At 38.7% G+C, this 137,220-nt stretch overlaps 2 protein-coding genes across 2 annotated transcripts; one reads left to right on the top strand and one right to left on the bottom strand.

The window, feature by feature from the left end:
- Positions 1-74,513: 74,513 nt before the first annotated feature.
- On the top strand, positions 74,514-136,095 carry VIRMA (vir like m6A methyltransferase associated). The gene is made up of 24 exons (XM_079722193.1): positions 74,514-74,591; positions 82,399-82,514; positions 86,220-86,306; positions 87,406-87,454; positions 88,973-89,141; positions 95,529-95,651; positions 96,221-96,493; positions 98,604-99,744; positions 102,877-103,368; positions 104,370-104,524; positions 107,391-107,473; positions 109,814-109,907; positions 110,051-110,595; positions 111,123-111,358; positions 111,827-112,079; positions 113,976-114,193; positions 119,675-119,807; positions 129,007-129,159; positions 129,948-130,108; positions 130,781-130,877; positions 132,544-132,710; positions 133,401-133,732; positions 134,618-134,761; positions 135,754-136,095. Exons 1-24 carry the CDS (start codon positions 74,529-74,531, stop codon positions 135,906-135,908), a joined length of 5,439 nt encoding a protein of 1,812 aa, XP_079578319.1. The 5' UTR covers positions 74,514-74,528; the 3' UTR covers positions 135,909-136,095.
- LOC307065774 (nascent polypeptide-associated complex subunit alpha-like) lies at positions 121,211-121,858 on the bottom strand (the record flags this gene model as incomplete). The annotated part of the gene is made up of 1 exon (XM_079722723.1): positions 121,211-121,858. The coding sequence occupies one exon, from the start codon at positions 121,856-121,858 to the stop codon at positions 121,211-121,213; it is 648 nt and encodes a 215-aa protein (XP_079578849.1).
- Positions 136,096-137,220: the final 1,125 nt, after the last annotated feature.

Raw genomic sequence — 137,220 nt, 5'->3', positions numbered from 1 at the left:
TCTCACTGCTGTGGCCTCTCCCATTGTGGAGCACAGGCTCCAGACGTGCAGGCTCAGTGGCCCTGGCTCATGGGCCCAGCCGCTCCGCGGCATGTGGGATCTTCCCAGACCGGGGCACGAACCCGTGTCCCCTGCATTGGCGGGCGGACTCTCAACCACTGCGCCACCAGGGAAGCCCCACATTACAGTTTTAAAAAAGACGGGGGCTGGGAGTTCCCTGGTTGCCTAGTGGTTAGGCTTCTGTGAGTTCACTGCCGTGGCCTGGGTTCAATCCCTGGTGGGGACATGAGATCCTGCAAGCATGTCGGGCAGCCAAAAAAAAAAAAAAGATGGGGGCATGTTTTACAATTTTACTTATTTTATGAGATTAATGTGTTACTTTTTATTAAGGTATGATTGATAAATAAAAGTATATATTTAAGGGGTACCACATGATGTCTTGATATACGTATATACCAGGAAGACCTTGGAGATCTTGTGGATTCAGTTCCAGACCACCACAATAAAGTGAATATCACAATATTCAAGTAGACTTTTATTAGGGCAAACATTTCTGTAATCCTAAATATCTCATTAAAACAAACAGATGATCAAGTATCTTTGTTAAACAGTGACCCAAAATGAAGTAAAAATTAGTAAAGTTAACTGTAAATGAAGATACTGCAACATATAAACCACTGAATCATCAATGATTTTTTAATACCAGGACCTAATAACATTATTTTCCAAGTAAGTAATTTTTTTTTTTTAAGTATGGTACCTCTTTTTTTTTTTAATTATTTCTTTCTTTATTTTTGGCTGCGTTGGGTCTTCGTTGCTACACGTGGGCTATCTCTAGTTGCGGTGAGCGGGGGTACTCTTCGTTGCGGTGCCTTCTCTTGTTGCAGAGCATGGGCTCTAGGTGCGCGGGCTCTAGAGCACAGGCTAAGTAGTTGTGGCGCGCGGGCTTAGTTGCTCTGCGTCATGTGGGATCTTCCCGGACCAGGGATCGAACTCATGTCTCCCGCATTGGCAGGCGGACTCCTAACCACTGCGCCACCAGGGAAGTCCCCCAAGCAAGTAATTATTAATGTGAAAACCATAATTAATACAGACAACACAGATAAGAATATTTTTTGGTTTCCCAGTGCATGTAAAAGTTATCTTTGCACTCTCCTGTGGTCTATTATGTATGCAATAGCATTATGTCTAAAAAAATAATGTGCATACCTTAATTTAAAAAATACTTTATTACAGTGGTTAGTACTCTGTGCTTTTACTGCCAAGGGCCTAGGTTTCAATCCCTGGTCAGGGAACTAAGATCCCACAAGCCACCGGCCCAAAAAAAAAAAACTTTATTACTAAAAATGCTAGCCATTATCTGAGCCTTCAGCAGGTCATAGTAATAACATCAAAGATCACTGATCACAGATCACCATAACAAAAATAATAATAATGAAAAAGTTTGAAATAGTGGGAGAATTACCAGAATGTGACACAGAGGCAAATATTGGGAGAATTACCAGAAGTGAGCAAATGTTGTTGGAAAAATAATGCAGATAGACTTACTTGATGCAAGGTTTCCACAAACCTTCAATTTGTAAAATACACAATATCTGCCAGTTGTAATAGTTGAACAAGGTATGTCTGTCCATTGTGAAATGATACCACAGTCAAATTTTTTTTACTGGAGTATAATTGCTTTACAGTATTGTGTTAGTTTCTGCTGTACAGTGAATCAGCTATATGTATACCTATATTTCCTCCCTCTTGGACCTCCCCCCCACCATCCCACCCATCTAGGTCGTCACAGAGCACCGAGCTGAGCTTCCTGTGCTTTATAGCTTGTTCCCACTAGCTATCTATTTTACACATGGTAGTGTATATATGTCCATCCTAATCTCCCTATTAGTCCCACCCTCCCCTTCCCACCCTGTGACCACATGTCTGTTCTCTATGTCTGTGTCTCTATTCCTGCCCTGCAAATAGGTTCATCTGTACCATTTTTCTAGATTCCACATATATGCGTTAATATACGATATTTGTTTTTCTCTTTCTGGCTTACTTCATTCTGTATGACAGACTCTAGGTCCATCCACATCTCTACAAATGACCCAATTTTGTTCCTTTTTATGGTTGAGTAATATTCCATTGTATATATGTACCACATCTTTATCCATTCATCGGTCATTGGACATTTACGTTATTTCCATGTCCTGGCTATTGTAAATAGTGCTGCAATGAACATTGGGGCACATGTGTCCTTTTGAATTATGGTTTTCTCAGGGTATATGCCCAGTAGTGGAATTGCTGGGTCATATGGTAGTTCTATTTTTAGTTTTTTATGGAACCTCCATACTGTTCTCCACAGTGGCTGTATCAATTTACATTCCCACCAACAGTGCAGAAGGGTTCCCTTTTCTCCACACCCTCTCCAGCATGTATTGTTTGTAGATTTTTTGATGATGGTCATTCTAACTGGTGTGAGGTGATACCTCATTGTAGTTTTGATTTGCATTTCTCTACTGATTAGTGATGTTGAACATCCTTTCATGTGTTTGTTGGCAATCTGTATATCTTCTTTGGAGAAATGTCTATTTAGGTCTTCTGCCTATTTTTGGATTGGGTTGTTTGTTTTTTTGATATTGAGCTGCATGAGTTGTTTGTATATTTTGAAGATTAATCCTTAGTCTGTTGCTCCATTTGCAAATATTTTCTCCCATTCTGAGGGTTGTCTTTTTGTCTTGTTTATGGTTTCCTTTGCTGTGCAAAAGCTTTGAAGTTTCATTAGGTCCCATTTGTTTATTTTTGTTTTTATTTTCATTACTCTAGGAGATGGGTCAAAAGAGATCTTGCTGTGATTTACGTCAAAGAGTGTTTTTCCTGTATTTTCCTCTAAGAGTTTTATGGTGTCTGGCCTTACATTTAGGTCTTTAATCCATTTTTTTTTTTTTTTTTTGCGGTACGCGGGCCTCTCACTGCTGTGGCCTCTCCCGTTGCGGAGCACAGGCTCCGGACATGCAGGCTCAGCGGCCATGGCTCATGGGCCCAGCCGCTCCGCGGCACGTGGGATCTTCCCGGACCGGGGCACGAACCCGTGTCCCCTGCATCGGCAGGCAGACTCTCAACCACTGCGCCACCAGGGAAGCCCTTTAATCCATTTTGAGTTTATTTTTGTGTATGGTGTTAGGGAGTGTTCTAATTTCATTCTTTTACATGTAGCTGTCCAGTTTTCCCAGCATCACTTATTGAAGAGACTGTCTTTTCTCCATTGTATGTTCTTGCCTCCTTTGTCATAAATTAGGAGAGCATACGTGCGTGGGTTTGTCTCTGGGCTTTCTATCCTGTTCCATTGATCTATATTGCTGTTTTTGTGCCTGTACCATACTGTCTTGATTACTGTAGCTTTGTAGTATAGTTTGAAGTCAGGGGAGCCTGATTCCTCCAGCTCCGTTTTTCTTTCTCAAGATTGCTTTGGCTATTTGGGGTCTTTTGTGTTTCCATACAAATTGTGAAATTTTTTGTTCTAATTCTGTGAAAAATGCCATTGGTAATTTGATAGGGGTTGCATTGAAGCTGTAGATTGCTTTGGGTAGTATAGTCATTTTCACAATATTGATTCTTCCAGTCCAAGAACATGGTATGTTTCTCCATCTGTTTATGTCATCTTTGATTTCTTTCATCAGTGTTTTATAGTTTTCAGAGTGCAGGTTTTGTGCCCTTAGGTAGGTTTATTACTAGGTATTTTATTCTTTTTGTTATAATGGTAAATGGGACTGTTTCCTTAATTTCTCTTTCTGATTTTTCATTGTCAGTGCATAGGAATGCAAGAGATTTCTGTGCACTAATTTTGTATCCTGCAAACTTACCAAATTCAATTATTAGTTCTAGTAGTTTTCTGGTGGCATCTTTAGGTATTTCTGTGTACAGTATCATGTCATCTGAAAACATTGACAGTTTTACTTCTTCTCTGCCAATTGGGATTCCTTTTTCTTTTCTGATTGCCATGGCTAGGACTTCCAATACTGTGTTGAATATAAGGGTGGTGAGAGTGGTCATCTTTCTCTGTTCCTGATCTTAGAGGAAATGCTTTCAGTTTTTCACCATTGAGAATGATGTTTGCTGTGGCCTTTATTATGTTGAGATAGGTTCCCTCTGTGCCCATTTTCTGGAGAGTTTTTATCATAAATGGGTGTTGAATTTTGTCAAAAGCTTTTTCTGCATCTATTTTGATGATCATATAGTTTTTATCCTTCAATTTGTTAATATGGTGTATCACATTGATTGATTTGCGTATATTGAAGAATCCTTGCATTCCTGGGATAAATCCCACTTGATCATGGTGTATGATCCTTTTAATGTGTTGTTGGATTCTGTTTGCTAGTACTTTGTTGAGGATTTCTCCGTCTATGTTCATCAGTGATACTGGTCTGTAATTTTCTTTTTTTGTGATATCTTTGTTTGCTTTTGGTGTCAGGGTGATGGTGGCCTCCTAGAACGAATTTGGGAGTGTTCCTCCCTCTACAAGTTTTTGGAAGAGTTTGAGAAGGATAGGTGTTAGCTCTTCTCTGAATGTTTGATAGAATTCACCTGTAAAGCCATCTGGTCCTGGACTTCTGTTTGTTGGAAGATTTTTAATTACAGTTTCAATTTCATTACTTGTAATTGGTCTGTTTACATTTTTTCTGGTCTGTGTATATTTTCTAATTCTTCCTGATTCAGTCTTGGAAAATTGTACTTTTCCAAGAATTTTTCCATTTCTTCAAGGTTGTCCATTTTATTGGCATATAGTTGTTTGTCTCTTATAATCCTTTGTATTTCTGTGGTGTCAGTTGTGATTTCTCCTTTTTCATTTCTAATTTTATTGATTTGCCTCCTCTCCCTTTTTTGCTTGATGAGTCTGGCTAAAGGTTTATCAATTTTGTTTATCTTCTCAAAGAACCAACTTTTAGTTTTATTGATCTTTGCTATTGTTTTCTTCCTTTCTATTTCATTTATTTCTGTTCTGATCTTTATGATTTCTTTCCTTCTACTGACTTTGGGTTTTCTTTGTTCTTCTTTCTCTAGTTGCTTTAGGTATAAGGTTAGATTATTTATTTGAGATTTTTCGTGTTTCTTGAGGTGAGATTGAATTGCTGTAAACTTCCCTCTTGGAACTGCTTTTGTTGTTTCCCATAGGTTTTGGGTGGTCATGGTTTCGTTGTCATTTGTTTCTATGTATTTTTTTATTTCCTCTTTGAGTTCTTCATTGATCTCTTGGTTATTTGGCAGCACACTGTTTAGCCTCCATGTATTAGTGTTTTCTATAGTTTTTTTTCCCTGTAATTGATTTCTAATCTCATAGCATTGTGGTCAGAAAAGGTGCTTGATACGATTTCAATTTTCTTAAATTTTTTGAGGCTTGATTTGTGACCCAGGATGTGATCTACCCCGGAGAATGTTCTATGTGCACTTGAGAAGAAAGTGTATTTTGCCACTTTCAGGTGGAATGTCCTATAAATATCAATTAAATCTATCTGGTCTATTGTGTCATTTAAAGCTTGTGTTTCCTTATTTATTTTCTGTTTGGATGATCTGTCCATTGGTGTAAGTGGGGTGTTAAAGTCCCCTACTATTATTGTGTTATTGTGTTATTGATTTCCCCTTTTATGGTTGTTAGCATTTGCCTTATATATTGAGGTGTTCCTATGTTGGGTGCATAAACATTTATAATTGTTATATCTTCTTTTTGGATTGATCCCTTGATCATTATGTAGTGTCCTTCTTTATCTCTTGTAACAGTCTTTATTTTGTGTGTGTGTGTGGGTGGTTTTTTTTTTTTTTTTTTTTGTGGTACACGGGCCTCTCACTGCTGTGGCCTCTCCCGTTGCAGAGCACAGGCTCCACACACGCAGGCCCAGCGGCCATGGCTCACGGGCCTAGCTGCTACGCGGCATGTGGGATCTTCCCAGACTGGGGCACCAACCCGTGTCCCCTGCACCGGCAGGTGGACTCTCAACCACTGAGCCACCAGGGAAGCCCAACAGTCTTTATTTTAAAGTCTATTTTATCTGATATGATTATTGCTACTCCAGCTTTCTTTTGATTTCCATTTGCATGGAATATCATTTTCCATTCCTTCACTCTCCGTCTGTATGTGTCCCTAGGTCTGAAGTGGGTCTCTTGTAGATAGCATATATATGGGTCTTGTTTTTCCATCCATTCACCCAGTCTGTGTCTTTTGGTTGGAGCATTTAATCCATTTACATTCAAGGTTATTATCAATATGTATGTTCCTATTACCATTTTCTTAATTGTTTTGGATTTATTTTTGTGGGCCTTTTTCTTCTCTTGTGTTTCCTGCCTAGAGAAGTTCCTTTAGCATTTGTTGTAAAGCTGGTTTGGTGGTGCTGAATTCTCTTAGCTTTTGCTTGTCTGTAAAGCTTTTGATTTCTCTGTCAAATCTGAATGAGATCCTTGCCAGGTAGAGTAATCTAGGTTATAGGTTTTTCTCTTTCATTGCTTCAAGTATATCCTGCCACTCCCTTCTGGCCTGCAGAGTTTTGCTGAAAAATCAGCTGATAACCTTATGGGGATCCCCTTGTATGTTATTTTTTGCTTTTCCCTTGCTGCTTTTAATATTTTTTCTTTGAATTTAATTTTTGTTAGTTTGATTAGTATGTGTCTTGGTGTGTTTCTCCAGGGTTTATCCTGTATGGGACTCTCTGCGCTTCCTGGGCTCAGGTGGCTATTTTCTTTCCCATGTTAAAGAAGTTTTTGACTATAATCTCTTTGAATATTTTCTCTGACCCTTTCTTTTCCTCTTCTTCCTCTGGGACCCCTATAATTTGAATGTTGGTGCATTTAGTGTTGCCCCAGAGGTCTCTGAGATTGTCTTCTATTCTTTTCATTTTTTTCTTTTTTCTGCTCCTTGGCAGTTATTTCCACCATTCTGTCTTCCCGCTCACTTATTCATTCTTCTGCCTCAGTTATTCTGTTATTGATTCCTTCTCGTGTATTTTTCATTTCAGTTATTGTGTTGTTCATCTCTGTTTGTTTGTTCTTTAGTTCTTCTAGCTCTTTGTTAAACATTTCTTGTATTTTCTCAATCCATGACTCCATTCTATTTCCAGGATCCTGGATCATCAGTAATGATCACTGTCATTACTCTGAATTCTTTTCCAGGTGGGTTGCCTATTTCCACTTCATTTATTTAGTCCTGTAGGTTTTTGCCTTGCTCCTTCATCTGTGGCATATTTTTTTGTTGTCTCATTGGTTATTTTTTTTTTTTTTGGTTTTGGTTTTTTTGATGGGTGGAACTGTGTTCCTTTCTTACTGATTGTTTAGCCTGAGGCTTCCAGCACCAGAGTTTTTAGGCTGTTGGATGGAGCTGGGTCTTGGTGCCGAGATGAGGACCTCCAGGAGACCTCGCTCCAGTGAATGTTTCCTGGGGTCTGAGATTCTCTGTTAGTCCAGTGGTTTGGACTCGGAGCTCCCACCACAGGAGCTCAGACCCAACCCCTGGCTCATGAACCAAGATCGTGCAAGCTGCGTGGGGTGGCAAAAAGAACAAAAAAGAAGAAAAAAAGGAGCAGAATAATAATAAAAAGTAAAAAATAAAATGAGAAAAAAATAATAAAAAGTAAAAAATAAAATAAGGTATGTTAGAAAAAATAAAAATATAGATGAAACAACATCTGCAAGGTAAAACAGAACCACCACAGCAAGAAAAAAATTAAAAAAAAAAAAAGCTGGAAAAGGCCTTGGCTGTGGTGGGAGGGGCTTAGGCAGGGGCGAGGTTTGGGGGGGCTATCCTTAGGATCCACAGGGCCGGAAAAGGCCCTGGGGTGTTGGGGGCGGGGCTTAGACTCAGTGCCACAGAGGGGTCCAGGAGTGCCTCCGGCCCCAGAGGGTGGAGGACCAGGCCCAGGACCCCAGCAGGCTCCCTGGGCCTGAGTGGGCTGGGGAAGTGCTAGGCACATTGCCCCCGATCCTGGAGGATCCCTCTCCATTGGCTCCTCCTCTTCTTCCCCCCACTCCCTCCTACACCCCTAGGACCAACACAGCTGGGGAGGGCCCTGGAAGGCGGAAGACCTGGCCGGGGACCCCAGCAGGCTCCTGGGGCCTGAGTGGGCAGGGGAAACTAGTTGTGTCTCCCCTGATCCTGCAATCCCGGAGGGCCCCTCCCCATCCACCTCTCCTCTTCTTCCCCCTCTCCCTCCCTCCTATGCCCCTAGGACCCACGAGGCAGGAGGGGGCCTCAGAGCGGGGAGGACCCCATCCAGGAACCCAGCAGGCTTCCCAGGGCCGACTCAGTGGGGGAAATGCTAGCCGTACTCCCCCCAATCCACTGAGCCCCGGAGGGTCCCTCCAAGTGTGGGAACCCCTCCACCTGTCGCAGCCACCCCTCAGGGGAGCCAGTCCCATCCAGCCTCCACTTCTCCTCCCCCCACTCCCCCCCATGTCCTACCCGGTTGCTCAGGGGTTCCTCCTGTCTCCTTGTGCATCGAGGCCCCCCACCAGCATCCTGTAGGTGCCCTAGTTGTGGGGAGACTCAAACTCTGCGTCCTCCCGCTCCGCCATCCTGACACCACAATCAAATTAACATATCCATCACCTCACATGTTACCACCATGCTTGGATATTCATGGGAGCGGGACTGGGGGTGGTAAGAACAGTTTGAGATCTAGTCTCTTAGCAAATTTCAAGTATAAATTATTAACTATTGTTACCATGCTGTAAATTAGGTTTTAAGAACTTACATATCTTGTAAACGAAAGTTTGTACCCTTTGAGTAACATGAGGTTAATGTGATTTTGATTCTAAAAACTTGACAATAATAATAACCAGAAAGAAAAAACTTACATGTTAATCCTGTTTTTAACGTGGGTAAAACGCAACTCTGTTACACAGAGTCAAGTCTCCCCACCCTGTCTAAGCAGGCTTGTACCACAGGCATCACACAAGGCAAAGAGCCCTGGCACTTAATGAGCGAAAATAAATCAGATCATTATCTCAACAGCCTCTCAGAAGACAGGCAATAACAGTCACCATCTGAAAACTTAAGCATGATGTGGCTAATTTCTTAAAATGAAATGTGTACATGTATATAAAATGTGGCAAAACATTAAGATATGACAAATGTGGGTGAGGATATTCATTATGTAATATCATTATTTTTCCTGTATGCTTGAAATATTTCATAATACAAAAGTTTAGGGACTTCCCTGGTGGTCCAGTGCTTAGGACTCCGCGTGCCCAATGCAGGGGGCCTGGGTTCGATCCCTGGTGAGGGAACTAGATCCTGCATGCCACAACTAAGACCCAGCACAGCCAAATAAATAAATATTAAAAACAAAAACAAAAGCTTTCACCTACTTAAAAAAAAGATGTTTAGGTGATTATAAATACATACACATATTTTTAAACTATATTTTCAAATCTTCCCTCTCATTAAGAAAACCTTTTCTTGGATGCTCCTCTAGATAAAGTCTTTATTCTTTCCTGCTCTTCAGCCACTGCCTCAGAAAACTTAGTATCTTTCTCCTCTTCCTTTCCTCTGTGCCTCTTTCAACCCAGCAATAATCTTCTAGCTTTAGGTCCCCACAATTTGCTGAAACTTACTCTGGCAAAGGTCACCAATGGGAAGCTGCTAAATCCCACGGCTTCTGCTCTGTCCTTTCCTATATGGCACTTTGTCCCTTCATTTGATGCATCGCTTCCTTTTGCTTGGCTTTTTTTTTTTTTTAATTTATTTATTTTTGGCTGTGTTGGGTCTTCGTTGCTGCTTGCGGGTTTTGTCTAGTTGTGGAGAGCAGGGGCTACTCTTCGTTGCGGTGCGCGGGCTTCTCATCATGGTGGCTTCTCTTTTTGCGGAGCACCGGCTCTAGGCATGCGGGTTTCAGTAGTTGCAGCACGCAGGCTCGGTAATTGTGGCTTGCGGGCTCTAGAGCACAAGCTCAGTAGTTGTGGTGCATGGACTTAGTTGCTCCGCGGCATGTGGGATCTTCCCAGACCAGGGCTCGAACCTGTGTCCCCTGCATTGGCAGGCAGATTCTTAACCACTGTGCCACCAGGGAAGCCCTGTTTGGCTTTTAAGGGAACAGTCTATCCTGGTCTTCCTCCCACCTCTCCAGCAGGGCCCTCTCGGTGGCCTTTGCAGGTTTCTCATCCTCTGAACACCTGTTTCCCTCCACCTTCTTTCTCTCCCTCATTGCCATGGCTCCAGCTCCACTCCCAAGTCTCAGGGCCTCAGGGCAAACATCTCTTCCCAGTTCAGGGACTGGGCTTCAACCCCAATCCTATTACCCACCTTAGACAATTTATTTAGCTTATTGATTAATTCTTTGTCTCATCTGAAAATGAAGTACCTCTCCAAAAGACTTGAGAAGTAAGGTTTGTGAAGCACTGATCACAGTATCTATTTTGATCAGTAAATATTACCTACTTGATACCTCCATTCAGCTGTTCCAAACACATGAATACAATTGCGTGTGTCCCCAGCTAAACTAAACCCACTTCTCTTTCTAAACTCTCTTCTGGGAGTTAGAATCCTGCATCATGCTAGACTCTTCTTCTTCCATGTCACCCCTCATACTCAGTGTATCACAAGGCCTACAGATTCTTGTTCCTTAAAATTTCATGCCCAGCACTTCCGCTCCCTGGCTGCCTCTTCTTGCCTTGTTCAGAACCTCTGAACAGAACACTGGCTCCAGGGTTGCCCTCTTAAATCCATCCTCCACCCCCTCCAGTGACCTCACTACAACACTACTCAGACAAGGTCAGCCCGAGTCTAGACCCTACAGTCCTGATGAGTTAACAAGGAAACTGAACAGAGAAAAGGACCCTGCCTGGTGGTAGTTCGATAGCTTCGAACTCAGCATTCTTTCTCCCCAATGAAAGGCATTTTTATTAGCTCTAGATAGTTCCATCTAATAGTAATTCAATTTGTGATTAACTTCACAGTCCCTATCAAAGTCTTTTCAATTGCAGATATTCCAGGGAGGGATCATAGAGTAAACCCAGAATGCTTTGCTGTGCAGAGTTAGTGCCAGAAAGCCACTGTATGTGACTCCCTGAGTGGGGCCATTGAAGAACAGCTGTGCAGAGGGCAGGAGGTTTTGTCTAGCAAGGTGTAAAGAATTTGTAAGAACGTTTCCTTTCCTGATGGGACCACCTGTTGTAAGTATATTAGGACTTAGAGCAAAGGTGCCCCTTCTGCCAGTTACCAGGTTAGATGTTGGACGCCCACTCGATGCCACCCACAGATCCCAGGCAGTTATAACCACATCTTGCAACAACTCTGAACAACCTCATTCAACAGGTGAGGAAACCCAGGCTTAGAACCTTGTTCTGCTTCTGGAAGCAAATGGTTTGTGAATCTCTGGAGACCTAACCATGATTCCTGGGTGTAGGATTTTAAAACAAGTGCTTTTCCACCTTTCAACCCCCTCCCCACTTCCTTTAGGCTAGCTGTTCTCGACGTGTGGTCCTCGGACCAGCAGCATCACCGTCACCTTAGGAATTTGTTAGAAATGCAAGTTCTCAGGCTCCACCCTTGGCGTGGCTGGAGGATAGAGAGGGAAGGAAGGAAGAGGATAGCTGAGAGACTGGGAGAAGCAAGAGGCCAAGGCCTGCAGTTCTCAGTACGATCAAAGAACAGTTGCATTAGGGGGAAAAGAGGGCCTACAGGGTCTTGATTAAGAGGATGCGCTTGGGAGTCCAAACTGGCTCTGTCCATTGAGCATCTGTGGGGCCTTGAACAAGTCACCTAACCTCTCAGAGATGCAGGGACTCAGATTCCTGTCTTTCTTTTCTTTTCTTTTTTTTTTTTTTTTGGCCGTGCCGAGCAGCGGCATGCAGGATCTTAGCTCCCCGCCCAAGGATTGAACCCACACCGCCCCCAACAGTGGAAGCATGGAGTCTTAACCACTGGACCGCTAGAGAAGTCCCTCAGATTCCTCAGTTGTAAAATGAAAAATAATCATAGGGTTTTTGTAAGGATTAAATGAGATACACTACCTGTAAAGGAGTTAGTATAATGTCCGCACAAGATAGCTAGTCAATACAACCTCACAAAATAGCTAGTCAATAAAAATGTTATTTTCATTAAGGAAGCTAGAAAGCTTGGAGGTTGTCTGAAAGATTTAAGATTTCAGATGTAGAATCTGGGGATGGGGCCCAGTAAATTGTGTTACAACACACCCTCCAGGTGCTCCTGAAGCATGTTCTGAAGTCTTGAGAACCATGGGAGAATCACTTGGAGAGTCTGTAAAACTCCCAAACCCAGACTGCTCCACAGGCCTATTAAGCCAGAATCTCTGGGTGTGGAGTCAGCCCAGGCCTCGGTGTTTCCAGAGTTTCCCAGGTGATTCTGATGTGCAGCCAAGCCTGAGAACCCCTGCTTAGGCTCATGCTAATATAATTTAATAGCCATCATTTATAATGTGCCAAGCATTTAGCTTCACATTACATTTATATATAATTCTCACAACAACTCTAGGACTTTAATTATTAGTATTCCCACTTTAAAGAAATGAATGATGAGGCTTAATAAAGTTTTGCATCTTGCCCACAGGCACCAGGTTAGCAGAGTCAGGATTCAAATTCAGGATTTTCTGATTCAAAATCTGGGCCACAGCTCCCTGCCCACTGCCAGATAATGTGGCACTCCTAGAGCTATCATTAGTGTATGAGCAAGTATGGTCAGTGGCAAGGTGAGAAGTGACTTCAGAGTAGGTGGTGCCTCGGCAGCTGCTAAAAGGACCTAAAAAGAAGTATCCAGCTCTCCCTAAGGAAGAGCTCAGGCTTAGGACTCAGACAAACCCAGTTTCAGTGCTGGCTCTGCCCAAGGTCCTACTTTGTGACTTGACCTCCCTGTCAGTCTCTTCTCCAATAAAATGGAGATATTTTTATTTTGTAGAACTGCTGTGAAGAATAAATGAGGTAACACCCATGAGAGTGCCTGGCACAGACTAAGAGCACAATAAACATTTGTGTACCCCGCCCCCAATGAGCAATTTCTCCTCCACTTTGCTCCTGACCTGTGAGGGCCTAGGGGTTGGGGTTCGCTGTTGCTATGGGAATCAGCCTGGAGAACAGCCATTTCTCTTTCTTCAGTATTTTCCACTAGTTGACTCTATTTCTGTTTTCTATGCTTCACTCAGTCCCTAAGGAGAGCCAATTCTTCCTTCTCTCTGCCACTGTTTGAATCACCCCACCCAAACTTCTGCCTAGATGCATGAAATGAATCACCTCCCTTTTTTAGTCCGACCGTCATTCTGCACAGGTCAGATCCTTCCTCCTCTCCTGATGACCCACCCCCTTTCTGTGGTCCAATGCCTACAGGTTCTGCCGGCCATTAAGGCCTAAGTGTTAATTACAGAGTTTGCCGGCACAGCCCCGAGTTGATGGCACATGGTTTGATCATAACTTACTATCCCTAGGAACACCCAGCCTCCGGGAAAGGCTCCAAATGAAGTGACCTTCTAGTTTCACCTACATTTGCCAGGCTTTTATCAGCATTTCACCACTCCTGGCCAGAAAGACTTGTTTCTTGAGACTCAGACAAAACTTAGAGACTTTGGAGAGGGAGTTCTGAGTGCATCCCTTTTGTCCTGTAGGTGAGGAAGCAAACTGCTCTTGTCTAAGTCCAGTGGCCAGTTAGTGGTGTGGGCCAGATGGTAACTCAGGTTTTCTTCCCCACAATGAAGCACACCTGTGTCAGGGAGCTGTTGCACAGTGGAGACCGCTCTGGACTGGAGCTGCAGTCCTGAGCTCATGGCAAGAACTGTACCAGCCTTCAGCCACTCTCTTGTGATTTTTTTGGTTAATATTTTTAAATTGTGTATTAGTTAAAATGTGATCTTAGTAGAAAAATGTAACAAAGAAAAATCAAGAGAAAGAGACAGACAAGAAGTTGCAGTGGGGAGAGGGATGAGAAAAGCAACTAAATTTATGTGACAAGAAGAGAAGAGAAATAAAAGGGCAGATAAAATCCAAGGCGTGGAACAGGTGAGCATTCTGCTCCAGCCTGTTGGTCAGACCGACCCTCAGCTTCTGGTTCAGTCACACAAATAATCGCTTAGAAAGCAGCACTTTTCCCACCACCTACCCCGATTGCTGCACCCCACAGATCTAAGGCTGTATTACTATCCTCTCCTTTCTACCCTTACCACTGTCCCCTATCCATAGCTGAGCCCCCAAAGTCAGGGAAAACTCAGGGTGTATGTGTTGGAATAGCTAGCTCAGAAAAATTAGAATGTTGCAATGCTCGGTGTAAAATCTAACTTCTCCTGGCTCCCGGGAACTCCCTGGCGGTCCAGTGGTTAGGACTCGGCGCTTTCACAGCTGTGACCCAGGTTCAATCCCTGGTCAGGGAACTAAGATCCCGCGAGGCAGGGCCAAAACCATACTTCCAAAAAAAAAAAAAAAATCTAAGTTCTTCTGGATCTCAATGTAGGAAACACTCTGGGAGTTTATTTTTTTTCTATTAAATTATTTTTTTAATTGAAGCATAGTTGATTTACAATTCTGTTTGTTTCAAGTGTACAGCAAAGTGATTCCATTATACATATGTATGTTTATATCTATATTCTTTTTAAAAATTCTTTTCCGTTATAGTTTATTACAAGATATTGAATATAGTTCCCTGCGCTACACAGTAAATCCTTGTTGTTGAGTTTAATTATTTAGGGAAACTGTTTCTTGCCTGATTTAACAATACCTTCCATGGTCAAATTTGGATATACCCCATCTCTAACTCACTCACTCCAAAGGCACTGAGTCAAACTAGGGATTCCAAGAGCAAGGCCATATCTCATTTTGTCACACTTGGGGAAGGTAAATAATTCACTGACAAGAGCTAGGAGCCAGGGACACACCCTGACTCATTTTTTTTTAATTGAAGTTTTTATTGGGATAATTACAGATTCATATGCGGTTGTAAGAAGTTAAACAGAAATACAGTGTACACTTTACCTACTTTCCTCCAATGGTAATATTTTTCAAAACCGAAGTGCAATATCATAACCAGGAGGTTGACATTGAAATAATCTATTATTCAGATTTCTCCAGTTTTACTAGTCCTCATTTGTGTGTGTGTGTGTATTTAGATCTATGCACTTTTATCACACGTGCAGGTTCAGGTATCCACCATCTCAGTTTAGATACTGACCAGTTCCATCATCACAAAGATCCCTTGTGTTGCTTTATTTCAGCCACACCCACCCCCTCCTGCCCTACCTCCTTCCACCATACCTAACCCCTGGCAACCACTAGTGTTTCTAAATGTTCATCATTTCAGACATTTTATATAAATGGAATCATAGAGTATGTAATCTTTTGGGTCTGGCTTTTTTCACTCAGCATAATTACCTGGAGAGTCATCCAAACTGTTGGATGTATCAATAGTTTGTTCCTTGTTCATTGCTGAGTTCATTCACTTTTTCACTCTGTGATTGTGAAAAAGTCACTTGAAAGTTTGTACTTTTCTACCTGAAGGCCCCCAGAAACTGTCTTAACCCTTCTAAGCCTCCATTTATTCATCTGTTTTTCTTTTTAAATGGTGGGAAGTTGTTAAGAGCGTAGTTTCTCCCAGGATTGGTATGAAGATCAGACGAAGTAATAGACATAGTGATGCACTGAGAACTGTGAAGTGATGCACATAGACGTTATAAAGGCCTCTTTGAGGGAAGCTCCTAGTTTGAATTTTGTTTTTACTGCTTCTTCCAGACATATCAAATTACTCCCGTTTTTGGATTTTCTTCCAGCCGGCTGAGCTCAAGGGGGACAGGAATTTAACTTCAGGCCTTCCTCCCTTGAGGAAATTGCTTACTTGAGCAGAGAGATCGAGAGAAAAGTGGTGATGGTGGGGCAGGGGAGGGGGCGGACAATGGGAGAGGAGGGAGAGAGAGAGGGAGAGAGATTTAGAGAAGGGAGAGAGCATGAATAGATTTCAGGGCTTTTTTTTTTTTTTTTTTTTTTTTTTGTGGTACGCGGGCCTCTCACTGTTGTGGCCTCTCCCGTTGCGGAGCACAGGCTCCGGATGCGCAGGCTCAGCAGCCATGGCTCACGGGCCCAGCCGCTCCACGGCATATGGGATCCTCCCAGACCGGGGCACGAACCCGTATCCCCTGCATCGGCAGGCGGACTCTCAACCACTGCGCCACCAGGGAGGCCCAGGGCTTTTTTTAAGAACAATTCTCAAACCCGTTCTGATGGCAATTTGTATAACACTGTCAAAACTGCTAAAAACTGGGGCTTCCCTGGTGGCGCAGTGGTTGAGAGTCTGCCTGCCGATGCAGGGGATACGGGTTCGTGCCCCGGTCCCGGAAGATCCCACATTCCGCGGAGCGGCTGGGCCCGTGAGCCATGGCCGCTGAGCCTGCGCGTCCGGAGCCTGTGCTTCGCAATGGGAGAGGCCACAGCAGTGAGAGGCCCGCGTACCGCAAAAAAAAAAAAAAAAAAAACTACTAAAAACAACGCCCCTATTAAGTACAAAAAAGTTTCAATGGCAGGAAAAAATACCTCTAATTCTATGTATGCAGTATAAAATCACAGTCGTGAGCAGACATATCCATGAAAAAGAGCAGGATGCCTAAGCATGGTTACCTGTTTCTGAGTTTTTCTGTGAATATTCATTTTGTGTTTTGCTAAAGTTCATCAAAAGAAAAGTGACAGCAAGCTCTAAAGGTAGGAGAAATATTTAGGGGAGATAAACAAAATTTGAAAGTTCTACCAAAATGTTTATAGGTTAATAAACGTTTTTTTTTCAAACCAGGAGAAAGTGTTTATCCTGTTTTGGTGGGAATATTCCTGCCTCGCTCACCTTCTACTCTAATCAGCTAAATCAGAATTAGCCGAGGAGCTTTTAAAACAATATAGGTTCAATTAGTAAAAACTAAGTTCAAAACTAACGATGATAAAAATAATAATTTACAAATATATATTCCAATTCCCACTCCTACTAAGTCAGTAGATCTGGGAGGGGACCAGGAAACTTGTGTATATATTCTTAAGCTCCTCGGATGATTCTGACATTCAGCCAGATTGGGAACCTCTTCTGTTTGGGATTTGCCTTCGGTGCCCCCAGTAGACTTTTTTCTGACAGTTCTGGGTGTTCCTCTCTCCAGGAAGCTCTATCCTCAGAAAGTTTTCCTTTTATCACAAACTTGTTTCCAGTGGGTTTTCAAGCTCCTCACTCCCTGGAACTACCCTTGTCAAGGTCATCATCACTTCTTTCTCATCTTGCGCAACAGCTCGGCAGCGTTAGACACGGCGGCACACCCTTTGGGCTTGAAACACGTCCAACTCTTGGTTTCCACATGTTGGGCTGTCCTACCTCTCAGATTCTTCCTTCTCAGCTCATTTGCTGTCCACCTCCCGGGCCTCACTCCTCCAGGTCGCGTGCTGGGAACTCTGGCTGGGCTCCCTTTTCTGCCCTATCTGCGCTCTTTTGCTAGGTGATCCCATTTAAGCAGGTGGCTTTAAATGCCACCCAGACGCTGGCACCTCTACTCTCCATATGCTAATGGCATGTACAGTTCCACCCCAACCTTCCTCCAGAGCTGCCTACTTGACATCTCCATTGGATATCTGTTAGGCATCTCAAACTCAACATGTCCAAAATAGAGCCCTGATCCCCCCAACCGACACCACCGCTGACTGGTTCTGCAGCCTTCCTCCTTTCGTTTAACAGCACTGTCACCCATGCAGTTGTTCAAGCTAAACATCTAGCCATCGTCTGTGCTTCTGCTGACCTCCCTCATTCACTTAGAAAATAGTCAATGCCCCTCCACCCCTCTCCAGCCCCCGGCTTCTTCTCTAGTTCAGCCGCCATCATATCTCATTGAAACTATTGCACTTGGTCCCTAATTGGTCTCTCTGCTTCCATTCTGCCCTCCTTAGAGCTGATGTCTCACTGAGCACTATTAAAAATGTAAATGAGGCTAGACCACTCTTCTGTTTATGACTCTCCAATGACTTTTCATTGCAAGTAGACTAAAATCCAACCCCTTATTTTGGAGCTTACAAAGTCTGAACCCTTGAACTGCTGTCCCCTCTTGCCTAGAAGGTTCTTCCCACAGATCTTTGCATCGTAGATTCCTTGGCACTCCTCAGACATCACCCTTGAGACTTTTCTGAGCATCTTAACTGAAGATTCTCCCAACCTGCCTAGTCTTTCTCTTTCTCAGTATCTGATTCATTTTCTTCTTTGCCATTTCATGGTGTGAAATTTTTATTTATGTATCTGTTTACTTGTTTATTGCTGGTACAGCCCCACTAGATTGCAAGCTCTAGCCCCACAAAGCAGATGCTCAATTAACATTTGTCTAATAAATCACTCATTTGCACAATAGTACAGATGACTGACAAATACTCCAAGTATTCCATTTTTGGGGGGCATTGCATGTTACCTGGGATCGAAGCTTTAAGGTCAAGAAGAAGCAAGCTAGGGACTTCCCTGGGGGTGCAGTGGTTAAGAATACGCCTGCAAATGCAGGGGACACGGGTTTGAGCCTTGGTCCAGGAAGATCCCACATGCTTCAGAGCAACTAAGCCTGTGCAGCACAACTACTGAGCCTGCTCTCTAGAGCCCATGAGCCACAACTACTTAGCCCGTGTGCCACAAGTACTGAAGCCCACATGCCTAGAGCCCACACTCCGCAACAAGAGAAGCCACAGCAATGAGAAGCCCATGCACTGAAAGGAAGAGTAGCCCCTGCTCTCTGCAGCAACAAAGAGAAAGCCCTTGCACAGCAACAAAGACCCAATGCAGCCAAAAATAAATAAATAAATTTATTTTTTTAAAAAAAAGAAGAAGCAAGCTAGTGAGATTTCAATCATCAATTTACTGACGGAGGAGAATTTCTTGACCACTGTCCTGAAAAATCCTACCTCGATTTTCATAGAGGCTACCCCCATTTTCTCTCTGTATTTGCTTCTGATTCCTTCTAACTTTCCTGGGAGGTTCCCTCTGAAAACTGTTCCTCTAGTTTCCCCCCATCCCCAATATATATTTAAGTGTCCAGGCTTACGGATTCTTGCTTGCAGTAGCTACACCTTTGTACCCTTGTCAGAGGCAATGCCAGGTTCTGGAGGTTGGTTGGGCCCTTCTCACCCTGCATCTCAGTAGTTTTCAGTAGCCTACTGCCACCTCAGCATTATGCTCCTGGTCCGTCCACACCCTCATTCCAACCTACCAGCTCTGCTGAGCCTATGTTTCCTGTGCCTTTTCTGGCCTGTAACTTTTCTTGCTTTTTCACTGGCTAGATGCCTAATTCGGCCTCCAGCCTCTCCATATCTGGAAACATTCCACCATTACTGCTGCTGCAACTCTGCCCCCTAGCAGCTGAAACCGAAAACACTCATTTCTGACGGCAATGACAGCACTCCCTCTTTCTAAACTCCCTCCATCTTCAGCTTCCATTCCCAGAAGGACCCAGGCAGTGGAGAATCTCTCAACTCAGGGGGTTCAGGAGAACTGGCTTTCTCTGTGGGGTGGTGACGGCCAAGGTATTTCTGTATTCAGTTACACTCTCCCCCTCAACACCTCGATGGTATGTTTCCTTTTTTTCTCCACATCCCTTATTCATGATACAGATGGCAGTTACTCCCAGGGCTGGAATGAGAATTTGGTATCCCTTCAAATAACAGATATTTTGCAAATGTTCAACATTTATTTAGTGAGGGTGGAGAGAAACTAGTTTTCTATTAATAAAAATGACTCGGACTAAAGGATTTATAACATGTACTTTTCCAAACTTCCTGGGAAGAATAGTTCTTGCCCTCCTGAGATAACTACTATTCTGCCTTCTGTTACCGTAGATTAGATTTGCCTGTTGTTGAACTTCATATAAATGGAATCAGACAATATGTGATTTTTTTTTTTTTTTTTTTTGGTCTGGCTTCTTTCACTCGTCACATTTTTGAGATTTACCCATGCTGTTGCATGGAATAGTTTTTTTTATTGCTGAATGCTATTCCATTGTATGGATATAACAGATTTGTTTATCCACTCCCCTACTTTTCTTTTTTTCGCCGTGCCACATGGCACGCGGGATCTTAGCTCCCCAACCAGGGATCAAACCCGTGGCCCCTGCAGTGGAAGCATGGAGTCCTAACCACTGGACTGCCAGAGAATTCTTCCATTCCCCTACTGATGGACATTTAGACTGTTTCCAGATCTCTTCAGGCTGTTATGAATAAAGCTGCTCTGAACATTTGTATACAACTCGTTTCATGGATGTATGTTTTAATTTCTTTGGGGAAGTTACTAAGAAGCAGAATTGCTGGGTCATAGGGCATATATATAAGTTTATTAGAAACTGCCAGTTTTCCAAAGTAGATGTGTCATGTTACATTTTGGGAGACATATAAAACCACTTAAATTTTTTTTTTTAATAGCAGTGCCACACTTAAAAAATAATTAATTTATTTTTGGCTGCGTTGGGTCTTCGTTGCTGCGCGTGGGCTTTCTCTAGTTGCGGCGAGTGGGGTCTACTCTTTTTTTTTTTTTTTGGCGGTACGCAGGCCTCTCACTGCTGTGGCCTCTCCCGTTGCGGAGCACAGGCTCCGGACGCGCAGGCTCAGCGGCCATGGCTCACGGGCCCAGCCGCTCCGCGGCATGTGGGATCTTCCCAGACTGGGGCACAAACCCGTATCCCCTGCATCGGCAGGCAGACTCTCAACCACTGCGCCACCAGGGAAGCCCTGGGGTCTACTCTTCGTTGCGGTGCACGGGCTTCTCATAGAGGTGACTTCTCTTGTTGCGGAGCACAAGCTCTAGGCACGAGGGCTTCAGTAGTTGTGGCCCGTGGGCTCAGTAGTTGTGGCTCACAGTCTCAGTAGTTGTGGCTCACGGGCTCTAGAGCTCAGGCTTAGTAGTTGTGGCGCACAGGCTTTGTTGCTTTGAAGCATGTGGGATCTTCCTGGACTAGGGCTCCAACCTGTGTCCCCTGCATTGGCTGGTGGATTCTTAACCACTGCGCCACCAGGGAAGCCCCTAAAGCCATTTAAAAGTTAAATAATATAATAACTTGCCCTCAGTAACTAGCCCTACACTATGCTTTATTCAGTATAAGAACTTCATTTTTGTGACCACTAGACTCCAGGAAACTGTCAGCTGGAAAATCTTGGGGCTGGAGCCTCCTTCTTTAGTTGTATCATACAAATCATACATTCAGGTCACAAAATTAAGATCAGTCAAGTAAACCTCAATAATAATAAAAAAAAAGATTCACCAATTCTAACAAGGTATGGCTTTTCATTTCTCTAAAAAAATACTGTTTATTTGTTACCAGCTCTGTGAGGATTTAGGCGGAAAACCAAGTTAACTGGTACAATACTTCAAATTTATTCTCGTGATGTGTTTAGTTCCCCTTACAAATCATTGCTTGGAAAATTCAGGGCATATAGATGTCTTTCTGTTATTATCATTATTGTTTTAGGAGAAGGGAATGGAAACATCTTTACTGCACCATCTAAAACCTAAAATCTTTTATAAAATCTAGTTATAGCAAATATTTTAAAAAGCAAAAAAAATGTATTTTAATAAATTGTTACAAGACAAACACCCTGTAACCACCCTCCATGAAAGAAGACACCTGGCCAGTCACTCCAGAGCAATTCCTGTGCTAATCCCAGACACAAATCCTCCCCCTCTCCACAAAGAATAACCACCATCCTGACTTCTATGTTCATTGTTACCTTCTTTTATTTGCAGTTTTATTATCCAACTATGAATCCCTAAACACTGTAGTTATGTGTTTGTTTTTGTTTTTTGTAAAATATGTCTTTTAGGTCTCTATAGACTCGCCTTTTTACTCTTTTTTCCCCTTGCAATTTATTTGTTGAAGAAACTGGATCATTTGTCCTAGAGGTTTCCCAGAGTCATGCTTTTGTTGACTGCAACCCTATAACACAGTTTATTTATCATTATACCCCGTCTGTCCTCTGTACTTCCCCCAAATTGATGGTTGAATCTAGAGGCTTTATCAGATTCAGGCTTGACTGGGGGGGAGCGGGGAGACTCCTTTGTAGGTAGTGTTGTCTTGTTTCTCAAGAAGCACATGGTGTCCAGGTGGCTCTTTTTGTGTTGCTAGCAGCCACTGAGGCTCAGTTCATCAGGGGATGCAAAATGATGATATCCCAATTTCAGCATCCCTGCCACGTGTATTTTTTTAAAATATTTATTTATTTGGTTGTGCCAGTCTTAAGTTGCAGCAAGCAGGCTCCTTAATTGAGGCATGCATGTGGGATCTAGTTCCCTGACCAGCGGTGGAACCTGGGTCCCCTGCATTGGGAGCGCAGAGCCTTAACCACTGTGCCACCAGAGAAGTCCCTCTACGTGTAGTTTTGAAATGCTTCTATAAGGAGAAACTTCTCTTCATCAGTAATTTGGCTATCTGGTGGTATATTCATGGGAAAGGAAGATGATTCTTGAGTCTTTCGCTTTATTTAACTGTTTTCAAAATGAAGAGTTGGTTCCCAATCATCTTCCTAAGATGACTGAACTTTTCCTTTTTTTTTTTAAGTGTTTTTTTGATGTGGACCATTTTTAAAGTCTTTATTGAATTTGTTACAATATTGCTTCTTTTTTTTTTTTTTTTTTTGCGGTATGCGGGCCTCTCACTGTTGTGGCCTCTCCCGTTGCGGAGCACAGGCTCCAGACGCACAGGCCCAGCGGCCATGGCTCACGGGCCCAGCCGCTCTGCGGCACGTGGGATCCTCCCGGACCGGGGCACGAACCCGTGTCCCCCGCATCGGCAGGCGGACTCTCAACCACTGCGCCACCAGGGAAGCCCTGCTTCTTTTTTTTTAAACATCGTTATTGGAGTGTAATTGCTTTACAATGGTGTGTTAGTTTCTGCTGTATAACAAAGTGAATCAGCTGTACATATACATATATCCCCATATCTCTTCCCTCTTATTGCTTCTGTTTTATGTTTGGGTTTTTTGGCCACGAGGCATGTGGGATCTTAGCTCTCTGACCAGGTATCGAACCCACAACCCCTGCATTGGAAGGCAAAGTCTTAACCACTGGACCGCTAGGGAAGTCCCCTGAACTTTTATTATTTTATAAATTTATTATTTTAAAATTATTTTATTATTATTTATAATATTATAATAAAATATAACATATTTTATATGTTTACATTTATTATATTGTTATTATTAACTTATTATTATTTTTTTATTATTATGAAACACATGGATTTAAACATATTTTTATCTTTATTGATACTCAGACTGCCCCAGCTTCCAAGTCCTTGTAACATACTATTAGTTTTTTTTTTTTTTTTTGCGGTACGCGGGCCTCTCACTGTTGCGGCCTCTCCCGTTGCGGAGCACAGGCTCCAGACGCGCAGGCTCAGCGGCCATGGCTCACGGGCCCAGCCGCTCCGCGGCACGTGGTATCCTCCCGGACCGGGGCACGAACCCGTGTCCCCTACATCGGCAGGTGGACTCTCAACCACTGCGCCACCAGGGAAGCCCCGATACTATCAGTTTTTGATAGATTTTTTTTTCTCTCTGGTATGACATGATTTTCTAGGCTCATCTTACACAGTTACTACCGTCCTGGAATCAGCTTTTTCTCTCGAGAAGCATTTTTAAGACCACATTTGAGTATTAGAGTTACTAATTGCTTTTGAGTTTGTCATTATTTCTTTTCTGTTTTTTCTTTATCTCCTTTCTTCCTTTCATTCATTTTGATAAATACTTCATGAGTCATACGATATTTTCAATTCTAATTCAGGACTACGACATTTTTATATAACCTTCTATATTACATCTGTGCCTTATTTTCTCCTCACCAAAAATCCTGGTTCTCAAGGACACTGGAGATAATAGCACTAGAATATTATTCTCTTGGCTTTATTTCTCTTCTTAATTAAAAAAATTGAAGGATAATTGACATTTAGTAAAACTCACTCATTTTAGGTGTACAATTTGATGAGTTTGGACAGATGCATGTAGATGTGTAGCCATGACTACAACCAAGATATAGAACATTGACACCTCAGACTTGATGTAAGCAGGGACTATAAAAGGGCATAAATAGTGGGAGGTGTGGTTCGCCGGGGCCATATTTGGAGACTTGCTACATATCAAGCTTCCATCTGGCACCCTCTTCTTTCCTTCTCATTCCACATACTCTCCCAGGTAATTTCATCTACTTCCATGTCTTTAATTACTGGTTCATGATGACTCACATCCGTGTATCATGAACTCTAGACCTGACATGCAGTCATAGCCTCCTGAACGTGCCACATCATCTTCTCCTAAATCTGCTCCTCCCCTGTGTGCCTTATCTTAGTTGTTACCAATTACCCAGTGATTTATCCTTTATCTTAGACCATACTATTCTCCCTCAGCTCTCCTTCAGTTCCCACAGCAAATAGGTTTCAAGTCTGTCAAATACCTTTTGAAATATCTCTAGACTCAGTCCTTCCCACTATAATTTTTAGACTCAAACCCTTGCCATCTCTCACCTAAATAACCTTTTTGTTTGTGGAAACTCTTTCTCCTTCCAGGCTAATACTTCCCTCCTCTCCATCCCACCCCTCCTACCTTCACACTTCTTCCTTCTTCCCATCTCTTACCTTCTTTTAGTTTATTCTCAATACTCTGCAGAGCTCTATTTCTAAATATAAATCCTGTCATATAATTCTACTGCCTACAATTTCTTGATTGACTAGTCACTGTTTATAGGATAAAATGCAAACATTTCTGCATCCTATACAAGGTCTTTTTCATATTCTAAAATATACTTGTAGTTTCCCCAAATAAGCCATGATTTTTCCTTCTTGCATAAAGTTCTCTTTTCTTGGTATGTCCTTCCACAATTCCCTATCCATAAATTCCTTCCTCTCCTTCAGGAGATAGAGTAAGAGCTTCCTTTTCTGTGAAGTCTGTCTTGATTTTCCCAGACAGACGTAGGGTTGCTCTCCTTATGCTCTCATTATATCTTTTATATAACTCAAGTATGTCTCTTTTTTTTTTTTTCTGGCTGTGTTGGGTCTTCGTTGCTGTGCGCGGGCTTTCTCTAGTTGTGGCAAGTGGGGGCTACTCTTCGTCGCAGTGCACGGGCTTCTCATTGCAGTGGCTTCTCTTTGCTGCGGATCACAGGCTCTAGGTGCGTGGGCTTCAGTAGTTGCAGCACGCGGCTCAGTAGTTGTGGCTCGCGAGCTCTAGAGCGCAGGTTCAGTAGTTGTGGTGCACGGGCTTTGTTGTTCCGCGGCATGTGGGATCTTTCCAGACCAGGGATTGAACCCGTGTCCCCTGCATTAGCAGGCGGATTCTTAACCACTGCGCCACCAGGGAAGTCCCAGTTATGTTTCTTTATATAATCCTCACCACGACCCCAACCCCATTCTGGAAACTATGCTTCTTCAGAATAAGAAACACCACTTTTTTAGTTGTACATTCTCATTGTTAACATAGGGACTGGCTGTATCTGTTAAGAGTCTTCTGCTATTAACAATGGAAGCCCGACTCTAATTAACCTAAACCAAAGGGAATTTACAGGAGGGATTTTGATTCTTTACATGTCAAGCTCCCATAGAGTTGATTCATGTTGCTTTGTAGAAAAGTATTCTTACTGATACACAAAGACAGAAACATTTCCTGCTCTCCTACACCTTACATATTAGAATATAGTATCAAAATTCAACTTCTAGTGCTGTGGGTTTGGCCACTGAACTGCCATTTTTACCAGTTTGGTCATTGAACCACCAATTTTAAAATTTTCTATGGGAAGTCTTGTGCTGAGCTCCTGAAACTTAACTAATAAACTATAGAAACATGATATTGTAAACTGTGACCCACCTGTTTATATTTTTCAATAAATACTTATTGGATTGTGATGGATCCATGGAAGAATAAAGCCTGGTTCCTGGATAGCTTTTATTGCTATCTTCAGGAATTCACATGTAGAGTCTATTGGGAGAGACAGATGTTTAAATAACTAATTATATCAGAAGGCAAAACATACATTCACAAACAGGCCACACAGCTCTTGTGAAGTCTTAAAAAAAAAAGTCACTTCTTTTAAGGACCAAGAATTATGTTTTACCTCATTTCTGTCTCTCATGATGTCTGCTAGTGTGGTGTCCACAAAAGAGGCTTAATAAATAGTGTTTGATTGTTTCTCTGAATAGAGGAATTGAATGACAGTATAAAAAAGGAACCTCAGCAGAAATTAAGAAAAAGAAGATAAGTTGTAAATAAATATGTTCTTGAAATGACATATAGTAAAATAGATGAGATAATGCCTACTTGGCACACTTAAAAGGTCAGCCTGAGATTCCTGTTTATGCCTTATGTGTCATTTTATGTATAAACAAGATTTTCCCACTGCTGACTCATGAGGAAATTTTGTTTTACTAAATCACCTATATTATGTCCCAAAGCACAGTAGGTTTTCCCTGAAGGTCTCCAAAGATGTCCAGTTACTTGTGCCTAGAAATGAAATTAGTTTGGGAGAGTAGCATAATAGATAAGGTTCACTTAGAATTTTTCTATTTTTCATTTAGTTTTTTCTTTTTCTATGACAAACGTTTCAAGAGAATAATTAAAATATTTTTCAGGAAGAATATTTTCACAAGTGTTGTTTTTAATTTTAAGATTAAAAAAAAAAAACTCTTTTCAGATCACCAAGTTCCAGTGTGAAATGGAGGGAAAAAGTCTTTAAGAATAGGAGTCGATTATTGCAACCAAAATTATTATATACACTTTAAAATGTTTTACTAAAGGCTTCGAGATTAATCCTTTACATTGAAATGGAAGGCTTTTATTAAAACCTAACAGTTCTAGAAAAAAATAGGAAATAAAAAATTTAAAAACTCTTTTAAAATATAAACTATGTTGTCAATCTTCAAAATGCTTTTGTGGGACAGGGTGGTGTATGAGACATGCAAGTTTCGTAATTACCTGATTGCACACAACCAGACATCTATTTCTGAAAACTGGTGAAAGGAGTTTCATTGCAGATGCCTGAATAATTCTGTGATTATGTAATGCCCAGGTTAATTTCAGAAATCACTTAATTTCTGAAATTAAGAAATTTAATTGGGGTGGGGATGAAAGAAGTAACCAAAAAGGATCAAAATATAAAAGGGTCATGTCCAGATATGTTTTTTAATGCTCAAATCAGAAGCTTTGATTTTTACCCTTTTACTTTTCCAACCTGCCAAACTGGCTTTTCTGGAGGCAGGCTTGATCCAGATGAGTGGCAGTTGGTAATATTTCTGTTTGGGTAAAATCTCCTTTGAATTTTTGGTCTCTTACTCCTTCCCCTTAACTCTTTAATCTTTCTCCTTTTTTCTGCTTTTATCTCTTTGTCGTGTGTGTGTGTGTGTGTGTGTGTGTTTAACATCTTTAGTGGAAGATAATTGCTTTACAATGTTGTGTTAGTTTCTGCTTTATAACAAAGTGAATCAGCTATACATATACATACATCCCCATGTCTCCTCCCTCTTGAGTCTCCCTCCCACCCTTCCTATCCCACCCCGCTAGGTGGACACAAAGCACCAAGCTGATCTCCCTGTACTGAGCTGATCTCCCTGTGCTATGCGGCTGCTTCCCACTAGCTACCTATTTTACATTTGGTAGTGTATATATGTCCATGCCACTCTCTCACTTCGTCCCTGCTTACCCTTCCCCCTCCCCGTGTCCTCAAGTCCATTCTCTATGTCTGCATCTTTATTCCTGTCCTGCACCTAGGTTCTTCACAAGCATTTTCTTCTTTTTTTAAGGTTCCATACATATATGTGTTAGCATACGGTATTTGTTTTTCTCTTTCTGACTTACTTCACTCTGTATGACAGTCTCTAGGTCCATCCACCTCGTTACAAATAACTCAATTTCGTTTCTTTTTATGGCTGAATAATATTCCATTGTATATATGTGCCACAGCTTCTTTATCCATTCATCTGTCGATGGACACTTAGGTTGCTTCCATGTCCTGGCTATTGTAAATAGAGCTGCAATGAACATTTTGGTACATGACTCTTTTTGAATTATGGTTTTCTCAGGGTATATGCCCAGTAGTGGGATTGCTGGGTCATATGTTAGTTCTATTTTTAGTTTTTTGAGGAATCTCCATACTGTTCTCCATAGTGGCTGTATCATTTACATTCCCACCAACAGTGTAAGAGGGTTCCCTTTTCTCCACACCCTCTCCAGCATTTATTGTTTGTAGATTTTTTTGATGATGGCCATTCTGACTGCTGTGAGGTGATACCTCACTGTAGTTTTGATTTGCATTTCTCTACTGATTAGTGATGTTGAGCATCCTTTCATGTGTTGGTTGGCAATCTGTATATCTTCTTTGGAGAAATGTCTATTTAGGTCTTCTGCCTATTTTTCGATTGGGTTGTTTGTTTTTTTGATATTGAGCTGCATGACCTGCTTGTATATTATGGAGATTAATCCTTTGTCTCTTGCTTTGTTTGCAAATATTTTCACCCATTCTAAGGGTTGTCTTTTCATCTTGTTTATGGTTTCCTTTGCTGTGCAAAAGCTTTTAAGTTTCATTAGGTCCCATTTGTTTATTTTTGTTTTTATTTCCATTTCTCTAGGAGCTGGGTCATAAAGGATCTTGCTGTGATTTATGTCATGGAGTGTTCTGCCTATGTTTTCCTCTAAGAGTTTTATAGTGTCTGGCCTTACATTTAGGTCTCTAATCCATTTTGAGCTTATTTTTGTGTATGGTGTTAGGGAGTGTTCTAATTTCATTCTTTTACATGTAACTGTCCAGTTTTCCTGGCACAACTTATTGAAGAGGCTGTCTTTTCTCCATTGTATATTCTTGCCTCCTTTGTCAAAGATAAGGTGACCATATGTGCGTGGGTTTATCTCTGTTCCACTGATCTGTATTTCTGTTTTTGTGCCAGTACCATATTGTCTCGATTACTGTAGCTTTGTAGTATAGTCTGAAGTCAGGGAGCCTGACTCCTCCAGCTCCGTTTTTCTTTCTCAAGATTGCTTTGGCTATTCGGGGTCTTTTGTGTCTCCATACAAATTTTAAGATTTTTTATTCTAGTTCTGTAAAGAATGCCATTGGTAATTTGATAGGGATTGCATTGAATCTGTAGATTGCTTTGGGTAGTATAGTCATTTTCACAATATTGATTCTTCCAATCCAAGAACATGGTACATCTCTCCATCTGTTGGTATCATCTTTAATTTCTTTCATCAGTGTCTTATAGTTTTCTGCATACAGGTCTTTTGTCTCCCTAGGTAGGTTTATTCCTAGGTATTTTATTCTTTTTGTTGCAATGGTAAATGGGAGTGTTTCCTTCTCTCTCAGATTTCTCATCATTAGTGTATAGGAATGCAAGAGATTTCTGTGCATTAATTTTGTGTCCTGCTACTTTACCATATTCCTTGATTAGTCCTAGTAGTTTTCTGGTGGCATTTTTAGGATTCTCTATGTATAATATCATGTCATCTGCAAACAGTGACATGTTTGTCACTGTTTCTTTTCTGATTTGGATTTCTTTTTTTCTGTGAGTGCTGTGGCTAAAACTTCCTAAATTATGTTGAATAATAGTGGTGAGAGTGGGCAACCTTGTCTTGTTCCTGATCTTAGTGGAAATGGTTTCAGTTTTTCACCATTGAGAACGATGTTGGCTGTGGGTTTGTCATATATGGCCTTTATTATGTTGAGGTAAGTTCCCTCTATGCCTACTTTCTGGAGAGTTTTTATCATAAATGGGTATTGAATTTTTTTAAAGCTTTTTCTGCATCTATTGAGATGATCATATGGTTTTTCTCCTTCAATTTGTAAATATGGTTTATCACATTGATTGATTTGCATATACTGAAGAATTCTTGCATTCCTGGGATTAACTCCACTTGATCATGGTGTATGACCCTTTTAACGTGCTGTTGGATTCTGTATGCTAGTATTTTGTTGAGGAATTTTGTATCTATGTTCATCAGTGATATTGGCCTGTAGTTTTCTTTTTTTGGTGTGGCATCTTTGTCTGCTTTCGGTATCAGGGTGATGGTGGCCTCGTAGAATGAGTTTGGGGGTATTCCTCTCTCTTCTATATTTTGGAAGAGTTTGAGAAGGATAGGTGTTAGCTCTTCTCTCAATGTTTGATACAATTCATCTGTGAAGCCATCTGGACCTGGGCTTTTGTTTGTTGGAAGATTTTTAATCACGGTTTCAATTTCACTGCTTGTGATTGGTCTGTTTATATTTTCTATTTCTTCTTGGTGCAGTCTCAGAAGGTTGTGCTTTTCTAAGAATTTGTCCATTTCTTCCAGGTTGTCTATTTTATTGGCGTATAGTTGCTTGTAGTAATCTCTCATGATCCTTTATGTTTCTGCAGTGTCAGTTGTTACTTCTCCTTTTTCATTTTTAATTCTATTGATTTGAGTCTTCTCCCGTTTTTTCTTGATGAGTCTGGCTAATGGTTTATCAATTTTGTTTATCTTCTCAAAGAACCAGCTTTTAGTTTTATTGACCTTTGCTATCTTTTCCTTCATTTCTTTTTCATTTCTTTCTGATCTGATCTTTATGATTTCTTTCCTTCTGCTAACTTTGGGGTTTTTTTTGTTCTTCTTTCTCTAATTGCTTTAAGTGTAAGGTTAGGTTGTTTATTTGAGATGTTTCTTGTTTCTTGAGGTAGGATTGTGTTGCTATAAGCTCCCCTCTTAGAACTGCTTTTGCTGCATCCCATAGGTTTTAGATCGTCATGTTTTCATTTTCATTTGTTTCTAGGTATTTTTTGATTTCCTCTTTGATTTCTTCAGTGATCTCTTGGTTATTTAGTAGTATATTGCTTAGCCTCCATGTGTTTGTATTTTTTACATATTTTTTCCTGTAATTGATATCTGGTCTCATAGCATTGTTGTCAGAAAAGATACTTGATATGATTTCAATTTTCTTAATTTTACCAAGGCTTGATTTGTGACCCAAGATATGATCTGTCCTGGAGAATGTTCCTTGAGGACTTGAGAAGTGTAATCTGCTGTTTTTTGATAGAATGTCTTATAAATATCAATGAAGTCCATCTTGTTTAATATATCATTTAAAGCTTGTGTTTCCATATTTATTTTCATTTTGGATGATCTGTCCATTTGTGAAAGTGGGGTGCTAAAGTCCCCTACTAGGACTGTGTTACTGTCGATTTCCCCTTTTATGGCTGTTAGCATTTGCCTTATGTATTGAGGTGATCCTATGTTGGGTGCATAAATACTTAAAATTGCTATATCTTCTTCTTGGATTGATCCCTTGATCATTATGTAGTGTCCTTCTTTGTCTCTTTTAATAGTCTGTATTTTAAAGTTTATTTTGTCTGATATGAGAGTTGCTACTCCAGCTTTCTTTTGATTTCCATTTGCATGGAATATCTTTTTCCATCCCCTCACTTTCAGTCTGTATGTGTCCCTAGGTGTGAAGTGGGTCTCTGGTAGACAGCATATATACAGGTCTTGTTTTTGTATCCATTCAGCCAGTCTGTGTCTTTTGCTTGGAGCATTTAATCCATTTACATTTATGGTAGTTATCAATATGTACGTTCCTATTACCATTTTCTTAATTGTTTTGGGTTTGTTATTGTAGGTCTTTTCCTTCTCCTGTGTTTCCTGCCTAGAGAAGTTCCTTTAGCATTTGTTGTAGAGCTGGTTTGGTGGCGCTGAATTCTCTTAGCTTTTGCTTGTCTGTAAGGGTTTTAATTTCTCCATCGAATCTGAAGGAGATCCTTGCTGGGTACAATAATCTTGGTTGTAGGTTTTTTCCTTTCATCACTTTAAATATGTCCTGCCACTCCCTTCTGTGTTGCAGAGTTTCTGCTGAAAGATCAGCTGTTAACCTTATGGGGATTCCTTTGTATGTTAATTGCTGCTTTTCCCTTGCTGCTTGGATTCCTTTGTATGTTAATTGCTGCTTTTCCCTTGCTGCTTTTAATATTTTTTCTTTGTATTTAATTTTTGATAGTTTGATTAATATGTGCCTTGGCATGTTTCTCCTTGGATTTATCCTGTATGGGACTCTCTACGCTTCCTGGACTTGATTGACTATTTCCTTACGCATATTAGGGAAGTTTTCAACTATAATCTCTTCAAATATTTTATCAGTCCCTTTTTTGTTTGTCTTCTTCTTCTGGGACCACTATAATTCAAATGTTGGTGCGTTTTATGTTGTCACAGATGTCTCTGAGATTGTCCTCAATTCTTTTCATTCTTTTTTCTTTATTCTGCTCTGCGGTAGTTATTTCCAATATTTTATCTTCCAGGTTACTTATCCGTTCTTCTGCCTCAGTTATTCTGCTATTGATTCCTTCTAGAGAATTTTAAATTTCATTTATTGTGTTGTTCATCATTGTTTGTTTGCTCTTTAGTTCTTCTAGGTCCTTTTAAAACGTTTCTTGTATGTTCTCCATTCTATTTCCAATATTTTGTATATCTTTACTGTCATTACTCTGAATTCTTTTTCGGGTAGACTGCCTATTTCCTCTTCATTTGTTTGGTCTGGTGGGTTTTTACCTTGCTCCTTCATCTGCTGTATATTTCTCTGTTTTCTCATTTTGCTTAACTTATTGTGTTTGGCATCTCTGTTTCGCAGGTTGCAGGTTCATAGTTCCCGTTGTTTTTTGGTGTCTGCTTCCAGTGGGTAAATTTGGTTCAGTGGGTTGTGTAGGCTTCCTGGTGGAGGAGACTAGTGCCTGTGTTCTGGTGGATGAGGATGGATCTTGTCTTTCTGGTGGGCAGGTCCGCATCCAGTGATGTGTTTTGGGGTGTCTGTGACCTTAGTATGATTTTAGGCAGCTTCTCTTCTAATGGGTGGGTTTGTGTTCCTGTCTTGCTAGTTATTTGGCATAGGATGTCCAGCATTGTAGATTGCTGGTCGTTGAGTGGAGGTGGGTCTTAGCGTTGAGATGGAGATCTCTGGGAGAGCTTTTTCCATTTGATATTACGTGGGGCTGGGAGGTCTCTGGTGGATGAGTGGCCTGAACTCGGCTCTCCCACCTCAGAGGCTCAGGCCTGACACCCGGCCAGAGCACCAAGACCCTGTCATCCACACGGCTCAGAAAAAAAGGGAGAAAAAGAAAGAAAGAAAAAATAAATAAAATAAAATAATTAAAGTAGAAAGAAATTATTTTAAAAAATTAAGTAAAAAAAAAAAGAGAGAGAAAGAAAGAAGAGAGCAAGCAAACCAAAAAACAAATCCACCAATGATAAAAGTGCTAAAAATTATACTAAAAAACAAACAAACAGGGCTTCCCTGGTGGCACAGTGGTTGAGAGTCTGCCTGCCGATGCAGGGGACACGGGTTCATGCCCCGGTCTTGTAAGATCCCACATGCCGCATAGTGGCTAGGCCTGTGAGCCATGGCCACTGAGCTTGTGCGTCTGGAGCCTGTGCTCCGCAACGGGAGAGGCCACAACAGTGAGAGGCCCGCGTACTGCAAAAAAAAAAAAAAACAAAAAACAACAACAAACAAACAAACAAAACCAAAATGGACAGTCAGAACCCTTGGAGAAATGGCAAAAGCAAAGCTATACAGACATAGTCACACAAAGAAGCATACACATACACGCTCACAAAAAGAGAAAAATGAAAAAAAAAATATATGAAAGTAAAAAAGAAAGAGAGCAACCAAATCAGTAAACAAATCTACCAATGATAATAAGCTCTAAATAGTAAACTAAGATAAACATAAAACCAGAAACAATTTAGATGCAGAAAGCAAACTCCAAGTCTACAGTTGCTCCCAAAGTCCACCGCCTCAAATTTGGGTTGATTCGTTGTCTAATCAGGTATTCCATAGATGCAGGGTACATCAAGTTGATTGAGGAGATTTAATCTGCTGTTCCTGAGGCTTCTGGGAGCGATTTCCCTTTCTCTTCATTGTTTGCACAGCTCCTGGGGTTGAGCTTTGGATTTGGGCCTGTCTCTGCATGTAGGTCACCTGAGGGCATCTGTTCCCCACCCAGAGAGGACGGGGTTAAAGGAGCGGCTGATTCAGGGGCTCTGGCTCACTCAGGCCGGGGGGAGGGAGGGGTATGGGATGCGGGATGAGCCTGTGGCAGCAGAGGCCGGTGTGATGTTGCACCAGCCTGAGACATGCTGTGCATTCTCCCGGGGAAGTTGTTCCTGGATCCCGGGACCCTGGCAGTGGTGGGCTGTACAGGCTCCCGGGAGGCGAGGTGTGGATAGTGACCTGTGCTTGCACACAGGCTTCTTGGTGGCTGTAGCAGCAGCCTTAGCATTTCATGCCTGTCTCAGGGGTCCATGCTGATAGCCACGGTTTATGCCCATCTCTGGAGCTCATTTAGGTGGTGTTCTGAATCCCCTCTCCTCACGCATCCCACAGCAATGGTCTCTTGCCTCTTAGGCAGGTCCAGACTTTTTCCCGGATGCCATCCCAGCTAGCTGTGCCACACTAGTCCCCTTCAGGATGTGCTTACGCAGCCAACCCCAGTCCTCTCCCTGGGATCCGACCGAAGCCCGAGCCTCAGCTCCCAGCCCCCGCCCACCCCGGCGGGTGAGCAGACAAGCCTCTCAGGCTGGTGAGTGCTGGTCGGCACCGATCCTCTGTGCGGGAATCTCTCCGCTTTGCCCTCTGCACCCCTGTTGCTGTGCTCTCCTCTATGGCTCTGAAGCTTCCCCTCCATGCACCCCCCCATCTCCACCAGTGAAGGGGTTTCCTAGTGTGTGGAAACTTTTCCTCCTTCACAGCTCCCTCCCAGAGGTGCAGGTCCCACCCCTATTCTTTTGTCTCTGTTTTTCCTTTTTTCTTTTGCCCTACCCAGGTATGTGGGGAGTTTCTTGCCTTTTGGGAAGTCTGAGGTCTTCTGCCAGTGTTCAGTAGGTGTTCTGTAGGAGTTGTTCCACATGTAGATGTATTTCTGATGTATTTGTGGGGAGGAAGGTGATCTCCACGTCTTACTTCTCCGCCATCTTGAAGGTGCCCCCTGTCGTGTGCAAAATTTGGCTTTGCTTGGTTTCCTCTGGGCTCTGATTGCCTCTCCAGTATTTCCCTCCGAAGCCCTCCTGCCCCCTCTAGTCCTGCTTTCCGGTGGCAATCTAGTCCCGTGCCTGTTTTCTGACACACTGTCCTGGAGATGGAACAGTAAACAGCAAACTTTGCTTTTCAACTGTCCTGGGTCAATTATTAATTATTGTGACAAATCTTAACGAACAAGTATAATTGTTTGTTGGTAGTGTGCTTGCTAAGAATACACAGGACATATAAAATGTGGGTGGTTCTCACACTCAGTGGGATAACTATGATAAAACAAAACAAAACAAAACAAAAACAGAAAATAACAAGTGTTGACAAAGGTATGGAGAAATTGGAACCCTTCCTTGTGCCCTGCTTGTGGGAATGTGAAATGGTGCAGCCTCTGAGGAAAACAGCTTAACTCTTTTCCTGAAAAAGTTAAACACAGAATTACCTTATGACCCAGTAATTCTACTCCTAGAATTATTGTTATTGTATACTCCAAAGAATTAAATGCAGGGACTTGAACAGATACTTGTACATAGTACAAGTACGTACTTATACATATGTTCATAGTAACATTATTCACAATGGCTAAAAGGTGGAAACAACTCAAATGTCCCTCAACTGAAGAACAGATAAACAAAATGTGGTATATACATACAATGAAATATTATTCAGTCGTAAAAAGGAATGAAATTCTGACACATGCTACAACATAGATAAACCTTGAAAACATTTGCTAAAGTGAAACAAGCTAGACACAAAAGGACAAATATTGTATGATTCTACTTACTTGAGGTACCTAAAGTAGTTAAATTCATGGAGACAGAAAGTAATAAAGAGGCTGCCAGGGGCTGGGGGTAAGGAGATATGAAGAGTTAGTGTTTAATCGGTAGAGAGTTTCAGTTTGGGATGATGACAAGTTCTGGAAATGGATAGTGGTTTTGACTACACAACACTGCTAATGTACTTACCTGATGCCACTGAATTGTATAGTTAAAAATGATTACAATGGTAAATTTTATGTTATGTAAAAGACTAGTACTTTTTCCCAATGAGAGCCATCTTTGGGCTTTCTGACCCAGCTCTGGATCTGCTCTGACTTGAAGGACCTAGAGGAGATTGAATCTGTCTTCTCCAACCTCTGCCTGGAGTCAAATTACCATCATTAAGTGGAGCACTTCCTAGAAAGCACTATTTAATAAGAATCAGAACTTTGGAAAAAGCCCAGAGCTGTGCATGATAACTGGCCTTGATATGGGACCTCTCTAGAGTTATATTGGAGAACATTAAATTGAAGAAAACCCAAAAAACAAAACCTCTTTCATTACGAAAATAACACCTACTTATTATAGAAAATTTTAAAAATAATGGTAACCAGGAAAAAAAAATCATCTATAATCCCATCTTCCAAAGAGAGATAACTGTAACATGTAGTATACATATATCTTTTCAATTACTTGTATTTCATCTATATTATACATATAAAACTGTTTTACAATCTTTTTTAAAAAATTTGACAATTAAAAAATATCTTTTGATGGGAAACATTTAGATAAAATATTTAATGGTTATTTAACTAAATTTGTTCTATCTATTACTTTTTTTAAACTTTGAAATAAACTTTTATTTTGGAATAATTTTAGATTTACAGAAAAGTTGAAAAGTACAGAGAGTTCCTGTATACCCTTCATCCAGCTTCCATCTTCCATAACCTTGACACATTTTTCAACATAAATTTATTTATTTATTTATTTATGGCTGCGTTGGGTCTTCGTTACCATGTGCGGGCTTTCTCTAGTTGCGGTGAGCAGGGACTACTTTTCCTTGCCGTGTGAGGGCTTCTCACTGTGGTGTCTTCTCTTGTTGCTGAGCACAGGCTCTAGGTGCATGGGCTTCAGTAGTCGTGGCACGCGGGCTCAGTAGTTGTGGCTGGAGGACTCTAGAGCACAGGTTCAGTAGTTGCGGCACACGGGCTTAATTGCTCGGAAGCATGTGGGATCTTCCCAGACCAGGGCTCAAACATGTGTCCCCTGCACTGGCAGGCGGATTCTTAACCAAACCACTGTGCCACGGGAGGTCCCGACACATTTTAAGAAATATTTATTTATTTATTTATTTATTTATTTATTTATTTGCCTGTGCCGGGTCTTAGTTGCTGCATGCAGGATCTTTGTTGCCCAGTGCGGGATCTTTAGTGGCAGCATGTGGGATCTTTTAGTTTCGGCATGCAGGATCTAGTTCCCGGACCAGGGACTGAACCCAGGCCCCCTGCACTGGGAGCATGGAGTCTTAATCCCTGGACCACCAGGGAAGTCCCACCTTGACATATTTGTCAGAAATAATGAATTCATCACCATTCATTCACATGGTGAAACCATGTCACCTTTTCTCAGGTCTGACCATGAATCAAACTCATTTCTACAACTTTTTAAAAACTTAGATATCTGAGCCCAATTGCCTCATCTATTGAACCTAAATTTAAGAAGGCAGTGCCAAACATTTTTTGTTTGTTTGAGTCCATGAGCTCAAACATTGGAGCATTAGGAGAGAATCCAGAAGACATGGTTAAAATAATTCAATAATTCACTAAATTGAAATGACTATCAGTTTTTTGATCAATTTGAGCACATTCCTTTTAGTAAATTCATCAATAGAGATATAAATAGAGGCATTTTTTCATGAAATCTATTAGATGATCATTATGAAATGACCTGTCACCTCTGCATCTTTACTTCTACCTGCTTGAATAATTCCTGCTGCCTGTCAGTGACCAAATGACTGCACTATTGTCTAGAACTTCTTTACATGAGATTATGCTCCCAGTTCCTCTTCTGTGAAGTGGCAGGGAGCACTCAGAATACATTGCACTTGTCATTTTATAGCTTAGTGTTGCTTTTAGCATGGCTAAAGCACTGTTACCCTTTCAGTATCCAGGGCCCCTTCCTTTTTTTTTTCAGCCACTTTTGAGAGCTCTGTCTGAAGTGTAAAAGATGCACACATCTGTGTGAAAAGCTAAGTTCACTTTGATTCTCTGCTACATGATCTACTGGGGCATGTCTGCATGCAGTAGTGGTTAGAATTTGGATCCTCACTTTTGCTTACAAAGCTCACTTTGTCACATGGGTCCCTTAACCATTTTGGTGGAGCAGGAAATAAATAGGAAAGGCTCCCAGGAATTATATTATATGAGGAAAACAGGACAGAGCTGCTTTATGCAAGTTGCTTCCCTAATTTAGGTACAAGTTTGGGTTGGAACAAGTCAAAGGCAAAGATTACAACTAAAGAAAAATACTGCAGAAGCTCTGGAGATAAAAGAGCTTCAGCGGTTTTTTCTCCCCCTGGTGGCCATATAGAGTCAGTACAGCAACTTGCAGAATTAAACTCTGCCTTCCCTCCCTGGCCTTTGTTAAAGTTCCTTAAAATAGACATTCCTACCAAAGAGTTCTTCATGACAAGAGACAATAGAGATTTTTAAAGCTTCTGTTTTTGAGTTCAAGAATTCTGTCCTAAAATGGGAATAATGTCAGCTACAAGGATATATTGTACAACACAGGGAATATAGCCAATATTTTATAATAACTATAAACAGAGTATAACTTTTAAAAATTGTGAATCACTATATTGCACCCCTGTAACTTATGTAATACTGTACATCAACTATACTTCAATTTAAAAAAGTTTAAAAAGTGGGAATAATATCAATACCTTAATTTGAAAACAGAAAGGACAATAATAAAAGACAAATTAGAGGTTCCAGTGAATAAAACGTAGTTAACAGTAGGGGCATTTAGGAAGAATGACAGTATTAATCAAACATGAAATATGAAGCAAGATGGAAACAGCAGTTCTGGAAGAAAAAAAGCTACTACGACATTTTCAAATATTCAACAGTTAGGTAAAACTGTACCTTTGTTATTCAGTTAAAGGGTATCTGTTTAACAGTGTCAATGTGTGTAACAGATTCGTGGGCAGAGAACATACTAGTTGCTCTTTTAAAATAAAAGCAATATCTACTTGTCTAGAATGTTATATCCCTCTGAACTAATGCACAGTCCAATTTCTCCCTCTTACACAGAAAAACAGACTGTTGAAAGACTCTGGCCAAACTCAAGTGCTGCAGCATGGCAATCTGGACAGGTGAAGAATGAGAGCAAAGGTTATTTTTTAACAGCTTTCTTTGCTAGATGGCTCTAGTCAAAGGGTGTGGCTTGGGCTGTGGCCAGGTGGGGACAGAAGTTGGCCATAGGTGAATACAGTCTCACCATGGTAAGTCCTCTGTGGGGAAATAAGTCAGCTTTATTCAGAGAATCTGTATCTCAAGGAAGCAATCCGGGGCTGCCACAGCATTCTCTCTCAGCACTGTCAGTGTTGGTTCCATGAAAGCATTTAGTCCGGCCTCAGAGCTTTCCCACACAGAGGTCCCTCACTGGTAACATCTTTCCCCACTCTTCACAGCACTGGTTCCCAATCCTTCAAGCCTCAGCTTGTTACCCTCTTACACATGGCTTCCCTGACCATCACACCTGCTCTCTATCAGGACCCTGTTTGTTCCCTTGCTAGCACTCTTCTTACTTTTTTATTGTATTCCTTGGTTTGCTTACTTGGTTAGCGCTTCTCTTCCCCCATAGACTTTGACCTCCACTAGGGCAGGGTCTGCATCCATTTCCATCAACATTTGTCTAGCACAACACATAACTCATAGTAAAAACTTTATAAATATACGTTGAAAGATTGGACAAATTTAACATTGGCTAAAGATAGGAATATAGGTTTTTATCTCCTGTGCTGACTCAGACCTATTGCTATGAAGTGCTTGTGTTAGGAATCTGAGCCCAAGTCTGTACTCAGTAAGAATTGAAAGATTGATCATTAATGACGGGCTGAATAATGGCTCCTCAAAAATGTCTACAGCTGAATCCCCAGAACCTGTGAATATGTTACCTGACATGGCAAAATGAGGTTTGCAGATGTGATTAAGTTAAGGATTTAGAGATGGAAAGATTATTCTGGATTATCTAGGTGGGCTCCATGTCATCACAGGGAGGAGAAGGAGATATGCCAATAGAAGCAGAGGTCAGAAAAAGAGAGAGTAGAAGATGCTATGCTGCTGGCTTTGAAGATGGATGAAGGTAATTCCTACAGCCAAGGAAAGGAAAAGGCAATCAAACAGATTTTCCCTTAGAGTTTCCAGAAGGAATGCAGCCCTGATGACCAATGTTAGACTTGTTACTTCTAGAGCTATAAGGTAATAAATTTGTGATGCTTTAAAGCACTGAGTTTGTGGCAGTTTTTTTATACCAAATACAGGAAATTAATACACTCAGCATTGTCACAATATTTTCACAATATTCTTGAATAATTTACAATAAGCTTTCATGAGCAGGTACAAGCTGACTCCAACATACCACTGCAGCTAAGAATGACCAGTAACTTGGGACTTGCCTGGTGGTCCAGTGGTTAAGAATCCACCTGCCAATACAGGGGACAATGGCAGGGCCCCCTTTAGGTTTCCATATTGGGCAGTGAAGCCCTGCCTCTTGTTGGTCTTCAGATTGCTTCCAAATAGGAAGGATATTTAGAAGCTGGACAACCAAAACAAACAAATGTCCACTACAGAATTTGTCCATTTCTTCTTTGAAATAGTGGTCATATTATATTTATTAAATATATTTGTATTTATTATATGTGTGTCTATTTCTTCACTAAACCATCAATTCCTTGTGGATAGTGACCTTATCTTTTCACCTCTATAATCATAGCTCCTAGCATATTGGTTGGCACAAGATCTATATAAAAGAATATTTATTCAATTTCATAACTGTGGAAAATGTCCATATTTTGTTCTTTGTATGTCCCTCATATTTTCCCTAGTTATTAGTTAAAATTAATTAAATAGTATCAGACCTAAACCTCTGCCATTTGCCCTTTAACATTTTATAGGTGTCTATCCCTTGAATAAAACTTTAATATTACTAAAAAAAAAGAATATTTATTCAACAGATCACTTAACCGATATAAACTATACTCTTATTTGACAGTATGTTATATTACCTGCTCAGTGGAATTTTAGATGTAGCTTTTCTTCTAAGCTAAAATATATTTATATATTTAAAATATGCATATACTTTCAGTTTTTAAATACTTTGACTCACAAGAAGTTGCAAAAACAGTACTACTGAGAGTTCCTATATGCATTCACCCAACTCCTCCCAATGATAATCAATGTAAGTTTTTACATCCGTGGTTGAATATTTCTTGACCCTGCTGTCTTTTTAGTCACTTCTCATGTTGTCAACTGATGTGAATGCAGGGAATTCATGCTAGTAATCCGTGTTTCCTCCACCATTTATTCCCATCTTCTAATTTCCTCCTTTTTCTTTCTTTCTGCCTCTTTCTGTTTTCTTTCTATGGTTATTCTCTTTAATGACTCCCCTTTTATTCTTCTTGTACTCCTTTAAACTATATTTAAAATGTCTTAATTCCAAAGATACTTGGAGGCATAATAAAATATGCATTAGTGTGTGTGCACATGCACACACACACACACACACACAGATAAACTGGTCATAAATTGGGGGTGAAAGGAAAGTTGGTGCTCAAGCACAGGAGTTTGTCTCATGTGTCCCTCTTCTCCCTGGAGTCCATCTACCAAGTCCACAGCCATCTCCAGTCTGGGCACTCTAAGGCCCCAAAAGTTCTTCCTCTACTTGCCGTGGATTAAATATCCTCCTTGATTACAGCCACATCTTCGGCAACTCCTGTCAGAGCAAGGTGGAGTTCACTACATGCAGCAGTGTATTAGTCTGCTAGGGCGTCATAACAAAATACCATAGTTGAGGGGCTTCCCTCGTGGTGCAGTGGTTACGAATCCGCCTGCCAATGCAGGGGACACGGGTTCGAGCCCTGGTCTGGGAAGATCCCACATGCCGCGGAGCAACTAAGCCCATGCGCCACAACTACTGAGCCCGCGCTCTAGAGCCCGCGAGCCACAACTACTGAAGCCCGTGTGCCACAACTACTGAAGCCCGCATGCCTAGAGCCTGTGCTCCGCAACAAGAGAAGCCACCACAATGAGAAGCCTGTGCCCCACAACAAAGAGTAGCCCCCGCTCACTGCAACTAGAGAAAGCCCACGTGCAGCAGCGAAGACCCAATGCAGGCAAAAATTAAATAAATGAATAAATAAATAAAATTTAAAAAATACCATAATTGAGTGTCTTAAACAACAGAAATTCATTACTCATAGAGAACTTACTCTTGAAATGAGTGCATAGAGCTGATTCCATGTGTGACAGGAGACAACTATTTAACTGGAAATTCTCCCAATTCACTCCTGTCTGGGAAGCCCAAGATTAAGGTGCCTGCCAATTCGGTCTTGGTGAGAGCTCTCTTCCTGGCTTGCAGATGGCTGTCTTGATATGTCCTCACATGTTCCTTCCTCGGTTTGTGCATGCAGAGGAGGGGGGTGGAGGGAGAGAGAGAGAGAGAGAGAGAGAATGTATCTTCCTCTTTTTTTCTTTTTTTTTTGGCCATGTCACATTGCTTTGCGGGATCTCAGTTTCCCAACCTGGGATTGAACCCAGGCTCAGGCAGTGAAATTGCCAAGTCTTAATCACTGGACCATCAGGGAATTCCCTGTGTCTTCCTCTTCTAATAAGGCCACCAATCCTATTAAATTAGGACGCCCACCCTTATGACCTCATTTAATCTTAAATAGCTCCTAAAAGCCCTAGCTCCAAATACAATTACATTGGGAGTTAGGGCTTCAACATACAAATTTGTCAGAGGGACACATAGTTCAGCCCATAGCAGGCAGAGTATGAGCTGGGTAGTTGTGTGCTGTGCACTCCGGAGATTTTGTAGATCACATTCTCTAGCTGTATTTACTCTTTATTTCCCAACTGTTGTTCTTAAATCTTTGGTAAAGACTTTGTAGTGAACAGCAAGCAAGATAAGGATGTCCACTCTCACAGCTATTATTCAACATAGTTTTGGAACTCCTAGCCTTGGCAATCAGAGAAGAAAAAGAAATAAAAGGAATACAAATTGGAAAAGAAGTAAAACTGTCACTGTTTGCAGATGACATGATACTATACATAGAGAATCCTAAAAATGCCACCAGAAAACTACTAGGACTAATCAAGGAATATGGTAAAGTAGCAGGACACAAAATTAATGCACAGAAATCTCTTGCATTCCTATACACTAATGATGAGAAATCTGAGAGAGAAATTAAGGAAACACTCCCATTTACCATTGCAACAAAAAGAATAAAATACCTAGGAATAAACCTACCTAGGGAGACAAAAGACCTGTATGCAGAAAACTATAAGACACTGATGAAAGAAATTAAAGATGATACCAACAGATGGAGAGATGTACCATGTTCTTGGATTGGAAGAATCAATATTGTGAAAATGACGGTACTACCCAAAGCAATCTACAGATTCAATGCAATCCCTATCAAATTACCAATGGCATTCTTTACAGAACTAGAATAAAAAATCTTAAAATTTGTATGGAGACACAAAAGACCCCGAATAGCCAAAGAAGTCTTGAGGGAAAAATACGGAGCTGGAGGAGTCAGGCTCCCTGACTTCAGACTATACTACAAAGCTACAGTAATCGAGACAATATGGTACTGGCACAAAAACAGAAAAATAGATCAATGGAACAAGATAGAAAGCCCAGAGGTAAACCCACGCACCTATGGTCAACTAATCTATGACAAAGGAGGCAAGGATATACAATGGAAAAAAGACAGTCTCTTCAATAAGTGGTGCTGGGAAAACTGGACAGCTACATGTAAAAGAACAAAATTAGAACACTCCCTAACACCATACACAAAAATAAACCCAAAATGGATTAGAGACCTAAATTTAAGACAGGACACTATAAAACTCTTAGAGGAAAACATAGGAAGAACACTCTTTGACATAAATCACAGCGAGATCTTTTTTGATCCACCTCCTAGAGTAATGGAAATAAAAACAAAAATAAACAAATGGGACTTCAAAGCTTTTGCACAGCAAAGGAAACCATAAACAAGATGAAAAGACAACCTTCAGAATGGGAGAAAATATTTGCAAACAGATCAACGGACAAAGGATTAATGTCCAAAATATATAAACAGCTCATGCAGCTCAATATCAAAAAAACAAACAACCCAATCCAAAAATGGGGGGAAGACCTAAACAGACATTTTTCCAAAGAAGACATACAGATGGCCAAGAAGCACATGAAAAGCTGCTGAACATCACTAATTATTAGAGAAATGCAAATCAAAACTACAATGAGGTACCACCTCACACCAGTTAGAATGGGCTGCATCAGAAAAGCTACAAACAACAAATGCTGGAGAGGGTGTGGAGAAAAGGGAACCCTCTTGCACTGTTGGTGGGAATGTAAACTGATACAGCCACTGTGGAGAACAGTATGGAGGTTCCTTAAAAAACTAAAAAGAGATTTACCATATGATCCAGCAATCCCACTACTGGGAATATACCCAGAGAAAACCACAATTCAAAAAGACACATGCACCCCAATGTTCATTGCAGCACTATTTGCAATAGCCAGGTCATGGAAGCAACCTAAATGCTCATTGACAGATGAATGGATAAAGAAGATGTGGTACGTATATACAGTGGAATATTACTCAGCCATAAAAAGGAACGAAATTGGGTCATTTGTTGAGACGTGGATGGATCTAGAGACTGTCATACAGAGTGAAGTAAGTCAGAAAGAGAAAAACAAATATTGTATATTAATACATATATGTGGAACATAGAAAAATGGTACAGATGAACCTGTTTGCAGGGCAGAAATAGAGACACAGATGTAGAGAACAAACGTATGGACACCAAGCAGGGAAAGCCGCGAGGTGGTGGTGGTGGTGGTGTAATGAATTGGGTGATTGGGATTGACATGTATACACTGATGTGTATAAAACTGATGACTAATAAGAACCTGCTGTATAAAAAAAATAGAAAAAAACCTGTTTATTAGGTTTATAGACGTGTGCAATTAAACAAACAAACAAACACTACTCTTACCTTGGGGGGGAAAAACTGGTAGGTACTTTATTACTATTATTACATTATTATTTAATTAATTTTTTTTTTTTAACTGACAGACACACACATATAAAGTTCAGTAGAAGAAATTTTTCATTGTCTCTCTTTCTCTTCTGGTCATTGCTATCATTCATTTAATATCTTTGTTTTTTTTCCTTTTTTACTTACAGTAAATGCAGCAGTAAATCAGCAGTTGAATTCCATTACAATTGTTATGTTGGAAGAGGAAGAAGGCGGGAAAAAGTCAAACATTTTCTTAGTAGAAAAACACACACATACACACACACACACGCCCAAAAAAAAAAAAAAAAAAACTGAGCAGAAGAAAAAAAATGAAGAGCTGGGAAGTAAACACGAAGATTCCTCAAGCCCAACAGAGCTCACAGGAAAGCAGAAGAGCTGGTAGGGAGCAGAAGAAAGGCAGCAGATAGGTCCAGAAGCTAAGACCAATCCTGTTCCTAAGGGGGGTGGGGGAGGGGAGAAGAAGCCTGGAGAAATGGTTTCCCGCTCCCAAGGCAATGAAACATCTTCTTTCCTGCTCCACGAAGAAAGCAGCACAGAGAAAAACTTCATTTTTAAGAAATTTGAGGGTTTCCCTGGTGGCGCAGTGGTTAAGAATCTGCCTGCCAATGCAAGGGACACGGGTTTGAACCCTGGTCTGGGAAGATCCCACATGCCGCGGAGCAACTAAGCCTGTGCGCCACAACTACTGAGCCTGAGCTCTAGAGCCCGCGAGCCACAACTATTGAGCTCACGTGCCACGACTACTGAAGCCTGTGCGCCTAGAGCCCATGCTCCGCAACAAGAGAAGCCCACTCACTGCAATGAAGAGTAGCTCCCGCTCACCGCAACTAGAGAAAGCCCGTGCACGGCAACGAAGACCCAACACAGCCAAAAATAAATAAATAAATAAATAAATTTATTAAAAAAAAAAAAAAGAAATTTGAGAGCTATCCTAATTCTTCCACTTGTAAGGATGCACTGTGGGTGCCAGCAAAGGAAGGGGGAAATGTGTGTGTGTTTCAGGGCCACGGGCACCAAGGCTGCCCCTGGAAAGGAAAGGAATTGAAGGCCTAAGTGGGGGAACCTAAGCTGGGTCCTTCAGAAGTTCAGCTTTATGGCTTTCTCTGTTGCTCTGGGACAGAAAGCAGTCTGTAGGCCAAGAAGGCAGAAAAGTTCCATCCTAAGTCACTGTGGTCTCTCCTACCTACTTCTCACAATTTTCTCAAAACTCTGGGCTAGAACAAAAGGAGTTCAGAGTTCTCTTTGGCCTTGATGGCTTCCCAAAGACATCCTAAAATACCTGATGAGGGATGTGAACAGAGGCTAGAGATTTAGAAAGTCCTCTGCTGCTGTGAGACAGCTGTGGGGGACCTTCAGTGCCAGTTGTTCCCTGTCCACAGGAACACGTGTTATGATATAAGGGGCCACAGGTAGGCTTCTGTGGTGCTACCCCCAGTGGTACAAGGATTAAACCACTGGTTGGATGGTGGGTGGGTTTGGGCATAAGCCTGGAGGGACCAAACTAAAATTATTAACAAAGGAGAAAAGAAATAGGACTCATGGGAGGTGGGGGACCGAACAGACTGTACAGTGGAACTGAAGATCATACCTATTTAGAGGGAAGTAGAAAAAGCTTGGTAATCAGTGCATCTAACTGAATGTGAACCCTGGGAAAGGATAGAAAACCCCTCCCTCTTGCCTGACTCTTCTTCATTCCCCTACTGTGGTCTACACTATCCTGAGATCCTTCTCCAGTTTCTCAGTTAATTCCCCAGGAAAGGCAAACCTCTACCCAAGAGCTGGGTTGGCAAGAATATAGGTGAAGTAAGAATCAGAATTGGAGGAAGCTGACAGTGGAGACTGGGTTGGAGTAGCTGCCGCCCATACTGTTTTCTATAGCCCCTCCCCGAACCTCAAATACACCTTGGGTTCCATTTAATTAAAAAGAAGGCAGGTACATCAGTCAGAACCCTCATAAAACAACTATCACAGCTGAACTACCATTAAAGGACAAAGTGCAGGGGGATTTAGTGGCTGAGGCTAAGGCCATCTGCAGGCCAGAGGGGAAAAACTGCTTATGTATAAGTCAGAGCATGGGTATCAGGAACTTGTTCCTCCTCCAACGAGATCACAGCAGCACCCAAGATTCAGGCAACCAGTGAAGATTCTTTGGAGGACTCTGGGGTCCAGAGTCTCCCCCATTATGGGGGAAAAGCTATCTAAGAGGTTGGGTGAGGGGAAACTAGGTCTTGGAAGAGATCCAGAGGCACAGATGACACTGCATCTCCACCTCTTTCACCTCTGCCCAGTTACTAAAACATGACTCCCACCTGGTGCCCATGATTTTTCTTCCCATTCTCACCTCTACTTAGAAACACCCTCCACAAGGCCAACTCATGAATACTGCAGTGTTTTCAAATATGAGAAACTCAACCAAATAAAAACAAAAACTCCCTCTTGCTCTGAGCTTTACCTTCCCCCAGGGCCTTTAATGTCATTGAACAGAAAACCTCCTTCCTCAGTTCCTGGGTTCACCACCTTCTCCATCCTGGGGAGAGGAGGAAAAGGGGATGCAGATTGACCAAAAGCAGAATGGGAAGGGGCAAGAGATGAAAAATATTTTCTGAAAAAATGGGGAGGAGGAGGAAAGATAAGTAGGTCACTGTCTTGTACCTATAATGCAAAGTAAAGAAAGTTTGTTTTAGAAGGTGAGTCCTGGGGGATCTGACCCCCAAGCCCCAGGGTAGGGGCTGGAGGCCAGTGGCAACAGCTGCCTGGTGTTGGTTGCTTGAGTGGTAAAAAGTGCCATGATGGAGCTGTTAGGAGGCAGGCCTTGGGAGCCAGGGCTTAGTGTGCTTCTACCGTAGGGGCTGTGTGCTGAGCGGTGGGGATGGAGGTTATTTCTTTTTTTTTTTTTTTTTGTGGAGGTTATTTCTTAGTTCTCATGCTAGCTCAACACTTGTTTGCTGCTAGCCACCTGCTCAGTTGCTACAACACTGGCTCTTATTCTGCTGGGACTGTTCTTGGAGACCCATACCCAGGCTTTGGCCTAAGGCACCCCCAGATTCTAGGGTCCATTCTGGCAGTTTCTTAGCTGTTGCCAGGAAGGAATAATTCATGTTCATAGCTGTCTTGGCTTAAGTCTCCACAAACAATAAGCTGTTTTCATCTTCATACACCTGGGCCTCTCCATATTCTACCCTGTGCTTGCTGCCTGGGTCAGCTTTGGTCCCTGACAGGGCACTAACCATGCTAGGACTGGCCTGTCACTGTAGTTCCTTTATTCATAGTCTAGTGAAATATAAAGACAAACGTATGGAGTGGCACTCAATAATTCAGGGACAAATTTGTCATTTGTGGGTTTTATATGCTGGTAAGATAAAAATTTCAGTCTTAGGGAATTCCCTGGCAGTACACTGGTTAGGACACAACACTTTCACTGCTGGGGCCCAGGTTCAATCCCTGGTTGGGGAATTAAGATCCTGCAAGCTGTGTGATGTGACCAAAAACAAAACAAAACAAACAAAAAATATACATATATATATTTCAGTCTTAATAACCTTCTCAATTTTAAGACCGTTTGTATAGAGATAAAAATTCTGCGAACTTTTCTGGCCAAAATAGCCTGTTATTCTGGTGAAGACACAGCCATATCAGAAAAAAAAAAAAAAAGGTATAATTTAATTTTTAAAAAGTCATGTTCTGGTTTTACTTGTAAATCAAAAAGAAAAAAGATTAGGACATGTTAGTACATGTTTTGGAAGATATAGCTACTCTCATTCAGTTTGATAATTTGATCAGTCACTAAAAAATTCTTTAAAATTTGTAGTTTTAATCTTTCTTTGGATTTTCTGGGTTTCTTTTTAAAAACAATTGGTGAATTTTTTAATTAACCAGAATTAATTATAGTTATTATATAAATTTATGCTTATGACACAAATGATAGTGATTGAGATGTATGCTAAGAGATAGTGTGCTTAAAAAAACTAAATGAAATAATCAAAATTTTAGTATGTGAAACTTCACTAACTGATAAATAAGCCAGTGTTTTTCAAGCCTTTATATCTGTTCAAAATGTCAAATAGGTGGCAGGACTTTCCAAGACTGTTAAACTTGTGATTAAAGTTATAAAATATTGTTAAAGGTGTTTTGTTTACAGTTATAAAATGTTGCAGTTTGTTCACAGTGATAAAGTATAGAAGATTGGTTGTGTTCATACTTGTAAAATATTACATACAGTTGTTTTGCTTACAGTTATAAAATGCTTTAGAATGTTGTTATGGTTATTGAGTGTAGAAGGTTGGTTGTGTGTACAGTTATAAAATGTTGTAGAAGGTTGTTTTGCTGACTATATCGTTATTAGAAATAGTCTACTTTAAAAATACTCTAGGTTATTACATTAGACAAAACTCTTTTTGTTGCAAGTCATAGCAACTCAGTTTGATAGACATTGACCTTCTTAGTTTCATGTGCTTGCAGCTTCTCTGTATCATAGGAGTGGGTAGTCATGGGAAGGGCTGTGGCTCTCCCAGGTTGAGTTGTGGACTCAGCTCTGAAGCATTCACTTTGCCATGTGGACAGGTTAATCCAAAGGTATCCTTTAGGGCATGGGGTTCTATGATTGCACTCCCACCTGGACCATAAGTAGTGAGGAATAGGTGGTTCCCAAAGGAAGGCATATTGGGCAGAGAAGTCACACTTGTCCACTCAAGTTTCCTTTCAAAATGATTGTTATCTGTGAACAGCCTCATGGGGCCTAAGTTTGGATTGTCCTCATTTGGAAAATGACAATGCTGCTGGATTTACTCATTATTTTTATGAAATCATAAAAAGAATAAAGTTGTAATTTGCATCATTATAGATCTCAGGGTTTGTGGTGAAACTGAAGAGACTTTCTTAGAGGATAACATTTATGTTTGGTAGGAAAGGTACCTCCGAAATTAATTATGTTCATTATCTTATTATTTAGAAATAGCTTATCTGACTTTTTATTTTATTTTTGGCTGTGTCGGGTCTTAGTTGCGGCATGCAGGATCTTCACTGTGGCGTGTGGGATCTTTCGTTGTGGCACTCGGGCTCAGTAGTTGTGGTGCATGGGCTCCAGAGCACGTGCACTCTGTAGTTGCGGCATGTGGGCTAAGTTGCCCCATGCCATGTGGGATCTTAGTTGCCTGACCAGGGATTGAACCTGTGTCCCCTGCATTGGAAGGTGGATTCTTAACCATTGGACCACCAGGGAAGTCCCTTAACAGAAGAAAGCCATAGTGAATTTACATAATGCTCCACTATTTAAAAATTCTTCTCTAGAGTTTGGTAGGTTGTGTTATTTTCTATAAAAATTTACTTGCAAAATTTAATTTCATTTAGCAAATGTAAAATTTAAAATTTAAGATGATCAATTCAGTTCTATTTTATTCAATAAACAATAGTTGAGGGTAAACTACAGGCCAGGTACTGTGCTGAAAGTTGGGAGTACAAAGATGAACCAGGGCACAGGGCACAGCCAGGGCACAGTCTCTGCCATCAAGGAGCCAATTGTGAGAGGGAAGAAACATACACATAATTTTTTTTTTTGCAGTACGCGGGCCTCTCACCGCTGCGGCCTCTCCCATTGCGGAGCACAGGCTCCGGACGCACAGGCCCAGCGGCCATGGCCCACGGGCCCAGCCGCTCCGCGGCATGTGGGATCTTCCCTGACTGGGGCACGAACCCGTGTCCCCTGCATCGGCAGGCGGACTCCCAACCACTGCGCCACCAGGGAAGCCCACATAATTTTAATATAATATGCAGGGTACCATGTTAGAGGATTGCCCAGACATAGGGGAGAACTTAGAGTACCCAGCACATTCAGGAAAGGCTTCATGGAGGAAATGAGCTGAACCTTGAAGAAAGAACAAAATTGAGCTGGAAGAAGACGCTAAGAAAGGCAAGCCTGGCAGAGGCTCAGGCCTTGAGCAACGGCTCAGAGGTGTAAATTAATATGGCACATGCGCAGAAAGCTCAAGGAGCTGGATACAGTTAGAACATAAATGTCAAGGTGAAGAGTGACAGGAGACAGAGAGAGGAGTGTCTTGACATTCTTGGCTATGATGCTAAAGACTTTGCGCTTAATGCAGGTTAGAGTTACATTTCAGATGGGCTGCTGTGCTGCAGTGTAGCCAATGGCTTAAAGAGGGGTAAGACTGGAGAGAGGGAGTCTAGTCAAAATACTAACGTGACAGTCCGGTGAAAAGATGAGGGATTGAACTGGGTGAGACAAAAATTATTTTTTATTCATCTTTGAATCTCTAGTGCCTGGTATAATTCCTGGTACATGGAATGAACTCAAATAATATTTACAAATTTAGCTACATTTATTTTTTCTCTTCTGCATTCCAATGAAATCTCCACCTTTTGGCTTTAGAACCACATTTCTAGTGACTATCATAATACAAACTGGAGTTCTAGAAGCTAACTCTACAAATACATCATGCAAGATTCAGCAAGAATATATATGCTGCTGAAGAAAACATGACCATAATTCATTCCACAAACATCACACTTCCCTTTGCTTTTCCTGGACCACAGCATTGTGGATAAGAATATAGATTTAGAAGGATTGTTTAAATGATCATTTCAATTAAAAAAACTAAAGCCAAATGGCCTATCAACTAAGCAATGATTTGTGCAGAAATAAGCAAATCTGCAGCTGTGTTGCCCATAAAAGACCATATACCTTGCTGGGCACTTGATTGATTTGTTGGAACATGTTTTAAAAAGTCTCTGAAACCAGAGTTTAGTCTGAAATTGGGCATTTCATATAAATACATTACCGAAGGCTGAGGTATCACGATGAGGAGAACTAAACAAAGCTAGTGGGTGAGGGCAGGAAAGGAGTAAAGAATCACCTGAGGCCCCAAGCAGGTTAGATTATCAACCACTGGGAATCTGACACCATTCAAGCCCTTCACTGGATAGCAAAGGGAATTTCATCTGTGCCCACATTTCTTTTACTTTTTGATAAAGAATCATAGTTTTCACATTTCTTTTACATTACTCACTTTTGGACTTTTTTTCTCCAATGCCCTCTAAATCCATGAGATATTTTGGAGAAAATTTACTAATGGTAATGGCATATTTAGCACCTACCTCTTTTTTTTTTTTTTTTTTTTTTTATAAAGGGAACATTCTCACAAGATGTTTTACCAAGACATGTGTGAGATCTCTTCACTTTGTGAAATAGGGATGGGAGTGGAGCAAGGACAGTTTATTTTTTTTTAACATCTTTGTGTGTTAGTTTCTGCTTTATAACAAAGTGAATCAGTTACACATATACATATGTTCCCATATCTCTTCCCTCTTGCGTCTCCCTCCCTCCCACCCTCCCTATCCCACCCCTCTAGGTGGTCACAAAGCACCGAGCTGATCTCCCTGTGCTATGCGGCTGCTTCCCACTAGCTATCTATTTTACATTTGGTAGTGTATATATGTCCATGCCACTCTCTCACTTTGTCACAGCTTACCATTCCCCCTCCCCATATCCTCAAGTCCATTCTCTAGTAGGTCTGTGTCTTTATTCCCATCTTGCCCCTAGGTTCTTCATGACCATTAAGGACAATTTTTAACAGGGAACGTTTTCTGGGAATATTGGAAAGTCTGGGTGTCATTTTCCTGTAAAGCTCTTGTGATTTTAGAGTCTACAATTTACCCCGTGACAGTGTCCTTAACAGTTTGCCATTCCCAGAGATAACTATTTAATACTGTTTCATTTCTTTCTAACCACGGTGTCACAAACGAGATAGAAAAGATTAAGCATGGCAATTATTGGCAGACAAAAGGCTCATGAAATTGACACAATAATCTCATATTGCTAAAAAAATTGTAAAGCAGCATTAAATCTTCTGGTTGCAAAACCACTCCTGGTTCTGTAATTTCTGAAATTGTTTGTTTTTATAAATTTATTTATTTATTTATTTTTGGCTGCGTTGGGTCTTCGTTGCTGCGTGCGGGCTTTCTCTAGTTGTGGTGAGCGGGGGCTGCTCTTCATTGTGGTGAGTGGGCTTCGCATTGCAGTGCTTGTTGCAGAGCACGGGCTCTAGAGCACAGGCTTCAGTAGTTGTGGCACACGGGCTTAGTTGCTCCGCGGCCTGTGGGATCTTCCCGGACCAGGGCTCGAACCCATGTCCCCTGCATTGGCAGGAGGATTCTTAACCACTGCGCCACCAGGGAAGCCCTCTGTAATTGTTGAATTGGTGACTAAGTAGAAAGAAGTTGCTGCCACCAAAGACAGAGCCTAGTCTGAAGACGTCAGACTTTTGCAACGACACAGTCTTTTTCAAAACATGTTCCATTGTTCCATGGCTGTTAATAGGTGTTGCTCAAAAAGAGGTTTCTTCAGTCAAAGAAGCTTGTGAAACAGTTGACTAAACAAAGTTCATCGGCCTCTCTGCCAAAGCATTTCTCAAAGCCTTCGCTAAACTAGTGAGCAAAGGGAACCTCTAAGAGGGGGTTACAGTATAAATTATTTGCCAGCTTTGTTTGATCAGAGGACTTTTTCTTTGAGGAGCATCCCACTGGACTAATATTAAGTATAACTGAGTTTGGGCTTTAGACCATAAACGTGAGGTGGATTTTTTTTTTTTTTTTTTTTTTTTTTTTTTTTTTTTTTTTTTTTTTTTTGTGGTATGCGGGCCTCCCACTGCTGTGGCCTCCCCCGTTGCGGAGCACAGGCTCCGGACGCGCAGGCCCAGCAGCCATGGCTCACGGGCCCAGCCGCTCCGCGGCACATGGGATCCTCCCAGACCGGGGCACGAACCCGCACCCCCCGCATCGGCAGGCGGACTCCCAACCACTGCGCCACCAGGGAGGCCCCGTGAGGTGGATTTTAAAATGTGGCTTTAAGACAGTTTATGTAGTGGACTTTTGTCAGTTGTCTTCCTAGCAATATTCTCATCCTCTCCTTTCCTCCAATTCTCAGTTTCCTTTTTGGAATCCCAAGGTTCTGGGGAGACTGATTCTATCTTGAATCCAGGGATGAAACATACGACCTAGGCTAAGCCAGGGAGTGTTCCATCCAATAGGCTACAGTGCTTGGTTGGGGGTTGACAGAACCAGTCCAATCAGAATTTTTCCTGAAAATGCTGATGGGAGAACTGTGTTGGCTTCCTCCTGCTGGATGTGAGAAAGCAAGCTATCCCAGGAACTTTACAAAAAAGGCAGTGTACAAACAGCAAGAAACTGGTCCTCAGGGTTAGGCTTGGAGTTAGCCCTACCTTTGGGCAATTTGTATGTGAATTCCCTTTACTGTTAAACCAATTGAGCTTGGTTTTCTATTATTTGTGACAAAATTCCTGCTTCCTGGTAGAGTTTGCTTACATTGTAAAACATATACTATAAGGGGTTACCACCTCTTTTAAGAAACCAAATATTGATTTAACCATAAAAAAATTTACTCCTTTGTCCCTCCAGTTGAATTTCAGTCTCACTTTCCTTTGTGATCTGTAATTGTTTACTGTTGCTATGACAAGGATGTTCCAAAAAAAGTGTATTGTTCCCATTTTTACACTCCTACACAAGTGTAATCAAAACCTCCTGCTCTAATTTCATCAAATCAGCATTTCTAGAACCCACTATGTACCAGGCAAAAAGGGTTCAAAGATATGACAGTCCTTGACTTGCAAGAAACTCACAGCATAAGAGAGTTTTCCAAACTTTACAAATAATTTTACTTGAAATTGTGGGAAATAAATATAGAAACTGGAAGCATTATAAACAGTCTGCTTTACAAAGAAGTTTCCACATTTAGCACAGCTAATCTCTTCCCATTCTCCTTGCCCTTTCAAGATACTTTCAATCTAGCTCCAAAGAGTTGGCCCAAAGTAGACTGCCTGGGTCCCTCACCTCCTGGGTGCTCCCTTTTCTCTCCATGGAAGAAACCATCTTCATTTAATACCCAGAAGTAGCTTCCTAGGCATCTTGGTTTTATTTATTTTATTACTTTACTTTTTGAGGTAAAATTCAAAGAACATAAAATTAATCACTTTAAAGTGAACAATTCAGTGACTTTTAGTTCATTTACAATGTTGTACAACCACTACATTTTCATCACCCCAAAACATTTTCATCACACCTCAAAAAACTCTGTACCCGGGAATTCCCTGGTGGTCCAGTGGTTAGGACCCATCTCTTCCACTGCAGGGGGCACAGGTTCGATCCCTGTTCGGGGAACTAAAATCCCAAAAGCCACGTGGTGTGGCCAAAAAAAGCAAAAAATCCAGAAAACACTCTGCACCCATTAAGCGGTCATTCCTCTTTCCCCCCTCCCCTCAGTCCTTGGCAACTACCAGTCTGCTTTCTAATTCTGTGGATTTACCTACTCTGGATAGTTAATATAAATGCAATCATGTGGGGTCTTATGTATGTGGCTTCTTTCACTTAGCAAAACGTTGTCAAGATTCATTCATGTTGTGGCATATAGTAGTACTTCATCCCTTTTTATGGCTGAGTCATATTCCCTTGTATATATATACCATAATTTTTTTTTTTGGCCATGCTGCGCAGCTTGCAGGATCTCAGTTCTCTGACCAGGGATTGAACCCAGGCCATGGCAGTGAAAGCACTGAATCCTAACCACTAGACCACAAGGGAACTCCCCATAATTTGTTTATCAATACATCAATTGATAGATATTTGGATTGTTTCCACTTTTGAGCAATTGTAAACAGGGCTGCTATGATCATGTGTACGCAAGCATCTGAGTCTCTGTTTTCATTTCTTTGGATATATACCTAGGAGTGGAATTTCTGGGTCATATGGTAATTCAGTGTTTAACTTTTCGAGGAATTGCCAAACTGTTTTCCACAGCAGATGCACCATTCATATTCTTACCAGCAACATATAAAGGTTCTAATTTCTCCACATCCTCACTTCATCTTACACTTATTTTTGTTTTTTTGATTATAGACATATTATTGAGTACGAAGTGGTATTTCGTTGTCGTTTTATTTGCATTTCTTAAGGATCAGTGACGTTGAGTATGTTTTCATGTGCCTGTTGACCATTTGCAGATCTCCAAATAAATGTCTTTGAAGCCTTTTGCTCACATTTTAATTGAACTGTTTGTTGTTTTGTTGTTGTTGAGCTTTAAAAGTTCTTTATATATTCTGGATAGTATACCCATATCAGATATATGATTTGCAAATTACTTTCTCCCATTCTGTAGGCTGCCCTTTCACTTTCTTGATGGTGTCCTTTGGTTTATAGGCATTTGACCCTTCATTCAGCAAAACCACATTAACTATTTATCTTGGACTCCCCTCTTTGCTTCAAGCTTCTGACTGAAAAACAGACTTCTTCCTTCAGTATCTGACATCAGAAATGACCTCACCCTTCCTGGGAGACATGCAAGAATGTAGCTTCATCCCTATAGTGTAATACTATCTTAATATAAGAAAGCACAATAATCACAACATTCACATAACAGGGAATTGCACATATATGGTAACAGAGAGGTACTCTTTTTTCTTGTAGACATCCTCAGGGAATAGCCATAAGGGGTTGTGGGAAAATATTGACCTGGAATTCTGTCACCTTAAAGCTAGAAATCTTGAAAACTGTAGTGGGTCATGAGGTGATATTGTAGTAATATAACTTTCTAATACTTCATGAAGGTTTTAGATAAGGAAAGTTAGTGAAAAACTGGTCATTGTGGACCTAGCCCTGCCTGGGGAATATGGTGTGCTAACTGACTGACAACAATGTTATTACATGTTAAGATGTTTCAGTTTCAAATAACAGAAAACCTAACTCAGAAGGACTTAACAAAAAGGATACCGTAGTGTCTTATAAAACAGGAAGTCTGGACGAATAGCTGTACCAAGGATCATTAATTCAGGGACTTAATCCTATCATCAAGAGCCCAGTTTCTGTCTTTATGCTCTGCCCGCCTCGGGGTATTGTGTAGTCCCCTCGTGGTTGCAAGATGGTTACTGAAACTCCAGCAGCTCCAGGCATCACTCCACGTTAAACTGGAGTTAGAAAAGGAACTGTTTCATTCTTGGGTCTCTCTCTTTTTAAAAATTGTGGCAAAATATATATAACATAAAATTCACCATCTTAACCACTTTTCTGAAGTACACTCACATTTTGTGAAACCATCATTACCAGTCATCTCCAGAACGTTTTCATCTTGCAAAACTGAAACTCTGTACCCATTAAACAGTAACTCCTTGCTCCCCACTCCCCCGAGTCCCTGGCAACCACCATTCTACTTTCTGTCTCTGTGAATTTTACTATTCTAGGTACCACATATAAGTGTAATCATACATTACTTGTACTTTTGTAATGGGCTTAGTATAATGTCCTAAAGATTCATCCACATTGTAGCATGCGTCAGATTTTCCTTCTTTTTTTAAGGCTGAATAATATTCTACTGCATGGATATTTGTTTATGCAGTCATCTATCTGTTAACAAACATTTATGTTGCTTCTACGTTTTGGCTATTGTAATAATGCTGCTGTGAACATGAGTGTATACATTTATATTCGAGTCCCTGTTTTCAGTCTTTTTGGAAGTGGATTTGCTGGATCACATAGTAGTTCTATATTTAATGTTCTGATGACCCACTATACTGTTTTCCATAGCCTCTGCACCATTTTCATTCCTACAGTGTACAATGGTTCCAGTTTTTCTACATCCTTACCAACTCTGTTCTTTCTTCTTTTTTACACTATGCACCCTAATGAATGTGAGGTGATATCTCATTGTGATTTCAATTTGCATTTCTGTGATGATTAGTAGTATTGAGCATCTTTTTCATGTGCTCATTGGCCATATTGTCTTCGGAGAAATGTCTAAAGCTCTTTCCCCATTTTTTGTTTTTGTTTTTTTTAAATATTTTTAAAATTGAGATATAGCTGCTGTACAACATTATATAAGTTTCAGGAGGCTTTTCTGGTGGCGCAGTGGTTAAGAACCCGCCTGCCAATGCAGGGGACACGGGTTCAAGCCCTGGTCCAGGAGGATCCCACAGGTGGCGGAGCAACTAAGCCTGTGCACCACAACTACTGAGCCTGAGCTCTAGAGCCCTCAGGCCACAGCTACTGAAGCCCACGCGCCTAGAACCCGTGCTCCGCAACAAGAGAAGCCACAGCAGTAAGTCTGCACTCCCCAACAAAGAGTAGCCCCCGCTTGCCGCAACTGGAGAAAGCCCGCGTGCAGCAACAAAGACCCAACACAGCATAAACAAACAAACAAACAAACACATTTAACAACAACAACAAAGTTTCAGGTATACAACATAGTTATAATTTTTACAGGCTATACTCCATTTAGTTATAAAATATTGGCTATATTCCCTGTACTGTACAATATATCCTTGTAGCTTATTTATTTTATACATAGTAGTTTGGACTTCTTGATCCCCTACCCCTATATTGCCCTTCCTCTCTTCCCACTGGTAACCAGTAGATTATTCTCCTATATGTGTGTCCTTTTTGTTGTTGTTTTACTCACTAGTTTGCTTTATTTTTATTTTTTATATATAAATTTATTTATTTGTTTGTTTATTTAATTTTGGCTGCGTTGGGTCTTCGTTGCTGCGCGTGGGCTTTCTCTAGTTGTGGCGAGCGGGGGCTACTCTTCGTTAGGGTGCGTGGGCTTCTCATTGTCGTGGCTTCTCTTGTTGCGGAGCATGGACTCTAGGCGCACAGGCTTCGGTAGCTGTGGCACGTGGGCTCAGTAGCTGTGGCTTGCGGGCTCTAGAGCTCAGACTCAGTAGTTGTGGCGCAGACTTAGTTGCTCTGCGGCATGTGGGATCTTCCTGGACTAGGGCTCGAACCTATGTCCCTTGCATTGGCAGGCAGATTCTTAATTACTGCGCCACCATGGAAGCCCTGTTTTATTTTTTAGATTCCACATATAAGTGATATCATATCTCTATCTGACTTATTTCACTAAGCATAATACCATTCAAGTCCATCCAGGTTGTTGCAAATGGAAAAATTTCATTCTTTTTTATGGCTGAGTAGTAGTCCATTGTGTATATATATATATATGTCACATTCTTCTTTATCCATTAATCTGTTGATGTACACTTAAGTTGCTTCCACATCTTGGCTATTTTAGGTAATGCTGCTACGAATATTGGGGTGCATATATCTTTTTGAATTAGTGTTTTCATATTCTTCGGATGTATATCCAAGAGTGGAATTGCTGGTTCATATGGTAGTTCTATTTTTAGTTTTTTGAGGCACCTCCAGGCTGTTTTCCACAGCGGCTGCACCAATTTACATTCCCACCAACAGTGTATGAGGGTTCCCCTTTCTCCACATCCCCACCAACATTTGTTACCTGTGGTCTTTTTTTTCTAATTTATTTTAAATTATTTTTTATTATGTAATTCTTTTTCTTTTTTGGCCATGCCATGTGGCATGTGGGATCTTAGTTCCCTGACCAGGGATGGAACCCATGCCCCCTGCAGTGGAAGCACAGAGTCTTAACCACTAGATCACCATTGTGGTCTTTTTGATGATAGCCATTCTGATAGGTATGAGGTGTTATCTCATTGTGGTTTTGATTTGCATTTCTCTGATAATTAACAATGTTGAGCATCTTTTTTTTAATTTTTATTTTATTATTTATTTATTTATGGCTGTGTTGGGTCTTCGTTGCTGTGCGTGGGCTTTCTTTAGTTGCGGTGAGCAGGGGCTACTCTTCGTTGCGGTGTGAGGCTTCTCATTGTCGTGGCTTCTCTTGTTGTGGAGCATGGGCTCTAGGTGCACGGGCTTCAGTAGTTGTGGCATGCAGGCTCAGGAGTTGTGGCTCGTGGGCTCTAGAGCGCAGGCGCAGTAGTTGTGGCGCACGGGCTTAGTTGCTCCGCGGCACGTGGGATCTTCCTGGACCAGGGCCCGAACCCATGTCCCCTGCATTTGCAGGTGGATTCTTAACCACTTCGCCACCAGGGAAGCCCATGTTGAGCATCTTTTCATGTGCCTTTTGCCAAGTTTTATTTTTTATAAAATTTATTTATTTTAGTTACTTATTTTTCGCTGCACTGGGTCTTTGTTGCTGCTCGTGGGCTTTCTCTACTTGCAGCGAGTGTGGGCTACTCTTTGTTGTGGTGCGCGGGCTTCTCATTGCGGTGGCTTCTCTTGTTGTGGAGCATGGGCTCTAGGCATGAGGGCTTCAGTAGTTGTGGCTCGCGGGCTCTAGAGCACAGACTCAGTAGTTGTGGTGCATGGGCTTAGTTGCTCCACAGCATGTGGGATCTTCCCAGACCAGGGCTCAAACTCCTGTCCCCTGCATTGGCAGGTGGATTCTTAACCACTGTGCCACCAGGGAAGCCCTGCCTATTTTTAAATTGTGGTTTTGGTGTTGTTGTGGTTGTTCTTGAATTATATGTAGTTCCTTGTATATTCTGGATATTAACTCCCTATCGGATATATTGATACACAGAAATTTAAAATTTTGATAGTCCAATTTATCTGTTTTTTTTCTTTGTTGCTTCTGCTTTGGTGTTTTATCCTAGAAATTATTGCCAAATTCAACATCATGAAGCTTTCCCCCCATGTTTTCTTCTAAGAGTTTTATAATTTAAGAGCTAAGAAGTCTCTTCTGGAAGCCCACTTAGTCAACTTCCCCGGATGTCTCATTGGCCTAAGTGGAACCACATGCTTCTCCCTAAATCAATCACTAGCATGAAGAATGTAGTAGCCAAAAAAAAAAAAAAAAAAAAAAGAATGTAGTAGCCATGAAAGGAAATTAGGCCAAACAAGATTCATTCTCTCAGGCTAGAACTGATGCCAACTTTCCTAAAATTCATGGTTTTAGGGGAATGAGGAATGTGTATCCTAAACAAATTAGGATTCTCAGCATAAGAAGAAGCAATCATGGGAAGTCCCTGGCAGTCCAGTGGTTAGGACTCTGTGATTCCACTGCACGGGGCATGGGTTCGATCCCTGATTGGGGAACTAAGATCCCGAAAGCCACACAGCATGATCAAAAAAAAAAAAAAAAAAGAAGAAGAAGCAATCATCTATTTCTACTACAGTTGTCATCTCCCTTATTAGATATATCCCAACAGAGGGAAAGGGCATTTGGAGCTAGCTCATTCATACTGGGCTTTGGAGTTTCCCGAGTCCATTAATCACCCCTACAACTGTGATTCCATAAGGTCTATCACAGTGAGTTAACATATGTTCTGGTTTTTCAATGAAAATTTAAAAATCAAAATTAGTTTATAAGTTTATTTGTGTGGTTTTTTTAACTTAAATTAAAAAAAGGTTTTTAAATTTAGTTTTTTGGCTGCATTGGGTCTTCGTTGCTGTGTGAGGGCTTTCTGTAGTTGCGGCAAGCGGGGGCTACTCTTTGTTGTGGTGTGTGGGCTTCTCATTGCTGTGGCTTCTCTTGTTGCGGAGCGCAGGCTCTAGGCGTGCGGGCTTCAGTAGTTGCAACACGCGGGCTCAGTAGTTGTGGCTCTCGGGCTCTAGAGCACAGGCTCAGTAGTTGTGGTACATGGGCTTAGTTGCTCCATGGCAATGTGGGGCTGAACCCGTGTCCCCTGCATTGGCAAGCGGATTCTTAACCATTGGGCCACCAGGCAAGTCCCCTGTGAGTGTGATTAAAATGGCTCTATTCTGATCCCTCCTGAGGAAACCAGTTAAAAAGAGTTTCTAATCCTATGGGGTCAAAGACAAGCTCCTAATTGCAGATCAAGTACCTAGACAATGATCATGCTAAGATGCTGCACCTCACCATGACTCTTGCCTCAGTCAGTCAGCCACACCTATTTACATTCTTATGGATTCATGGCTAATATTCTGACACAGATTCAGAATACATGGTCTCATTTGGGAATATCAAATAATGAAAAGATGAAAATATTCCATAAATTAGTAAGAATAAAAATATAAAGCAATACACATAATCTCTTGCCACTCCCAGGAGTGGTTAGGTAGAAGAAAGAAATGAATACTTATTGAATACATAATATTTGTTAAGCACCCATATGGGATTTTAGTAATTCACCATGGAGAATGGTGGATTAGAATATAATGATAATTTTTTAAAATGTTATGTGTATTTTGAGACTTCCCTGGTGGTCCAGTGGTAAAAAATCTGCATTACAATGCAGGGGACCAGGGTTCCATCCCTGGTAGGGGAACTAAGATCCCACATGCCTCGGGCAACTAAGCCTGCATGCCACAACTACTGAGCTCATGTGCCTCAAAGAGAGAGCCCAGCAACAACAGAGCCCCCGTGCCCTGGAGCCCTCGCACCACAACTAGAGAGAGAAAACCCGCATGCCACAACTAGAGAGAAAGCTGAGCACTGCAGCGAAAGATCCCACATGCCTCAACAACCTGACGCAGCCAAAAAAAAAAAAATGTTATGTGTATTTTAACACAATAAAAAAAGAAAAGAAAATGATATTCATAGTCAAATAACTCTGACCCTTGGTATATTGCTTTCTAGTTTTTTACATGTATGAATTCTTAAAATTTTATTTTGTTTTATATACAATATTTGCAATCACACTTACGCATTTTTCCAAATAAAATAATTTTCCCATGCAATTCTAAGTTATTTATGAATATCATTTTGATGGCTGTAAAATATTTTGTTTTATGATTATAGCACTGTTTATGGTTACTATTTTATTGAACATTTACATTATTTCCAATTTCTTTTTATTACAAATGATGCAATACAAATTTTGTAAATAAAGCTATTTCACCGTTTTGTGATTACTTTCTTAAGTTTCCAAAATGAAAAGTATTGGATCAAAGGGCATGACTATTTTAAGGATACGTGTATGGATCCAGTATTATCAAAACTAACATATCAATATTCATTTAAATGTAGTATCCCTCTACTAGATTTTAAAACATATTACTACAACATGGCTAAAATAAAAATGTTATGGTATTGAACAAAAATTTAAAAAAAATCAATTTGTAGAACAAAACTGATGCCTGGTACAAACAAGAGTATCTTTACCTTTCAACATGTTTTTTCTCCATTCTTTCTTTCAATAACCTTGTAAAAGCAACCAGAAAAGTTTCACCATTTCAAATCTTAGAAGTGAGGAAACTGTAAACCTAAGTAAATCCTAAACACAACATTGTAAATCAACTATAGTCCAATAAAAATTAATTAAAAAAAAACAACTAAGGAAATCCTACAACCACTCAGTAATAGGGGTAAAATTAAAATGGGATAAGACATCAAGCTTGATCAGCCACTAGCAGGTTCCCAGGGTCCCTTGATCTGGTAGTGATACAACAATTAGAGTATACAATAAAGAATAGAAACCCCTATTACCATCTAGCTGCTTGACATTTTGATGACTGTATAACCTTAACCGTGACTTAAGTTTGTAGGTTTGCAATTAGGAGATTATAGTCACTTCTCCTCTGCCAGCAGGTGGCAGTAGACCTTGTAACAGGGCCTTGGAGTCCAAAATGTAAAACCTTTGCCTGAGATTTAAATTTTCGACATGGCTTTTTAAGTTTAAGTAATAACAATAATAAACTTTATTAAAACAGCTGAATTTATTAACTCATTGTTTGTACCCTCTTTATTTCTGTCGTTAGTACTGACCAGAATTTTAGTGTCGAATAATCAGTAAACATTGAGTTCCATGCATTTATGTTACTCATTAAGGACCATTATTTTAAAAAATTTTTATAATTTCTTTTTTTATATTTATTTATTTATTTTTTGGCTGCATCGGGTCCTAGTTGAGGCACGTGGGATTTTTGTTGCAGCGTGAGGCTCTTCCTTGCGGTGCGCAGGCTCCAGAGCTCATGGGCTCTGTAGCTATGGCATGCGGGCTTAGTTATCCCGCGACATATGGCATCTTAGTTCCCTGACCAGGGATCAAACGCCCGTCCCCTGCATTGCAGGATCAATTCTTAACCACTGGACCACCATGGAAGTCCCTATAACTTCTTTCTTTTTAATGTCTCTTCTCATTCGTTTCCTTTCCATATCCACTGCAAACAATCCAAATCCAGACTTTTAACCCCCTCACATGAATTATTTTAAGAATTTTCTTAATGACCATTTTGCTTCTAGCCTTTTATTTCAATTCATTGTAAACATCCCAGGAAGAGTAATCGTCCTGACACATTATTATATAATTTCATTCTTCTTTCAAAAAGGTCAAGGCTCGGGGCTTCCCTGGTGGCGCAGTGGTTGAGAGTCCGCCTGCCAATGCAGGGGACGCGGGTTCGTGCCCCGGTCCGGGAAGATCCCACATGCCGCGGAGCGGCTGAGCCCGTGAGCCATGGCCGCTGAGCCTGCGCTTCTGGAGCCTGTGCTCCGCAACGGGAGAGGCCACAACAGTGAGAGGCTCGCGTACCACACACACACACAAAAAAAGTCAAGGCTCAACCTCAACTCCTCAGTTCACTCCCAGTTTACAAAACAAATTCCAATGTGGAATTCACGGCAATCCTCCATTGGACCTCAACTGACCTCTCCCACCTTTAGCTCCTACATTCAAACTCATCTACTCACTAATCACACTGGTCTTTCTGCCTCTGCTCAATTTGTTAAACCAACCAGAAACTCTCTCCCCTCCTCTTTGGCCATCTCAATTTTATCTATTCTTCAGAAACCATTTAGCTCAAATTCCATTTCCATAAAGACTTAGCTGACCATCCCAATTCTCATTTATTCAACAACTCATTCAACTATATATAGAGGGTATATATATATATATATATATATATATGTGTGTGTGTGTGTGTGTGTGTATGTATATATATGGTACTAATTGTGTTCAGGTACTATTAGGCAAGGAAATACGACCATAAAAATTGTGCAGTTCCTTCCTTCACGGGGTTTGCAGTTTCTAAAAGGAAGTTTAATTACAGTGCAGGAATAAGTGATGTAATAAAGTGTACAGTAAGAGCATTTAGGAGCCCCCTGCTTGTAGTGGGTGTGGTGGTCAGACAAATTTCCCCAAGTTCTAAAAAATGAATAGGGAGTTAGCTGGCAAAGAAGGGGCACGGGCATTTCAGAGGAAAAGAGCATGATTAGAAGCATAAGAAAACATTTATAACCTGAGGACCAAAACCAAAACAAAACGAAACCACTCGAGCATTCTAAACACTTAAGTAGTTTTAAATGCTCACTCTCAAATTCTGTACTTAAGCTAGGAAATTAGTTGGCCAAATCTGTATATTAAAAGATCGCTCAGGGGACTTCCCTGGCGGTCCAGTGCTTAAGACTTCATCTTCCAATACAGGGGGTGCGGGTTCGTTCCCTGTTCGTGTAGCTAAGATCCCACATGCCTAGGGGGCCAAAAAACCAATACATAAAAAAAAAGAAGCAATATTGTAACAAATTCAATAAAGACTTTAAAAATGGTCCCCATCCAAAAAAATCTTAAAAGAAAAAAAAAGATCCTTCAGGTGTCATTCCGGAGGATGCATTGGAGGAGAGCAAGACCAGTCAGAAGGCTGCTGCAGTACAATGGACAAAGGCAGAGGAGCTCAGCTCAGGGAGGGCAGTAAGGATGGAGAGGAGGGGCCCCGTGTGAATGTCATTATGGAGGTGAGATGCTCAGGACTGACTGGATGAGACCTGAATGACTGCCAGGTCTCTGGCTTAAGCAAGTTAATGAAGAGTGGTGGAATAAGTGGATGGTGGTCTAAGGATCCCCATTTTATGGGATGGGGGTAACTGAAGATCACTGAGACTAAGTAACTCTCCCAAGGTCACACAGTGAGTGAGTGTCACAGCCCAGAGCACAGCTAATTCTCTGTTTGCTCCACCAGATCCATTTCCTGTCCTTCTCTGCCCTGCTCCATGACCTGGTTGGCTGTACAACGTATCACCTGGGCCTTTCTGCCATCTGGCTTCTAACTGGGTTTGGCCCAAGGGAGAAACAGAGGTCAGAGTGTGGGAGGAAAGAGAGACTGAGGAATGCATTTTCCCTAGCTCTCTCCTGAAGCGAGGTAAAGCTGAAGTTTTTTGTTTTTTGTTTTTTTTTTTCTGTACGCGGGCCTCTCACTATTGTGGCCTCTCCCGTTGCGGAGCCCAGGCTCTGGACGCGCAGGCTCAGCGGCCATGGTTCACTGGCCCAGCCGCTCCGCGGCATGTGGCATCTTCCCGGACTGGGGCACGAACCCGTGTCCCCTGCATCGGCAGGCAGACTCTCAACCACTGCGCCACCAGGGAAGCCCTGAAGTTTTATCAGAGGTTGAATTCCTCCAGACCAGTGTTTCTCAAACTATCAGTGGTGGATGATCTTTTTTTAAAAATTACCACCTACTCAGTGGTTAAGAATCCGCCTGCCAATGCAGGGAACACAGGTTTGAGCCCTGGTCTGAGAAGATCCCATATGCCATAGAGCAACTAAGCCCGTGCGCCACAACTACGGAGCCTGTGCTCTAGAGCCCGTGAGCCACAACTACTGAGCCCACGCACCACAACTAATGAAGCCTGCGTGCTTAGAGCCTGTGCTCCGCAACAAGAGAAGCCACTACATTGAGAAGCCCATGCACCGCAACAAAGAGTAGTCCCCGCTCGTTGCAACTAGAGAAAGCCTGCGCACAGCAACGAAGACCCAACAGCCAAATAAATAAATAAAATAAAATAAAATAAAATAGACAGGATCCCAGAGTGTTATGCCTTTATGAGGTTGGAAAAGAGTTGGAAAATAGCTAGGGTCATTGAAACTTTCTGAACAACTGGCACTAATGGGTGTGCTTATTTTGAGATATTTTGTGTAGATAATAGTTTACAATCTATGCTTCTCAAATCTTTAGGTAATCTCCAGACTACATTCTGAAGAATGATGTGGAAGTTTCACAGCAAGCCCTTGGCTTGTAGGGAATTATCATAATAAAGTCTCATGGATAAAGGGGACAGCTGTTACTTTTAATCAGTGTGCTCAGAGAAAGGAAAATGAAGGCCCTTTGTGTTCCCACTGGTGGATGGGTGTCGTGCAGTTGGCAGTTTGCCAGACTCCCAACTCAGTTGTTCTTGATGTACTTGCTCTCTGGAGAGGCTGAAATGCTTGGCAGTTCACTCCAACCCTCCTCCTGCTCTGTGTACTGATGTGCATGTCAGTCACCTTGGAAAAGAGCTCATCTGTTATCAAACAAATGCAGCATGGACTTACTGTGGGCTGCTTAGCTCTCTCCCACCATCTCTGCCTTTTTGTCACATTGCCCCTGGCAAGTGTTCAGATTTGCATACGTTGCTTCTCACATTAGAGGCAATTCTTGTTTTTCTTCAAATGGCTCTTTTCACTGAAGGGTGGTGAAAATCAAAGAAGGAAAGACACTGTAGCTGGTAAAACAGCAATAGCTACTGTGGGCTGTTTACAGAGCACTGTTCTGGGGGAGTTTCTAATCTGATGAGCAAAAGAGACAGAAATGAAAGAAAAAGAATAGTACAATCCAAACATTTGGTATATAAACCATGCATAATACATAATTCTATATCTGATTTGAAATAGTGAAAAAGGAATCAATTCATTCAATAAACATTTTTGAGTATTTAGGGTGTGCCAGGAACAGGGTATTATCACTACTTTGGAAGAAGCTCATAGGCTAGAAGGTGGACACTAACCTATGAAGAAATGGCAAAAGCTAGTTGGGCACTAGACCTTAATCTGTTGAATATACTCCAAAGTACAGATAAAAAAATATCAAATCTGAGGAGTCAGGGAGCCATGTGGTGCAGGAAGTATATACACACCACATTTTGTTTATCCATTTATTCATGGATGGATATCTGGCTTCTTTCCACCTTTTGGCCATTGTGAATAGTGTTGCTATGAGCATTCATATACAAGTATTTGAGTACTTTTTTCAGTTCTTTTGGTATATGCCTAGCAGTGGTAATATGGTAATTCTCTGTCATATGGTAATTCCATATTTTTTTTTCAGAAACTGCCAAACTGCTTTCCACAGTGACTGTACCAGTATACATTCTTAATATGCAAGGGTTCCAATTTCTCTACATCCTCACCAACTCTGATTTAAAAACAGAAAACAAAAAAACTGTAGCCATTCTAATGGGTGTGAAGTAACTTACTGTGGTTTTGAGTTGTCTTCCCCTAATGACTTAAGATGTTGAGCAACTTTTCATGTATGTATTGGTCATTTGAACTTCTTTGGAGAAATGTCTATTCAAGTTCTCTGCCCATTTTTTCATTGGGTGGTTTGTCTTTTTTTTGTTGAGTTGTAGAGTTTGTTATATATTCTGGAGAATAGACCATTATTATACATATAATTTGCAAATATTTTCTCATATTTTATAGATTGTCTTTTCAGTCTCTTGATAGTGTCATTTGATGCACAAAAGTTTTTAATTTTGATTAAGTCCAATTTATTTTTTCTTCTGCTCAAGTTTTTTGTGTCCTAAGAACCCATTGTCAAATCCCAGGTAATACAGATTTACCGATACGTTTTCTTCTAAGATTTTTATGGTTTTAGTTTTTATATTCAGGTTCTTGATCCATTCTGAGTTCATTTTTGTATATGGTATGAGTTAAGGGTCCAATTTCATTTTTTTTCATATAGACATCCAGTTATCCCAGCACCATTTATTGCAGAGATTATTCTTTCCTCCATTGAATGGTCTTGGTACCCTTGTTGAAAATCAATTTACCATATATGTAAAGGTTTATTTCTGACTCATTTTAAAAACTTTATTGAAGTATAGCTGATTTACAATGTTGTGCTAATTTCTGCTGCACAGCAAAGCGACTCAGTTATACATACTTATATTCTTTTTCATATTCTTTTCCATTATGGTTCGTCACAGGATATTGAATATAGTTCCTCGTGCTATACAGTAGGACCTTGTTGTTTATCCATACTATATATAAAAGTTTGGGAATTCCCTCGTGGTCCAGTGGTTAGGACTCCGCAATCTCACTGCCGATGGCCTGGGTTCAATCCCTGGTTGGGGAACTAAGATCCCACAAGCTGCGTGGTGTGGCCAAAAAAAAGTGCATTATTTAAACAAATTAAAAAATACAAGTTTGCCTCTGCTAATCCCAAACTCCCAATCCTTTCCTTCCCTCCCTCCCCCTTGGCAACCACAAGTCTTTTCTCTATATCAGTGAGTCTGTTTTTGTTTTGTAGATATGTTGATTAGTGTCGTATTTTAGATTCCACATATAAGTGATATCATATGATATTTTTCTCTTTCTGACTTACCTCACTTAGTATGATAATCTCTAAGTCCATCCATGTTGCTGCAAATGGCATAATTTCATTCTTTTTTATGGCTGAGTAATATACCATTGTATATATGTACCACATCTTCTTTACCCATTCATTGGTCGATGGACATTCAGGTTGTTTCCACGTCTTGGCTATTGTAAATAGTGTTGCTATGAACATAGGGGTGCATGCATCTTTTTGCATTATAGTTTTGTCTGGTTATATGCCCAGGAGTGGGATTGCTGGATCATATGGCAACTCTATTTTTAGTTTTTTGAGGAACCTCCATACTGTTTTCTATAGCGGCTGCACCAATTTACATTCCTACAAACAGTGTAAGAGCGTTCCCTTATCTCTACACCCTCTCCAACATTTGTTATTTGTAGACATTTTAATCATGGCCATTTTGACCAGTGTGAGGTGGTACCTCATTGTAGTTTTGATTTGCATTTCTTTAATAATTAGTGATGTTGAGAATCTTTTATTTCTGACTCACTTCTATTCCATTGGTCTATATGTTTATCCTTATGCCATTACCACAGTTTTAATTACTGTAGTTTTGTCGTAAGTTTTGAAATAAGGAAGTGTGTATCCTCCAAATTTGTTCTTTTTTTCAAGATTGTTTTGGCTATTCGTGGCCCCTCGCCCATATGTGGCCCATATGAATTTGAGGAGCAGATTTTCCATTTCAGGAAAAAAATAAAGGCTGTTAGACTTTTGATAGGGCTTGCATTGAATTTGTAGATTGCTTTGGATAATACTGTCATCTTAACAATATTAAGTCTTCCAATTCATGAACATGGAATGTCTTTCCATTTATTTAAGACTTCTTTAATTTTTTTAGCAATATTTTGTAGTTTTCAGTGTATAAGCTATTCACCTCATTGGTTAAACTCATTCTTTAGGTATTTCATTCTTTTGGACACTATTGTAACTGTACGTAGGTTTTTGAAAGCCATATTGAGGGAGTCATATTCAAAGTAGAGGAAAACATGTAAGCAAGGGCACAGAGATGTGAAATACCTCTGGATTAAGGGAGCCATATCTAGATGGGAATCGCTGAATCATCAGAGTGGGACGAGGTGAAAGGGTCAGCAAGGAGAAGTGAATCTGGGGCCCTACACACTGTGAGAGGTGATGGATAGCCAATCGGGGATTCTGAGCTCTCCCAGAAGTCTGGCTAATACATCTCTCTTTCTTGACCTCCTCTACATCTTTCTGCCCTCTCAGTCATAGCTGATGATTGCACAGAGACAACAGAAACCATCAAAAACGAACTCCCTTACTTCCACACACTAAATCATTACTCCCCTCTGCTGTGTACCCATGGACTCTTTCTTGCCCCTGGTTATCAGGCAGCAGGTGTTCTTTCTAGCAAAGGTCACTTTCTACTTGTCTACCAGATACTATCCCTCCCTCCACTCAATACATTGCTTCTTGAAATATCCCCCCTCTTTCTTCATCATCAGTGTTTCTCCATTGCTTTATTCCCAGCAGTCTACATGCTCTATTATCCTCCATCTTAAAAATACTCTTTGATTCCATTTCCCCTCCAACAATTACCTCACTTCTTTCTTTTTTTTAAAAACATCTTTATTGCAGTATAATTGTTTTACAATGGTGTGTTAGTTTCTGCTTTATAATAAAGTGAATCAGTTATACATATACATATGTCCCCATATCTCTTCCCTCTTGCGTCTCCCTCCCTCCCACCCTCCCTCTCCCACCCCTCTAGGTGGTCACAAAGCACCGAGCTGATCTCCCTGTGCTGTGCGGCTGCTTCCCACTAGCTATCTATTTTACGTTTGGTAGTGTATATATGTCAATGCCACTCTCTCACTGTGTCCCAGCTTACCCTTCCCCCTCCCTGTATCCTCAAGTCCATTCTCTAGTAGGTCTGTGTCTTTATTCCCATCTTGCCCCTAGGTTTTTTTTTTTTTTTTTTTTTAGATTCCACATATATTTGTTAGCATATGGTATTTGTTTTTCTCTTTCTGACTTACTTCACTCTGTATGACAGACTCTAGGTCCATCCACCTCACTACAAATAACTCAGTTTCATTTCTTTTTATGGCTGAGTAATATTCCACTGTATATATTGCCACATCTTCTTTATCCATTCATCTGTCAATGGACACTTAGGTTGCTTCCATGTCTTGGCTATTGTAAATGGAGCTGCAATGAACATTGTGGTACATGTCTCTTTTGAATTATGGTTTTCTCAGGGTATATGCCCAGTAGTGAGATTGCTGGGTCATATGGTAGTTCTATTTTTAGTTTTTTAAGGGCCCTCTGTACTATTTTCCATAGTGGCTGTATCAATTTACATTCCCACCAACAGTGCAAGAGGGTTCCCTTTTCTCCACACCCTCTCTAGCATTTATTGTTCGTAGATTTTTTGATTATGGCCATTCTGACTGGTGTGATATGATATCTCATTGTAGTTTTGATTTGCATTTCTCTAACGATTAATGATGTTAAGCATTCTTTCAACACTCCCTAACACCATACACAAAAATAAACTCAAAATGATAAAAGACCTAAATGTAAGGCCAGACACTATCAAACTCTTAGAGGAAAACATAGGCAGAACACTCTATGACATAACTCACAGCAAGATCCTTTTTGACCCACCTCCTAGAGAAATGGAAATAAAAACAAAAACAAACAAATGGGACCTAATGAAATGTCAAAGCTTTTGCACAGCAAAGGAAACCATAAACAAGATGAGAAGACAACCCTCAGAATGGGAGAAAATATTTGCAAATGAAGCAACTGATAAAGGATTAATCTCCAAAATTTACAAGCAGCTCATGCAGCTCAATATCAAAAAAACAAACAACCCAATCCAAAAATGGGCAGAAGACCTAAATAGACATTTCTCCAAAGAAGATATGCAGATTGCCAACAAACACATGAAAGAATACCTCATTTCTTTGTTCTATGCAACAAAAGTTCTCAAAAGAGTTGTTTATACACGTTTTTTATACTCAATTCTTATTCATCTTAAAAAGTTTTATTTTTTATTAGGTAATACATGTATATGGAAATAAATTATATTTCTGTACCTTAGCCATCAAGCTCCCATCCCTTGAGGCAAAAATAACGATCAGTTTCTTGCATAATTATTTCAGAGATAGTCTATAAATTCAAGTACACACATAGTATGTATGTGCAACACAAAGAGTGAAGCCTAATGTAATATATGGACTTTAATTAATAATAATGTATCAATACTGGCTCATCAATTGTAATAAATGTACCATCCTGGGAATTCCCTGGCAGTCCAGTGGTTAGGAATTGGCACTTTCACTGCTGTGGCAGCCCAGGTTCAACCCCTGGTCGGAAAACTTAGAGCGGCGCAGTGTGGCCAAAAAATAAATAAATAAATATAAAATAAATGTACCCCCCTAAATAACGCAAAATAATAATAGGGGAATCCTTGATAGAAAAAATGGGATATATAGATAGGAACTCTGTACTATCTGCTCAATTTCCCATAAAACTAAAGCTGCTCTAAATAATAGTTTACTATTACTATTATTAGGCCATGCCTCTTGTGGGATCTTAGTTTCTCCACCAGGGGTTGAACCCACGCCCTTGTCAGTGAAAGCCTGGAGTCCTAACCGCTGGACTGCCAGGGAATTCCCCCAATATTATTATTTTTTTAAATCTACCTCACACTACACTTAGGTTAAAAAGAAAATCAAAGATAAGAAAATCAGACTATGTAAAAAAATACCAATAATAAACGCACTACATGGTATACTAGTTACAGTTAAAGCAGAGCTTACGGAAGAGTTGGTAGACATAAATATACAGTAATAAATAAGAATATAAGTAACTTAAGTATCACCATAGAAATTAAAGAACAGCATATAAGCCTAGAGAGCAGAAGGAATTAGCAAATTCAAAAGCAGAAACAAAAGAATCAGAAAACAAAAATGATAAAAGTAATAAATATAAATGCAAGAAGTGGTTCTCTGAAAAAAACAAATAGTAAAAGAGATCAACTGTTAGCTAATAGAGAGGAAAGTGGATGGCTGAGGAAGGAGGTGGATGGGAGATTTACTTAAAAAACTAAAAATTAATTTATTATTAAATATTTCAGACATACCGAAAGGTACAAACAATGTTAGGCACACCTGTGAAACACCCACTAACCTAAAAAATAAAACATTAACAAAGCATTTGAAGCCCATGTGCACTTCTCAATTACATCTCCCTCTGGTTAACCACTATCTTGAAATTTCAGTGTTTATCATTCCAGTGCATTTCTTTTTAATTTTATAACATATATGCTCCTAAAAATTTGTTATTTTATATCTTTTGAACTATTTACATTCTATATATTCTTCAATGTGTGAAGAATAAGTGTTTGCTTAACCATTTGTTAGATTATCCATGTTAGTAGATATAGCACTGGTTCATTCTTTCTACATGTTTTATACTAGTGCATTGCATAAATATACCAGAGTTTACTGATTATTTCTTATTAATGACAATTAAGTTTACAGCTTTTTAAAACTATAAAGTTTTGCCATGAATATTCTTGTATCTGTAGGTATTTCTTTGGGCACATGTGCAAGAATTTTCCTAGAAGTGGGGTAGGCACATGTAATTTTACTAGATAATTCCTAATTGCTCTCCCAAGCACTTGTGCCAATGTAGACTACTAAATAATTCCAATTGCTGCAATGTTCATTAACAGGGCAGGGAGGCTTACATTTCACTCGACATTTTAACTGTTCATGGCATTTCACGTTTTACAATTTTTTGAATTTTATCTAAATAACTTTTCACAATAAGCCTGTGGATTAGGTATTATTATTGACAATGCACGGTTCCCAGATGAGGGGAAAAAAATCTCTTCGTTTTGAGACAGTTTCCTTTCTTTTTTTTAAAATAAGTCTTACTTTCCAACCTCGCTGACTGCACCTTTTTCCTGCCAGCCCTGTAAAGGTTTCTTGCTGGCCGGTTCACTGGGCCGGGAGTCCTGAATTGGCTGCGTTCCCCACTCCTCCGCCTCTCCTAAACCTGCTCCACACTCCACCCCTACCGAAGCTCTCGCGGCTCTAAAACGCGGGAGGACGACGCGGTTTGGACCACTGGAGACGCCGTAGTCCCTCCCCTTCTTCCTCTTCCCCTCACGGCGCTCTGAGGGCGCCCTCCGCCGCGCTGGAGAAGGCTGGGCCGGCGACTTCCGGAAGCGCGACGCGTCGCGATAGGTTCAGGCTTGCGGCGCCAGCGCTTTGGTCACAGGAAGTACCGCCGTCTCTCCCTCTCCTGAGCCGCCGTCGCCGAGCTTGGAGGGCTGCCCCGGAAGTCCTCCCCTTTCCCCCGCCCGCGGCAAACATGGCGGTGGACTCGGCGATGGAGCTGCTATTTTTAGACACTTTTAAACACCCGAGCGCTGAGGTAAGCCTTCGCGACTTGATTCCGACCCTGTTTCTCGAATTGGGGACTCTTACAAAAAATCGTTAGGCGTGTCTCGACTGTTCCTCGTGCCGAGGCCGCTTTAATTCCTCACGCACACCCTCCCTCCTCCTAGCTTGGGTGTGGGCGCCGCGTCTGGAGGGGTGGGTGGCGGTAGCCACCCCCACCCGCTACATTTCCCTGCGGTAGTTTCGGCCCCGCGTCGTCTTTGGTTGAGTTGGCTGCTCTACTTTCTTTGGTCCCCCACCCACCTCCCCAACCCCCTGGGTCCGCTTTGGGCCTTGAAAAGAATCATGGTTCTCACGTTTACCTCAGGTGATGTTTTGGAAGGGGTCTCGGACACCTTGTGTTTGACAGTAGTGTTAGTGACCGAGCGGGTCACGTTGGCTTCCTGGTTCCCAAATCCCTTTTGCTAGGTCTCTTTTCTAACGGGAGTTATGCCACCCAGATGTGACACTCATTCGGTTTAGGATTGCGGTGTTCTCCAGTTTGTCCTGAAACTTTAATACAACTTATCTCTTGGAAAGATTTCACACGTTAGGACAAGAAGAACTTACACAGAACGTCCTTTGTGTGCAGCATACTTGTGAAGAGGAGAGAACTGTAGTCAAACTGTAAAGGACAATCGTGTTGTCGTTTTGAGGGGCGAGAGTGGGCTGTTGTAGAGTAATCGTTCTGTATGAACTTCAGCGCCCCTGAATGCATGACTGTTTGTGCCACGTGTAAATTGAATAGTCAACCGGCCAAGAACGTACAGAAATGAAGTTCATAGAGAAATTCAAAGAAACCCTAGAGCTCACATTTCTCTTTCAGTGTAAACTTAATTTAGAGAACTTTTTTTTTTTTTTTTTTTTTAATTTGGCTGCGCCGAGTCCGGGATCTTCGTTGCCGCGAGTGGGGTCCTTTTTCAGTTGCGACATACGGGATCTAGTTCCCTGACCAGGGATCGAACCCGGGCCCCCCCGCATTGGGAGCGTGGAGCCTCAACCACTGTACCACCAGGGAAGTCCTCTAGAGAACTTTAAAAAAAAAAATTGAGGTATAGTTGATTTACAATATTAGTTTCAAGTGTACAACATGGTGATTCACAATTTTTATAGATTATACTCCATTTTAAGGTATTATAAAATATTGGCTGCATTCCCTGTGCTGTGCAATATATCCTTGTAGCTTATTTGTTCTATACATACGGTAGTTTGTACCTTAAGAGAGAACTTTTCTGTCTTCGGAGGTAGGGATGGTAGTGGGTAGCAGTTGTACTTTGGTACTTGTTAAATAAAAAGTTTGACAACCTTGGTCTTCTGATTATTTTAACGAATGGTTTATAGGTCAGTAAAAATCAAATATTTGGAAACTTTAGCATATCTTACTAACAATGAATTACCTTGTGGTCTCTCATTTCATGTGGGTCACTTAGCTCTGTTTGTTCAATGACCATACTTTTCTGACTGCAGTTCCAGCTAGGCTTTAGAAAACTCACAGTGGAGGCAGTAGTTGGATAAGAACAAACCTATCATGCGTACAGAAATAGGGAACAGTTAAAAATGAAAGAAAAGCATATGATGAATTAGTGTAGTAGTTTACTACTTTAGGAAAGTTAGCATTCATTCACTTACTCTGTATTTAGAAATCTAGTATTCATTCATTCTTAAGAAGCATTGAGGACCATGGAGAGGATAGGACCAGTAGTAAATACCTTCTGGCATTGATTGAGGAAGGCTTAGTAGAGATCATATTTGAACTGAGTCTTGAAGTAGGAGTAGGGGTTTTTTGGGGATATGGAATATTGGGATGTTTGTTCTCAAGGAGTTTATAACTAGTATTGGACATGAGGTCCACAAAATTATGATTCAAGTTAGATTATGATGAGTGCATAGAGACAGAGTAGAAATTTCTTGAGGTTTGTCTCCTTTATTTCCAAAATGCTTATCAGCGTCTGATATATTAGGACCCCAGTCAATATTTATTTAGCTCCCTTTGGTGGTACCAAAAAAGGCCACGTGATTTCAGAGGAGGGACAGATCACTTGTCATTTGAGAGTATCAGGGAAGACTTCATCAAGGCAGGTGGCATATGAACTTGGTCTTTGGTGGAAGAGAATATGTTCCACAGTTATACATAGGAAAGGAGGGCATTCTCCTGGAGTAGTCAGTCCTTTGGAAGGGTATGCTGAAGCAGTAGTGTGAAGTGGCCCCTGATAGGCAGTTTGAAGCCAAATCACAGAGTTCCATAAATGGTCAGCAAAGGAGTATGGGCTTTATTTTGTAAGAAATAAGTAGTTTTTGAGCAGGCAAATGATATGATTAGTAAAATTAAGGTAGGTTAGTACACCAGTACATTGGTACATCAGTAATGCTTAAAATGGTTCATTAGAGGTGGCAAATTGGGAAGAAAAGGTGAGACATAATGAAAACTTGAGTTAGCAGATGGGCAGTAATCATTGATATCATTTATTGAATGCTTATTTTGTGCAAGACGCAGTGCTTTGGTAATTTAAATACATTAATTCATGAAACAATTTTGGAAGATAGTTATCCCCATTTGATAGATCAGGAACTGAGCATGAGAAGTTAGGTGACTTTCCTAAAGTGGCATAGCTGAATTAAGACATACCAATGCACATTTCCTGGCTCTAAAGCTGTGCAGTGCTGTGTCCCAGTGGGATTAAGGAGGAGGGAATAGGTACAATATAAATTTTGGTTGTAGAATTGACAGGATGGCAACTGATGGTGTGAGAGTAGTTAAAAATGATAGAATTCTAGTTATAGAGAACTGGTGGAACTAGAGAACTGGTGGAACTAGAGAACTGGTGGGGCCGTTGTTAGTCATAGAAGAGTCTGGAAGTGGGTTTGAATTGGCTTTGATGGGAACAAGATATTTTAGTTTTTGATTTGTTTAGTCAGACACCAGATAGATTCGCACAGTAGGAAGTTGGGAATCCGTTTAACAATTATTTATGAAAAACACTTTTGAAGGTGAGGCATAGCTCTAGGAGGGGCAATACAGGTAGCAAAACAAAAAACCAAAATTTACTGCACTTGCTTTCAAAGGAATTTGTAACCTGGTAGGGAAGACAGGCATTTATTCAAGTTTCACAAGGGGAATATTTGAAGGGGTTTGAATAGTGCTAAATGAATTACAAATTGTGTTGTGGTTTGTATGCCACTTTTTAAAAAATAAAAAAATATGTTATTTTAGTAAATTTTAATTTTATTGTAGAATAATTAGAAGTTACAGAAAAGCAAAGGCTTTCATAGTTCTACCTTTGTAGTCTCATCTATCGTTAACAACTTTCTTAAATATTTCACAAGTCCTCTAGTAATTTAAAAAATATATATATACATACACACATACACTTAAATGTATACACCCACCACACACATTAAGGTACTGATAACTATAATACTGTTTTCTAGTTTCTTTTCTCACCTAACAATGTGTTGTGCATCTTTATAAATGAAGAAGTACACCTATACAACATTTTAAAAGTAAACTTCATTTTCAAACATTCTCTCTTTTTTGACTAGGTAACACATGCATGAAGTACCAGTTCAAAAGTGTGTACAGTAAAAAGTAAATCTTTTATCCGTGTCCCAAGCCATCCTGTTTCCTTCCCAAGATATTCTGTATAATATCATTTTTATTGGTTGTGTAATAGTTCTTTAAGTGGTAATGCTATTATTTATATATTAAATTCTCATACATTTAGGCTTCTGACTTTTTACAGTGATACGATATTCTTGAGGCTAAAGTGTTTTATATGTCTTTAATTAGTTCTTTATTACTTTCCAGAGTGGAATTGCTGGCTTAAAATTCAGTCTTATGAGGGTTATTGATGTTAGAAAGTCCTACTTCATTTTAGAGTAGGAAGCCAATTTGGAACTCATGCAAACAGCAGTGATAATGGAAGTGGCAGGAATAGGTGACATAGCCTTAGTTTACCCTTAGGAGAGGATAGGGAAGAGAAGATAGTTGCAGGAATAAGAAAGTAAGGAGAGACAGCTATACTGTGACCTTTAAACACACAATGTCTTCTTCCTTAGATAGATGTGGCTGAGTCATGGAACCTGATCAGTCTGTTCTTCACTTTCTGGGTACCTCTCTAATTGTAAACCTTCCATTCCTTGATTTCCCACTGTTTCCCTAGGTTTAGGTACTCCTCTAGATATTTTAAGCCCCTACTTCATTGTAATATTTTTAACTTAGAAAACACAATTCAGTCAACTCTTATTAAGCACCTGTTAAAAGTCTTTCATTCATTAAATGAATATGCTCAGCACTATGAATATAACAGTAAACTGAGACTTGGTTCAAGTCTTCTTGAAATACCACTCCAACAGGAGAGTTAAAAGAAGCAATTAGAATTTAGTTTGATAAGCACTCATCTAGACTTGATCTGGCTTAGCTTTTAAGAGAAAGTTGACATCTGAAAGGAGTTGGGAGAGGAGCGTGGAAGGGTTCTAAGCAGAGACAGTAGCATGAGTGACAGCATAAAGATGAGGAAAACCAGGGTATGTTGGGGCTATAAATTTGGAGTGGTGAGAAGGGACCATACTTGTATATAAGACCGAGGAATTTGGCCTAGTGTCTAGAACTAGAGGAGTGACAGCAGAAATGGAGGGAAGTGCACAGATTTGAGAGCTGTTTAGAGGTTTAATCAATAGGACTTGATATTTGGATGAAGGAATTATTTAGGTGAGAGAGAATGAGAAAGAATCCAAGGATGACAATGTTTTCTGTCTTGGCCATTGTCTGGATGGTGGTGCCATCACTGATGTAGGACACTTTAGTTTTGGACTTGTTGAGTTTTTGGTGCCAGAGGGACATTCAAATGCAGATGTCCAGTTGACAGTTTGATATAGTGGTCTGGGGCTCAGGAGAGAGGTCCTAAATGGCAATACAGATTTTTGGGGTTGACTTCTGGCAGTGAATGAAAAACTTATTTCTTGTAATTCTTGATTGTGTTTAGCTACTCTGCCCTATTTTCCTCCCACATTTTGCCCTCTAGCCTTGGTGAACTATGCTTGTAATTTCTTGAATCTTCCAAGTTCTTGTTTGCATTCCTTTTGCACATGCCTCTCCCTTTGCCTAGAAAGCTCTTTCTCCCTCTGTTCCACTGATTCTTGTTTTCCTTAAATACTTACTTAGATCAGGTGCTACTTCTTTTGGGAAGCCTTCCCTGACACTCTTCTTTTCCCCCCACAAATGTTTGCCCACAGTCTGATTTAGGTAAGTACGCTTTTGAATTTTCATAGTTTCCTGTGTGAGTCTGTATCATAGCAATTTATCTATTCATCTACTACAGTAGATTGTACCTTAATGGCAGGGATTATGTCTTGTCTTTATATTCTCAGGACGTAGCATACCTTGGAACATTATAGACATTTAGTAAGTGTTTCAAAATAAATATTGAATAAAAGTGGTAGCAGCTAATATAGAAGCTCTTCTACTTACAAACAAAATAGATTTTGAAAGGCTATTTGTAAAACCTCAAGTTCATTTTTTTAGGTCCACAGTGACGACACCCTAACTACTACTAATACCATTCATTAATTAGCAGGGGGCAGGGTGGAAGGAGGTTAGAATAAATAAAGTTTTGTTCTAAGTTTCCTTTGTAAATATTAATGAGAATTTTTAACCATATAAGCAAAGGAGCTTCTGTATAGTAGACTTTTTAAGTAGAGGAGTTCTCTACAGGATGGAAACATAGAACCGAAGTTTGAGGCAGAATGCTTTTTCTTTTATATAAATCTACTGTAGTATTTATTGAATACTACAGTATATTTGTAATAATTAGGATACAATTTCAGCTGCTCTCATAAAATCAGGATAACAGTGGGTTAGATAAAATAGGGTTTTCTCTTTCAATCTGTTTTAAGTATTCTAGGGCTAATGTGACAGCTCTGCATTGTCAGAGACAGGTTCCTTTCCCATTCTTAGGGAATTGCCTGCATTGTCCAAGACAGCTTACCATAACGTGTTCTAGAAAGGCAGCAGAGTATAGAAGAAGAGGTGGCAGGAGTTTCTGAAGTCTGAATTTTCTCTTTAAGGACATGACCCAGAGTTGCCTACATCATTTCCATTTACATCCCGTTGATCAGAATCTAGCAATCACATGTTCACACTGGCTTCCCAGGATATGGGAAATGCAGTTTTTAGTTCACTTTTGTCCAACTCAAACTTCTAGAAGAAGAGTTGTATTGGAAAACAACCAGCAATCAGCCACACTTTGCATTCATCCTGTTTCTTTTATATCTTTGAGAGTATAAAGTACAATTGAATAGTTAACATTATGTTAAGATTTCTATACCTATATATTTAATTATATTTAATCTCTGAGCTTAAAATGCAAAATTGGAAAGTCATCCTCTGTCACATTTTAGGAAAGACTCATTTGACTAGCCTTTTGGTCTGTTGATAGGCACAGTATTCTTTACAGCTTCAAGAGGCACTTAGGACTCAGTCTTTCTATCTTTTTTTTTTTTTTTTTTTTTTTTTTTTTTGCGGTACGCGGGCCTCTCACTGTTGTGGCCTCTCCCGTTGCGAAGCACAGGCTCCGGACGCGCAGGCTCAGCGGCCATGGCTCACGGGCCCAGCCGCTCCGCGGCACGTGGGATCCTCCCGGACCGGGGCACGAACCCGTGTCCCCTGCAGTGGCAGACGGACTCTAAACCACTGCGCCACCAGGGAAGCCCCAGGACTCAATCTTTCTAGATGCAAATAATATGAACCATTCTTATTATAAACTTTGACCACTAGGTAATGATGTTTGGCTGAACTGCTAGGAAAAGCTGATATAAAACAATCGTCGAAAAACAATGTGAAAAATTTCTTTTAAGATTATTGATCGCAAGAACTACATTTGTCTGATCTTGTGTCAAATGATACATAGAAATAAATGTACACTAAATTTATGCTATCCATTTATGTTATTATAATAAATTCTTAGTTTGTGGATTTTTTTCCTTTTTTAAATTTGAGAGGGTTTACCTTAACTGTTCGGTGCCTAAATGGCTTCCCTTTATCTCTTGATATTAGTATGTAAGTTTGGTAAATTAAGCTAATTTAAGTAGAGATTCATAATCTCTCATCTATAATTCAGAAATTCAAAAAAAGGCAGAAAAATCTGCCCTAAATACATCTGGCCACGTGCTCTGATTTGAACTGATATGATGCTAGTTATAATCTTTATTTAGTGTGACTGTTTATACATGTTGCTGCAGAATTATTAATGTTTTGGTTACAAGGTACTGCCCCAGAAGCCACTGGGGGTGTTAAGTAATATGTAGTGTTTGTATCATTTGCTTTCTAAAAATCTAAAAAGTCAGGATTCTGTTTTGTCTTTGGCCGGCACTGCCTTGTGTGCGGGATCTTAGTGCCCTGACCAGGGATCAAGCCCATGCCCCCCGCAGTGGAAGCCCGTAGTACTAATCACTGGACCGCCAAGGAATTCTAATAAAAGTCAGGATTCTGTACGGTGTCTGGCTCCAGAGGTTTCCAGTAAAGGATTGTAGGTCTGTATTGGCCTAAGCAAAACATCAGCAGGGAAGCAGATGCAGGAAATGTTGTTATACAAATGGAGAGATTTAACTAGGTACATTTTATCATCAGCTATTTTTAAGAGTGGTTTTTAATACCATTATGAATAATGTAATAGCGCTGTTTTAATGATGTGGTGTTTATTTTAAAATTATTTGTGGCGTTCTGAATGAAACAAATTGAAGTGAATAAATTTTGAATAGACAAAGTGTTTGCTTACAGTATATTCCTCTCCCCCCTTTTCTTAAAGCAAAGTTCTCATATAGATGTGGTTCGTTTTCCATGTGTGGTTTATATCAATGAAGTCCGAGTCATACCCCCAGGAGTAAGAGCCCATAGCAGCTTGCCTGACAGTAGAGCATATGGGTAAGTCAGTTTTCTTTTTTAAAAGTACTTTTGACTAAAGTTGATCTAGAAACATACTCTTAAATGCAAAAATTTAAGGTAATATTTTGTAAGTTAAAAACAAAAAACCTAAAACTTTATTCAGTTATGGTTATGTTATGTTGCATTGTAATTGACTCTAGGTTTTCTCTATAATCCATATATTATTATAAACTTGAAAAGAGTCATTATTTGACCTGAGTGCTAGATTAAGTTTTTCTTTCTTCATTTCTTTTTTTTAATTGGTGGAAATAGGTTTATATTTTCCAAACGATTCTAGGGTGGCACAGTATAGTAGATGAAGTATTTTTAACGTGACTTTTTCCTTGAAAATAAGTAAGAATGAGTCTGAATATTTAGAAATATATCTTTTATTATGTTGCTACATTTTTTATTATATTATTTTATAGTATCGGTTTTCATGACTTATTGGTGATCTCCTTAGCCTGATGCGTGTGTCTTTTTATAAATATGTAGCTTCACATTACCATTAGTTGTACTGAACAAGTAGTTACTTGAGCATCATTTCTCTTTCTTAGGCTCTTTGTGAAATAAACCAAATGTAAGACATGGTTCCTGATGTAGTTTCTTCTTTTTTTTAAAATCTTTTTTTAATTTTTATTTTTTGGCCATGCAGTGCGGCTTGTGGGATCTTAGTTCCCAGGTTTGAACCTGGGCCATGGCAGAGAAAGCACTGAGTCCTAACCACTGGACCTCCAGGGAATTCCCTGTTGTGGAGTTGTTGATAATTTTAACAACTGACATAAAACAGAGGAATTTGATCTTTGTTGTAACATGAATAATCATCTTCTTCTGATTTTAATTACATGAACTGGAGATGAAAGCTAAATTTTGGTTATAGAAACATGAATATGTATAATAAATATATCTGTGGGGTTTTAGCTTGTGGCCTAGGTGTTACTCTTATGTATCATTGCCACATCTTGTTATGTCCATGCTGTGATAGCTCAGTTTCTATTACCTGAAAGAGTTAAGCCAGCTACAGGGGTGACTGTTAATGGTACAGATCCAAAGTTAAGGGCTCATTTCTTCATAATTGTGAAAAGTAGTTGGTTATTCCTAGAGGTGAATATAAAAATCTTCAAATGTTTTCAGGTCATTCAAAGGTAAAACAAATACAAAACAAAACAGTAAGAATGATTAGTATTTATAATGACAAATCATTGTAATTGACTTCATATCTTTTTTGCCATGTGTAAGAAAATAAAATCTCCTGTTTTCCTGTATTTCTTTCTACTTTTCCTATGTGTGTAGAATGAGAAAGATGGAGTAATGATAGTGTATCCAGCAGTCTTCTCTAATTTTACTGCTTTTGGTCAAGAAAGGTCTATTAGTTATCTGTTGCTGTATAACAAACTGTAGCAAATTTAGCAACCTAATCCCCCACTATTTCTGAGGGTCACGAGCCTGGGAGCTGCTTGATTGGCTCAAGTTCCCTCATAAGGTTATAACTAAGATACAGGCTTTGGGTTGCAGTCTCAGAAGATTTGACTGAGGCTGGGGAATTTTAGAAGCCTGTTCACATGACTGTTGGCAGATCTTCAGTTCTTTGCCAGGAGATCCTTTCTATGGGTTGCTTATGTCACAGCATGTATTTTTTGCAGGGTGAGTGATCCAAGAATGAAAGTGAGAGAGCATGCCCAAGAAGGAAGCCACAGTCGCTGTATTTTATAACTTAATATCAGAAATGGCATACTGTGACATACTTCAGTAGACTGCTTTTACTATATCCTGTTGATATTCTACTGGTTCAGTGTGGGAGGGAACTACACAGGGGTGAGAATACCAGGAAGCAGGGGTCTTTGGGGGCCATTTTGGAGGCTGGCTACCACAGCAGGCAATATGAATCTCTGCCATTAGCTGCAGTGGGTAAGAGTATTTGTTATATTTCCCCTCTTCTTATCTCTCTCCTTTTTCTTAGCTGGGCGTGAATGGCTGTTCATGTTTTAATAGTTCCAAATATGAAATTATTATCAGAAACAACTTTATGCACAGTATGTTATAGAACAGTAAAGTATTGATTCAGTAATACAAATATGTAAGATGTTGGGAAGCCTGAAATCTCAAGGTTGAAAGTAATATTAGAGATGATATATTTGTGCAGCACACTTTATGATAGTATTTTTTCTCAATCTGAAATTCAGAACTATGTCAGGTAAAATTAAAACCCCTGTTATCCCTCCATTCTGAGAGAATCTTAACATTTGAGACCATGTGTTTTTAGATTTATATGTGTGCGTTTATATATATATTTTGTTTTTTGTTTTTTGTAAATGTGGTATCTTATGTGAGGTTAGGTTTTAGAGTCAACAAGTTTTAAGATGAAAGTCTAGTGAAGTCAAATTACCATTGATTCTTTAAATCGCTTTTCAGTGACCAGGACCTGAGTCTTTGGTGCCTCCAGAGGAAAGAATTTGCATTTCAGTCCTTTTTCCTTTCCTTGAGATATTGGGGGCCAGGGTCTGGTTTGAAGAGGAAGGCTAGGAGAGAGAGACTAGAGTTGTTGAGCACATATAGTTGAATTTGGGTAAGATAAAATGTATGATGCTGCTCTGATCCCACTGCGTGCTATTCTGTGTATTCCTTTATTTCATTTGACATTATGTCAGGAGTACTTAACATCATTTAAATTTATTTGAAAATATGATTTCTAATGACTGCATAATCTAACAAATCAATGTACTCTTATTTATTTGGCTAGTTCTTAAAGTGGAGACCATTAGATGGTTTTTAGTTTTCAAATTATTAGTATAATGCACCTCCTCTTGAAAAAAAGTCTTTGTATATTAGTGTTTCCATAGAAACACTTGTAGAGAAAAGTATTTCTGGATCAAATGGTGTGAACATTTTCTCAGTCTCCTGAATTTTATTGCCGTATTGTCTTTCAGAATGATTGTACCTGTTTGTACTTCTACCAGAAATACATAAGGGAATCTCTTTCAGAGTACTCTGGGCATTACACTTTTAACCATATGGATTTTTTGTAAATAAACAACAAAGCATGCATTGTTTAAAAATCAAGGTTTTAGTTGAGCCTAAGGAATTTCAGCAAGGGTGTAGCAAGGTTTCATTCTAATGCAAATTAAATAGGCTTTAATCTTGATTATAGAAGTCTATAGAAAAATCAAAATATTTATGCAAATTAGTGCTATACAAATTTCAATCTGGGCTTTAACTCACAATTTAGGGCTCTGATGCTCAAATTATTATTACAGTCCTGTATGAATGTGGGTTACATTGAAATTAAATGGTAATTATTATTTACAACTTAAAGTTAGTTAACTCCTGATTCTTTTTGCTAATAGAATAATGATATAAGGAATTATAAAACTAGATATCATGATTAATTAGCATTTACCATTAAAATACATTAAAAAATTTAAATATCTGTGTGTTTTAAAATGGTCCAAGTAGCAGGCGAAAGATATTTGATGGCCAAAAATTTTTCAGTAATACTCAAAGTGAATAGTTGACTTCTTGAGAATTGGATGTGAATAAAAATACAGGAAATATTGCAGTTAACTCCGTGTTTTTGTTATTTACATATGAGGAATAATTTATCTTAATTCTAGAATTGCTCTTAAATTTGTACTTACTTTGTTTTTTGTTTTAATTTAGGAACTGATTATTGTAAAGGCTGACGTTTCAACTTTGTTTCATTCACAGGGAGACATCACCGCACACATTTCAATTAGACTTATTCTTTAACAATGTAAGCAAACCAAGTGCCCCAGTTTTCGATAGGTTGGGAAGGTATGTACTTACTAGGTAATTTCACCGGAAACTCATAAGTTAGTAAGCAAAACCTTTTTATTCTTTAGATAGAAGAAAAGGCTATGTATGGTGGTAGACCCAAGAACTCAGGGTTTAATTTTCTCAATTGACAATATTAAGGAAATGTCAAGTTCCTAAGAACATGTTGAGTTTATTTATAAAATAAAATTTTAAATGTGTGAAACATTAACCATCTTTTGTTTGCTTTTTATTGGTGTATGCATTATACATATCACATGATTTGATAGTAACCTTCTAATTTGGAAAATATTACTTTTTGATTCTTAAAAAAACCTATATAAACACATTGAGATTTTGTCTATGTTTTTTACGTCACACTACTACATAATTTAAAATTCCATAGTCACATTTTTGTAAAATGAGAATTTTGTTATAGTTACTCCTATTTTGAATTATATAATACATGCTAGGTATGACTAACACTAGTTGTTTTGATGTCTGCAAATTAATTAACCGTTAGATGGGTTTACTCATTTATAAAAATTCATTTATAAAATAAAAATTTTTTAAAGGCAGCTTAAAAATGGAAAATTTTCTGTCCCTGTCAGGAATTAAGTTTTCTAGATTTTGCTTATTCTTTTATTGATTCTCCACTCATTTATTATTAAATTATATTGATAATTTAACCTCTTTTTAAAATGAAGGGAACCTAGGTAATCTGAAGCAGCTAATTTTTAATATTATAGAATGTCATTCTTATGTCAGTACCTGATAAAAATAGGTGCTTTTAAAAAATTTTGGTCCCAGTATACATTTTTTTGGAAGACTGTAATGCTATGGATCTCTACTCTGGCTGTATATTAGAATTACCTGGGGTGCTTTTAAACAAACATTGATTCTCACACACACCTCAAAGCAATTGAACCAGAATCTTGGGGGGTTTGTTTAATACTTTTTCTTGATATCATTTTGTGGAGAGTAAATTAAACCCAAACTTTGTAGTTCATTAAAACACAAATCTAGCATGTGATTGAAATATATGAATCTAGAAAAACTTCTTCATGAACTGTGATGTTCAGTGTTTGAGCCTATATATTTATTCCTACTCTTTTGGCAGCCTGGAATATGATGAGAATACTTCCATCATCTTTAGACCCAACTCAAAGGTAATTGTAGAAGTCAGTTTTCAACTTGTTACTACTGTTGTTCTCACCTCCACTCAGAGTTTTTGATTCAGATAAACCAGTGATTCAGAATGTCAACTTACTTGGTTCTAGTTCTGCAGAACATCATCATTTCTTGTCTGATTCCTCTTGTATTCCAGAAGCTATTTTAAAATGGAGCAAAGACATTGTAATGCTATTATCTACCCATATAGCTCTTTATTCTAATTTTATACTTGGGTCAGGAAGAAGCCAGCATCTGTGCTTTTCCTTCTTTTCATTTAGGTGGGCAAATTCAGAAGATGACAGGCAGATAAATTATTATTAAACACCATTGTACCTTAATTAAGTTTTCTTTAAAAATTCATATTTCATACTTCTTCCTTGTGTATCAAAAGTGTCTTTTTCTTGATATCAAATGCCATTCTGAAAGCATCTAAAAGATCTGAATCATGGAAGAGCCGAAATCCAAAAATAATGGTGATCTAATATGGGACTACTCAGCCTGCTGTTTGTTTTTGGTGGGAGATGGGTATTTAATCCTCTGCACCTTGTTTAGACTAAAAATTTTATTCTTTATCTATTTATCTTCCTTCCAGTGGTATTTCTGTTTAGAGTCTGTCAATCCATGGGCATAGTCTTTGAGCCTTTCTTCTGGTCCCCGATTTCCCTTTGCTAGAGTTTGCTAAGGTTAGCAAGGAGAATAATATTTTTTTTCTTCCTCTAGAACCCTTCCTCTAGGGTTCCATTACTACTTATTATTTCATTTTTACCCAACACTGTAGAGTGGGAGGAGAACTCAGAAGTCAGGGGCTTTGGTTTCTAGCCAGATTTTTCTACTGACACTCTCATTTTCTTATTTGTTGATAATATTTGCTCTGATTACCTCTTATTGTGAAGATAGAGTGATTAATAGATAAGCTCTGAAAAACAAAGTTGTTTTATAAGGAAATATTGAGGGTTAATGGCATTGATAAAGTCTTTGATCTTTTTAGGATAAAGTTTCTTTGCAAAAACAATTTGTTTAATGCCTCTGGTTACCCTTACTTTTTAAGTACAATGTAGATACATAGAATATACCTGCATGTCATGTAAAAAGAATGCTGTATAATTTTATAGGCTTTATAATTCTTGAGACTGGGCACAATTTGTACTCTTGTGTATCTCCATGACCCCTGTAACTATTTGGGTTTAATTTATGAATTGGCAGTAGCTCCCCCTTAATTTCCTTCTCATTTCTCTTCTCTTGGTTGGGAATCTGGTTTTGCTTTTTGAATAGGATTGGCCTGAAGTATAGAACTGGGGAGATGTAGTCCTGAGACAGTTTTAGGTATGGTAACTCTGGAGGGCCATGCAAAAGTTGTGCCTCTGGGTGAATTTCCACCAATATTGACCTTTGCATTTTCAGCATACTTTTATACTTTAGTTGAACCACAAAGTAATTTGATACCAGTTTACTTCTGACATAGTAAAACATTCATTTGAAAGATATCTCTTCCCCTCCCCCTCCCCCCAAATCAGGTGAATACTGATGGTTTGGTGCTAAGAGGCTGGTACAACTGTCTGACACTGGCAATATATGGATCAGTGGATAGAGTCATAAGTCATGACAGAGACTCTCCACCACCTCCACCTCCACCTCCACCACCTCCCCAGCCACAGCCAAGTTTGAAAAGGAATCCAAAACATGGTGAGAATTTAATTTAATTTAATTTAATTTAATTATTTACTTTTGGCTGTTTTGGGTCTTCGTTGCTGCGCACGGGCTTTCTTTAGTTGTGGCGCGCAGGGGCTACTCTTCGTTGCAGTGTGTGGGCTTCTCATTGCGGTGGCTTCTCTTGTTGCAGAGCACAGGCTCTAGGTGCGTGGGCTTCAGTAGTTGTGCATGGGCCCAGTAGTTGTGGTGCATGGGCTCTAGGGCATGTGGGTTTCAGTAGTTGTGGCTCATGGGTTTAGTTGCTCCATGGCATGTGGGATCTTCCAGGACTGGGGATCGAACCCGTGTCCCCTGCATTGGCAGGTGGACTCTTAACCACTGTGCCACCAGGGATTTCCCCATGGTGAGAATTTTAAATTTGCTTTTATCAGTGACACTTATGTTCATTATAGTAGGAAAAGGTAACTCAGAGAACTCTTCTACTTTTTTTTTTTTTTTTTTTTTTTTTTTTTTTTGTGGTACGCGGGCCTCTCACTGTTGTGGCCTCTCCCGTTGCGGAGCACAGGCTCCGGATGCACAGGCTCAGCAGCCATGGCTCACGGGCCCAGCCGCTCCGCGGTATATGGGATCCTCCCAGACCGGGGCACGAACCCGTATCCCCTGCATCGGCAGGCGGACTCTCAACCACTGCGCCACCAGGGAGGCCCCTCTTCTACTTTTTGAACCTTGTTTAAGGCTTGACAAGTTAGCTGTCAGTCTCCCATTCTTTCCTATAAGAGTGTCTTTTATGATGAAGTGGTTGCATTTTCTTTTCTTTCTTTCTTTTTTTTTTTTTTTTTTTTGCGGTATGTGGGCCTCTCACTGCTGTGGTCCCTCCCGCTGTGGAGCACAGGCTCCAGATGTGCAGGCCCAGCAGCCATGGCTCACGGGCCCAGCCGCTCCGCGGCATGAGGGATCCTCCCGGACCAGGGCATGAACCCGCGTCCCCTGCATCGGCAGGTGGACCCCCAACCACTGCGCCACCAGGGAAGCCTTTTTTATTTTTTATTTTTAAATTTTTAAAATTTTCTTCCTCTACTTTGCGAGAATGCTTTTTTAAATGACCCGAGGTTTTTCTTTTTTTAAATTTAAAATATGTATATTATAATATAATCCATGGTTATTCACGGTTTACTATGAAAATTGTCTTTCAAAGAATTGAAGAATAGGCAGTAAATTTGGTATGTGTTTTTGGAATACTCATGTTAATGGCATTTGTTTTATTAGGACTACATTTCAAATTTCCTTAGATATCTAAATCTTAGCTAAGGCAGATTTTCCTGCTTTTGAGAACCTTTTGCTTATTAACTCAAGACAAGAAAAATAAAAACTCTAGGGACTTCCCTGGCGGTCCAGTGGTTAAGACTCCCCGCTTCCAATGCAGGGGGCGTGGGTTCAATCCCTGGTCGGTGAACTAAGATCCCACATGCCTCATGGCGGGGCGAAAAAAAATAAACAGGGACTTCCCTGGTGGTTTAGGGGTAAGACTCTGCGCTCCAATGCAGGGGGCCTGGGTTCAATCCCTGGTCGGGAAACTGATCCCTCATGCATGCCGCAACTAAGGGTTCGTATGCCGCAACTGAGAGTCTGCATGCCACAACTAAGAGTCCGCATGCTGCAGCTAAGACCTGGCGCAGCCCAAATAAATAAATAAATATTAAAAAAATAAAAATAAAGCACAAGCAACTTTATAAAAAAACAAACAAAAGCCTCTAATGAACTTTAGTGACTTTCATTTTATAGAACAGACAGCTGGACTCATGTTTTCCAGGGTCTCTTTTCCTCACTCTAGTATTACTCGTAAGCTGTTGAGCTAAGGAGATTTGAGAATAAATTTTGAAATTATAATTGAGGTCATAGGGAAAAATATTTTCCTTTACAATTAGCATTTTATGAGCACAAAATGACCATTGTTTCTCTTAAATCCTTATATAATAGTGTGGTGTGAGATCTTTGCTCTAATGGTGGTCACACACTGTAGTTTAATCTTTTTTCTTATATCTTACCTGCTAAGCACAGGTAAATTAATTGACCATATATGCATGGATTTATTTCTGGGCCCTCTGTTCTGTTCCACTGACCTTTGTGTCTCTTTTTATGCCAGTACCATACTGTTTAAAGTACTATTGCTCTGTAACATTGTTTGTAACATTGTGTGATACCTCCAGCTTTATTCTTCTTTCTCAAGATTGCTTTGGCTCTTTGGGGTCTTTGATGGTTCTATACAAGTTTTAGGGTTGTTGTTCTATTTCTGTGAAAAATACCATTGGAATTTTGGTAGGGATTGCATTGAATTTGTATATTGCTTAGGGGAGTATGGACTTTTTTTTTTTTTGGCCACGCTGTGCGGCTTGCGGGATCTTGGTTCCCTGACCAGAGATTGAACCCGGGCACCCTGAAGTGGAAGTGTGGAATTCTAACCCCTGGACCACCAGGGAAGTCCCCCTAGTATGGACATTTTAACAGTATTAATTCTTCCAGTCCATGGGCACAGAATATCTTTTCATTTATTTGTGTCTCCTTCAGTCTCTTTCATCAATGTCTTGTAGTTTTCAACATACATGTATTTCATGTCCTTGGTTAAATTTATTCCTAAGTGCTTTTTATACTTTTGGATACAATTGTAAAGGGGATTTTGTTAATTTCTCTTTCTCGTAGTTCATTATTAGTGTATAGAAATGCAACCTATTTTTGGGTAATGATCTTGTGTCCTACAGATTTACTGTATTTGTTTATTAGTTCTAATAGGTTTTTAAAAAAATTTTATCTATTTTTATTTTTGGCTGCATCGGGTTGGCATGCGGGAGGGATCTTCATTGCAGCATGCGGGATCTTTCGTTGCAGCACGCGGGATCTTCGTTGCAGTGCATGGGCTTCTCTGTAGTTGTGGCAGGCGGGTTTTCTCTCTCTAGTTGTGGTGCGTGGGCTCCAGAGCACTTGGGTTCTGTAGTTTGCAGCACGTGGCTCTCTAGTTGAGGCGCACGGGCTCAGTAGTTGTGGTGTGTGGGCTTAGTTGCCCTGCGGCATGTGGGATCTTAGTTCACCGACCAGGGAATCAAACCCATGTCCCCTGCATTAGAAGGTGGATTCTTTACCACTGGACCACCAGGGAAGTCCCTCTAATAGGTTTTTAATGGAGTCTTTAGGGTTTTCTTTATATTATACAGGTTTCCCCTGCTATCTGAAATAGAGTGTTCCTATGAAACCTTTCATACACCAAAATGGTATAAAAAGAAGAAACAATTACCTTAGGACACATCTTGCTAATGGATGCACAAAATAAATTGAGATAAAGCCCAGATGCTCACAGACATAGTTCAAAGCTATGGTGGCTAAATGCTGAGATGCTGAGTGTAGTTGCCAGGGAAGGAGCTTGGCAGTGCCACTCTCACTCTTTGGGGTTATGTTGCCTCTGTAACAGCTCAGTGCAAAACAAATGCTTAACACTTATTTTCTCTTCTCACATTTTTTTGTAAAAGTGAAAATCCAGTTTGGATTTCTTTTGGTTAGTGAAAACATGTACTAAGATATAGGTCTTTTGTAAAAGTGAAGTGGCATAAAATGAACTTCCAAAAAAGCAGGGTGTACCTGTATCAGGTTATCTGCAAAGAGCGACAGTTTTATTTCTTCCTTTCCACTTTGGATGCCTTTTATTTCTTTTTCTTGCCTAACTGCGCTGGCTAGGACTTCTAACGCTATGTTGAATAAAAGTGGCAAGAGGTGGGTATCCTTGTGCTATTCTTGATCTTAGAGGAAAAGCTTTCAGCTTTTTACCATTGAGAATGATGTTAAAGCTATGGGCTTGTCACATATGGCCTGTTATGGTGTGGTACATTCCCTCTATACCTGTTTTGTTGAGAGTGTTTATAATAAATGAATTTGAATTTTTAAAATTTTGATTTTACTGTATCTGTTGAGGTGATCATATGATTTTTAGCCTTCATTTTGTTAATGTATCACATTGACTAATGTGCAGATGCAGAACCACCCTTGCATCCCTGGAATAAATCCCACTTGATCATGATGTATGATCCTTTTAATGTATTATAGAATTCGGCTTGCTAATATTTTGTTGAGGATTTTTGCATATATGTTCATCAGGGATATTGGTCTGTAACTTTCTTTTCTTGAGGCATCCTTGTCTAGTTTTGGTATTAGGGTAATGCTGGCCTTGTAAACGAGTTTGGAAGACTTTGAGAAGGACTGGTATTCTTCTTGGAATATTTGGTAGAATTCACCAGTAAAGACGTATCGTCCGGAACTTTCGTTTTTGGGAGGTTTTTGATTACTGATTCAATCTCCTTACAATAATTGGTCTGTTCAGATAGTCTATTTAATCATGATTCAGTCTTGGTAGGTTGTATGTTTCTAGGGCTGTATCCATTTCTTCTAGGTTGTCCAATATGTTGGTGTATAATTGTTCATAGTAGCTTGGTGTGATCCTTTGTATTTTGGTGGTTTCAGTTGTAGTATCTCTCTCATTTCTGATTTTGAGTCCTCTTTTTTTCTCCGTGAGTCTAGCTAAAGGTTTGTTAATTTTATCTTTCCTAAGCTTGTAGTTTCATTGATCTTTCCTATTGTCCGTAGCCTTATCACAGCGTCTGACATAGGTAAGTAGTTACTCTAAAATTTTGTTAAATATATTGACTTGTCAGAAAGAGAAAGACAAATACCGTTATGATATCACTCATATGTGGAGTCAAAATATGGCACAAATGAACCTATCTACAAAGCAGAAGCAGACTCACAGACATAGAGGACAGATTTGTGGTTGCCAGGGGGGAGGCAGGGTTGGTGAGGGGTGGATGGGGAGTTTGGGCTTAGTAGATGCAACGTATTACATATAGAAAGGATAAACAACAAGGTTCTACTGTATAGCACAAGGAACTATATTCAGTATGGGATAAACCATAATGGAAAAGAATATAAAAAGATATATATGTGTGTATAACTGAGTCACTTTGCTGTACAGCAGAAATTGATACAATATTGTAAATCAACTACGCTTCAATAAAAAAATAAATAAATAAAGACAAGTAGATAAAAAATTTACTCACTTGTAAAAAAAATTTTATTGGAGTATAATTTTTATTTACAATGCTGTGTTAGTTTCAGGTATACAGCAAAGTGAATCAGTCATACATGCACATATATCCACTCTTTTTTAGATTCTTTTCCCTATTACAGAGTATTGAGTAGAGTTCCCTGTGCTATACAGTAGGTCCTTATTAGTGTGCATATGTCAGTCCCAATCTCCCAGTTTATCCCTTACCCCCTTTCCCCCCTGGTAACCATAAGTTTGTTTTCTACATCTGTGACTCTGTTTCTGTTTTGTAAATAAGTTCATTTGTACCATTTTTTTAGATTACACATATAAGCAATATCATATGATATTTGTCTTTCTCTGTCTGACTTCACTCTCGCTGACTTGTTTTAAAATGGACACTTAAGCTCGTATATTGCATATACATACACATATATATGTATGTGTATATGTTTTTAACTTTTTATTTTGAAATAATTATAGATTTATAGGAAGTTGCAAAGAAATGTATAGGGAAGTCCTGTGTACTCATCCCCAGATTCTCCTAGTTAACATCTTTTACAACTCTAGTACAATATCAAAATAAAATTGGCCTTGTTACAATCTGTAGAGCTTGTTCACATTTCACCAGTTATACATGTATACGTGTGTATGTGTGTGTAATCTTATGTCATGTCTAGCTTTGTATAACCACCACCAAAATTAAGAGACTTGATTGTACTATCACAGTATTCCCTGGTGTTATGCCTTTATAGGCAAACCCATCCCACCTGTCCGTAACTTCTGGCAATCACTAATCTATTCTCTGTCTCTGTAATTATATTATTTCATGAATGTTACAAAATGGAATTATGAAGTTGGGATCTTTTTGAGATGGGCAATTTTCATTCAGCATAATTTCTTTGATGTTTATCTACTTTCTGTGTGTATTAGTAGATCATTCTTTATTGTTGCTGAGTAGTAATACATAGTATGGATGTATCATAATTTATTTAACTTCAATCATTGAAGGACATTTAGGTAGTTTCCAGTTTTTGACTTTTGAAAATAAAGCTATTATGAGCATTCATGTACATCTTCCTGCAGGAAAATAAGTCTCCGTTTTTCTGGGATAATGCCCAAGAGTTACATACATTATATTTTGATATATGGGACATCAGAAATTCTAACTTTCCCATTATAAACTAATTAGCAAAATTTCTGTTACACGTCAGGAAGGAAAAAGTTAATAAATTCTGAAGATGAAAACTCAAATGATGAATAGCATTTTTGTCATGCATTTATTTCACTATACTTTAGTCATTTGAAAGTTCTTTTTCTTTTTCTAATAAAATTAGCTGATGGGGAGAAAGAAGATCAGTTTAATGGAAGCCCTCCAAGACCACAGCCAAGGGGACCAAGAACTCCACCAGGACCCCCTCCACCTGATGATGATGAGGATGATCCCATGCCATTGCCAGGTAGAAATAATATCAGTGATAGTTTTTTTTTTCCCCTCTTAATGTTAATAGTACTTCTTGATTAAAGAAAAAAAATTAGATGCTGGTAATCAAATCTTGATGAATATCCTCTTCCCCCATTCTGTGCAGTGTTTTCTTGTGTTTTTTTGTTGGCAAGTGAATTTGTTAAAAGAAAAAGAAATCAGTTAATTCATTCGAAGCTGAAGCAACATTACTTTGAAAATAAAATGTTAATGTGCTATAGTGGTATGTACAGAACAGCACCAGTAAAAATAAACAGTAGGTATTGGAAGAGATAAAAATCTGTATAGTTACTTAATAGCTAAAAAAGAAGAGGATTATTGTATTAGAACATAACACAGCATACTTTATTAATTCTCACTGTATAAAGTTGTGTACTGTATACTCTTAATATTTTTTAAAAGCAAGTAATTCTACCACTTTTTCTTTTAAGGGTGTTACGAGCTAAATCATCCAAAATGTCATTAAGTAGTTGCAGTATCCAGTCCTTCTGCCTCATGTTATTAAAACAGTTAAAATAATCTGTGCCTTAAACCTCAATTTTTCAGTGTCTGGTGACAAGGAAGAGGATGCTCCTCATAGAGAAGATTACTTTGAGCCCATTTCTCCTGATCGGAATTCTGTTCCTCAGGAAGGTCAATATTCTGATGAAGGAGAAGTAGAAGAGGAACAACAAGAAGAAGGAGAAGATGATGAAGATGATGTGGATGTCGAAGAAGAAGAGGATGAGGATGAGGATGATCGCCATACAGTAGATAGTATCCCTGAGGAGGAAGAGGAAGATGAAGAGGAAGAAGGTGAAGAAGATGAGGAAGGTGAAGGTGGGTAACATCAGCTAGGACTTTTTGGTTTTACGTGCTAGAAACTAGCTTGATGTAGCTTTTAGTAATGCAAAAGAATTTGTAGCAGAGATAATAAATGGCTTTCAAGAAACCTGAGTCAGATTGTAGCTGGGCCTTAAGACTTGGCTAGAGCTGGGACTTCTGTCTCTTCTTTGTTTTGTGTTTCTAATTTATATTCTGTTAACTGTTATATCTCTTATTCACCCCACATCTGTAATCTCCTCTCTTTAACCAGCCAGTCTCAACTACCTGGCTGTGTCTCAGATCCAGATCCAGTTTTCTGGGAGAGAGATTCTGTTTGGCTTGCTATGGTATCAGCTGCCCCTTGATACCATCAGCTTTGTCCAGGGAAGCAGGGATATGCAGCAAATACATGGTGATTAGGGATTTGGCGATCTGTTTTGTGAGTAAAGGAGAGGTGTTTTAAGCTGGGTGGAATTGCTAAAGATGTCTGCCACCTAGATATTTTGGCAAAATGCTACATTATTTTTAGAAATTCAGAAGGAAAAATCTCAATTACACAGGGACATATGGCAGCATTATGCAGTCCTTTAGTTAGGCTTTATTTTTCCTTTGAAAGCAAAAAGAGATATTTAAGCTAATTGGCTCTTAATTTCTCCAATAAATGGAATGTAGTGTTAAAGTATTTATGTAAAATGACAGATTATCTGCCTTTTTCTTTTATAAGGTAGTAAGGGTGAGCATCATTCTACATGAGAGAGAGAGGACCTTCTAGTATCACAGGGGCCCTTTTACAAAATATAAATAATTGGCTTATTGAGTGATAACCTTTTTAGCTTACCCCATTTCCAGATTACCACAAAATCCTTTTTAGGTTTATTGTATTTGACTGGAAAGTAGTAGTTAGATGTCATGCAGGCTTTGTTAATCAGAGGGCATTTTAATAGAGAAGGTGAGAGAATGAGGCTGGTTAATTTGATTTTTACCAGAAGACATCTGGTGGTTATTCCAGAGTCAAGTCTCTATAGGCCCTTCCTTTTCAGATATGAGTGTATTGCTATGGCTAAATTGTTTTGAGCTAAAGGATGTCAAAAGAGGGCTGTTACTCGAATACTGTGGAACCATTTCCTTTTCTTAGTTTTTTTTTTTTTTTTTTTTTTTTTTTGCGATAACGCGGGCTTCTCACTGTTGTGGCCTCTCCCGTTGCGGAGCACAGGCTCCGGACACGCAGGCTCAGCGGCCATGGCTCACGGGCCCAGCCGCTCTGCAGCATGTGGGATCTTCCCGGACCGGGGCACGATCACGTGTCCCCTGCATCGGCAGGCGGACTCAACCACTGCGCCACCAGGGAAGCCCTCCTTTTCTTTCTTAGGCTGTAATTGCACATCTCTGTTTTACCACAGCCAGGTAATAGTAGTGTTAAAAAGTAAAACCAACAAGTTTTCTGTATCTAGTCCTGTATTACTTCTAATCCTGTATTAATAAATAGAGGAAAAAGCTGCACGTGTCATAATATGAAAACTCTTTGTTTTGGCAAAGCTGAGCACTTTATATGAACAAATTTTCCCTAAAAACATAATACAGAACTGGGGAAACTGTGTGACAGGTAAATACAGAGAAGTCAAAGTGAAGGAATATGAAATTCATGTTATAAAAAGAACATAGAATGTTTTTTTCTGGAAATATTTGGTGTATCTTGGTATTTATGGTACTAATTCTTAGTTAATTTAATAATTTTGGCCCATCAATTTATTTTTTCTATCTTAAAAATAGTCTCTCATGAGGGCAAGCTTAATTTCTTTCCTCCTGAGAGAGGTATTTTTGGTTTCTTTTTTGAGGCATTTCTAATTTAATTTTGTGAGGAAAAGATCTGTAGCAAAGTTAGTTGTAAGGCTGAACAGATATAATAGAAGACTTTGCTTATGAAGTTTCTCCATAATTATTCTATTAGAAACTATAAAATGTTAGTAATTGTTGATAAGATGTTGGGGCAGAAATTAATTTTGTTGAGGAAATCATTAATTTTTATTTTTTGCCACACTATTAAATGATTTTTTTGACAAACCAGATTGTTCTGCATTAAACAACAATGATGTAACAACTAAATATTATTCAAACTGATTTTCAGGGGATGATGGTTATGAACAAATTTCCAGTGATGAAGACGGAATTGCTGACTTGGAACGTGAAACATTTAAGTATCCAAACTTTGATGTTGAATACACTGCTGAAGACTTAGCTTCAGTTCCTCCTATGACGTATGATCCATATGACAGGGAGCTTGTACCACTCTTATACTTCAGCTGTCCATACAAGACTACTTTTGAAATTGAAATCAGTAGGATGAAGGATCAAGGTCCAGATAAAGAAAATTCAGGGGCAGTAGAAGCCTCAGTGAAGTTAACTGAACTGTTGGATTTGTATCAAGAAGATAGAGGTGCAAAATGGGTAACAGCTTTAGAAGAAATTCCAAGTTTAATAATAAAAGGATTAAGTTATTTGCAGTTGAAAAACACAAAACAAGACGCCCTTGGCCAGTTGATAGACTGGACCATGCAAGCTTTAAATTTACAAGTAGCCCTTCGCCAACCCATTGCCTTAAATGTCCGACAGCTCAAAGCTGGGACCAAATTAGTGTCCTCACTAGCAGAATGTGGGGCCCAAGGAGTCATGGGACTGCTACAAGCAGGAGTGATCAGTGGATTATTTGAGCTCCTGTTTGCTGATCATGTCTCATCTTCCCTTAAGTTAAATGCATTTAAAGCTTTGGACAGTGTCATTAGTATGACAGAAGGAATGGAAGCATTTTTAAGAAGTAGGCAGAGTGAAAAAAGTGGCTATCAAAAACTGCTGGAGCTCATACTTTTAGATCAGACTGTGAGGGTTGTCACTGCTGGTTCAGCTATTCTTCAGAAATGCCATTTCTATGAAATTTTGTCAGAGATTAAAAGACTTGGTGACCATTTAGCAGAGAAGACTTCTTCTGTTCCTAACCACAGTGAACCTGATCATGATACAGATACTGGACTTGAGAGAACAAACCCAGAATATGAAAATGAGGTAGAGGCTTCAATGGATATGGATCTTTTGGAATCCTCAAATATAAGTGAAGGGGAAATAGAAAAGCTTATTAATCTCTTAGAGGAAGTTTTTCATTTAATGGAAACTGCACCTCATACAATGATCCAACCTCCTGTTAAGTCTTTCCCAACAATGGCACGTATTACTGGACCACCAGAGAGGGATGATCCATACCCTGTTCTCTTTAGGTAAGATATTTTTGGCTTTGGGAAATATATTTTACCAGTCATTAGAGGCAATTTTATGTGGTTGGTTTCTTTTTTTTTTTTTACTCTGTCTGTAGGTCAAGGATACTTGATATTTTAAAATAAGTGGAACTGAGAAGTATGTTACTGTGGGTGAACTATATTTAGTTAATACTTAAAGTTGTAATAGCAACTTAAGTTAAAGATAGTAGTAATCAACAACAGTGCTTATATAAGCATGTCTGTGAGCAAGAATAAATGAGAAACCGCTGAGTGGCTTCTGGGAAGGTGGTACAAAGAGGATGGAACAGGAAGGAGAGAGCTCTGCAGTGTAAACCTCTTGGTACCTTATCACTGTAATACATTGTAGATTAAACTGATACTTTACTAAATTAATTTTACAGTCCTGGTTAAAGATATATTAAAGGTTTAATTACCACTTGTTTCTGCCATCTAACTCTCTAGTTATCTATTGGTACAGTTTTGCCATTATTAGGTACCCACAGTAGATTTGTAAAATTTTGTTTTAATTTTTGAAAGTTTCTTTTTTGGCATTTTGCCTGTAAATAATTTTTTAGCTAAATGCAAAAATTGCATTTTTATTATTTTATTCCTTATTTCTGTGATTATTTTTTGCTTTGCTTTGGAACATAGTGCATTAACAGAAAATCAGTACTTGTCCATTCTAAAATCTGTACCTGTCCATTCCTGTTTTTAGCTGAAACTATCAGATCTTGCCTTAGTTTGAGTTCTTACAGGAGTGTAAGATGATAATTGGTAAAGCAAGGTCTGGTAGGAGATGAGGTCAAGAGTACAAAGTAGGAGTTTGGCTTTGAACAAGAGAAAGGAAACATTATATGTATACAAATACAGATATCTTTGTAGTGTGGAGACAGTAGAGAAGACAAGGCACTTCTCACTGATCCTATTTTTAATAAAGTAGGAATTGAAGTCATGAACTGAGGATGACTGAGTGTAAGTAAAGGGTGATGCTCTCAAATAGTCATTGAGGGGAAACTAGTAATTAATGGTCTACTAAGTCTTGTTTTCCCCCCCATAATTGGAGGAGGTATGTTTGGGTATCAGACTTTAGGAAATAAAGGGCTTTGAATGCTGTGCACTAAGGAATTTGGATTTTTTTTTAAATTTATTTGTTTTGGCTGCACTGTGTAGATTGTGGGATCTTAGTTCCCTGACCAGGGATCAAACCTGGGCCCCTGGCAGTGAGAGCGCCGAGTCCTAACCACTGGACTGCCAGGGAATTCCCAGGGATTTTGTTTTTAGAATGTGGGAAGATACTTGAATATTTTGGAGTAGCAGATCTGGTATGATCAAAGTTAGTGTTCTAAGATTATATTATAGTTACAAGATGTATCGCAGTGGAAGAGAAATTGGAGTTATTAGGTAGATAAGCCTGTCTGAAGATTCTAGGTGGTAGGTGTTGTGCTGAGTACTTGGCCTGATATAGTGGCATTTACAGAAAATGGGAAGACAAATATTGTGCTAATATTGAGAGTTTGTGAAAAAGCATTACTAGGACTTGGCAACTGAACCTAGTAAGAGAAAGTAAGAAGGAGCTTTGATGTTTCTAGCCAAGGTAACTATTGGAACTGTGGTTTTATCGACAGAAACTGGTAAATTAGGAAGGAGAGTGAATTTTGAAAGAAATAATTACATTTTGGAAAGATTAGTTTGAAGTGACGGCAAGGCTCTAATGTCCCATGTTGGGATCTTCAAGATAACCCCCGAGATTTGCTAGATGGAGTCACAGGACTGTGTTGTAATCACGACCACGATTTATTATATCAAAAGGATACAAAACATGATCAGCAAAGAGAAGGGGTACATGGGACGAAGCCTGGGGAAACGAGTCATAAACTTCCAGAGTCCTTTCCTCATTTAAGCACAAAGGACCCACTTAAGTCCTCCAACAACAAATTGTGACACGTGTGAAATGTTGCGTACTGAGGAAGCTCATTGGAATCTCAGCATCCAAGCTTATTATTGGGGGATAGCCATGTAGGCATCCAGTACCTAGCATGTATCAGAATTCCAGACTCCCAGAAGGAAAGCAGGTGTTCAGCGTAAACCATATTATTTGCATAAACAGTTTAGGGGCAGTGAGTATTCTTACCAGTTGATGGGCGGAAACCCTCCCAAAATCCAAGTCCCCAGAGGCCAGCCAAGGGCCAACCTTGCAAGCAGGCCTTTCTAAGAATAAACATTATGAGGCCTGCCGTGTTAACTATTTTCTGAACGTTCCATGAGGTGGTTAAGGATGCTCTTAGAGCATAATAATGTTCACCTTTGTGGTAAGAAGTTAGTGGAGGTGTTTTTATCATGATACAGAAGCCTGAGTTTAAGCAGAAATTGATTGAAGAGGCAATTTTATGCTATGTGATTACAACTATATGACATTCTGGAAAAGGCAAAACTGTGGAGACAGTGATTGCCAGGGATTGGGAGGGAGGGAGGGATGAATAGATGGAGCACAGAGTATTTTTAGGACAGTGAAAGTACTCTATCAGTAGCAGTTGGGTCTATTTAGGGGTGTTAGGTAAATTCAGACTTTTTCTACTAAAACTACGTGTACTAAAAAATGGTTCTTGGATTTGATAAAAGAGTCTATTGTATTCAATACTGAAAATTGATAATTTGAGGTTTTTTTCCCCTAGAGGTACAAATTCAGATATACTACCTGTAGTAAATCTGAATATACTATAAGTTTTTTATGGTATATGTACTATATTCTCCCTAGATATACTAATACAGATATATTGATATGCCATGGGTCGAGTAGGACCATGGTTAAAAGAAAGGAGCATTTGATAAGTGGCCTGGAAGGAAGTCCCAGATTTTAAAGTCATGGTTGATTCTGGAAAGAGAAAACTTGTCACAGTTACTTATTAAACATCCTTTGAATGCTAGGAAAAAGCCTTACAGAACTTTCACTTTTGTTTGGCCTAGTGGATAGAAGACTTGCTACTTACAGTACTATTTTAGTTAAAGCAGTATACTGCTGAAGATAAGGATTATTGCCATTAAATTTTTTACCTCTCTCCTGTCTAATGAATATTGAATAAATGAAGAATGTTTTACACTGACTTAACATATATTTTATTACTTCTTCTACAGGTATCTTCACAGTCATCACTTCTTGGAGTTGGTTACCTTGCTTTTGTCAATTCCAGTAACAAGTGCACACCCTGGTGTGCTGCAAGCCACAAAAGATGTTTTAAAGTTTCTTGCACAGTCACAAAAGGGTCTTCTTTTTTTTATGTCAGAATATGAAGCAACAAATTTGTTGATCCGAGCTCTGTGTCACCTTTATGATCAAGATGAAGAAGAAGGTCTCCAATCTGATGGTGTTATTGATGATGCATTTGCCTTGTGGCTACAGGACTCAACACAAACTTTGCAGTGTATTACAGAACTGTTCAGCCATTTTCAGCGTTGTACAGCCAGTGAAGAAACTGACCATTCAGATCTCTTGGGAACTCTTCACAATCTTTACTTGATTACTTTTAATCCTGTGGGAAGATCAGCTGTTGGCCATGTTTTCAGTCTTGAGAAAAATCTCCAAAGTCTTATTACTCTAATGGAGTATTATTCCAAAGAAGCCTTAGGGTAATTTTATGCTTAATCCTTAAATTTTCTATTTTATTGGAAAACTACATCACTAATGGGGTAGTTTCTTGAAAGAAAGTGTTTTGAAAATAAAAACTTTAATTTTTTGACATAACACATAACTTCTTAATTAAGGATTAGAATGATGAAATCTCTAAGATGTGGCTGTAAAGAAATGAAATAGCTTCTTCCAGTTTCCCCACGGTGTTAACAAAGATTACAGCTGTAGTACTCCTGCTAATTTTTGTGGAGGGGAATGCTAAGGTACAGGAACATACGTATACCATAAGAGTCATGAGGACTATCTTGCTGTCTTCTGCCCTCACCTTCTAAGCTATTCATGATGCTCGGATTTCAGAAGTGTTTTGACTGGATGAGGGGGATTGAGAATGACAGTAGTTTCCAAGAACTTGCCCTATAGGGCAGAGGGTTTTAGTGTATGAGAAGAGAAACATGTTCTTCCTGGTTCATGCCATGCAAAGCAGTGGCATCCTTTGCATCAGGGTCTTGATATGACTCCTTGAGTGATGGATCTTTTGGGGAGACCTATAAAAGGCAAACAGTGACTTCTATGCCTAGCTGTATATTAACAGTTCTGCAGTGGAAGTCTGAATAATCATGGTGGTAGGTTGATTCATCACACTTGTTCCTATTTATCCAGAGTGAACAACCATTTTAAAGGAGACCGATGAACTGTACTTCCTAATCTTTCATTGCTAATGAAGTACACTTATTAATATTTCATTGTTCTGATCTTATTTCTTAATAGAATTTCACTTTCCATTTTGATGCATGTGCTTTGTTATTACATACTTTTAAGTAGTGGTTTCAGGTGAATTGAAGGTGAAACTTTGAAGTGCGATTTCCTGTTTTCAGGAAGTCAGTCAGGTTTCATTGTGAAATTTCTTGATCTCTTTAAAACCAAGTAGAAAAAAATGTTAAAAATTGTTCCTAAAAATTTATTTTCATATCAAAAACTTTAAAACCTTATTTTGTTTCAGTGATTCCAAGTCTAAGAAGTCAGTAGCTTATAATTATGCATGCATACTTATTTTGGTGGTGGTTCAGTCTTCCAGTGATGTCCAAATGCTAGAACAGCATGCAGCATCTCTCTTGAAGCTTTGTAAAGCAGATGAAAATAATGCTAAATTGCAAGGTATGGTACTTGAAGTTATTTTAAGCATTTATGATATGTGAAGAAAAAAAGCCTTTGAATATCTGTAGTTAGTCCTTTATCATGTTTTGATAATATACCTGGTAATACCCTGTTTTTAACTTTCTGAAAGTTAAGATACCTTTTATGGAGATATTTTATATGGTGTTCTTAAAAAGATTTTTAGGAAATTGTTCAAAGTACCTTTTATTGAAAAGCCATGGAAATTTTTGGGTGGTTGAAGTTCCTAATCAAAGTAGAATTAAAGATGAACTCGGAAGTTCAGTTTTGTTTATAGTTTGCGTGTGTGTGTGTTTTCTATATATGTATTTCTAAGTACAACACTGTTGTAAGTACAACTTAGAAATCCATTTGTGGTTAACACGTGTGCTATTCTCAAGTGAAGAATGATGAATATGAACATTATTTTCTAAATGTATGTTGAATGAAGTTTATGGCAAACCTTATTATGTGGGCAGTCTTGAAAAGTTTAAGGTATTTAATTACAATTTTTTATTATTTTATTTTGGTTCTTGGCTTTCTGACCTTGCCAAATACAAAATTTGATAACATTGAGTAAATGTTATGATAGCATGTGGCCTCTTTTCTTCTTTTTTTTGTTTTGGCCACGATGCACGGCATGTGGGATCTTAGTTCCCCAACCAGGGATCGAACCCGTGCCCCCTGCAGTGGAAGTGCAGAGTTTTAACCACTGGCCCTGGACCGCCAGGGAAGTCCAAGGCCTCTTTTCTTTTTAATCCTAAATTTTATGTGCGATACCACCAGTGAAAGTTGGGTACTGCACTCAACTTTCTATATTGAAAATAGATTTTTTTCCCCCTGAAGTATGCCTTTATAAAAGGAGGTATGCAGCGTCTTCAAAGGTATTATTAATGCCTTATTACATTTTCTGTGTGATGGGTACACTAGTATTTGTTTTATTATTCCTTATATCTTTCATTTGAGCACTATATATTCTACATATATGAAAAAGTTAATTTAAAAATGCATAGGAAAATACTCAGATGTAAACAGTTGTAATCCTCAGGATTGTAGTACCAAGGAAGGGTGACTACTATTTGCACTTTCCTTCAGTCATTCCTATAAAGTGTCCAGAACTTATTACGTGAGAATGCTTTTCTAGAAACATTTTTGGTGATAAAGTATAGGTTTTATGGCATAGCTTCTAGGAGAGTTTTGAGTTCGGTTGCAGTAAATGGTATATTTCATGTGTTTCTTTTATAAACAAAGCTTGCTGTTACTAGTTTTGGGGTGATAGTGATTACTTTTAACTTTGTAAAGGCAAATTAGGAAATTGATAAAATTTAAAATTCATGATAAGGGAAAAGGCACTCAGCAAATGTCTCCCCATGGGTTTGATCCTGTTAGAAATGAATACATTTTGTGTATGCTTTTTTTGGGGGTGTGGGAATCAGTGGCAGCATTAGGTGAATAAACATTATGTTATTACATTGGTTTATGAGCAGTCAATTTTATAATTCTTTTTTAATGTTGTAAGTTGATTGCTGCAAAAATATTCAGTATAGTTAGATGGTTTAATCATGTAAATGTTTAAGTTTTCAGAAACCAAAAAACTAAGGGCGGTAACCTCTTTTTAAATATATATATATATATATATATATATATTTTAACATCTTTATTGGAGTATAATTGCTTTACAGTGGTGTGTTAGTTTCTGCTTTATAACAAAATGGATCAGTTATACATATACATATGTCCCCATATCTCTTCCCTCTTGCGTCTCCCTCCCTCCCTCCCACCCTCCCTATCCCACCCCTCTAGGTGGTCACAAAGCACTGAGCTGATCTCCCTGTGCTATGCGGCTGCTTCCCACTAGCTATCTATTTTACGTTTGGTAGTATGTATGTCCATGCCACTCTCTCACTTTGTCCCAGCTTACCCTTCCCCCTCCCCATGTCCTCAAGTCCATTCTCTAGTAGGTCTGTCTTGCCCCTAGGTTCTTCGTGACCATTTTTTTTTTTTTTAGATTCCATATATATGTGTTAGCATACGGTATTTGTTTTTCTCTTTCTGACTTACTTCACTCTGTATGACAGACTCTAGGTCCATCCACCTCACTACAAATAACTCAGTTTCGTTTCTTTTTATGGCTGAGTAATATTCCATTGTATATATGTGCCACATCTTCTTTACCCATTCATCTGTCGATGGACACTTAGGTTGCTTCCATATCCTGGCTGTTGTAAGTAGAGCTGCAATGAACATTATGGTACATGACTCTTTTTGAATTACGATTTTCTCAGGGTATATGCCCAGTAGTGGGATTGCTGGGTCATATGGTAGTTCTATTTTTAGGTTTTTAAGGAACCTCCATACTGTTCTCTATATATCTCTCTATATCAGTTTACATTCCCACCAACAGTGCAAGAGGATTCCCTTTTCTCCACACCCTCTCCAGCATTTATTGTTTGTAGACTTTTTGATGATGGCCATTCTGACTGGTGTGAGGTGATACCTCATTGTAGTTTTGATTTGCATTTCTCTACTGATTAGTGATGTTGAGCATCCTTTCATGTGTTTGTTGGCAATCTGTGTATCTTCTTTGGAGAAATGTCTATTTAGGTCTCCTGCCCATTTTTGGATTGGGTTTTATTTCTAAGCCAGTATAGTAGGACATTACATTTCATTTTAAAGCTTGTTTAAATAATTAGACATAAGTTCATTCCTGTATAAAATTTACTTTATTGAAATGAACATGGATCTGATAATCTAAAGCCATGGTTTTTCTCAGGAAAAGAATACCTTTACCTCCCGTGTTTTAAAGGCTTTGTTATAAAGGCTTTTATTTTAAAATATTATATTATGAATTACTGTTTTTGTTTTTAAGAACTTGGCAAGTGGCTTGAACCTCTGAAAAACCTTAGATTTGAGATTAACTGCATCCCAAACCTAATTGAATATGTTAAACAGGTAAGTAAAACTTAAAAGTGCCTTGATTTTATAGAAATGTGTGGTAGTATATAGTAATACTGTTTTAAATCACTTGTATAGGTAATGCAGTTAAGTGTACTTGATTGATTTACTAGTCTTGTGGGTATAGACTGGTACTGGGTATAGATGGGTATGTAATTGTGTGTATAATGAACACACATGCACACAGCCTTATTGCTTTCTATTACCAGCTTCTGTCCTACTATTTTCCCTCTCAAATAGGAATATTATCACCTACCATTTTGATGACATTTACAAAAATGTTTTAAAGTTAAATGCTATGATAATGTAACATATAATTATAGTTAAACTGTAGTGGAAAAGAATTTCCCTCAAAATTTGTACTTGAAAATTGGTAGAGTCAGTTCCAGATAATTGCAATGGGGACTAGTTCTATCTGTTAATTTGGGATGGTTAAATCTGCAATTAAAGTAATTAATGAGAGTTGAAAATCATATAATTCATAATATTACAGTTGAAAAATTCATATACACTTCAAGTAATTCATAATGAAAAAATTCATTAAAATCATTGCATTGTTAGTTTTGGAAGTTTGAAAAGTTTTCTTTGCTCCTTAGCTGATCCAATGTGTATCATAGGAAGAAGGGCTAAAAGTGCTCATAGATGCATAAAAAGTTTTAAACTAGAGGGGCAGAATGGACCTTGAATTATCTCCTTTTTCATTTAACAGATGAACTATATGTGTTGTGTATGTGTGTGTGTGTCTGTCTCTGTGTGTAAACCACCTTGGTCTTGGAGCTGCAGTGTGTTATTGAAGTAGTGTATGTATATTATCTAATCTGTTGCTGTTTTGACCCACCAACAAAGAGCTATTTGGGTTTTATCTGCTTCAGATTTTTCTTCACTAACTTGTCTCCCTTCTCTTTTTCCTCCATCTCCCCTAACAGTACTTTTTCCTCCTATAATGCCATCATATTCTTCTGTTCTTTATGCCTCAAATGATACCTAGAGGTTTTCATTATGTTTGGTCTTTTTTTTTTTTTTTTTGGCGGTACGCGGGCCTCTCACTGTTTTGGCCTCTCCCGTTGCGGAGCACAGGCTCCGGACGCGCAGGCTCAGCAGCCATGGCTCACGGGCCCAGCCGCTCCGTGGCATGTGGGATCTTCCCGGACCGGGGCACGAACCCGCGTCCCCTGCATCGGCAGGCGGACTCTCAACCACTGCGCCACCAGGGAAGCCCTATGTTCGGTCTTTTATTTAACAGAAGTACAGTAGTGTCCTGTAAATTTAGATTATCAGGTATTTAGGGTACTTGTGCATGGTTAGGAGAATATATGAAGTATCCAATAAATATCAGATGGTTTCGCTTAAAGTACTTAACCAATAAAAAGTTCAGTAGTAGAAATTTGAATACATGCTGTGATTAAGAGTTTTAATTTCTGTGTAAATCCTTGTCCCATTAATTATGGTTATTATAAATGACTCTCATTTTAAAACGTACTAAAGACAGTTGATTTAAGACTGAAACTTCACTCTGTGGCTCCCTGCTGCCTTATGTAATTTGTGAATTATTGAAAGGCAGCAAGGAAGAAATTAGAGGAAAAGATAACCTAAGGTGGGAAACATATGAGGAAAAGGATTTTCTTATTTTTAGGTTTCTCCTTTGAGGTTTAGAAGCTGAAATAGTAACATTTTAAAGTGCTATTTCTTTTAAGTTTTTTTTAACCATCTATATGCTGCTCCTTGGAAACTACAAAAATAAAGCAACTTAAACATAACTATTTGTTGCCAGGAAGCATAGCGTGGGCAGGTGCTAAGGACATAGGCAACTGTATTTCTTTTTCCTCTAGCCATGCCCCAAATGGCCATCATAACTAGATTCTTGTGGTATCTGCATTTTTAAAAATGGATGTTATATAGTGTTAAAACATTCCATCATGCTTCCTCAATTTTCAAAGAGCTTTAGTACCCACAGGGCTTTGTAAAATCAGAGTCGTTTCTTCCTTTTTGGGAAAGAGGATGTATAGTAAGAGTATCCAAAAAGGAGCTATTTTAAATTCTTAATCCAGAGAGTTTCATACATAATCTGTATGTAGCCTTTGTTTTAGTCAGTACTTTTTAATATACTTGTGTTTGCAATTACTCATTTTATGTTCAGAATGTCATACATGGTACAACATATGCCAAAGATCATATAACCTTTATAAACTTCATTAGCCTTATTCATGCTTTAAATTTAGTTAAGAAGTTTAAAATGATGTAAGTACTTAACTTGAAACTCATATTTTTAACTAATACCTTCTCTGGGCCTGATAGGTACCAAGAAATTAAACTTTCTGTTCATTTTTATTTTTGAAGAATATTGATAACTTGATGACCCCAGAAGGAGTTGGCCTTACTACTGCCTTGCGTGTTCTCTGTAATGTGGCATGTCCACCACCTCCTGTTGAAGGTAATGTGGCTACTATACTTAAAAACTACTATTTTTTAGGCCTAGTATAAATATCATTTATTAAATAAAATATTCAAAATCTTAACCAATGATTAATATGTAAGTAATTAGAGTTTTTTTTTTTCTCCCTTATTTATATAAAGGTCAACAGAAAGACCTGAAATGGAATCTTGCTGTCATTCAGCTTTTTTCTGCTGAAGGAATGGACACCTTTATTCGGGTGCTGCAAAAATTGAACAGTATTCTGACTCAGCCTTGGAGACTCCATGTCAACATGGGGACTACCCTTCACAGAGTTACTACTATTTCAATGGCTCGCTGCACACTTACTCTTCTTAAAACTATGTTAACGGAACTCCTGAGAGGTGGATCCTTTGAGTTTAAGGACATGCGTGTCCCTTCAGCACTTGTGACTTTACACATGCTCCTGTGCTCTATCCCTCTCTCAGGTCGTTTGGATAGTGATGAACAGAAAATTCAGAATGATATCATTGATATATTACTGACTTTTACACAAGGAGTTAATGAAAAGCTCACAATCTCAGAAGAGACTCTGGCCAACAATACTTGGTCTTTAATGTTAAAAGAAGTTCTTTCTTCGATCTTGAAGGTTCCTGAAGGATTTTTTTCTGGACTCATACTCCTTTCAGAGCTGCTGCCTCTACCATTGCCCATGCAAACAACTCAGGTATCACTTCCATATAACATGCATCTTATAAATGACTGCAATAACACTTTTTAAAAAGCCAGTGATTTTGTTTAAAAAAGACAAACCCTCATCTCCTTCCCCTAAGAAAGACATAAAATAACTGGATGAGGGTGAGATAAAACTGAAGCAAGTTGGTCATTAAGGAAATATGGGAGTAACATTTAAAATACATTTTTGTTAATGTGAATTTTATTATGCTGTTATGTATACTTGTACTTTTGTTATTTTTAAATCCTTTCCCCCCACCTTTATCGTGTGTTAGAATTTGCCATTAACTAGGTTGCTTCACCAATGGACTCTGCTCTACTGACTGCTAACCTGAGAACAATAAGATTTTTTAGATGCATTGAATTCAAGCAAATGTTTAATTGTATAACAGAAAATTATATGTTTTAAGCATGCAGTAAAGATGTTCTTTTCATAACAGTTCTTCCTGAACAGTTTTTGTGACTATAAATAAATATTTTTAAAAATCTACGTACACACACATTATACTTTTTTAACAGGTTATTGAGTCACATGATATATCAGTGGCACTCAACACCCGAAAATTGTGGAGCATGCACCTTCATGTTCAAGCAAAGTTGCTCCAAGAAATAGTTCGCTCTTTCTCTGGCACAACCTGCCAGCCAATTCAACATATGTTACGGCGTATTTGTGTTCAATTATGTGACCTTGCCTCACCAACTGCACTTCTGATTATGAGAACTGTGTTGGATTTGATTGTAGAAGACTTGCAAAGGTATTTTGATTTTGCATTAAAAATTTTTTTCCTCAAGTTATTTTTGACACAGATTCATTTTTTTTAACTTAGAATTTGGAAACCAGAGTTTAGTGTGCTCAGATAATATGTGTACATATAAATATACACATACACATATATACAGACACACACATGAATATATATAGATTAATTTTAATTAGGAAACTTTATGTCATTATATCACGTGCAAGATATCTTGAAGTGTTTCAAGATTGGGGTGTTTGAAAGGTGAGCTATGAAGTACTCTGATTTAAGAAAAGACATTATTAAAAACCCGAATTTACAAAATTTTATAGTAATTGTAAAATTCCAGAGAAGTTGTCATACCCAAGGAATGAAATTTTTTATATAAGATTTGTGTAAGTTGATATGTGTTGAAAAACAAATTATTAAATAATGCCTTAAAATCAAGAATTTTGTTTACTAAATGTGTTGATTTTATTTCAGCACTTCAGAAGATAAAGAAAAACAGTATACTAGCCAAACCACCAGGTTGCTTGCTCTTCTTGATGCTCTGGCTTCACACAAAGCTTGTAAATTAGCTATTTTGCATCTAATTAATGGAACTATTAAAGGTGATGAAAGATATGCAGAGATATTCCAGGATCTGTTGGCTTTGGTGCGGTCTCCTGGAGACAGTGTTATTCGCCAACAGTGTGTTGAATTTATCACATCCATTTTGCAGTCTCTCTGTGATCAGGTATTTATAGTTATTTTTATAAATTCTTTGTGTGTGTATGTGTTTCTTAAAAGCTTCTCTTGATGTAAATCTTGGCTGTTACCAAAGAGATCACATCTGTTTCATTACTCTTACTGTTGTTTAGGGAGATAAGTTTGACCAGTGAACCAACAATAAAATGATTTGGTGCTATATAACTTTCTTTGACTTTGTACTTCACAGGTTTCTCTGAATAGCTTTTTTTCATTTTCTTTATGAGACATTGTCTTTGCATATTTACTTTACGTGCCATTGTATTCTTTGGGGTTGGTTATGTCTAGTATGTTCATTTTCCTTCTAATTATATTATACACCAATTCACTCTTGAATAGTATAGTTTTGTGCTTGGTTGAATTAATACCATGATTTCTTGTTTGGACAATTTAAAAAAAAATCTTTTTGGCTGTGCCCCATGGCATGTGGGATCTTAGTTCCCTGACCAGGGATCAAACCCGCGCCCCCTGCATTGGAAGCATGGAGTCTTAACCACTGGACTGCCAGGGAAGTCCCTGGACACTTTTGAAGGCGTCACAGGCTACTACATTTTAGTGTGTTTCAGACTACTGTGTTATAAACATCTATAAAGGTGTTGACTAAAAGTAGTATTTCTTCCTGCTGTTTATATTATTGACTTCCAGTTTATAGTTCCATGAGTTAATGAGAATTGTTTTAACTTTTAGAGCCCATTGTTATTGCAATATTTGGAGATTTCTATGCCTAATGGCATTTTAGCTTATCAAAATGCTCCTACTATCTAAATCAATCAAATATGATTTTTCCAGGCAGAATATTTTTAATAGGATCCCATCATGGAAGATTACCTTTTTCTAGCTAACCAAAATCCAGTTTGGTTACATTTAACACTCAAGGAACATTTTTGATGTGACTTGTTTTCACAAAAAGGGGATCTGGTAGAAAATAGTTTTGGACCAGGTAAAAAGGCTTATTTTAAATCTTTATACTTCAGAATGTGCAGTCAACTGGTGTTTGTTAATGTAATTCACATTGGGTTGTATGGCTGTGATGAGTTACACTTTAGCATCCTAGCTGCCCTGATCACTTAAACCTCATTCTTGGCTGGCCTCACCTTATTATATTTCTGTTCTATTCAAGCTTTGTTTTATAGTTCTAACCCAACTTGAATACTTGCTTCCAGTATGTTGAGGTGATTAAAGGCGATAACACATCCTTAAAAATGTTTCTGTAATGTCTGCTTTACTTCTATAAAAAGAGTACTGTGAGTTTTTAGTTATTTTTAGGTAAACTTGCTGACGTTGAAAAACTTGAATTTTAAACATATATAAAAACTACAGGAAAATACTGGAAGACTGTGCCTAAATTTTTTTTTGCTCCATCCATTTCTTTTTGTGTTGTTTTTAATTCAAATTGGATATATTTATTAAAATTTATTTCTCTGATGCTTTTTTAATAAATTTAAAAATATTCAAATGAATGAATAATACAGTAATTTAAAATATTTTAGTACCAGAAGTACTAACCTAACCATCTGAAGATAGAAATTACACTCAGTGTAATCCAGAAGCAAAAATTTTTCAAAGAGATGTTCTTTTAAAATAAGAATACTGTGAGTCAGGCACAGTTGCCAAGTGGTAAGGTGTTGGTCTCATAAAGTAAAAATACTGTGATACAACATATTTGTCTTTATTTCTTTAAGTGTGTATCCTTGTATTAACCTTTATAGAAGGCCAAAACAACTCCTTTGTTCTTAATGTGTTTGAGTCTATGTTTGGGATGGGACAGTAACCATAGTATTTTGATAGTTACTAATTGCTGTGTATTTCAGAAATAAAAACGCTAAGTGATAGTGACAATCATTTAAAAAAATTGTTTTTTCCCAACTCCCCTCCTCCCTCACAGGACATTGCACTAATTTTGCCAAACTCTTCTGAAGGTTCTATTTCTGAACTGGAGCAGCTCTCCAATTCTCTGCCAAACAAAGAATTGATGGCCTCAATCTGTGACTGTCTCCTGGCTGTGCTAGCTAACTCTGAGAGTAGTTACAACTGTTTACTGACATGTGTCAGAACAATGATGTTTCTTGCAGAGCATGATTATGGATTATTTCATTTAAAAAGGTAATGCTTTATCTAATTTAATAATACTCTTGTATTTAAATCCCCCATATTAATTAATTCATAGCTGTTGTAGAAGGTTGAAGGTATGATTTCTTTCATGTGGAGAAATTTCGTGTTTATGGAAAAGATTCATTAGCAATGAAAAGTGCTAGTAATAAAATCTTTAGGATTAAAAATATAAATTGAATAGACATATTAATGTGGACATCTTGCAGTATTTAACAAGGAAATCTTATTGTTCCAGGGTCATTAATTCATGCTCTAAGATATTTGTTTTGTTGGTATATTCACTTGTAGTTCTTCAAAGATGACGGTAGTGTGATATTATGGACCCTAAAGCTGAAAGTGCTGATTCTGTGTTTTTTATTCTCTAGAGGAATGGCTGAGATGAAATTTGTTTGAAATGATGTGAATCTCATTCTGCTCAGTCTCTCAAGTGCAATTTCTGCTCCCGTCTCTGTCCATGCCCTCATCTTTTTCTTCACTAGGGAGATAGTGGCTACTACATAGTTTTCCTTGGAATTTCTAGAAGTATGTAGAATTATGAGATAGAAAGGATTAGGAAACATGTATTTGTACCTCTCATTAAATCTTATAACATTGGTTGAAAACTTATGTTCCAGCTACTGTGCTTGGTGCTGGCTGCTACCTTTTCCACCTGCTTCGTCTGTCTCTTCTCCTGTATTCTCTCTCAGTTGAAGGCACCTGCTGAACATCCAAGTTCTCCCCCCCACCACCTCCCAATCTCTCACCAAAGTCTTTAAATTTTACTTCTTGAATGTCCTTTTTCCTATTGCCTGGATATTTACCCTATATCCTTTGAGACTCATACATTACACATACAAGAAAACCAAAAAGCTTTCTTTGATTCCTCCATTCCTAACTGGGTTAGGTGCTTTCACAAATACCCTTTGCATACCTCTGCCATAGCATGATATGTGATGTCGTTGGCTCTGCTAGATTCATGTAAGTCATCATAACCTATTCCCTTTTCTTTCTTTAGCTCTGATGTTTCTGCTAAGCTCCAAGTAACCCATGTATCTGTTTGACATCTCTACTTGGCTATGTAATGGGCATCCAAACTGAACTAAAGCAGAGCTCTTGATATTCTTGCTTCAAACATGTTTCTGTCCTGCTTGTCCTGGTAGATGTTAAACTTCAAAATTCTTGATTCTTCTCTTTTCCTCACTCCCTACATCCAGTCCATCAGTAAGTCCAGTTCATTATGTTTCCAAAATACCTCCTGAATCTGATGACCCTTCTCCACCTCCATAGTTACCACCCCTATCCAGTCCACTCTTTTCTTTCATACCCATTGCAGTAGCCTCCAATCTTCTCTTCTTACTTCAACTATTGTCCCCCTAAAATACATTTTCTTAGCACTCAGACTGATCTTTTTAAACTTAAAACAAGATACGTGTCATTGTTTTGCTTAAATCCTTCTGATGGCTTCCTGTTGCACTGCAAATAAAATTCAAGCTCTATAATGATCTTTAAGCCTCTATACAGTCTGACCCTTGCTTATCTCTTTGACTTATCTCATAGCTCTTTTATCCTCAGTTTTGCTCCCTGTCAGGCTCATTCCTACCTCCAGACTTTTTTTTTCCTAAATGCTTTTCCCCTAGATTCTTCTAGGACTTATTTCCTCACTTCACTCAGGTATCTGTATCAATATATTTCCTGTCTAAATGCCTGTCTAAAATAGCCTATCCTTTGTGTCCCCATTTCTTATTCCCCTTTATATTTTTCACTGTATTTATACTGTTTGAGATTACATTATATAGACTTATTGCTTATTTGGTTGTCTCCCTCACTAGAATATAAGCTGCACAAGGACAGGGACTATTTTCTTGACTGTACTCCCACCAGCACCTAGAAACCTGGTTCATAGTAGACATTATGAAGGAATACAAGTCATTTTGTCCACAAATATTTATTGAATGCCCTCTTCTCTGGGCCACACACTGTTCTAGGTGCTGGGGATTTAATTTAAAAAAAATCCCTGTCTTCTTGATGCTTTCATTCTATTAGAGGTAGACAGATGCTAAACATGAAAATAAAATACATAGTATGTTACAGAAAAACATAAAGTAGGGCAGGGATTAGTGAGTGCCAAAGTGAGGGTGACAGTTGTCATTTGAAGTATGGGGAGGTGATCAGGGAAGCCCTCACAGAGAAGGTAGCCCTTGAACAAAGAACTGAGAGAGGTGAGTGAAACATGTTAATATCCTGGGGGAGAGCAATTGCAAATAGCATGCCTAACTTGTCTGAGAAAAAGCCTTGAGGCCATGGTGGTTGCTCCTAAAGTGAGTAAGCAAGGAGAAAAATGATAGGGCCTAGGGTCAGAGAAGTAATGGGTGGATGTGGGGAGGGAAGATCATCGAGGGCCTCTAGGGTTATTTATAAGGGCCATTGTACGGTTTTGAGCAGAGGTGTAGTATGATCTGGCTTTTTAAATAAACAGATCACTATATACTTTTCATCTAGTCCTGAAGCAGGCCCCACTCAAGAAAAAAAATTTTTGAGATAATTTTAGACTTTAAGAAGAATTACAAAAATAATAGTACAGAGTTCAGATATACCCTTCATCCAACTTACCCTTATGTTGATGTCTTACATAATCATTGAATATTTACCAAAACTAAGAAACTAAGCTTGGCATAATACTATTAACTAAAATACAGAATTTATTTAGGTTTTACCAGTTTTTCTAGTAATGTTGTTTTTCTGTTTCAGGATCCAAATAGGATCCTACCTTGCTTTTAGTTTTAATGTATCCTTTGTCTCCTGTATCCTCATTTTTCATGACCTTGACATTTTTGGAGAGCATTTGTAGAATGTCCCTCAATTTAGTTTTGTCTTATGTTTTCTCATAATTAGATTGAGATTATGCTTTATTGAGAAGGATACTACAGAGGCAGTGTACCTTTCTGAGTACATCATATCAGGAAATACACCATGTATTAGTGATGATATTAACCTCGGTCACTTGACTGAGGTGCTGCCTGCCAGGATTCTGCACAGCAGACTTACTAATTTTCTGTTTTTAAGTATTAAACATTTTGAAGAATATACTTTGAGACTATGTAAGTGTCCTATTTCTACTTAAAACTTTCGTCCACTCATTTTACTATCCATCAGTGAATCTTGGCATGTGGCAGTTATTACTGTGGTGTTCTAATAGTGATTTCCTGTTTTTCTCATTCCTTTCTCATTTAATTGTCCTTCTGTAAGAAAGAATTCATCACTTTTCCCTCATTTATTTACTTATTTGGGTATATCAATATGGATTCATGGACTTTTTTTTCTTGTATAATAATTGAACACTATTGTTATTTATTTTGTTGTTCAACTTATGTTGCTGATTTTGGTTCTTCTCGTTGGCTAGAGCTGGGACATATATGTGTCCTAAATCATGTGTATACACAAATCTACGTTTATTTTTTCATCTACTTATTTTATGTATGTACTTTAAAAAAATATCTTTCCATTTATCTATCTATCTATCTATCTTTCTATCTGTCTGTCTGTCTGCCTGCCTGCCTGCCTGCGCTGGGTCTTAGTTACAGCATCTTTAGTTGCAGGATCTTTAGTTGCAGCATGTGGAATCTTTTAATTGAGGCATGTGGAGTCTAGTTGCGGGATTCGGGGTCTTTAGTTGCGGCATGTGAACTCTTAGTTGCGGTGTGTGGGATCTAGTTCCCTGACCAGGGATCGAACCTGGGCCCCCTGCATTGGGAGCATGGAATCTTAGCCACTGGACCACCAGGGAAGTCCCTGTATGTATGTATTTTTTAAAATGAGTCCATACAGATACTTTGATTCTAATACAATATCAGAAGGTTGATTCTAGCTTTCCCCCTTTCTTTGTAACCTCACCCATGTTTTATGATATATGGTTCTGTGGATTTTGACAAATGTGTAGAGTCATGTGTCTAGCATCTCATTTCCATGCAGAGCAATCTCCATCACCCCAGCAGTACAGTGTGCTACCCTTTTATAGACAACTTCTCTACAAGTTTACCAACAAAATGCCAGATTTTGATATTGCTAGTTTTTTTTTTTTTATTGTAGACATTCTAAAAGGTGTGTAGTGGACCCCAGTTTTTGATAGACCGTCTAAGTAAGGTTCACTTTCTTAAGATTGTAAGTAGAGGCTAGTAATTGGTATAGTCCAATTTTGAACCTTTGCTTTTTCCATTAATTGTATTATCTCTGTATTTAATCTCATTCCTGTTCGTTGTGCCTTTTCCATTTCATCATTTTATAAAGTTCTCAAGAGCACGAGTCTTCTTTCTCTCTTTTGTATTGCTTTACCCAAGTCTTGAAATTTTCTTTTGATCAACTATGAACTGTGTAAATGCATAGGATAATTTTAGCAGGGCTGTATATTGTCATGATTTTGAATACATATCGTGATTGTTTCTTATGCTGAAATCTCTTTATATCAGGGGTTGGTAAATTGTGGGCCACAGGCCAAATCCAGCCTTTCTTGGAACATAGCCAGTATTTATGTGTTGTCTGCAGATGCTTTCCCGCTATATCAGCAGTTGAGTAGTTGTGACTGAGACTGATGTTTTTGTATAGAGAGAAACAGATTGAGTTGTGTATAACCCCATAAAACCTAGACTATTTATCATCAGGCTCTTTACATAAAAAGTTTGCTGACGCCTACTCTGTACCCTTAATTTCTTTCTGTCAGATTACAATGTCATAAAAATAATCATTCTTTGTAGTTACATAAGTTAGGCTTTCTGGTCAGGCTTTTGAGACAGCTATAACCTCACATTAGAGAAATCCTCAGCTTATAAAAAGTGTAAAAAAGGGAACCTGCAAGTTTATTTTGCTAAGTTTTATAGATTTATTATTGGGGGGAAATTTTTTCTTTCAGTGTTTTTGAAGTTTATCTTCTTTAAAAGGAGATATCGACTATAAAAAATGCTTTGTTAAATGGTTTGTGTGACAGATAACACCAAAAGTACTTTTTTACATTTCTTGAAGTGTAAAATTTTAATTTTACTAAATTTTAGGCTGTCTGAACTGATATAGTTCATTTTTTAAAATTAATTAATTTATTGTTTATTTTTGGCTGCGTTGGGTCTTTGTTGCTGTGCGCAGACTTTCTCTAGTTGCGGCAAGTGGTGGCTACTCTTTGTTGCAGTGCAGGAGCTTCTCATTGTGGTGGCTTCTCTTGTTGCAGAGCATGGGCCCTAGGTGTGCGTGCTTCAGTAGTTGTGGCACACGGGCTCAGTAGTTGTGGCTCGTGGGCTCTAGAGCACAGACTCAGTAGTTGTGGCACATGGGCTCAGCTGCTCGACGGCATGTGGGATCTTCCCAGACCAGGGCTCGAACCCGCGTTCCCTGCACTGGCAGGTGGATTCTTAACCAGTGCACCACCAGGGAAGTCCCGAGATAGTTCATTTCTTATACTAGATTTATATGCTCAAATTTTAAGAAATTGCCTGTTTTCTTTATTTACAGTTCTTTAAGGAAAAACAATAATGCTCTGCATAGTTTACTGAAACGAGTGGTCAGCACATTTAGTAAAGACACGGGTGAACTTGCATCTTCATTCTTGGAATTTATGAGACAAATTCTTAATTCTGATACAATGGTAAGTATATATATGTATTTGGTATTTCTTATATTTATAAACTTTTACATATGTTAAAAAAATCGCTTGGGTTCAAAAATATCTTGGGATAACGTTTTTTGGAACTTGGAACTAACACTACTGTTTTTTTCTATGTCCTCACCCCATTATAAGTACGGGGTTTTGATTTATCAAAAAAGTAGATGTTTAAGAGTAGAATTTATTGAACTCTAATTTATTAGGCATCATTATTAATTTGTGAATACCCTATGATTTGCATTTTCTTAAAAGAGAGAAAAATACTACGTATAGTGCATTTATTGTTTTACCTAATTCTTTACATTGAGTTACCATGCTAGGGTCACTCAGAATAGTTGTTTTATCAGTCTCTTAATCACGTATTTACTTACTGTCACTTAATTGTACATTTACTGGCTCTGTTTTGGATGTTGTGATTTTTGGGGTGAGTGTAAAGTTTATTATACTGGAATATTTTGGATCCATCATAGATATGAATTAAAAGATTATTTCTCCAGCTTTAAAATCTTATTGTTAAAATCTAATTAAAAATTTCTCTCATTAGTATTTATCAAAATTGTGGTATATATTGTGGACACAATTCTAGAAGCCACTAATAGGCCTGCCTTTAAAGTGTCGAATAAGTTTGGAAATGTCTACCCAGATGGAGCTCAACTGCACATTAGTATATTAAAAGCTCTAAAAGGCCCTGGATGAATAGAAACTTGCTTTACTGCAATTTAATCCAGTTTTGTCCAAATGTATTACCTGCAGAATCTGTGTGTATGTGTATGTGTGTGTGTATGGCTGTTAACATCCTATGGGTTTGATATTCTGTCAACATTGATTTAAGAAATGCAGCTCGTATTTAAGATTTCTGCTTAGAAAGAGTTACCAAGGACCTGTTTAGTACAATATTAACAAACTAAATGTATGTGATGATTTCATAAGAAAAAATTAAATTTACTGTTTCGTGTATTTCTCTTAGGCATACAATTTATATTGAGAATACTTCCTCCAGTAAGCCCTTCTTGGCTGCCTGTTGTGTTTGTAGTTATTGTTGTACCAATTTTATTGGCAAATTATTGTTTGTTCTGTGTCATATGTAGTTTATTAAAGTGATTAAATTTACCAGATGCTTTGATTCTGAAAGATTGGTATACTTAACAGTGGGACTGTAGCTACCTACTCTAAAGAGGTTTTAGTGTCTTACTTGATGGAAGACCACTTATTAGTTTTACCAGATGCTAAGTGACATGTTGTTAATAAATCAGTTTGACAGATTTTTTTTCTTTTTTTCATCCAACAAGAAGCCATAACTTTATTAATGATAAAAACAGTACAGATTTACAACCCAGCTGCAGTTACTCTTTTGAAACACCAAAAAAGGCCCTCTTTTCAGATGGTTACATTGTTAATTTCATAATAGCATTTACAATATCATTACTGTTGTTCTTCAGGGCTTGGACTGCCTTTGCTCTTGACACATTTGCTTGTGACATGACCAATTCTGTGTCCTTAACTTCCACACCTGTTTCATCAGTCTCTTCCTCCCCACTCTCCTCTTGTACAGTTGGAGTCTGTGTGTTTTCTTGAATGTTTGAGACAGCTTCACCTTGAACTTTGAATTTCTCAGCAGCTGCTAACTGTGCTTGCTGAGATAAATCCTCAAGCTTGACTTCCCCCAAAACTATGTAGGTATCTGAAGCTAGGCTCTTGTATACTTCTGGTTTTGTGATGACAAAAAGGATATTCTTAGATTTCCAGATAGTGACTCTAGTAACCCCTGTAACCTGTCGAAGATCCAGTTTGGGCATATCCTTCTGTGCCTTCTTTTCACTCTGGCTCTGTTTTGCTTTACTGACTGGTTCTTCATTGATTTCAGCTGCTGCTGCCAGCTGGGCTTGTTGTGTGGTTGCCTGTGTAGAATCCTGTTCCTCAAGCTCTGGTACTGATTCATCACTATCAGATTCTGTTCGAGACCCTGTCTCACCCTGGGACTGTGGCAGCTCCTGCTGTGTAGCAGGGACGGTATCTGTGGCTTCACCAGGCATTTGGTGCGGGGAACGTGGAACCAAGATGGTGGCAGAAAGAGAGCAAGTGAGAGCGTGACCCATGCCTGTTGCAGGACAGTTTTCTTAAACATGTTATCAGTTAAACAGTTTCTAATGAGAAACCACTAACCAGTGTTCATTCATGCTGTCCAGGTTCTTCTGGGCCCTCAGGACTGCTGATTAATGCTTTTATTCATCCCTCATCAATACATTTGCTTTTCTTCCTTCATTGAGAAGATCAGTGCCACCCTGTTTAATTTCTAAATTCTTTCCCTCTCCCTTAGATTCTTTCCCTGTTCTTTCTACTCTGTTGTGTTCTTCCTTAATCAGAGGAAAATGTACCCCTGTATCACTTCATTTCTATCTGTGAGGTAGATCTTACCCCTTTTAATAACCTGCCCGATTCCTTTTCCATCTTCTGTGTTTCCCTCTCCCGTCTACCCTTGCGTTCTAGTGGATAGAATCTCTGAATATCAAAAATCAAATTTGTTATCTTTCCCCATACACTTGGTCCATCTTTTATGTGCCCTGCTTTTATACCATTGATCTTTCCTGACCCTCAAGTTAGAAACCATGAATACTGGCTAACTTTCCCCTTTTGTTCACCATCTTCAGCAGCTGCTCATTCTTGTCAGTTTCATTCACAAAACCTTTCATACTTCATTCCTTATTTTGTATTTCACTGCTATTACCTTGGTTTCTCCTTTTTGCTCCTTTTTGCATAACATTTTCGTAACATCCCATAATATTCACCCTTTTAAACAATTTGGTGGGTTTTAGTATACTCATAGACTTGTGCAACCATCACCACTATCTAATTTCAGAATGTTTTCATAACTCCACAAAGAAGCTCTGTGTGCCCATTAACAGAAACTCTCCATTCCTTCTTTCCCTAGCTCCTGGCAACCACTAATCTCCTTTTCTATCTCTATGTCAATTTCTGCAAAAAGACTGCTGGGATTTTGATAGGGATTGTATTGAATCTTTAGGTCAATTTTGGAAATATAACTGTCTTAGTACTATTAAGTTTTCATATTCATGGACATGGCATGGCTTTCCATTTATTTAGGTTGTCTATATTTCTATGATGTTTCATAATTTTCAATGTGTAAGTCTTGTACCTCTTTTGTTAAGTTTATGCCTCTAATTAAATTGGGAATTTAAAAAATGCTGTTGTAAATGGAATTGTTCCTTAATTTCATTTCTGAATGTTCTTTGCTAGTGTTTAGAAATGCAGTTGATTTCTATATATTGATATTGTGTCCTGAAACCTTGCTGAACTTGTTTATTAGTTCTGAAAGTGTATTTAGTGGTTTCCTTAGACTTTTCTAAATACAAGGATGTCATCTACGAATAGAGATAGTCTAACTTCTTCCTTTCCAATTTGGATACTTTTATTTATTTTTCTTGCTTTATTGTCCTAGCAAGAACCTCCATTGCATGTTGAATAAAAGTAGCAAGAGTTGACATCTTTGTCTTTTTCCTAATCTTAGGGGGAAGGCTTTCAATCTTTCACCATTAAATACGATGTTAGCTGTGGTTACTCATAGATATCCTTAATCAGGTCAAAGAAATTCCCTTCTATTCCTAGTTCACTGAGTGTTTTTATCATGAAAGGGTGTTGGATATTGTTAAATACTTTCTCTGTGTCTATTGAAATAAATGATCATGTTGTTTTTCTCTGTATTATATTTTACATTGATTGCTTTTTCCATGTTGAACTGACCTTGTATTGCTGGAATAAATACCACTTGTTCATTGTGTACTATCTTTTTGATATGTTGCTAGATTCAGTTTGCTTTACTTTATTGAGGAATTTGAGGTCTATATTCAATAGGGATATTGGTATGTAGCTTTCTTGTGATATCTTTGGCCTTATAGAGTGAGCTAGGAAGTATTCTCTCCTCTTTTATTTTTTGGAAGTTTGTGAAGGATTGTTGTTAATTCTTTAAACATTTGGTAGAATTCATCAATAAAGCCACCTGAGCTTTTCTTTGTGGGAAGTGTTTTTGATACTAATTAAATAGCTTTACTTATAAATCTGTTCAGATTTTCTGTATCTTCTTGAGTCAGTTTCAGTAGTTTGTGTCTTTTTAAGAATTTGTTTCTCTTCATTCAACTACATTACTAACTTGATGGCACACAAATGTTTATAATATTTCCTTATAAACTTTTTTTACGTCTGTAAGGTTGTTAATGATGGCACTTTTTTCATTCTTGATTTTAATAATTTAAGTCTTCTCTCCTTTTTTCTCCCCTTTTGTTAGTCTAGCTGAAGGTTTGTCAGTTTTGTTGATCTTTCTAAATAACCACATTTTGTTTTTTTTGATTTTCTTCTATTTTCTAGTCTCTAATTTATTTCTGCTTTAATCTTTATTGTTTCCTTCCTTTTACTTGCTTTGGGGTTAGTTTACTCTTCTTTTGCTAGTTTCTTAACTTGGAAGGTTAGGTTATTGATTTGAGATCTTTCTTCATTATTAATGTAAGTATTTACAGCTATAAGTTTCCCTCTGTGTACTGCCTTTGGTATGTCATGTTTTTGGTTTTGTTCATATCCAAATATTTTCTAATTTTTCTTCCTCTTTGGCCCCTTGGTTATTTAGGAGTGTGTTTAATTTCCACATAATTGTGAATTTCCCAAATTTCCTTCTGTAATTGACTTCTAGTTTTATTCCATTGTGGCCAAAGACCATACTTTGTATGATTTCAATCCATTTAAATTTATTGAGGCTACTTTTACAGCCTAGGGGCATTTTCTATACTGGAGAATGTTTCATGTGCAGTTGAGAGGAAGGTGTCTTCTGCTGCCATTTGGAGGAATGTTCTATACAGGTCTGTTAGGAGTATTGGTTTATAGTTGTTTAAGCCTTCTGTTTCCTTGTTGATTTTCTGTCTAGTTGTTCTATCCACTGCTGAAAGTGGGATGCTGAAGTCTCCAACTGTTGTTGAATTGTCTCTTTCTCCTTTTACTTCTGTCAGTTTTTGTTTCATGCATCTCCGGGCTCTATTGTCAGGTGCATATATGTTCATAATTGTTATATCTTCCTGATGGATCAACCCTTTTATTGTTATAAAATGTCCTTCTTTGTCTCTAGTGATAGCTTTCGTCTAAACATTTTTTTGGTATGGTATAGCCACTCTAGCTTTATTTTGGTTATTGTTTGTATGGTATATTTTTTCCTACCCTTTTACATACAGCCTATTTGTATTTTATAATCTAAAGTGTGTCTCTTATAGACAGCATAGTTGGATCATGTTTTGTTTTGTTTTGTTTTTTACCTTCTGCCAATTTTTCCCTTTTGATTGGTATATTCAAACCATTTATGTTTAATTATTGATAGGTAAGATTTATGTCTGCTGTTTTGCTCTTTACTTCCTACATATCTTTTTGTTTTTCTTTATCTCTTTTTTTTTTTTTTGCTTTAAACATGTTTTACTGTGCTGTTTTAATTTCCTTTTTCTCTCTTTTACCTTTTTTAAAAAAGTTATTTTCTTAGTGGTTGCCCTAGATACTACATTTAACACCTTAATTTAATAGTCTCTTTCTGATAAATCCCAACATAATTTCACTGCTACAGTGTAGCTTTGTTCCCTTCCCTTGTGCTGTTATCATACTAATTACATTTTTATACATTGTGAGTCCATCTTCACAGTTTTATTATTATTGCTTTATTCTGTTGTCTTTTAATTCAGATAGGAGAAGAAAAGAGTTACAAACACAAATATGTTTATACTGCCTTTTACCTAGCCTTTACTGACATACTGTTTCTTCATATGGGTTCAGGTTACTGTCTAATATCCTTTCATGTCACCCAGCAGGACTCCCTTTAGTAGTTTTTGTAGAGTAGGTTTGCTAGTGACAGATTCTGTCTCACTTAAAAAAAAGAATTGAGAATGTCTTTATTTCTCCCTCATTTTTTGAAGGATAGTTTTGTCAGTTATAGAATTCTTTGTTGATAGTGTTTTTCTTTCAGCACCTTGAATATGTTTTCCTACTGCATTCTGCCTTCCGTGGTTTCTGACAGTAAATCAGTTGTTAATATTTTATTAGTTGAGTCACCTCTCTCTTACTGCTTTCAAGATTCTCTCTTTTTTTTTTGGCTTTTGACAGTTTGATCATGATGTGTTTAAGACTAGATTTCTTTGAGTTCATTCTACTTGGAGTTTGTTGATCCTCTTGAAAGTGTAATGTTTTCATCATATTTGGGTAGTTTTCAGTCACTGTTTCTTCAGATATTTTTTCCTGACTCTTTCTTTCTTCTTCTTCTGAGACTCTTTATTATGTGTGTGTTGGTGCTCTTGATGGTACCTCACAAGTCTCTGAGGCTATGCTTGTTCTTCATTCTTTTTTCTTTCTGTTCTTTAAAATGGATAATCTTAGTTGACCCTCTTCAAGTTCACTGATTCTTTTTTTTTTTTTTGCCAGCTCAAATCTGCTGTTGAGCCCCTCTAGTGGATTTTTTTTTTTTAAGATTTTTTTGGGGGAGGGCACTTCCCTGGTGGTCCAGTGGCTAAGACCCCGTGCTCCCAATGCAGGGGGCCAGAGTCTGATCCCTAGTCAGGGAAATAGATTCCACGTGCTGCAACTAAGAGTTTGCATGCTGCAGGCTAAAGATCTTGACACAGCCAAATAAATAAATAAATAAATATTTCTTTTAAAAGATTTTTTTTTGATGTGGACCATTTTTCAAGTCTTTATTGAATTTGTTACAATAATGCTTCTGTTTTATGTTTTGGTTGTTTGGCTGAGAGGCATGTGGGATCTTAGCTCCCTAACTAGGGATCGAACCCACAACCCCTGCATTGGAAGGCGAAGTCTTAACCACTGAAGTGCCAGGGAAGTCCCTCTAGTGAATTTTTTGTTTCACTCATTGTACTTTTCCACTCCAGAATTTATATTCAGTTTTTGTATAACTCTTAGCTGTTCATTGATATTTTCTTGCAGAGTACTGTATCAGCCTTCTCTCCAGTTTCCTTCCAAACATTTACTTCTTTGGTACATTCTAAATAGTTCTGTGTGAGTGCATAACTTCCTAAAGCAGACATCAGATCATATCACTCTACCCTACAATACCTTTTCATATCTGTAGAATAAATTCCAAACTTTTTAGCATAACATTCAAGACTATTCACTGTATGGCCAAAAAGCTACCTTTGCAAACATTTCTCCCTTACTGGGAGCCATCATCCATAAGTCTCATCTACTATATGTATCTCCTTGGCCATGCTTCTCTTAGTTTGTTGTTCTCTCTCTCTCTCTCTCTCTCTCCCCCGCCCCGGTCAAACTATGCCTATTTATAGTGCCTATTTTTAGTGTCTATTTTAATGCATTCCAATTTGTGGAGCCTTTTGATATTACTTTTCTTTCTGTACACTTCACAGCATGGTATTGAATGATTTCTTTTTATAGATCATTTATATGCCTATTTACCATTTCCTACTCCACTATCTGACTGTTAGGTCACTTAGGTCAGAGACCATGTCTTACTAGCTTTTTCCCAGTGTAATTGTACAGTGTCTTGTATAATTTAATAGTTGAAGCATTTGACAAATGATTAAGGAGATTTGAAATGGTATCACAAATTTGATAGAATTTTCATTTTTCTGAAATAACTGTGTAGCTTAAAAAATCTCCTTAAAAATTCTTTTATTACTTCTCACAGTAATGTATATATAGAAAACATCAAATTGTGATAAATTTGACATTAGATCTAAGACTACTTTTAATAACAAGTAGGTAGAATAGAATTTAAAATGCATTTTATGTGGTTTAAAGCTGTTTCTGTTTATAATAATGAAAAAGCAAGGTAGTAGAGATGAAAATTTTACATCATTCCAAATATTTTAATTAGTTCATAGTTTTTCCCCTCTCTTTTAAAAAACTGATTTTCTTCTGTTTTCCCTGACCTTTAAACATAATAATCATTATAATACTTTCTGATTCAGCTATACTGAACTTCCCACCTCTGGTTAAAGTGTTATGAATAACTAAGAGTGAGGAAAGAAGTCAGATAGATCCCTTGATAATTTGTATTCTGGTTAATATACTTATTTCTATAAAATAAATTTAGTCTGTAATTCATACATTTTAACAACATGTAGGGGAAATTTCCTTTAAAGATAACTGTTCACAGTCTGTTAGTGCATTTTGATTGCTTTTAACTCATTTAGCCTAACTTTATAAAAATAAAACATGAACTAGACCATCGTCAACCTAGTCTTCATTGCTACCTCCAAACAGAGCAGTTAAAACCCTTGTAGAGATAATGGTTTATTGAATTTCTTATTAAAACTGTATGTCCTCTTCCATAGAACAATGTAAATGACTTCCTTAGTCTAGTGTTTTCTGAAAGGAACAAGTGTGCTTCAAGCACAGTTATCAGTTTGAGTGGGAATCTGTGAAGAATAATTTTCATTTAGTTTACACCGAAATGTGTCCAGTTATAGGACAAATGGTAGGAGCTACAAACAAATTTTAATTGCTACTCTTAATTTAAAAATACTGACTCTTACATTTGGATTGGTAGGACCAATATTCATGTTGAGCCATTTAAAACAGGGCTGTGTTCTGAAGATTTGAAACTACTTAAGTGTTCTTTCATATGTGACAATATGAATGGATTTATTGTCATGAACTGAGATTTGTTTTGCCTGGTGAATTTTTTTCACCATTCCCATATTCATTTTATTATGTGGCATACTATTTAAAGCAGAAAATGTTAACTTTCTGTATGACCGCACATAGTCTTAAATGTGATAGTTACTGTTTTCTTTAGTTATTTGCCTTATCTCCAGAAAAACAAATTCAGCTTCCATTAGTTCTCTGTTATGGCAGGCATTTTATTAACTTGAGTATCAATTACTGTATTAACGTTTCCTGCAAGTGCCAGTGTATTTGTCATTGGATATTTCTGTTGAGAAATCTTGGTGCCAGTAATTTGAATACAAGTGTTTACCTATTTATTTTGTGAGTCTTAAAGAAAACTTGTTTCAGCTTTGAGCTAATTCTTAAAACTAGCCATTCATACTGATGTAAAAACAAAACATTGAGGGGAAGATTGCAGCAGTCTTAAATATCTGAGTAAGTTTGGAAGCATTTTTTGCAAATTTCTCTGCTCTCAAATTTAACTTGTGTGTGACATTTACAGGGATGTTGTGGAGATGATAGTGGTCTCATGGAAGTAGAGGGAGCTCATCCATCACGGACAATGAGTATTAATGCTGCAGAGTTAAAACAGCTTCTACAAAGCAAAGAAGAAAGTCCAGAAAATTTGTTCCTTGAACTAGAGAAGCTTGTTTTGGTAAAAAAACAAAACAAAACAAAATAAGAAGAGCTCATTCCCAAGACATATTTTCTTCTCAGTTTGACTTGTACAAGTTTTCTTAGTGACTTTTTAAAACAGTGAACTCTCAGTTGGGTATTTATACTCTGAATTAATAATTTGGAGTGAAGTCTTCCATACTATTACGAATTAAAAAAAAATTTTGTTATGTTTTATTTTTGGCTGCATTGGGTCTTTGTTGCTGTGCGCGGGCTTTCTCTAGTTGCGGCGAGCGGGGGCTACTCTTCGTTGTGGTGCGCGGGCTTCTCATTGTAGTGGTTTCTCGTTGCGGAGCACGGGCTCTAGTCACGCGGGCTTTAGTCACGCGGGCTTCAGTAGTTGCGGTGCATGGGCTCAGTAGTTGTGGCATGTGGGCTTAGTTGCTCCGCGGCATGTGGGATCTTCCCAGACCAGGGATTGAATCCGTGTTCCTTGCATTGGCAGGCGGATTCTTAACCACTGTGCCACCAGGGAAGTCCCCATACTATTATGAATTTTAAGGAGTACATGAAGGCAGTACTTTTTGAATTATCTATTGTTTGAATGCAGGTTGCCCCCTGCTACCACTCTTTAGAAATAACAACAATCGTTTTTGGTGTTTGTTTTATTTTAATATGTTTAATGTTAAGTTGATAATTTCTTGATGGTGTTCCAAATTTCTTAGTAGTGAAATAATACCACCTTTTCTACTAAAGAGTCAGTAGATGATGGGCATAAATGTTCAGGTTTTACCTGCACCTTCTTATTCTGCTTTTGTTTGTATCTAGGAGCATTCAAAAGATGATGACAATCTGGATTCTTTGTTGGACAATGTGGTTGGACTTAAGCAGATGCTGGAGTCATCGGGTGATCCTTTACCTCTTGGTGACCAGGATGTAGAACCAGTACTTTCAGCTCCAGAATCTCTCCAGAATCTGTTTAACAATAGGTAAAGCAAGCAATGTTTTGTGGTTGAATAGATATTATATATTTAATGGCTGGGATCTAGAGAGGGCCAGCAACTTATTTTTCTCTAAGGGCTAGATAATAAAAAATCTAGACTTTGCAGGCCACATTCAGTCTCTGTTGCATATACTTCTATAGCTTTTTGCTTGTTTCTTTTGTTTTTTTTAAAAAAAACTGTAAAAATGTGCAAACCATTCCTAGCTTGCAGGCTGTACAAAAACAGGCTGGCAGAATGGGGGTCATAGTTTACTGATCCCTGGTCTAGAGGATATGCCTCTTGATCTTTGGAGCACTGTCCTTTTAGAGCATAGTGAATATTTAATATGATGAAATTATTCTCTAAATTTAGAAAAATTACACATTGGTACAGTGTTATAAACTTGGCTTTTTGGGAATAAAGCCAGGGCTAGGGCTCTGTTTTATTTTATTGAAAGATCAAAATTTGTCACAACAGGATTAATTTCCAAGTTACTGGTTTTTAAGGATACTTAATTCTTAAATAACTTCTTGAAGGAGTCTTTTTAAGTGCTAATATTACTAATACTTTTAGAGGGTAATATTTTTTATTGTGCTGTTCACATGTTTTACTTAGAAGTTAAGCTAAAATATTTAATTTTGGAATTCTGCTTTTTAACAAATACTTTCTGTATTCTAGAACTGCATATGTGCTAGCTGATGTCATGGATGATCAGTTGAAATCTATGTGGTTCACTCCATTTCAGGCTGAAGAGATTGATACAGATCTGGATTTGGTATAAGTCATTTTATTACTAAATATTTAGAAAAAAATTCTGTTGATGTTTTTGTTTCTTTGCATATGTTAGGACTAAAATAGATTACATATTATATGGCTGTTAAAAGTCTGTCTTGGGACTAGTACTGCATTATTTTTATGTCAGTTGCCTAGTTAATGGTGTCTAGGACTCTTCGTTTTTTTATGCTACCTGTTTTGCCTCTTTCTAGTTAGTGATCTGTATATTTGAGAATGCGTGGAAAATCACATTTTTGCGTAAGTACTCTGAAGCACTTTGGTTTCTTATATTTGTAGGGTATAGAATAGTATCCCACAAAATTATAATTAATTCCTATATTTGGGTTTAAGGGGAGGAATATGCTTTGTTGTGGTATCTGCTCTTAATTTGGGGAAATGTAAAAAATATATTTGTTAAAATAATATAGTATGAATCTAAATTGACATTCTTTAACGTAATACTGAATAGGTAAAAGTATAGTTAAAGATATTAATGCAGTCTGTTTAATGATTCTCATAGGGAGGATGATTTCAGTCACATCTTATTGTACCATATATTGTTTTTTCTTGATTTAAAAAATATATATATATTTTTGATAACATCAGATTTATTTGTAAATCAAGAAGAAGGGTGCTCCAGAAGGAGTGGATACTCAAAGAAAGAAATATATTTGGATATTCCCTGGTCCAAAAAATGCTAGTATTCATTATGGACAATAAAACTAAAAGAATGATTTGCTTCACATTTAAGGTGTATTTGGTGTATTGAGGACTCCTTTTCCTTCTTTAAAATAACACGTGCAATTGAATTAAAATTGCATTAAACAATTTTTTTTCTTTAGTGTAAGTTGTTCAGTGATTCTTTAGAACTGTAGTGAGAGAAATGTTCTATAATCTGCCCTGTCCAGTTAGCCACTAGCCCCATGTGACTTTTGAGCAGTGAAATGTTGCTAGTATGACTAAGGAACTGAATTTTATTTTGATTTACTTAATTTAAATTTAAGTAGGCACTCGTAATTAGTGGCTACCATATTTAGCATCACAGGTTGAAAATATTTGTGTTCTAACTATGTTGAATCACAGCTGTCTTGAGATGATGGTTATGACCTTATGGGGTTTAGGGAAATTTTTGGTCTTTTAGGTTTGATTAATATGAATAAAACTTAAACATAATTTTCATTCTTCTGAAAGCTGACTTAGGTTGGAACCTCATTAAATTCATAGAACTAGGAGATCTGTGGCACAGAATCCTTTTATAATATGTAGTGAGTATACAAGGCTTGTGGAGTATGTTATTTTCAGATTATTTTGGAAAAATTCTGGAGATACTCCATTGTTACTTTATATAGAGAAATACTGAGATCCTTGTCAGGCAGCAGAGGTCTCCCAGACTAATAGTCCTTCTGTGAGGAGGAATGCTACCCACCCCACCCCCAAATGAAAGCAGCTGAATTCCTAAGATATTTTTTTAAAAACTACCAATGGTGTTGGTTTTTGAAACGATGAAGGACCTATCATTGATTTATTATGAGACTCAAATATAGTTTATAGGAGATAAGAATTCCTGTAATCAAATGTTATATTAATAGTACATTTAAAATGTAATATCACATTAATAGTTACATTTAAGATATATCTTTGGTTTTGTTTCATTTTTATGACTACAGGTAAAGGTTGACTTGATTGAGCTCTCTGAAAAATGTTGTAGTGACTTTGACTTGCACTCGGAATTAGAACGCTCTTTTTTGTCGGAACCATCATCTCCAGGAAGAACCAAGACTACTAAAGGGTTCAAACTTGGGAAGCACAAGCATGAGACCTTTATAACTTCAAGGTAAAATTTCTTTTAATAAAGATCTTGGTTGGGGTCAAGTAAGCTTATTTATTTATTTATTTATTTATTTATTTATTTTTTTTTTTTTTTGTGGTATGCGGGCCTCTCATTGTTGTGGCCTCTCCCGTTGCGGAGCACAGGCTCCGGATGCGCAGGCTCAGCAGCCATGGCTCACGGGCCCAGCCGCTCCGCGGCATATGGGATCCTCCCAGACCGGGGCACGAACCCGTATCCCCTGCATCGGCAGGCGGACTCTCAACCACTGCGCCACCAGGGAGGCCCAGCTTATTTATTTTAATGTGTTTTGATAGACACATGACTATTAAAGGAGAAAGGAAGCTGACATAATACTTGAGTCATGAATATTGTTTTGAATTTTTTAAAAGATAGTAATTTGGCCAGGACATACCTGGTACACATTATATTGTTGTACTTAATGAGAGTTCAGAAGGTTTGAAAAAGAGCAAACTGGATTATTTAAAAAAATTGTTAGTCATGTCAATAAAATGTGAGTACCATTCTTAGCTAGTTTTGTTGTATTTCCCTGGAAAGTCATAGAGATATTTGCAATAACAAAATTGGGATAAGAAATAATTGATACGTAGTTTTCAGTATTGCAAAGATTGACTTATATTTTCACTGGAAATGTGTAAAGGAGAAAGTTTTCATGGAGTATTTTTGTTTTCATAGTGGAAAATCTGAATACATTGAACCTGCCAAACGAGCTCATGTTGTGCCACCACCAAGAGGAAGGGGCAGGGGAGGATTTGGACAGGGTATACGACCCCATGATATTTTTCGTCAGAGAAAACAGAACACAAGCAGACCACCATCTATGCACGTGGATGACTTTGTTGCAGCCGAAAGTAAAGAAGTGGTCCCTCAAGATGGAATACCCCCACCAAAACGGCCACTCAAAGTATCTCAGAAGATTTCCTCTCGTGGTGGATTTTCAGGCAATCGGGGAGGACGGGGTGCTTTTCACAGTCAGAATAGGTTTTTTACACCACCTGCTTCAAAAGGTAATGAATTATGTATGTTTTCTAATGAGTTATTCTAATATTAGAATATTGAGTAGAAGTGATTTGAATAGAAGCAATTCAGATAAAGTATTTTTCTGTTACTAGAGTTAATCTGGCTCTAGGCCAGTGGTACTATTTGCAAAGTCCTTTATTGTATAGGAAAAATCATTTTTTAATTTAACTTAATTGCATATTTAGTGATGATTTTAAAAGAAGTATTGGCTAATTATTTTCCTTTTTACGTTGAGAATTCTGTTTATCCTTTCTGAATAATATCCATACATAATTTTCACAGTTGTGTTTATCAACAGTTCCCTTAGGATTGTTCTGTGTAGTTCACCATTGATTCTCTTATCTACTTGCTTCCTAATGTTATATTTAATCTGTTTTAAATTTTTCAAGATTTTAGAATCTGAGTTCTAAAATATAAACTTATAGAAATTATATTTTACTAGTGGATTGATGACATGTTTTCATGCTTCTGAGTTAAGAGGGTGGGAGCAACAGAGAATAGGTGTTTACATTAATAATAAACACATAACTTTGTTAGGAACTGTTTTAAGCACTTTGCATGTAATACTCTTATCAACCCCATGAGATAGGTTCTTTTAGTAGCCCCACTTAATAGAAGAGAAAACTTGTCAGTTAGCTGACCAGGACACATAAAATATAAGTGGCAGAACCAGTATTTGAACCCTGGCAGTCTGGCTCCAGAGCCTCTGCTTCTGACTACATATGATGCTGCCACTCTACCTTTATTCCATGTACAAAATTTCATAGTTTCTCTTCCATTGCTTTTGAAAATTAAGAAAAACATGTCATATCTTCCTTAATCCAGTTGAAGTTGTGGAAAAAGTAGATTTTGATCATGTTGCCTATGTTTAGGAAACTACAGTCGTCGGGAGGGAACAAGAGGTTCCAGTTGGAGTGCTCAGAATACTCCTCGAGGAACTTACAATGAAAGTCGTGGGGGCCAGAGCAATTTTAACAGGGGCCCTCTTCCACCATTGCGACCACTTAGTTCTACAGGTACACTTTCTTCTTACTTGATACTTCTGAGAGAGAGGGTGGTGAATCCTTTTCAGGTTGTTGAATGTCATATATTCTCATTCTGGGAGAGAATATTTTAGAATGTAGACACATAATTCTAAAGTCAATTTAATTTTATTTCTGTGAGTGAGTGCCCAGTGTACATCTTCTGTATAAATACTCAGAATTTTAGATTCTGAACTGTGTGTGTATAATGAGTAGTTCCATGTTGATGTGCTGTTTTTTTATAGTTCAATAAAGAAGGAAAATCAATCCTTAAGGTACCTTTTTGACCAAAGTAAACCGAGATGTCTTCGTAGAGTATACAAGTTGACTCTTGAACAATGAAGGTATGAACTGCAGGGTTGTCCACTTATATGTGGATATTGTTAACAATAAATAGGATCCATGGTTGGTTGAAATCGAGGTTGCAGAGGAACCTCTGGATATGAGGGCCAACTATAAATTATACTTGGATTAACCCTTGAGTTGTTCAAGGGTCAACTGTATTCTGTTTTTGTTTACAGTATTGTCTTGTGTATGTAAGCATATAACCTTTTTTCCCCCCTAAAACATTCCTATGTCAAGTCCAAAATTCTGGTCAGATGTAGCTTTTGGTTTCAAATGCACATTTTTTGTTTTTTTGGCTGCACCACACACCATGCGGAATCTTAGTTCCCCTACCAGGGATCACACCTGTGCCCCTGCAGTGAAAGCACGGATTCTTAACCATTGGACTACTAGGGAAGTCCCAAATGGACATTTTTTAAATAACAGCTTTATTTGAGATGTAATTCTTATGTTTAGACAATTTACCTATTTAAAGTGGACAACTCAGTGGTCTTCAACACATTCACAGAACTTGCACTTGGGTTTTAAAGGAGCAAACAGTAATCTCTGTCTTGGTTTGAGCTCGGTGGTATAGATTAGTATTTATATGATGGGAAAGGAAAGGATGTTGCAACTAAAAATTATATTCTTTTCTTTTATAGGCTATCGCCCAAGTCCTCGTGACCGTGCTTCCAGAGGTCGTGGGGGACTGGGGCCTTCCTGGGCAAGTGCAAATAGTGGCAGTGGAGGCTCAAGAGGAAAGTTTGTTAGTGGAGGCAGTGGTAGAGGTCGTCATGTACGGTCCTTTACACGATAAACATTTTTTTGGGAACATCCTAAGTGTATATGAACATTTCATGAGGACAGTAAAAATAAAACAAGACATTGGAGGACCAATTTAGACTTAGCAGTTATCTGGATACATCTGAGAGAATATTTTTATCTGAAGAAAGCAAATTTTGTTTGATACCTAACACAGGATTTCAATAAAAATCAAAACTTTGTATGTTTGTATATATTTTTTCCCCTTATTATATGACTATTTAGAAAATCTCTTAGGTAGAAAATGAACAGTGAAATAACATTTTTGTTTTAGTGTATTTCTTGCGTATACCACAGACGTCCCCAATACTTTCTCAGCTCATGTTGCCCTTTACTGTTTCAGTAGTTTTTTCACAATACACCTAGGCCAAAAGAAATGCCTAATGATTCCATTTATTAAGCAATTAGGTCCAAACAACTTAATAAGAATTTAACAAGTAATGGTTGCCGCACAACTTCTCAAACCTTGGAATCAGCTTGAACACTGCCAGTATTCCTGTTCCACTATGCTTTTTGCATAGTACTTACTTCAACTGCTGAAAATCCAGTTTTGCAAAGATACACTGCCATGGGAAGGAATATAATGCTGTCTAACACTGAAAATGTAAACTACCTCGAGCTAGCATTTTGTGTTGTGTCCAACAGATGTGTTCTCAAAAATTTTAAATGTCATGTGGCACTCGTGTTAATTTACTAGGGTGACCTAGTGCACAATTTTGGGAACCTTTTAGCTGTTCAGAAAGAAACATGACACTCTTCTCCTTTACGTTAGAAAGAAATACATACATGCTTTGTGTTTTAGCTTTATACCTACTTACACTATTTTATTATGCAGCTTTTTAAATCCTAAAATGAGGCATATCCTAATACTGTTATTTTGGAAATCAGAAACAGCTAATAATATCTGTACTTTATATACAGAAATGAAGTTTATACTTTGAGAAAATAGTCATATTTTCCCCAAGAGATATCTTAACACACTGAGCCTATATAATCTGGCATAAAATATAGAGTTCTCTTAAACAACAAAGGAGTATATGAGTCTCATTCCATCCCTTTATAATGCTGTTTTGTCAAACTATTTGTGAGTGAATAGAAAGTTTGTTTGCTAGGAAAACCTTGAAGAAAAGCTCAGTTCTAAAGATTCTGGTAGTTAAGTGAAAGGTAACGGAAATCTTTTCATAACTAATGGCCTCAAAAACCCAAGGTAACCTAAACCCCTTTTAATCCTGAAACTAATAAGCTCATTTTCTCTAAATATGCATTTTTCACATTAGATAGAATTTGAAGTTTGTCCTTAATGTCTG

The sequence above is a fragment of the Hyperoodon ampullatus genome (assembly GCF_949752795.1).
Source record: "Hyperoodon ampullatus genome assembly, chromosome: 17".
In the NCBI taxonomy this organism is placed as follows: domain Eukaryota; kingdom Metazoa; phylum Chordata; class Mammalia; order Artiodactyla; family Ziphiidae; genus Hyperoodon; species Hyperoodon ampullatus.
Note: the sequence above shows the minus strand (reverse complement) of the source record. Positions and strands in the feature narration are given on the sequence as shown.

What these genes read in the sequence shown, in the direction of transcription:
- VIRMA (XM_079722193.1), top strand. Translation starts at nt 74,529, where the DNA reads ATGGCGGTGGACTCGGCGATGGAGCTGCTATTTTTAGACACTTTTAAA. An exon ending in TCCACCACCTCCTGTTGAAG is followed by an intron (nt 109,908 to 110,050) that starts GTAATGTGGCTA and finishes ATTTATATAAAG; the next exon opens with GTCAACAGAAAGACCTGAAA. An exon ending in GCGACCACTTAGTTCTACAG is followed by an intron (nt 134,762 to 135,753) that starts GTACACTTTCTT and finishes TTTCTTTTATAG; the next exon opens with GCTATCGCCCAAGTCCTCGT.